This window comes from Microcaecilia unicolor, chromosome 9 (assembly GCF_901765095.1).
Source record: "Microcaecilia unicolor chromosome 9, aMicUni1.1, whole genome shotgun sequence".
Classification (NCBI taxonomy): Eukaryota; Metazoa; Chordata; class Amphibia; order Gymnophiona; family Siphonopidae; genus Microcaecilia; species Microcaecilia unicolor.
This window is the reverse complement of record NC_044039.1, coordinates 181,081,098-181,187,809: the sequence shown is the minus strand read 5'-3', so window position 1 is coordinate 181,187,809 and position 106,712 is coordinate 181,081,098. Positions and strand designations below refer to the sequence as shown.

Sequence of the window (106,712 nt, the reverse complement as noted above, 5' to 3'; positions counted from 1 at the left end):
CAGACAGTATCTGCGATTTCAGCTGGGCGCACGCCACTTCCAGTACTGTGTGCTACCCTTTGGGCTCGCCTCTGCGCCCAGGGTGTTCACAAAGTGCCTAGCTGTGGTAGCAGCGGCGCTTCGCAGGCTGGGGGTGCACGTGTTCCCATATCTCGACGATTGGCTGGTGAAGAACACATCCGAGGCAGGAGCCCTGCAGTCCATGCAGATGACTATTCGCCTCCTGGAGCTACTGGGGTTTGTGATAAATTACCCAAAGTCCCATCTTCTCCCAGTGCAGAAACTCGAATTCATCGGAGCCCTGCTGGATTCTCGGACGGCTCGCGCCTATCTCCCAGAGGCGAGGGCCAACAACTTGTTGTCCCTCGTCTCGCGGGTGCGAGCGTCCCAGCAGATCACAGCTCGGCAGATGTTGAGATTGCTGGGCCACATGGCCTCCACAGTTCATGTGACTCCCATGGCCCGTCTTCACATGAGATCTGCTCAATGGACCCTAGCCTCCCAGTGGTATCAGGCCGCCGGGGGTCTAGAGGACGTGATCCACCTGTCCACGAGTTTTCTCGAATCCCTGTATTGGTGGACGATTTGCTCCAATTTGACTCTGGGACGTCCCTTCCAAATTCCTCAGCCTCAAAAAGTGCTGACCACGGATGCGTCTCTCCTGGGATGGGGAGCTCATGTCGATGGGCTTCACACCCAAGGAAGGTGGTCCCTCCAAGAAAGCGATCTACAGATCAATCTTCTGGAGTTGCGAGCGATCTGGAACGCTCTGAAGGCTTTCAGAGATCGGCTGTCCCACCAAATTATCCAAATTCAGACAGACAATCAGGTTGCCATGTACTATGTCAACAAGCAGGGGGGCACCGGATCTCGCCCCCTGTGTCAGGAAGCCGTCAGCATGTGGCTCTGGGCTCGCCGTCAAGGCATGGTGCTCCAAGCCACATATCTGGCAGGCGTAAACAACAGTCTGGCCGACAGGTTGAGCAGGATTATGCAACCTCACGAGTGGTCGCTCAATTCCCGTGTGGTGCGACAGATCTTCCAGGCGTGGGGCACCCCCCTGGTGGATCTCTTCGCATCTCAAGTGAACCACAAGGTCCCTCAGTTCTGTTCCAGGCTTCAGGCCCACGGCAGACTGGCGTCGGATGCCTTCCTCCTGGATTGGGGGGAAGGTCTGCTGTATGCTTATCCTCCCATTCCTCTGGTGGGGAAGACTTTGTTGAAACTCAAGCAAGACCGAGGCACCATGATTCTGGTTGCTCCCTTTTGGCCGCGTCAGATCTGGTTCCCTCTTCTTCTGGAGTTATCCTCCGAAGAACCGTGGAGATTGGAGTGTTTTCCGACCCTCATCACGCAGGACGAAGGGGCGCTTCTGCATCCCAACCTCCAGTCCCTGGCTCTCACGGCCTGGATGTTGAGGGCGTAGACTTTGCCTCTTTGGGTCTGCCAGAGGGTGTCTCCCGCATCTTGCTTGCTTCCAGGAAAGACTCCACTAAGAGAAGTTACTTCTTTCATTGGAGGAGGTTTGCCGTCTGGTGTGACAGCAAGGCCCTAGATCCTCGCTCTTGTCCTACACAGACCCTGCTTGAATACCTTCTCCACTTGTCTGAGTCTGGTCTGAAGACCAACTCCGTAAGGGTTCACCTTAGTGCAATCAGTGCATACCATTACCAAGTGGAAGGTAAGCCGATCTCAGGACAGCCTTTAGTTGTTCGCTTCATGAGAGGTTTGCTTTTGTCAAAGCCCCCTGTCAAGCCTCCTACAGTGTCATGGGATCTCAATGTCGTTCTCACCCAGCTGATGAAACCTCCTTTTGAGCCACTGAATTCCTGCCATCCGAAGTACTTGACCTGGAAGGTCATTTTCTTGGTGGCAGTTACTTCGGCTCGTAGAGTCAGTGAGCTTCAGGCCCTGGTAGCCCAGGCCCCTTACACCAAATTTCATCACAACAGAGTAGTCCTCCGCACTCACCCTAAGTTTCTGCCAAAGGTCGTGTCGGAGTTCCATCTGAACCAGTCAATTGTCTTGCCAACATTCTTTCCCCGTCCTCATTCCTGCCCTGCTGAGCGTCAGCTGCACACATTGGACTGCAAGAGAGCATTGGCCTTCTATCTGGAGCGGACACAGCCCCACAGACAGTCCGCCCAATTGTTTGTTTCTTTTGATCCCAATAGGAGGGGAGTGGCTGTAGGAAAACGCACCATATCCAATTGGCTAGCAGATTGCATTTCCTTCACTTACGCCCAGGCGGGGCTGGCTCTTGAGGGTCATGTCACGGCTCATAATGTTCGAGCCATGGCTGCGTCGGTAGCCCACTTGAAGTCAGCCTCCATTGAAGAAATTTGCAAAGCTGCGACGTGGGCTTCTGTCCACACATTCACATCCCATTACTGCCTGCAGCAGGATACCCGACGCGACAGTCGGTTCGGGCAGTCAGTTCTTCAGAACCTGTTTGGGCTTTAGGATCCAACTCCACCCCCCGAGGGCCCTGTTTGTTCTGTTCCAGGCTACACTCCCAGTTAGTTGGTAAATTTTTTAGGTCAATCTCTGTTATGTCCTCGCTGTTGCGAGGCCCAATTGACCATGGTTGTTGTTTTGAGTGAGCCTGGGGGCTAGGGATACCCCATCAGTGAGAACAAGCAGCCTGCTTGTCCTCGGAGAAAGCGAATGCTACATACCTGTAGAAGGTATTCTCCGAGGACAGCAGGCTGATTGTTCTCACCAACCCGCCCGCCTCCCCTTTGGAGTTGTGTCTTCCCTTGAAGTGTATTGTCTTGCTACATACTGGACTGGCTGGCTCGAGCCGGTTTCGGGCGGGAAGACGGCCGCGCATGCGCGGTGCGCGCGGGCGCGCGAGGGCTAGCAAAGGACTTTGCTAGTGAAGTTTCCGATTGGAGGGGCTGCCGTGGACGTCACCCCATCAGTGAGAACAATCAGCCTGCTGTCCTCGGAGAATACCTTCTACAGGTATGTAGCATTCGCTTAATGGGTTAACTGGCCACAGCTTTATTGGCAACATAAAACAAAAAATATATAGGAGGAAAGCAACATGATCCAATTTCTGTTCTCTCTGTGCCCCCCCCCCCCCCCCCCCATTCTAAGACTAGCTAGGGAGCTTTTAATTGCAGATACATGGGTGACCCACTGTATCTCCCAGCTAGGTCTTCAGTCTGGTGCCTAGCTTTGCTTTTTTACATGTGGTTTCCTGGCGCCATCCATGCTTTCAAGCTGTGTACCACAGCATGTGTACTTCTGGAAACGCATGGCTTTTAATGCTGCGCTGTTATTGGTCATCTTGTCACTCTCCCGTTTGACACTGTTGCTCTATCATAGACGCTTGCCTTGGGTCACCCATGCAATGTTTTAGTTTAGAAATATTTGCTCCAAGGCTTATTGAAAGTCATTGAGGAAGAGATCCTGACCTTTGTCCAATAGATGAATTCTGTCCTGTCTGAAAAGACTGGGGTTGTCAAAGATGACCCAATCAAGCCATATCTTAAGTCCCCTAGGTCTTGGGTCCATAAGTCGATCTGCCGGTTAACTTTCTTCAAACTGTTTTCCATAATTTGGATCTGTCCCACCAAAGGGGATAATTTTGGACCAAATTGGACTGGTATGCAGTAGAATTGTTGCAGATGAGTGTTTTCAGGGGAGCTGTTCTAGGTCTTTCCTATCCAGATGAATGATGATAGCTTGTGGGTGTGCCAGGTGTTCTAGAATGAACAGGATGTGCATCACATTCCTCCCCCCCCCCCCCCAATCATTGGAGTCACACTTGCCTTTATGTCAGATGGGGATGCAGAGGCCCTGTGTCTGGCTGGCAATGGGTACATCTCTGCATTAGGCCTTGTAATAGTGGCCTAGTGCTCCCAGGCAGGAAATATAACACCAGCTTTGAGTTGGCATTAGTGTTCCGGGAATAATACAGCTTGCAGGGTTCAATGCAAGCTGCGTTATTCAGTCTGCTTATTAACGAGTGCTTTGCATGTATTTGATTGCTTTGCATTTCATTATTATGCACCTCACGGTACCGTCAACTAACATGCCTTATGATAAATAGTGCACCGTTTTGCTGTTTAACATGCATTAAAAAGCAAAAATTGTGCCTCCCTCTGTGGCTTTTTTTCTCTTGTATACTGGTGGATTCTTACTTAATTCTGTTGGAATGCTTGTTTGAGTTTTAAGGATGGAGTCTGACTATGGCTTTTACTGTCATACTTCAGGGCTTTTTGAAACTTGGATCTATTAAGCATGCCTGGAAGCCTATGGGGGCAGCTCTATATGTGACCTCTGAGGCAGGTTACAAAACAGTTTGTTGGTTGTCTATGGCCAAAGGCTTACAATCTCCTCCACCATTCGTAGGCTTAAAAAACAGCAGTTGGGTTAAAATTCTTTGGATCGGAATGCAGAGACAAGATGGCATCAAGTGAGAATGCTTGGGAGTAAGCTCTGTGTTACTTTCAGGTTTGCCTCTCACATTGGAAATCGTCTGATCCGGTGATATGGGGAAAAGGAGGGGAAATCCAAGGTTAACTCCTCGGAACCTGGACAATCCGCCGGTCTGAAGTGAGCTACTCTGGAAGCATTCAGGGCTCCCCAAGCCCCAAAGGTAGATCCTGTTTTGGCGTCTCTGCCGCCTTCGGAAGCAGAGTGCACCCCTTCATTACTTTTCAGTAACACCTCTCTGAAGCAAGGACTCAGGATGTTTCTCCTGTTACTGCAAGAAAATGTGCATCCTGCTACATCAGTATACACTGTTTTTTATAGATTACCATGTGGCATGGAGGAGTTTTTTTTTTTTTCGTTTTGAAGACCTCTACAATTCCAAAAATGTTCTGAGAGATAAGGTTGCAACTGCTTGATAGTATATATCTTATTGAGGAGGTCATTTACTAACAGCATCAACTAATGCTGTTCACTCATAGTATTTACTGCAGGGCTGATTTTTTGCAATGGGCCCTGTGGTAAATAACATATTTTGACTTTAGTGTGTACCATTATTAAATGACCCCCTTATTTATTTGTTTAAATCTGATTATCCAAAATCCCCCCCCCCCCCCCAAAAAAAAAAATTGCATCAATCTGGAGCAAGAGTAGTAAAATCACATCATGCATATGAAAATATTAAATTATAAACAAAACATCTAAACCCTGGCACCTACTTTATCTTCTTCGGGTACCTGCTAATAGGCTTCCTTTGAGTGTAAAGAATAGTATTATCCTTCGTCTGTTGCATGATCGTTGGCGCGATCTTACACAGTATTGAGGGCTTTCCTCTGAAATTTCAGATCTTCTTGTCATTTGTGACATGTGGGTCGACATCCACGTCGGCCCAGGAATCGGCATTTTGGCATAGCAAAGAACAAAAAAACTTTGCTAGAGTCTTCTGGCACGCGTGCGTGGACTGACTTCTTGCCTGCTGCGCGATTCCATATTAGAACCATTATCCCAATATATATTGACTGGTTCTTATAACCACTAGTCCAGCAGGGAGATTCATATAGACAGTATTCACATTCTTAAAATTCTTGGTACTATCAATCAAAATAACCACACATACTTGATGGTAACACTAGACATTGTGTCCCTTTACACGTCACTTCCACAACAAGACTGTTTGATGATCTTGGAAAACAGTTTGGAATGTAGACCACATCCCCATCAAGTACCTACTCCATTTTTGATGGCTTTAGCTAAGATTGCCTTAACAAACATTTGTTTTCTGTTCAATGACCAATTTTATCAGCAAAACAAAGGAGTCGCGATGAGCGCTACATGTGCCCCTTCAACAGCACGTCTATACATGATGGATTTTGAAAACCGGTGGCTGAACAACAACCCATGGGTCAACCACATCAAGAATTGGCACAGATATATTGATGACATTTTTTTTACTCTGGGACGGTCACATTGAAGACTTAACACAGTTCTATGATTGGCTGAATACTAGAGATACCAATACCAATACCAATGGTCTACGATGCAACACTCTACATCACAAATTTTCTGGATGCGCTTATTACACAGCAAAACAACATATTAAACACTTCTGTTTACGTCAAACCTACCGACCGCAACACGCTATTACATTTCACTAGCCATCACCCCAAGAATACTAAGGAGAGTTTATCTTTCTCACAATTCCTACGATTTCGAAGGATTTGTAACCACACATCAGACTTTAACGTGCAAGCGAAAAAGATGAAACCCAAGTTCAAATCTCGAGGCTATCCGGATCATATAATCGACACGGCATACACCCGTGCTAAATATAATCACCGGGAGCACTTGCTAAAGACCACAAATAAGGACGAAGATACCATTAACTATCAAAACTGTGTACTATGCTATATGCAAGGCACCACTAGAACAGTACAGAGTTTGAAAAAACATTGGAAAATGATGCAACTTCATCCGGTTTTCCAGAATCAGCAGCTTAGAATAGCTTACTCCCGGAGTCAGAATTTACAAGAAATTCTGCAGGACAAAATATCAAAACCCATAGCTGGAACAAACCCAGGGCATAAACCATGCACGAAATACAAATTTTGCCCGATGATGTTGGAGACGAAAACCTTCAGTAATCCCACAGACAGAAGAGAATATCATCTACGATTCGACATGAATTGCGAATCTACACATGTAGTGTATATCATAGTGTGTCCCTGCTCTAAGTTGTACGTGGGCAAGACCACACGTTCTTTAAAAAACAGACTTAGTGACCATAAACATAATCTAAAGTATTCTAGATTAGAAGCACCAATGGTCTCACATAGTTTGGAAAAAGCACATACATTTGAAGATCTTAAGTGTGTGGTGATTGATCACATCCCTAAATCAGCTAGAGGAGGAGACAGAGACAGATGTCTCATACAAAAAGAACAACGATGGATCTATAGACTAAAGTCATTAACACCTGACGGTCTAAATAATCGAGTTGAATGGAAAGCTTTCCTATAGGTTCTTGTCTTAATTGCTCTTTTAAATGGCCCTGCTTTTCCTTTTGATTAGAGGAGGTCCCTCTAATTAATAGTTCTCTGATTGGCTAAGGAAAGCTAGAGATACCTTCAAATTCCTACTGCCATTTTGAAAAGTCTTTCTATAAGGAAAACATATGGTATTAAAAGGTAGGAATTATAATAGTACGATATTTTGTTCCCTGAATTTTCTACTCTCGCATGAGGTAATCAATAGAAATCAAACAAAATTAAAGCATGGAAAAGAAAATAAGATGATACCTTTTTTATTGGACATAACTTAATATATTTCTTGATTAGCTTTCGAAGGTTGCCCTTCTTCGTCAGATCAGAAATAAGCAAATGTAAGCAAATGTGGTAGCTGACAGTGTATATAACAGTCTCTCATAGACAGTCTAGCAGGATGGGTAGGAGATGTGTATGGGGACTTCAAAGCATTCCATAGATAGTCTAGCAGGATGTTTGTGGGGAGGGTGATAAGCAGAAAAATACAACTTTATGGTTTATAATGGGCTAGAAAACCCAGATCCTTGTTAAGTCCTGTCTGTTGGGTGTCAAAATATTCAATCATTCTGACTTCAAAGGTTTTATGTTCCTGTATTGTTTTAAAGTTACCTTTCAGTATTCTCACTGTGAAATCACTGGTACAGTGTCCTGGTTCTGTGAAGTGCTGTTCTCTCTACTCTTGCATGAAACTATATATTTCTCATTACAGTTAGCTGTGAGAAGAGGTGGGGTCCAGCTCCTTATGAAGCTGTTAGCTCGCTGTTGGGCGTGGGCACACTCAGTAGTCTCAGCACAGACCACAGCTAAGTACTAGTTTCTTAAAACTTTATAAAATGAAATGAAAGTTGTTTAAGATCCTAACACAGTTAACAGAATTTGAGGTTTTTCAGACTGATGACGATACTCGCTAGTGTATGTACTGTATGACTGAGTTTAAAGTATACACTACTACTACTTAACATTTCTAGAGCGCTACTAGGGTTACGCAGCGCTGTACAAAATAAACAAAGAAGGACGGTCCCTGCTCAAAGGAGCTTACAATCTAAAGAACGAAATGTCAAGTTGAGCAGACTAGATTTCCTGGGTAGAGGTGTAGAGGTTAGGTGCCGAAGGCGACGTTGAAGAGGTGGGTTTTAAGCAGAGATTTGAAGATGGGTAGGGAGGGGGCCTGGCGTATGGGCTCAGGGAGTTTGTTCCCCGAGGCGAGGCAGAAAGAGCGGAGCCTGGAGTTAGCGGTGGTGGAGATGGGTACTGAAAGGAGGGATTTGTCTTGAGAGCAGAGGTTACGGGTAGGAACGTAAGGGGAGATGAGGGTTGAGAGGTAAGGAGGGGCTGCAGATCGAGTACATTTGTAGGTTAGTAGCAGAAGCTTGAATTGAATGCGGTACCTGATCGGAAGCCAATGAAGTGACTTGAGGAGGGGGGTGGTATGAGTGTATCGGTTCACGCGGAAGATAAGACGTGCAGCAGAGTTCTGAACGGACTGAAGGGGGGATAGGTGGCTAAGTGGGAGACCAGTGAGGAGTAGGTTGCAGTAGTCAAGGCGAGAGGTAATGAGAGAGTGGATGAGAGTTCGGGTGGTGTGCTCAGAGAGGAAAGGGCGGATTTTGCTAATGTTATAGAGGAAGAAGCGACAGGTCTTGGCTATCTGCTGGATATGCGCAGAGAAGGAGAGGGAGGAGTCGAAGATGACACAGAGGTTGCGGGCAGATGAGACGGGGACGATGAGGGTGTTATCAACTGAAATAGAGAGTGGAGGTAGAGGGGAAGTGGGTTTGGGTGGGAAGACAAGAAGTTCGGTCTTGGCCATGTTCAGTTTCAGGTGGCGGTTGGACATCCAGGCAGCAATGTCGGATAAGCAGGACGATACTTTGGCCTGGGTTTCCGCAGTGATGTCACGTGTGGAGAGATAAAGCTGGGTGTCATCAGCATAGAGATGATACTGGAAGCCATGAGACGAGATCAGGGAGCCCAGGGAAGAGGTGTAGATAGAGAAAAGAAGGGGTCCAAGAACAGAACCCTGAGGGACTCCAACAGAGACCGGGATAGGGGTGGAGGAAGAACCATGAGAGTGTACTCTGAAGGTATGATGGGAGAGATAAGAGAAGAACCAGGAGAGGCCAGAGCCCTGGAACCCAAAAGAGGACAGTGTGTCAAGAAGTAAGTTGTGATTGACAGTGTCAAAAGCGGCGGATAGGTCGAGGAGAATGAGGATGGAGTAATCTTTGGATTTGGCGAGGAACAGGTCATTACAGACTTTGGATAATGCCGTTTCTGTCGAGTGAAGTGGGCGAAAGCCAGATTGATGCGGATCGAGGATGGTATGAGAGGCGAGAAAATCAATGCAACGGCTGTGAACGGCGCACGTTCAAGTATTTTGGAGAGGAAGGGTAGGAGGGAGATGGGGCGGTAGTTGGAGGGACAAGTAGGGTCACGTGAAGGTTTTTTGAGGAGAGGTGTGACAACAGCATGCTTGAAGGTGTCAGGGACAGTTGCGGTGGAGAGAGAGAGGCTGAGGATATGACAGATGGGAGGGGTGATAGTGGGAGAGATGGTGGTAAGTAGGTTGGTGAGGATGGGGTCAGAGGAACAGGTGGTGCATTTCAAGGAGGAGAGAAGATGGGCGGTTTCTAAGTAAGACGGTCGGCGGCCCAACTGTTTGGGGAGGCTAAAGGGGGTGGGGTTAGGGGTGGGGCCAGGGGTGGAGCTTAAATCCATAATTGTCTGAGAACACACAGAAAAAATAAATAAATAAAAATAAAAGTCACAATTAATACCTTTTATTAAATTTAGATATTAGATATGTATCATATGTCAAAGAATAAAGTGGTTGCTCAAAGCATATACTAACCACAATCGCTCAACTACAAAACACTATGCACAACTTTGTGCAAAAACACACTCAGAACCTTACTGTACCATAAATATTACACTGGGCAGAACCTAATACACCAATATACCACCCATACGGATAATGCAGACCGTCAAAAATATGAAACAAGGGATCATAATATCACAATTCTAATGTAGAGCCACAAAACACCCTAATTCATGTTTAATGTGGGATAAAATGCCATAAATAAGTAAATAAATATAAATTTTTAATGTTGAGCACCTGATTCTCAAAGTGGACATATTCTAAACACTATAATGAAAATAAAATGATCTTTTCTACCTTTGTTGTCTGGTGACTTTTCTGATCATGCTGGTCCAGTATCCGATTCTGTTGCTATCTGTGCTCAGTGCAGGTCAGGAAGTCATCCTCGTTAAATATCTCCCTGACAACCCAGGACATCTCCAGCCAACCCCCCCCCCCCCCCCCCCCCCCCCCCCCCCACTCTCCCAGCAGTAAGGTAAACAAACCATAAACCAATTTCTACAATTGGTTACACAAGGCTAGAGGGCTTTCACTGCAGCTCCTGCTGTGAGGATGAAGGTAAATCAATAATTTAAACCTCTCTGAGCACAGCAGGGGAGGCTTAGCCTGACCAAGCCTCTTATACCGGGCGCCTATGCGGTCGGCTGTACTAACGGGATTAGACCCAGCTAGAACCGAGTGCCTGAAGTCTTTTCCTCAAAATCAACAATAGTTTTCAGCAGAGAATTTTACTTGCCTATAGTGGTATATTATAAAAATGCACTTGCCTTTTTTTATGACTACTATTTCACAGGAGTATTAAATAATGAGAGAAGGGCTTCCTTCATGCAGAAGTTCTGTCCAGCGTCAGTCTAAATGTGCCATCTGGATGGTGATGGCACAAGGAAAGCAAGTTTGGTCCAGTGAAGACTAACTCAAAATAATCTGTTCCTTAGCTGGGCTCTAGTATTACCATATTGAAAATGCATCCATACCATGCCTCTGTGGTTATGTTCCACTAATAAGTTAAATGATTAGCTGGCATTCTTTAAAAGATTATATAAACTTTGGATGCATGACTAGGGACACAAGCATACACTTATTTATTCAATATCTAATTCCTCATGCACAGCCACAAACCAATCTTTTAGGGTGGATAGTGGTCACAATGAGCTCCTTGTATTATCAACCAGATAGAAGAGATAAGCATTTTCCATTTTGGCACAGTATAAATCATCACAAGATCAAAATTTAAAAAAAAAACAATGGACTGCATTAGGGGCTTATAGCCCATTTAGTTATGTTTAAACAAATGAGAGATCTGCACGAAACTATATAAAACCACTTGTTCCTGAAACATGCTCAAAACAGAATAATCCATTTGTGCATCTAACATGTAAACTTCTATAAATGAGATGAGGTAAAGATGTGATTCCCATGTGCTCAGATGAAAGGAGAGTTTAATTTTACTTGTAGTTAATTTCAATATATTCCTTCTTTATAAACCAGGCTTCCCGGTTTTTGGAATCCAAGATGGCGATCGAGCAGGAAGCAGGAGTGGAACGCTCTGCTTGAGATTTATTTCCTTACCTTCTTTTGGATTACACGAGCATGCCAAAGAGAAAGGGCAAGCTGAAGGGATCCCCTCTCCCTAGGCTGGAAACCCCCTCTTTGGGGCAAACCTCCATTTCTGCTTTTTTGGTAACTACACTGACGGGCGCATCTGTAACCGGGGCAGGGAAGAGCCCCGGTCTGGACAGCGGAACTTCGCTTAGCCCGGTGGGACCAACTACTCCCCCACCGCCACAATTGGATGGGGCCGGAGTACCGAGTGAAAATAAAGACTCGAAGGGGCGGCAGACCCCACCTGAAAAGATGGCAGAAGATATATCTTTGTTGGGGGATATCCAGGCTCCGCCAGGAATGGCATTAGAAGAAGCGTCGACAGGGGTGACCCGGAATGTTAGTTTCGAAGAGGAAGCCTCGTTGTGTGCTATTGCGATCCAGCCCCTGGTGAAGCCCCAGGTAATATCCCTGGAATCTATTTGGTCGGCGTTAGAAGCCCTTCATGAGGTCTGTAATTCTTTTATCTCAGTGTCATTAAATAATTCTAGACAAGTACAAGATCGTAAAGAAAAAGTTGAAGCGATTTCTGTTAAACAAGTTGCAATGGAATCGGACTTAGTAAAGATTCAAGAACAGTAATCTCAAATAGCAGGAGATCATTCGATTATTCATAGAAAACTTGAAAATGTAGAAAACTCTTCAAGAAATTTAAATTTACGTTTATTGAATTTGCCTCAAACACAATATATGTCCACTAGAGAACTGTTTAATAAACTTTTGAAGGAGATTTTCAAGTATCCAGAAGACTCTCTTCCTCCATTGCAAAAACTATATTACCTTAAAATGGGGAAAAATTCTCAATCGGCTCCTATTCAGTCACAAGTAACTTCTGAACTTTGGATATGTCTGGATTTTTGGAACAATCTCAAGAAGAAATTAAGACTCGTGCAACTTTGATAATTTCCTTTGTCTTTATACAAGATAAAGAGGCACTATTGAGATTGTATTTTAAGAACTTACAGCCTCGGTTTATGGGAGATAAGATTTTGATTTTCCCAGATATTTCTAAATGGACTCAGCAAAGGAGAAAGAAATTTCTGGAATTGAAGCAAAAATCCTTGGAAATAGAAGTTACTTTTCAATTAAGGTTCCCATGCAAATGTTTAATTTTTTTCAAGAATAACAGATATATATTTTATGAACTTGAACAACTGTCTAGATTGTTGGCTATGCAAGGGAAAAAAGAGACTGACCAAATAAATGTTGGAATTATGGTTCGATTGAAATTTAGAATACCGCCCGCTTTCACTTTAAAATGTTAATTATTTCTACTTCCATATCATCAAGCTGATCAATCCATAGACTGGTGGGTTGTGTCCATCTACCAGCAGGTGGAGATAGAGAGCAAACTTTTGCCTCCCTATATGTGGTCATGTGCTGCCGGAAACTCCCCAGTATGTTCTCTATCTCAGCAGGTGGTGGTCACACACAGCAGCAGCTCTGGCTAGGCCTCCAAGCCTAATTTTTAGGTTTTGTTGAGTGCCTGGGGTTGAGGGCTCTTTTGAGCAAGTGCAAACCTGGTGGTGCCAGGTCCCTCCTTTTCTCCCCCCTCCCGCTGGCTCCGTTAAAAAAAAAAAAAAAAAAAAATTTTTGAACGGCCTTAAAGGCGTTTATTTCGACGTTTATTTAAGCGTCTATTGCAGCTACTCACTGAGACACCAGGTCGTTACAACTCGGAGCGGACAGCAGGTAATTTTACCTTTTTATAGCGGGCGGGGGTTCCCCGATTCTTCTCCTCGTGGCACATGGCGTCGGAGGGCGAGGGCGCAAAGGGTCGCTCCCCGGGTCGCTCGAGCGCTTCTAGAGGGGATGCGGGGGTCTTCAAGCCGGATTCGCCCTTGGTGGGTGACAGTTTCGCGACCGATGCATGTCCCGGTCCCTCCTCCGGCGTGGCGGTTTTTCCCGCCATAAACGCCCATCCCCCGCTCCTCGCCTCCGCCATCTTGGCCGGCCACGCGGCTCGGACGGCTTCTTCTTGGGCCGCCCTTGAGGTTGGAGACATTAATGCCATGAACGCCCTTAATTTGGGCGACGGCACAGAAGCGGCTAAAGTTAAGAGCCGTTCTTCCCGCGCGGCTCCTTCGCGAAGTTTCGCGCCGGACGCCATTTTGGATGCGCAGCATGTCTCTCCCCCGCTGTTGCGAGCGCCGGTTGAGAGCGCGCCTAGGGCTGTTGCCCAGGCTGCGGAAGTGCACAGTCTGGGGGGCTTCTCCCCCGAGTTTGTTTTGCTGCTGCATCGGGCCTTCCTCATGCACAACGCTGCCCCCGCTCCCTCCTCTGGTAAAGAGGTTGAGGTTCCCAGAGGTAAACGCCCTCGGGTTGATTCCCAGGCCTTGGAGGAATTTGTCTCCTCCGATGTAGATGAGGGCAGCGTGTCTGAGGTCTCCCAACGGTCCTTTGCGGATTCCTTGGAGGAGACGGACCCCCGCTCGGATGGAGCGGATGACCCCTCTGCAGCGCGGCTTTTTCGCCCGGAGGATTTGCCCAACCTGTTGTTACAGGCCATGGACACTTTGAAGATATCCTCTCCGGAGGACGTCTCTCCCTCAGCCCCTGTTGGCTCTGCCATTATGCTGGGGACGAAGCGCCCGCCTAGAACCTTCCACGTGCATGATGCCATGCACACCTTAATTTCGGCTCAATGGGATGTCCCAGAAGCGAGCCTTAAAGTGGCTAGGGCTATGTCCCGCCTCTATCCTTTGGCTGTGAGTGAACGTGAGGCCTATCTGTGGCCTACCGTGGATTCTTTAATCACTGCGGTGACTAAGAAAACGGCATTGCCGGTGGAAGGTGGCACGGCCCTAAAGGACGCCCAAGACAGGAGATTGGAGGCGGCCTTAAGGTCGTCCTTTGAGGCGGCTGCTTTAAGTTTGCAGGCCTCAGTTTGCGGCTCCTATGTGGCCAGGGCGTGCCTGACTATGGTGCAGCAGGCTTCCCCCTCGGATCATTCCTTGAGGAATGATTGGCCAGCCCTGGAATCGGGCTTAGCCTATTTGGCAGACTTGCTGTATGATGTCTTGAGAGCCTCAGCTAAAGGCATGGCTCAGACTGTCTCTGCGCGGCGGTGGCTTTGGCTGAAACATTGGTCTGCTGACCACGCCTCAAAATCCCGCCTGGCTAGATTGCCTTTTAAAGGCAAGCTGCTCTTTGGGGTCGAGCTGGACAAAATCGTGACTGATCTCGGTACGTCTAAGGGCAAGAAGTTACCGGAGATCAGGGCTCGGGCTAGTGCTCGTCCCGGTACCTCCAGAGGACGGTTTCAGGAAGCCCGTCGGTACCGCCCAGGCAGGTCGGGTGCTTCTGCCCCCTCTTCCTTTAAGAGGAATTTCTCCCCCAAGCAGCATTCCTTTCGCAGAGACCGCCGTCCCGGAGGTGCTCCCTCCGGTCCTCCCCCAGGGTCTCGTACCCAATGACGGGGTATTGGTCCACGCCCCAGTGCAGATTGGAGGACGGCTGTCCTCGTTTCTGGGCGAGTGGACCACAATAACTTCAGACGCTTGGGTGCTGGAAGTCATCAGAGACGGCTACAAGCTAGAGTTCTGCCGACCCTTAAGAGACGGGTTTGTACTCTCTCCCTGCAAGTCTCCGGTCAAAGCTGTGGCAGTGCAGCAGACTTTGGACAATCTGATCTGCCTGGGTGCGGTCGTTCCGGTGCCAGAAAGTCAGCTTGGCAAGGGGCGTTACTCCATTTACTTTGTGGTACCAAAGAAAGGAGGTTCTGTCCGGCCTATCCTTGACCTCAAAGGGGTCAATCGGGCCTTGAAAGTGCGGCACTTTCGCATGGAGACTCTCCGCTCTGTTATAGCGGCAGTGAAGGCAGGGGAGTACCTGGCATCCTTGGACATCAAGGAAGCGTACCTGCATATTCCCATCTGGCCTCCTCATCAACGCGTTCTGCGTTTTGCAGTCCTGGGCCGACACTTCCAGTTCAGAGCCCTCCCGTTCGGGTTGGCTACTGCTTCCGCGGACCTTTTCCAAGGTAATGGTGGTCATAGCGGCCTTCCTGCGAAAGGAAGGAGTACAAGTCCATCCTTATCTGGACGACTGGTTGATCCGAGCCCCCTCTTATGCAGAGTGCGGCAAAGCTGTGGACCGGGTAGTTGCTCTTTTGAGCTCCCTGGGATGGATCATCAACTGGGAGAAGAGCCAGCTGCGCCCGACTCAGTCCCTGGAGTATCTGGGAGTTCGATTCGACACCCAAGTGGGCAGAGTGTTCCTGCCAGACAATCGGATTGTCAAGCTTCAGGCTCAGGTGGACCAGTTCCTAGTAGCCTCTCCTCTTCGGGCTTGGGACTATGTGCAGCTGTTGGGCTCTATGACGGCCACGATGGAAGTAGTGCCCTGGGCCAGGGCTCATATGAGACCACTACAACACTCTCTGCTGCAGCGCTGGACTCCGATGTCGGAGGATTATGCGGTGCGTCTTCCCTTGGATCCAGCAGTGCGCAAGGCGCTGAGCTGGTGGATGCAGACAGACAAGTTGTCTGCGGGAATGCCTCTGGTGTCCCCAGAGTGGATTGTCGTCACGACGGACGCCTCGTTATCGGGCTGGGGAGCCCACTGCTTGGGAAGGACAGCGCAGGGGCTCTGGTCTCCTGCAGAGGCAAAGTGGTCTATCAACCTCCTGGAACTCAGAGCCATTCGGTTGGCGCTTTTGGAGTTCATCCCGGTACTGGTGTTGAAGCCTGTACGGGTCCTGTCGGACAATGCCACGGCTGTGGCCTATGTCAACCGCCAGGGAGGTACCAAGAGCGCCCCTCTAGCCAAGGAAGCTATGAGTCTATGCCAGTGGGCGGAAGCGAACCTGGAACAGCTGTCAGCGGCCCACATTGCCGGAGTCATGAATGTCAAGGCGGACTTTCTCAGTCGCCATACCTTGGAGCCCGGAGAGTGGCAGCTATCTGCTCAGGCGTTCTTGGACATCACGAAGCGCTGGGGCCAGCCGAGCCTAGATCTGATGGCGTCATCGGCCAATTGCCAAGTGCCGCGCTTCTTCAGCAGAGGACGGGACCCTCGATCCCTGGGAGTAGATGCTCTTCTCCAACAATGGCCGACACAAGAGCTTCTCTATGTGTTCCCGCCCTGGCCCATGTTGGGCAGGGTACTAGACCGGGTGGCAAAGCATCCCGGCAGGATAATCCTGGTGGGTCCGGATTGGCCCAGGCGTCCCTGGTATGCGGACTTGATCAGGCTCTCAGTCGACGATCCTCTGCGGTTGCCAGTGGAGCAGGGCCTGTTACATCAGGGTCCCGTGGTGATGGAGGATCCCTCCCCCTTTGGTCTTACGGCCTGGCTATTGAGCGGCAGCGTCTGAGGAAGAAGGGCTTCTCAGACAAGGTCATCGCCACTATGCTGAGAGCGAGGAAGCGCTCTACTTCTACTGCTTACGCCAGGGTTTGGCGTATCTTTGCAGCGTGGTGTGAAGCAGGCTCTCTTTCTCCTTTCACTGCTCCAATTTCTTCAGTGTTGGCGTTCCTGCAAGAAGGTCTGGACAAAGGCCTGTCGCTCAGTTCCCTTAAGGTCCAGGTAGCGGCTCTGGCTTGCTTCAGGGGCCGCCTGAAGGGTGCTTCCCTGGCTTCGCAGCCAGATGTGGTGCGCTTTCTCAAGGGGGGTTAATCACCTGCGCCCTCCTCTGCACTCAGTGGTGCCTGCGTGGAATCTCAACCTGGTGCTAAGAGCATTGCAGAAGCCGCCGTTTGAACCCTTGTCAAGGGCATCTCTGAAAGACCTGACGTTGAAAGCAGTCTTTTTGGTGGCTATCACTTCAGCCAGAAGAGTTTCCGAGCTCCAGGCGCTCTCATGTCGAGAGCCTTTTCTACAGTTCACTGAGGCAGGAGTGACTATTCGCACAGTGCCTTCCTTCCTGCCCAAGATTGTTTCTCGCTTCCATGTGAATCAGCAGCTATGTCTCCCTTCCTTTCGTAGGGAGGACTACCCAGAGGAGTACTCTGCTCTTAAATATCTGGATGTGAGACGAGTCATCATCAGATACTTGGAAGTGACCAATGATTTCCGGAAATCGGATCATCTGTTTGTCCTGTTTGCAGGTCCTCGTAAGGGTCTGCAGGCTGCTAAGCCTACAGTGGCAAGATGGGTCAAGGAAGCCATTGCGGCAGCTTATGTGGCCGCAGGGAAGGTGCCACCTATCCAGCTGAAGGCTCACTCCACGAGAGCTCAGGCGACCTCGATGGCAGAGGCCGGATCCGTCTCCTTGGAAGAGATATGCAAGGCGGCAACTTGGGCTTCGGCTCATACATTCTCCAAGCATTACCGTTTGACTGTGGCTGCACGGGCGGAGGCCCGGTTTGGAGCTTCAGTGTTGAGGTCAGGGATTTCTATGTCCCGCCCTGGGTGAGTACTGCTTCGGTACATCCCACCAGTCTATGGATTGATCAGCTTGATGATATGGAAGGTAAAATTATGTATAATCATACCTGATAATTTTCTTTCCATTAATCATAGCTGATCAATCCATAGCCCCTCCCAGATATCTGTACTGTTTTTATTCTGGTTGCATTTCAGGTTCAAGTTTAGTCTTCAGTTACTTCAGAAAGACTTCGTGTTCAAGTTTTTTCACTTGGATTCTTCAAGAGTTAAGACGAGTTTGTGTTACAGTGAGCTGCTGCATTCCTCTCCCCTCCGTTTTACGGGGCTGGATTGAGACTTAAAATTCTGCCGGCACTCCCTCCCACTTCGTGCGGCTGTAGGGCAGCTTTGTACCCCTCCCGCTTCGGCGGTGTTAGGGTCAGTCAGCTCCTCCCGCGGTTGCGGTTGCAGGATAAGCCAGATCCCCCCGCATCGGCGGGTGTGGTGTCCCTCCCCCGCTCCGCGGGGATGAGCTGGACGGATTCCCCTCCCCCACTTGTGTGGGGATGAGCTGGGTTAATTCCCCTCCCCCGTTTCGGCGGTGGTGAGCTGGGCAGAGTGTCCCTTCGTGGGTGTAATTCTCTAAGTGCTGAGTCCTGCGGATGGAGCTTTGATATCGACATACTGAGGAGTTTCCAGCAGCACATGACCACATATAGGGAGGCAAAAGTTTGCTCTCTATCTCCACCTGCTGGTAGATGGACACAACCCACCAGTCTATGGATTGATCAGCTATGATTAATGGAAAGAAAATTATCAGGTATGATTATACATAATTTTACCTTAACCATCTTCCCTTGGTGACAACTGGATTCTCTCTATTTTGTGGCCTGTTGAAAATCAATGTTTGTTTATTTTTTGGAATTTAATGTTTAGAATAATTTCCTTTAAAGATGTTATTTAAAACATTGATGTATCAGTCAAAGAGTGTTATCTTTGTTTAAATTGAAATTAATAAAGAAATGTAACATATAAACCAGGCTTCCCAAGGCAGATTACTACAACAGTTAAGATGAACCCACCAGGAAACAGGATATCCTCACTGAAATTTGGCCATATATTACTGTAATCTATAGAACAATGTAGAAAAATGAGCACAAAATACAGAGTTTATAATTACTGTTTCTATCAGCTACAATAATTTTTAAAGCTGTTTTAGTGATATTTTTATTTCATGATATTTGTATCTAGATATGGGAAGCTTTCAAATAAATTATCAATAGAAATCAAACAAAATAAAACATGGAAAAGAAAATAAGATGATACCTTTTTTATTGGACATAACTTAATACATTTCTTGATTAGCTTTCGAAGGTCGCCCTTCTTCTTCAGATCGGAAATAAGCAAATGTGCTAGCTGACAGTGTATATAAGTGAAAACATTCAAGCATTACTATGTATTAAGTTATGTCCAATAAAAAAAGGTATCATCTTATTTTCTTTTCCATGTTTTATTTTGTTTGATTTCTATTGATAACCTTAAGAGTGGACTAACACAGCTACCACACTCCTCAAATAAATTAAAAACCTGTCAAATAAGTAAAAATAAAATCTTTGCCCTCCACCTTTTAAGGCACTGCTTTTCCAAATGGAATAACTTTAGATTTTTTACAGATGGACCACCATACCTCTATTCAAGAAATCTAGACTGCCCCAACTTGACATTTCGTCCTTAAGCTCCTTTGAGCAGGGACTGTCCTCTGTTAAATTGTACAGCGCTGCGTAACCCTAGTAGCGCTCTAGAAATGTTAAGTATGGATCACGCATAAGCAGCCCCTTGTTTTTAATATTTTTTTTTGCTATTGTTTTGGGTGAACCAGTGTGTCGGCAATCTCCGCCTACTGGCTTCTTCAGCCCATATAATGGGCTAGATAGGCGCACACACACATGCATCCTCCCGACTCCCGTATCTTTCTTCTTTAATCTAACCGCTTTGTTTACAACCCTAACTAACGGTCCATTTTAGGCTTTTATCTACTACTACTATAAATCATTTCTATCTGCCATCTTTGGAAGAAAGACACCGGGGGCGGTTCTTCTCCCTCTAAAACCAACATAAAACTTATTGCAGTGTCTGTCTTTTCACTGTACTTGGGCGAATCTAAGTAGGAAGGACTGGTAAAAGGAGGTGCATAGGATCCCCAAACTGGGGGACAAAAGAGACAAGGACAGTGGGCACTAGAGGGCGTCCGAAATGTGTCTGCAGTAGCAGCAGGCCCGGGGGAACTCGCTCGCTGGCTCCTGCTGCCTCACGGCGCAGCCCACCCAGGTGAACCCGGCTGATCAATCAGAGGTTGTGCGCGAGTGAGCGGCGCGCGCGAGAGAGGCAGTGAGTGCATACGCTTGTTTCTTCTGCCGCTGCAACAGCCAGGCGCGAGCCCGGTAAGCGACCGACTGACGGTGCGTCTTGCTTTCTGCTTCATTTGCAGCGCGGCGCTTGCATGTTTGCGGGCCGCTGCCTGCCGTCGGGGCTCCTCCGCTTGTTGGCTTTGATGCGGCGGGAAGAGTCGGGAACTGGACAGAAAATGGCAGCCGGAGAGCCTGCAGGGCTTTTTCTCGCCGTTGCCAGGAAAATCGCTTCCCAGAGCTCCTAGCGGAGAAACGGAGAGCGCAGGCTAATGCGGGCCAGTGGCTGTGGGGTGAGGTCGCGCTTAGGATGCCGTTTGCGCGGTGGCCTTGTGAGCTGTTTATGTAAAACCTGTTGATTGCGAAATGTATACCAGTATCGAACTTTATTGCACTTTTAGAAGCAGCCGGTTTTAATCAAAGTCGGATGCTGGGTTTCTTCGGGTCTTTGGGACCGGCTTATTCCAAATGTTGTAGTGGGCTTTTGGTAAAAGAATACAAATATTAGATTACATAGAAGGTAACAGAGAGACTGCCTGACTGTTGAAACGACGACTTCCCTTTGAAAAATTCCAGCAGGTACAAAGTAGTAAGGGACACTGCATTTGCCTCCCCCACCCCCGCAAGTAAAAATTTACCGGAGAGCAAACAGATTTGAAAACCTGATCTGTGCATGTCGTTTCGGAAACCTGCCTACTTCTCAGTCTAAAAGGCCATCCTGAGGAAGCTTGTGCATGTTTCTACCTAGATAGTAATTTCAGTGGGTAACTTTTATCAGCATAAAGAACTGTGAATGTCACTCTCATGCAAAAGTATTGTATGCTAATGCCTGTTAATTAGTGAATACACTCTGCTGTAAATAATACATCTTAATGCTTATTAGTATATGCTAGTGCCTTTTAATAAATCTGTGTGAGAATGAGAGACGTTAAGGAGAGTGATAGATTAAAAAAAAGGGGGTGGGGTGGAAGGATAGCCTAATGGGTAGAGCAGTGGGCAGAGACTTAGGGAAGCCAGGGTTCAGCCCGGCGGTACATCCCTTCCTTAGTGCTCCATCATTTCCGGCGCTACAAAAATGTATTTATTTTTTTGTAGCGCTGGCTTGTACCTGGCAGTAATTGTGCAGTGCCTTATGCTGCCCAGTTACCACCGGGTTAATGTAGAAGCCCTTACTTTCACTTCAATGGATGGCAGTAAGGGCTCCCCTCCCCGAAATGGCTGTGCGGCCATCTCCTGCAGGAAGGCGAGACTTTCCTTTTACTAGCTTCGGTAAAAGGGGGCCTCGGCATGCATGTAAAACACGCCGACACCAGCAGCGGCCCCATTTTGCTGCAGCTTGGTAAAAGGAGCTCTTAATCCTCTGTTGCCTTGGGTACAAGCTTATGACCAGATGATCAAAAACCCTGTGCTGTTCCAAATATCTCTCAGAAATTAGCACTAGAACAGTGTGGGGCAATAACGCCCCTATGATCAAAGCTAATAGCATGCAAATTCATGCATGCTATTGGCTCTAATCATAGGGGTACTTCTGCAGGAGGCTTGTGCCTGGGCATGTGCCCAAGGCACAATCCTCCTGCAGAAGCTGTTTGACAGGTCCAGGTTGTCAAAAAAAAAAAAATAAAAAAAAGCCCAGACCTGTCAAACATGCTGATACGGGCTGGAAGTCTAGTGGACTTCCAGACCCTCCCCAACCCCCCCCCCCCAGGACAGAGGCCCTGGTGGTCTAGCACCCCGCTGACCCAACCTGAACACCCCCCCCCCCCCCCAAGCTGAAGACCTTACCACTCCCCCTGCCCAGCGCCATTTTGGATGTGGCGCTGGAAGGACTCCATCATCTGAAGGTATGGGGGAGGGAGTTCAGGGGGCTAGACCACTGTCGGGGTGTGGGGGGGTCATCGGTTCATTGGGAGGGGTCTCATCGGGGAGGATGGGCAGGCTTCTTCTAGCATGGCTTAGAGTTTACAGCTCTTGTTTGGCACACTGCCTGCTGAGCATTGGGGAGGAACACAAATGTCCCTGTTTAGCATATATTTGCGTTTTATTAATGTTCTTTCATAACTGTATGATTACCCTATTTGTGATACTAGTATTTGATCATTATGGAGTGTGATATGCACAAAGTGGTAGACTAGATGACCCATGCGAGTCTTTTATCAGCCATCATTACTATGTTACTTTGCATTAGAGCCATGCACTAAATCTCAGCGCACTGTTTCCTAATGCAAGCAAATCACAAAATGTTTGCCCCCCAGTACTGTATGCAGATAGTTTGTAAATAGGCCAAGGGCAAAAAGTGTGCACTAACATGAGAGTGCACCTGATGATTGTGCACATGGATCTGCACTAGTGGCAACTATGTCTTGTGCACAAAAAAATTCTACTGACATGCTTCAGATTGCATGTGCATACATCTCACAGAGTACCAATCCAGTACGTGTGCAGAAGTATGCAAATGCAGTCTAATGACTGCCGATATCCATCTGTCAGAAGTCCACATTATTCTTTGCTCAGCACACCTCTCCTTGGTTCTGTCTTTACATTTATCTATTAGGGCTGCATTTTGATGAAAGAATTTGTAATCGCGACATTAAAAGATGCTTTACTGCCCATCTCTTCCTACCTCCCCTCTGCCCCCCCCCCCCCCCCATCAAACATTTCTCTTTCCCTTCTCCATCCGTCCGGGGTCCAGTATCTCTCCCGCTCTCCTTCCTCCCATCTGCCCCCCCCCCCCCCAGGTCCAACATTTCTCCCTCCTCTTCTCTGCCCACTGGGTCCAATATCACTCTCTCTCTTTTCCCTTCCCTCCTCCCCCGTACACTCCAAGTTGCTTAGAGAGCAGCAGCATATAGACGTTTAAAAAAAAGAAAAAGTTATGGCTCTTTATTCTGGCTGTGAAGGGAAGAAACAGGCATGAAATCCTCACTAACACTACTGCAGAAGAATGAGCTAAGCTTTTACTCCTCTTCAAACTGTATTAAAACTTAGATGTTGTGTTACTACTACTACTACTTGACATTTCTAAAGCGCTACTAGGGTTACGCAGCGCTGTACAATTTAACATAGAAGGACAGTCCCTGCTCAAAGGAGCTTACAATCTAAAGGACAAATGTACAGTCAGTCAAATAGGGGCAGTCTAGATTTCCTGAAAGGTATAAAGGTTAGGTGCTGAAAGCAACATTGAAGAGGTGGGCTTTGAGCAAGGATTTGAAGATGGGTAGGGAGGGTTGTGTTCAGGCTTCTTATCTTTGTGCTGTTTTTTGTATGTGCGGAGTAGCTGATACCTTTCATCGCCTGGATTTAAATGTGTTAATGTGTACCTGAAGCTTTATGGACAGCACAAAATTCATTTCTACATGGTCGTACACGGAATGGTGTGCATAAAGCATAGCTCACTTTACTTCATTGGCCGCTTAGATTGTAAGCTCTCTGGGGACAGCGAAGTACCTATGATACCTGAATGTACTTCACTTTGAGCCAATGCTGAAAAGGTGTGGGCTAAATCCATATTCCATTCCTTTCCCTTATTCGGAAATTACTTTCCTCTGCCGGTGAAGCAGAAAAATCATGATAAAGACAATACTGTATATCCTATCTAGTCTGCCTGTAAGTGGTTTAAAAATACCTTGATTAAGGCCCATGGATATAATCTCAAAAGTGAGGGTACTTCATACACGTTTAAGAATTAAGTACTTATTTTAAATGATGAAGTAGAGGGAGAAGAATGTTCTTGATGGCTTCCATAACCCCCTGTGAAACAGGTCAAGATGCAAATGTAACTTAATGCATTGCAGTGGTGAAATTTAATATAAACCCTCAGAGTTATTCTGAACATGGTACCTCTTATTCCATAAAATTGGTATTAACATGTTGAGCTGCTTGGACATAACTTAAATAGAAGAGCAGTGGGTTGATGGTATGCAGTGGTTCTGGTGAGTAAAGTGGGACAAAGAATTATCTTGCCGTATAATCCATGTGATTTAATGCCTTGGGAACACAAACAAGGAGTCAAAGTGATTTAAAAAGACAGAAGAAGGAGCAGAGATTGCCAAGGAAAAAAAATAGCAGATAGCTGTTGAAAAATGTTTATTAAACAATGACCCAACATGGCCATGTTTTGGTGAAATTGCCTCTGTCGGGGATCCAAGAATCTATAACAGACATTACCTGAAAATGAGAATAATAACATAATGTAAAATGCATCATGCAGCATAATTGTAACCCTGATCTCACCACAAGTTCTGGGCACTAGCTAGCTCTTCGGATCAGGCACCCGAAACCAGGACCACAAACGATAGTTCTGATTTTACTGAGCTGGATGCAGGCTGGGGATGGCCATGATCCCGGTAGGCCGTAGGGTTTTAAGCCACTCTCATTTATTTCATTGATAGTCTTTGAGTAAATTGATCTCACTGTCACGCCAATGAAACTGTTCCCTCCAGGCTTTATGTTAAATGCAAAACACAATTTATCTGGAACGCTGCAACAGGCAATATCCAAACGTCATACTTTTCCTTAACAAACAAATTCACTTTGCTGAAAAAAAGTTTTTGTGCCAGTCCAAGATTTGTTGGTGAAAGTTCCAACTAATTAATTAGTAGTTGCTTGATAAATCCTAGTGTATTTACAGTACCAACCAGTCCTCCAATACCTATCCTTTGTTGAAGAGCAATCCAAGGCTGTGGCTTCCCGCTTCTTCCGCGGTAAGCTGTCCCACAGGGCTTGTATGTAGCTGCCGGACACACTCTGGATCAGACCTCCCTGTCTGTCCTATTCGAGGTGCTCTTCTTTGAGCTGCTTCTTCTGGTACTGAACAGGCTCTTCCTGTTCTGCTGCCTGTGGGGGTGTGTGTGGTGGGGAGTTGTTAACCCTTTCTACTCACCCGGAGCTCTCCTCATAGTTACTGTTTTTATTAACAGCAACTACTCCTTGGTTCACCTGATTAGGGTAGCCCCTCTACTCACGAGTCCTTGGAGGGGAGGGTGTGACGGCAAACAAAGAGCATGTGCTCTGTAATCCTATAACTTTATTACCTTCAAACTCCACCCCAACTATGACATCCCTTATCACTTATTGCCTAATACCTCCCTTTTGGGCTGGTTTCTTTACCCTTCCACTCATGCTGTTAATCCCTCCCCTCGGTGAATCAGAAGCGTTCTACAAGCACGTTTTAGTAATCCCCTGGCACCTAATTTAAACAGGGGATTACATAATAACCCCCCCCCCCCTAAAATCACTAATTTAAAAACATGGATACATGAAAAACACACAAACATTAGGCATAAATTATTTTTAAAAAGACATCTTTCTCTAATGCCACACATCAAAGATGTAGCAGAGCTCCATACATAGTGTTTATCCCTGGGGGAGAGGGATATAAACATGGTATATAGAGTCATTCAAAATCATCCAGAACTCAAATGTTCATCAAACTGTTATAACATAATTTCATGTTCATGTAATGTTTGTTAGTACATAAGTAATGCCATACTGGGAAAAGACCAAAGGTCCATCGATCCCAGCATCCTGTCCCCGATAGCGGCCAAACCAGGTCAAGGGCACCTGGCAAACTGCCCAAACGTACAAACATTTTATACAAGTTATTCCCGAAATTATGGATTTTTCCCAAGTCCATTTAGTAGCGGTCTGTGGATATGTCCTTTAGGAAACCGTCCAATTCCTTTTTAAACTCTGATGTTATAGATTGTTGGACTGTCCATTTCACTTAAATATGACCATGTTGGGTCATTGACTAATAAAAAAAATTTTCAGTGGTTCTCTAATAGCTTTTAGCAGCTGTCTCTACTCTGTTCCTTTTTTGCTTTCTTGCTTTGTGGAACAGGATAAGTGTGATGACACAGAGGCATCCTTAACACTTCTTGGCAGCTCAGCAGTGGATTAGGTGGTGATATCAAATGGATGAAGATAGCTGGCCAGGAGGAGGGAATTGAGTTAGTCAAGCACGCCTCTGCCCTGAATGATGTAGATGCCTCAGAGTGGCTAGATTAAAGAACATAAACTGTACTGAACTATTTGAAATATATTTTGTCCATTGAAATAGATAACTTGGTCAAAGCATGGTCAGTTGGTGCTTTTAAGTGTGCAAAATAGTACTTTTTATTCCAACAAATCAATAAGTAGGTAGGGATGGGAATCTGTGTCGTACAGCTGGTGATAGAGAACCAGAGAGGAAGACAATTGGGCAGACTGGAGGATCCTGTTAGTCTCTTATCTGTAGCCATTTATGAGTGACCTTAAAAGTCCCAGACTCCTGCTGTTTACCTTCTCCCCCCCCAACAAATGTGCAAGGGTGCTGCTGGGGGGGGGGGGGGAAGTGTTACATAGCACAAAGGAAGGGGAGAGGCCAGGTGGACATTTTTGTCCATTATCAACACTGAAGATATCTGGTTAAGTTTGTGTGTGTGTGTACTGGTTGTGGTTTGCATACCCTAGCCAAAAAAGTTTTTAAGTTTTAGAGAGGAGCTTCTAAAAACACAGGGGGTGGAGGTGGGCATCACTAAGATAAAAAGAACAGTGACCTCTGGGGGTTTCAGATATATAAAATAGGAACATAAATAAATAACAAAGTCCGCTGCACTAACACTACTCCTCCACTTGCAACTACTGTTGCAGTTGTTTTGCATAATGATGGGTTTTCTACTTTTATTGATGTACTAGTAAAAAATGCTCGTTTCTGTGAGAAATGAAATGGGCGCTAGCAAGGTTCTGCTGTCCAGCGACCCTGCGGCCACCCATGTCGTGCGACCGTCCTCTCCTCCTGGCCCCTTGCAGCCACCCATGTCCTGCAACCCTCCTATCCCCCTGCCCCTTGCAGCCACCTATGTGCAGCGGTGACCCTCATCTCGCCCTGCCCCCCCCCCCCCAGCAGACACCCATGTCTAGCAACCCTGCTGTCTCACCTGCCCCTCCATCCAATGCGGTTGTTTGTTAGGAAATGTTCGTGGCAGGCAGGAAAGATACACGTTCCTGCCTGGCCGCGGCTGTCGCTGGCGCTCCGTGATGCCGGCTACCTGTTGAAAATGGCTGCCAAGGGGCAGGAGGAGATCGCGATTCGTCGAGTGTCATTGCTCCGCCCTCGACGTCATCACGTTGTGACGCAAGGGCGGGGCAGACACCCATGGGGAAACCGGATATCTAGACCGCTTCATTAGAACGTTGGAGGCCTTTTATATATAGAGATTATATGCATTAGTTCCTTAATAAAACAGAGTTTAAAATACAAAAAGAGCTGTGAAGGGGGAAGGGATGTGGTATAATAAGTTCTGGGTACCTGTCCTCTTTTCCTCTGAGATAATTACTAGTGTTTCAGCTTTGTCTGTCTTTAACAGTAACCCACTGTGTGTGGATTTTTCTTTTGGCAGGGGTACGATGGACATGGCCAAGCACAGTCTGGTCCTGTTGCAGCAGCTGAACATGCAACGTGAGTTTGGCTTCCTCTGTGATTGCACAGTTGCTATTGGAGATGTCTACTTCAAAGCACATCGAGCTGTGCTAGCTGCCTTTTCAAATTACTTCAAAATGATATTCATTCACCAGACCAGGTAGGGCTGCAACTTTTTCTTTAGTGCAACAAAAAAAGTGAGCCTTCACATAGATTTTAGAGATCATACATCTGAAATTCATTTTTTAATAGTTCTAGCTAAATTACTTGAACGTGCACAAATCGCATTCTTTAGAACCTGCAGTAAGTCTTTCATTTTTAGGAACTTCTCTCATCCGTATGTTCACCATGATGTAAGGCTGATAATCATGTACGTTAAAGCTGTACTGATTTATTTCATGTTGCACATTTGTACATGGTGAAAAGGTGTTTTAACTTCAGAGCAGTTTATAGCAAAGACTGGTCATTTTGTCACAAATATATATATATATATATATATATATATATATATATATATATATATATATATATGGGTTAGCTGAGAAATCTTTTATTACATTGGTGCTTCGTTGTAAATCAGACAGGAAAACAAATAAGAAGGGAGGAATTCAGTGAAAAGTCCTAACGGATATAGCTCCTAACGGAGTCACATGGACAGAATATAGTGATGTGAACATTTTTCCTCTCCTGATTTCTCCTATTATTGCATATGTATATCACACTAAGCAGTTTCTGATATTTAAACAAAATATACTGTATTAGACAAAGAGAAATTGAATAAACAAATAGCACAGTTTTTAAGTTATTACTACTGATAAACATAAAGGAATCCTGTTCAGAAGGAATGGATCCTCAGAAGCTTAGCGGAGATTGGGTGGCAGAGCCGGTGGTGGGAGGCGGGGCTAGTGCTGGGCAGACTTCTACGGTCTGTGCCCTGAAAATGGCAGATACAAATCAAAGTCAGGTATACTTTGTGGAGGAGTGGCCTAGTGGTTAGGGTGGTGGACTTTGGTCCTGGGGAACTGAGTTCGATTCCCGGCACAGGCAGCTCCTTGTGACTCTGGGCAAGTCACTTAACCCTCCATTGCCTGCCGCATTGAGCCTGCCATGAGTGGGAAAGCGCGGGGTACAAATGTAATAAAAAATATACACATAAAGTAGCACATATGAGTTTATCTTGTTGGGCAGACTGGATGGACTGTAGAGGTCTTTCTCTGCCGTCATCTACTACGTTACTACTTTTATTTAAGGAGCAAAGTTATCCAACACCCATATTGCCTATGTGAAACAAGTAACTGCCCCCTAATTACTCAGTAATTGGACTTTGTTCTTTAAATAAATTAAGTAATAGTTTAAAAACTGTTGTTGCGTTCCACTATTCCAGAACTTGTGGGATAGTTGTGTCAATCAACTAGCGGGTGGAGATAGAAAATACTGAGGAGCTAGAATGGATGTCAAGAGAGATACGTCTCAGCTCAGTTTTTAATTCTCTATCTCCAGCAGGTGGATGGACACACTTTTCAGCCTCTGGTTCTGAGTGATTTGCTTCTGGTCCAGTTGGTTTCCAGTTGAGCTTTTTGGGTGGCTTGAGTCTGCAGAGTCCTATCTGGAGGTCCTCAGATCCCTGTCTCTGCTGCCCCGCAAATTTACTATTCCCTCCCTTCACCTCTCCCCTGTTTTTTTGGAGCTGTCCTTTTCCAGCACAACAATCTTAAAAAAGGAGAAGGAAAGAGGATTACTGGAGAGCATGGGACAGAGGATCAGTCTTGATTCTTTCTCATCTGGGATAATACTTGTGGAGACTGTGAGCTTTGGGTGGAGTAGCCGGCAGTGGTTAGTCTTACTGAAGTTTGACTTAGAACTGCATGGAGGGCTGCAAGTTCTACTTGGTGGAGGGGAGGGATCCTGACTCACCACTTGGGACTGTGTTGTGATGCGCTTGTGCGACTCAAGGTGAGTGGCAACTTCTGCGGAGGCAGTTAAGCGTTTTTCCTGCTATGAGATCCACTGGCTGGTGTTGGAGTATTGCAGTGCATGCAAGCTAGGAATCCCACGGGACATGGGGGAAACAGCAGCATGTCTTCAGATTTGGTGCAGCATCTGAATATGCTGGGAACTTTGAGTTCTCTGAAGGACCGGTGTGTTGTTTGATGCAGGAGAGCGAGGGAACAGGCACCATTTTGTCTAGGCTGACTGGCAGTGAAGAATGACTTTTGATCATGTGCGGAGCACAGCTGCCATTTGACAAGCTTCAGGGCCCGACAAACCATTCAGGTGCATTGGGATCTTTGTTTTCTATGGAGTTTATATTGCTTTTACACTGGGCCTATTTAATGAAGTAGAGACAGTCAGAGTTGCTGCAGTGTGCTTCAGTTTCTGACCCCCCCTGCTCCTGTGGCTCCTAAGAGATCTTGTTTAGCCTCTTCTGCCCACTCCTAGAGGTCTATTTCTGCTTCTCCCTCCTTATCTGATGTGGTCTTGATCTATTCAGAGGAGCCATCATTGAAGAGGAGGGAGACAATCAGAAACTACTGAGGTTGTTTCATAAACAGGTGCTCAGTACTCCTATTTCTGAGGCATTGGTGGTGCTTTTCATTGAGGAGCCTTCTGCTCCGTCGTCAGGAGTTCCATCTTTGTCGTTGATTAGTAGGCCTAGAGGTCCTTCAAAGACCTTCCCAATGCATCCAGATATTCAAGATCTGATTATAGCAGAATGGGTCTCACCAGAAGAGTGGCTGAGAGAAGGAAGATCCATGGCTCACCTTTACCCATTGGTTCTGGAGGAAAAAGAAATTGCAGCTTCTCAGTGTGGACTCCCTTGTCAGTGTGGACTCCCTTGTTACGGCAGTGACTAAGAAGACCACCTTGCAGGATAGGAAGCTAGAAGGCTCGCTGAAACAAGCCTTTGAAGTGGCCTTTTTGGGACCTTCAAGCGACAGTGCGCAGGTTGTTCGTAGCTAGAGCATGCTTGAAGTGACATCAGCAGTCTGCAACACAAGACGGGGCAAGTGCCCAGTTGGAGGTGAGGTTGGCCTACTTGGTGGATGCTGTTTATGACATGTTATGGGTTACAGCTGTCATGGCATGTTGGCAACTCTGGTTGCGGCATTGGGCAGAGGATGCAGCGTCAGTCACATCTAGTTAAACTGTCCTTTCAGGGCAGCTGGCTATTTGGAGAAGATCTCAGGAACTTGGTGAAAGTACTGGGGGAAACTAAGCCACAGCAGTTGTAGGAAGATAAGCCAAAATCCTCTAGTCATCTGTCTTCTGGGGGCTCTCGATTTCGAAATAGCAGATGGTACTGGCCTGGTCTTTAGCAATATGGTCAGAAGTCCACTTTCAAGCATGCCAATCTTCCTTTCGTGTGGACAGGAAGTCCTTCTTTCAGTCAGCTAGAGCACCTAATGCCTCCTTAGTTTTGCATGGTCCACTCTCTTCTGTTCCTCTGGTGGGAAGATGTCTTCGGGAGGTGTGAGCCAAAATCACATCAGATCAGTGGGTTCTGGATATTCTTACAGTAGGTTACAAGTTGGGGTCCCCCTGCCCAGTTGCTCCTCTCTTCTTGATGTCTCCTTGTCAAAAGGGAACCAAGGCGGTTGAGGTTCAAAGCAATGTAGATTCCTTGCTGGTGCTCCAGGCCATTATTCTGATTCCCTCGGCTGAACAGGGACAAGGCAGATCCTCTGTCTACTTCATTGTCCCAAAGAAGGAAGGCACCTTTCCTCCGGTCTTAGATCTCAAAGGTCTAAACCGCTGCCTCCAAGTGTGTCACTTTCACATGGAAACACTGAGAGCAGTCATAGCCTCGGTTCAAGCAGGAGAGTTTCTCACCGCCCTCAGTCTTAAGGAGGCGTACTTGCATATATATACCCATATGGCCACTTCATCAGAGGTTTCTACATTTTGCGGTTCTAAGCCATCGCTTCCAATTCAGCTCTATACCCTTTGGTCTCCAAGAACGTTTACCAAAGTTATGGTGGTAGTGGTGGCAGTTTTCCTTCGGTGCCAGGGAATCAATCAGTTTACCCATATCTCAATGACTGGCTCATTTTGTGTTTTGTCCTGTTTGGATAGTGTGGCAGCGAAGGACAAAGTTGGCTGTCTTCCGCAGTCATTGGGTTGGGTGATCAGTTTCAAGAAGAGCAGACTAACTCCATCACAGTCACTGGAGCATTTGGGTGTTCTATTTGACACAGCAAAGGAGAGGATCTTCCTCATGGAAAGCAGAAGATTGAAGCTGGTTAGACAGATTTGTCTTCTCCTGTTAAGACAGGCCCAGGGTCTAGGACTACGTCCAAGTTCTGGGGTCAGTGATGGCGGCGATGGAAGTGGTGCCATGGGCAAGGGCTCGTATGTGATTATTAAAGGAGTCTCTACTCAGCCGCTGGTCTCTGGTGTCGCAGAAGTACGACCATCTTCTTTGGACGCGGGTTGCCAGACAGTATGCAGTGGTGGTTGTCGCCCAGGAATTTGACTGTTGGAGCTGTCTTTCTGATAACACAATGGGAAGTAGTGACAATGGATGCCAGTAAGTCGTGTTGGGGAACTCACTACAAGTTCCATCTGTCACAGGGCACCTGGACGGAACAGGAATCTTGGTGGTTGATAAATCGCTTGGAACTCAAGACAATGCAGAACACCTTATGCAACTTTGCTCCCTTTCTGACAGGGGGCCCTGGCCCGAGTTTTCTCCGATTAATGCAATGGTGATGGCTTACATCAGCAAGCAAGGCGGGACCTGCAACCGTCCAGTGGTGGTAGAGGCGGCCTCCCTCATGAGTTGGGCGGGAGAAAAATCTCGGTTTGTCAGCAGCTTACATCTCTGGGTCCTTGAATGTGGAGGTGGACTTTCCTAGCAGGCACTCCTTGGACCCAGAAGTATGGGAACTATCCAACCAGAGTTGTCAGCTGATAGTAGACCAAAGGGGTTCACCCCAAATGCAGCTTTACAGGATATCCAGTTCAGGATTTTACACAGAGTGCACATCACCAAAGAGCGAGGGAAGGTAATGGGCATGTGGGAAGGTGACATTTGTAACAAGTGTAAGATGAGCGTAGGCACTTTTTTGCACTCTTTCATGGAGTGCCAGTCTTTATGGAATGGTGCGCTGTGTGCCATTTGAAGACGTCCTGAAGTGCACAGTGGAGTGGAAATATTCAGCTGTGCTGATGGGCTGCATAGACTCACTTCGCGAGCAGGGATTGGGGGAAGCCCAGTGTAAGTTCGCTATTAACAAAGAAGTGTATTCTGCGGGTGTGGGTTGATGCCACGCCCCCATCCCTTGAACTGTGGAAGAATTCCATGACGGAGATGGCTAACTGGGTACTTACTGCGCTTAAGTTTTCTGTTTCCCTGGGGCATCGCCAGTATCGCGATATATGGGGGAGGGTGCTTTCCCTGTTCACGCCAATGGGCCCCATAGTCGAAACTGGGGATAATATGATGGATGGACAGTAAGGGGGAGGGTGAAAGGGTGGGGAGGTATCTCTGTGGTGGTGGTGGTGGGGGGGAGGTTGGTGTCTCATGTGCTGGACTTGGGAGGGGGAAGGGGGGAAATGGGAAACAAAAAGATGTGGAGACTAGTGCAAACACAGATGTATTTCTATAGTATGCATTGTTATGGTGTGTTGCAAAGATTGGACATGTTCTGTACATGAATCAATTTGCTTGTCTCCATGCACCAATAAAGATATTAAAAAAAAAAAAAAGACCAATGGGGTTCTCCACTTCTAGACTTGATGGTTACAGAAAGGAATGCCAAAGTGCCCAAGTTCTCACCTAGGAAAGAATGGGCTTAATGGGGATCAATGCCCTACTGCAGCCCTGGCTGGATATACATCTATTGTATGTCTTCCCTCCTTGGCCCATGTAGGCGTATGTTGAAAAGGATTGCATTGCACTGAGGTCGAATAATTCTTGTAGCCCCAGATTGGCCACGGAGGTTGTGGCATATGGACCTGAACTGCTGCACCTGGAACCACTCCATCTTCTGCAGGTACACGGCATACTGACGGAAGCTCCAGTGCTCATGGAGGATCCGTGTTCCTTTGGCCTTACAGCTTAGCCATTGAAAAGGCTCAGTTGAAACAAAAAGGTTATTCTGATTCGGTCATTGCTACCTTGCTTCAGGCTCGGAAATGCTGTACATCCGTGGCGTATGTGAGGCTGTGGAGGAGGTTTGAGGGCTGGTGTTTGAGCGCTGACTTTCTCCCTTCTCTGCTTGGATTGCACACATTCTAGCATTTCTTCAGAAAGGATTGGCATTGGGTTCTGTAAAAGTTCAGGTTGTGGCTTTGGCCTGTTTCAGGGGCTGACTGCAAAAGACTTCTCTAGTGGCTTACCCGGATATTGTTCGATTCTTGCGAGGAGCAGGCCGCTTATGGCCTCCCTTTCATACGCTGTGCCAGTGCTTAATTTAGTTCTTCAGGCTCTTCAGAATCCTCCTTTTGATCCACTCCGGAAGGCCTCCTTGAAAGATTTTACGCTAAAGATGGCGTTCTTGGTGGCTGTTGCATTGGCACGTAGCATCAGGCTCTCTTGTCAGGATACCTTTTCTCCGCTTTTCGGAGGCAGGGTTGCCTCTGTGCACTGTTCCTTCCTTTCTTCCGAAAGTGGTATCAGCTTTTCATGTCAGCGTTCTATCCTTTCGCAGAGAGGACAGAAGGCTCAGTATTGTTCCTTGAAGCTTCTCGATGTGCGCAGAGTCCTCATTAGCTATTTGGAAGTCACAAGTGAGTTTCATAAATTAGATTTTTGTCTTTTTTGGTAAGCAGAGGCTTGGTCTCATGGATTCCTAACCCACAATTGCTAGATTGCTGAAGGAGACTGTCGTGTCAGTTTATTTGCTTGCAGGAAAACAAGCTCCTCAGGCCTTTCTCATTCTAAGAGGCGTACGGTGACATCCTGGGTGGAGCCTACCTTTCTGTCTCCGGCGGATATTTTCAAGGTGGCAACATGGTCAATGCTGCGTATCTTTGCCAAGCACCACAGGGTGGACATTTCAGTGGGCTAGGAAGCCAGTTTGGGGGCTTGAGTCCTCAGGGAGGAGTTGCCAAGATCCCACAGTTTCTGGAATAGTGGGAAGCTATGTAATGGATGGAGAAATTGTCTTACCTGAGAATTTTCTTTCCATTAGTCTTCACTATCCCAGAGACCCACCCGAGGTTTCTGAGATGTTTAGTTGGTGCAAAGTAATGGGTCAAATAATAACTGTCGCCTTGCATAGTGCTTCCTGCGTATCTCTTGTTCTCTACAAGTTACCCAGAGATGAGAGAGGTCCATTTGTTCATAAGAAATTGGCATACTGGGAGAGACCAAAGGTCCGTCAAGCCCAGTATCTTATTTCCAACAATGGCCACGCCAAGTCACAAGTACCTGGCAAGATCCCAAAACAGTAAAAAAGATTTTATGCTGCTTATCTTAGAAATAAGCAGTGGATTTTCCCAAGTCTGTCTTAGTAATGGCTTATGGACTTTTCTTTTAGGAAATTGTCGACCTTTTTTAAACCCTGCTAAGCTAACTGCTTTTACCACATTCTCTGGCAATGAATTCCAGAGTTTAACTACACATTGAGTAATGAAATATTTTCTTTGGTGTGTTTATAATAGCTTCATTGTGTGCCTCCTAGTATTTTTTTTGGAACTTATGCTGATGCTCAGAACTCTCACAGTAAAGCCAACAGCACAGAAAACTAGCTTGCCAATGCTCAAAGGAAATGGTATTCAAATTATGTTTGTTCTGTAAAAACGAAAGCAAGGGGGGGGGGGTAAAAGTGCTTGGCGCATGTGCAGAGGAGTTTGGAGATAAGCTCGGCTCTTGTGCGTATGTGCCTGGCAATCCTGAAAGTGAAGCACACATTAGCACCTGTTTTCTGCACCTTAAGCGCGGAAACAGGTGTCAGTCTGTTCTTTCACTTTTGGATTTGTTTGGACTCGCGTGCGTTTATTTCTTAGTACCAGTGCTTACAGACTTGCACAAGCTTTCTTCCACTTCCAAAAGAAATCAAAAACAGCAGACTTGTGAGAAACCCTCTCTTCAAATGCCTACTCTGAGGTGGTGGTAGATTTTCAGTAGTAAGGGTGACTTTGTTTTGTGTGCTGTTCTGTGAGTATTGGGAGGGTATAGGAGTTGTCCTCATTAACATCCATTTGTCTCCATTTGCATGCTATTTGCGCTAATCGTTGGTGTGTACATTGTCTCTCATGCTAGAGTCCTCTGAGCATTCTGTGCTCACTAACGCAGTCGCTAGTACAGTGCTAATTGCTGCTAGCGCCGGCATTACATTTTGTGCATCAGCCCAAGAGTAAACAAGTGATTCATGTCTACCGTTCCACTATAGACCTCATCTGGTTAGTGTTAGGTTAGTTGTTTAAGGTTGTTGTGTTTGTTGAGTTTATCCTTATTGCTTGCCTATGTAAATATGAGGAGTGGGACTGGATGCCAAAAGAGATCTCAGCTCAGTGTTCAGTTCTCTATCTCCACCAGCTTCATTGATGGACACAACTATCCCACAGGTTCTGGAATAGTGGGAAGGACTAATGGGAAGAAAACTTATCAGGTAAGACCTAATTTCTCTTGTGTGTTCAGGTTACCTTTGTCTAATACAGTGTTATATTTTGTTTAAAGATCAGAAACTATTCAGTGTGATATATATTCAGTAAGAGGGGAAAGCAGGAGATGGGGGGAGGAAAAGTTATTCACATCACTGTATATAGGTGCACCAAAGGAAACCTGGAACAGGCCCACACTTTCACTGATCATTTCACAGTCACATGATTTATTTATTGGGATTTATTAACCACCTTTGTGAAGAGATTCACCCAAGGCGGTTTTGCTTCCCTTGGGAGTCTCGTGATGTGACCATGCAGTGGTCAGTGGGACTTATTGCCACTTTGATGCAGTATAATATTTGATGCAGTATAATATGATAGGGTACTTCTCCTAAATGCTGTGCCTTGTCACAGGAAGGGTGTGTGAGAGGTGTACATGTCACTTCCTGTAGAGCCCGACCGAAAACAGGATCTTCGGTTTCTACCGAAACCGAATCTTTGACTGAAATTGGCTGCTTGATTTCAGTAGAAATCAAACCCCAAAATGAAACTGCCCCCTTCTAGGCCTACCTTGTCATTGGTGGGTAGTGGGCGTAAGATTGTCCCCACTCCTCTGCATGGTAGCCATTTTAAGATTGGAGCATTTCTTGCCCGAACCAAAATAAGGCCAAACACAGATTTCAGGCCAGTTTTTGTATTGAAATAAATTTGATTGACCTCCAACTTCCTGTGGGATGTATACTGTGCTTTTTGTGTTAGGACATGTAGGTTAAGTTTTTCTTATTGGCTGTCTCTTCCCTGTAAAAAAAACTGGCTTTACCCTACCACCATCAAAACAATTTTTTTCCCCCTTCAATTAATGTTAGGTACGCTTAAGAAAGTAGCCGTTTCAATAATTATTTCTAGTTTATTTATTCTTGATTATAAGGGTATGTGATCATCACGGGGATGGGGGTGGGCTTCTCATCAGAGTGATAGCTATTGAGGATTAATTTTAAAATGTCTCTTCTGGGTCACTGCTCTGAGCATTGCTGCAGTTTCCTGAGATGCTGCGGAGGAGAGGGAGAGGCCTCTCGCTGCAACATATAACCCCTGAGCCATGTCAATGACCACTCACCTGGAAAGAGACCAGCCTGCAAAGATGATTTCTGGGGTGACTTGGGATATTTATGTTCTGTGCCTCATACTGTACACTCAGCTCAAGTTTGATATAACAAGTTTTAAAACAGTGGTGCATCAACTACAGTACTGCATGGCAGCAAAAGCAAATCACTTCTAATCTCCATCCCAAGGCTGGAATTTGGGGGTGAGATATCCTCCCTTCTTGCTTGGGCCTAGTCCCCAACATGTCCCTTGGGCCTTAAAGCTTCCTTACCCCAGTCTTAAAAAAATACCATGCATGCAAGATGATATTTTTAATTTAATTCGCCTCAAACTGTGTTAATAATGAATGCTGTCTCCGCTGAATGTGACTCTTTTGTAATTCTGTTCATTTTGTTAACAGTGAATGTATAAAGATTCAGCCAACAGATATCCAGCCTGATATATTCAGCTACTTGTTGCACATCATGTATACAGGGAGAGGCCCCAAGCAGATGGTGGACCACATCCGTCTGGAGGAAGGGATTAGGTTTCTTCATGCAAACTTCCTTTCTCATGCTGCGTCTGATGTGGACCAGCTACCACCCCCCGACGCCATTCAGTCCTCAAACCTGTATGGAATTCAGATATCCACAGCTCACAAAACACCAAAGGATAGCAGTGAGGCTAAAGAAAATCCCCCAGGGGGCAGCGGGAACAGATCTGCTCAGCAGGGGGACCACCCCCAGCTCCAGCTTTCTCTAGCCATTGGACTGGAAGGCGTAAGCCCAGATCAGCAGGTCTCTCACCTTCCCAGCCAAGCGAGTGGGGGTGTTCAGACACCGGAGGAGCTCCAGAAACCAGTGGTGTCCATAAAGCAAGAGAAATGTGATCCTGAGCCCATGGCATCTCTAGCTCACCTGTCTACCGCTGCAGAGCTGACAGGCTCTCATTTCCCGAAAATTAATGTCAGAGGGCACCTCTGCCAGTACTGTGGAGAACGCTTTGATTCGAGAGGGGGTCTCCGTGAACACCTGCACACTCATGTGTCGGGGTCACTCCCGTTTGGCGTTCCAGCCTCCATCCTAGAGAGCAGCGATCTTGCTGAAGTGCACCCTGTACATGAAAGTGGCGAGAGTGCTGAGAGCCACCGGTTGGGTAGTGAGCAGCCAACTGACCACGTTGGACGCGGCAGCCTCGAGCCGCTGAAGTTCAGCCAGCTATCGCTAATATCCAAAGATGTTGAACCAGTGGAGCTGAACTGTAATTTTTCTCTTTCTCGAAAGAGAAAAATCAGTTGCACAGTCTGTGGCCACAAATTTCTGCGAAAAAGCCAGTTACTGGAACATGTGTACACACACAAAGGTAAACCGTACAGATATAGCAGATACCAAAGGTTTGGCAATCAGGTGGCTCCAAAATTTCAGCCGTATTGTGACAGCCTGTCCGATGGTGCACTGAAGAGTTCCAGCTTTTCTCAAGATCACCTTGAATCACCTGGTGTGTATGAATCTGATCTTCCTCCAGAAAATATTGATACTGTGCTAGTCGAATAATTTATTTTTTTTCCTGCACATCAGCCACTGAACATTCATGTTTTAAAAATTTATTTATTTATGTTGTTTGCGCTTTTTTTGGTTTTGCTTACTGCTCTTTGTACTTTTTCTGACATTTTTAACAAGTCTCTCTTTGTTTTATTTTTTTCCAACTAACAGCTATCTTTGGAATTTTTGACGTGTTTTATGCATAACATTTAGGACTGTGTATTGGGAATTAAAAAAAGAATACTTAGTAACCTTTAGCACTTAGGATATTCGTCAAAGATTTTGGATTTCGCATTTTGTTTCATAAATTAATCCAAACTTAAAACTGTGGGTGTCGATATTCAAAGTGATTTAACTGGCCAGAAATGGCTTCTGGCCTGTTTAAAAGCGCTTGTGTGAGGCTATCCACTGATATTCCGCGGCATTTAAACAGTTACTGTCACTGAATACCATCACAGACTGTTAAACTGAAAGCTGGTTATTTTGTGATAGGTCCAGGGTTGGAGTCAGCACTTTTAGGGGTATGTTTACTAAGGCGTGTTAGCGTTTTTAACACGCCTTTAAACTTAAGGCGCGTTAAATGCTAACACCCCAATACATTCCTATAGGCGTCTTAGCGTTTTATGTGCATTAGCGTGTAATGCACGTTACAATACTAACGCACCTATAATGCGCCTTTGAAAACAGAGGCGTTACACAGTTAAGTAAATAAAAAATCAGATTACATAACTCATTTAAAAGAAAAGTCCATAAGACGTTATTAAGGTGCAATTGGGGAAAATCCACTGCTTATTTCTAGGATATAACAAAATGTTTAAACACACATGAATACAAGTGTATTGCTTCTTCAGCTTATTGAGAGTGGAGTAGTCTCATATGTAACACACGATAAAGATTATTTGATTTTTCACCCAATGACTGGGTGTATTATCTGTGTGTATTGTCTAATCATTGACTGAACCTCCACCACCCTTTGCTAATCTTATATATAAAGATATATTTCTGTTTGTCAATATGCTAACATCTAATTTTATGTAGCACTTAGCTTGAACAAGTTGGTGCTCTTAAAACCCCGACAGGTCCCCGTTTCGTGGTTACTTTCTCAAGGGGGAGTCACCAGTTCAAGTAACAGTCTCAAGTGCAACTGCAGCATTACTCTGTCTGCAGAGTAATGCTGCAGTTGCACTTGAGACTGTTACTTGAACTGGTGACTCCCCCTTGAGAAAGTAACCACGAAACGGGGACCTGTCGGGGTTTTAAGAGCACCAACTTGTTCAAGCTAAGTGCTACATAAAATTAGATGTTAGCATATTGACAAACAGAAATATATCTTTATATATAAGATTAGCAAAGGGTGGTGGAGGTTCAGTCAATGATTAGACAATACACACAGATAATACACCCAGTCATTGGGTGAAAAATCAAATAATCTTTATCGTGTGTTACATATGAGACTACTCCACTCTCAATAAGCTGAAGAAGCAATACACTTGTATTCATGTGTGTTTAAACATTTTGTTATATTTTGATGCTCGACAGAGCACAGGCACAATTGTTTATTTCTAGGATAAGCAGCATAAACTGTTTTTTTTTTTGGGGGGGGGGGGGGGGATCTTGCCAGGTACTAGTAACCTGGATTGGCCACTGTTGGAAACAGGGTGCTGGGCTTGATGGACCTTTGGTCTGTCTCAGTATGGCAACACTTGTGTTCTTATAAAAATCAGTCCTATTTTTATGCGGTGTCACTTAAAGTGGTTAAGTGCCGAATATTGCACTTTACTGCATAAGTGATAGCCGGCCACATGGCAACTGAATATCTATCCCTGTATTTTTATGTCCAAATTTCAAACCAGCTTCAGCCCTTCAGTAGGTTCAGACTCTCGCAGGCCGCACCTCCTATGAAGTCTTATTACTGTAATATTTCAGAGGAATATCGCTTCCTTTGACAGCTGCTATTTCGTCCTGTATAAATATTTCATTTTAACATCTTTCTAAAAGTTTATGCAGTGGAGACTTGCATAAACTTTGTCCAGACCAGTAGGCAATAAATCCGTTTGCTGAGTGGTAGGTCTTAGAACCTTGGAAAGTTTTAAATGACTGTAGGTGACAGGAGCAACTGACTCAGCCAGTTTAGATAGATCAGGGCTGTTGCTGTTACTGCTTATTTTTGTAGTGCTACTGGATGTACACAGCACTGTACACTAACACACATAAGAGACGGTCCCTGCTCTGTGCAAGAGAGGATTCAAGGGAGTGGGGTTCTGGAAACTTTTGTGCCCATCTACCATTTAATTGAACAGTAAACAGCTCTGCACTGGATCATTCTTGGGTTAGTGCGGAGATTTTCAACCTTTTTTTAAATCTCATGGCACACTCACAGAGCACTAAAATTGTCGAGGCACATCCCCACACATGGTCCAGCATTTTGCCTTCTTTCCCTCCCACCCCACCTGCACCCCCACACATAGTCCAGTATTTTACCTTTTCTCCCCCACCAAGTTCAGCATTTACCTTCTCTTTCTCCATCCTCACAAGTAGTCTAGCATTTACCTTCTCTTCCCCTCACCCTCAGAAATAGTCCAGCATTTACATTCTGTTCCTCCCCCCCCCCCCCCCCCCCCATTCCCACCTCCACAAAAATAGTCTTATATTTCTCTCTCCTGTCCCCTCTCCAGCCAGCAACCAGGCAACTCCCCTTGTCTCTCTTGACATCTGTTCAGGCCTCTAAGACTTGTAGCTTCTAAGTCTTATATCCTGACGTATAACCTTGGTACACCAGTTCACACCTGAAGACTCTATCTCTCTGAAAGTCCTTTATTTGAATAGTCAACTGTAGATAAGAGGTTCTGCCCCAATGGCAAAGAGTCTCTGTGGTACTGAGAACATTAGCTCAGAGCTGGTTGAATGGTGTACAATATCTTTTTTAGTAAGATATATTCAAGGTAAAAACTAAGTACTCTAACAGAGGGTAACGCAGGAAAGGGTTCTGTACTGTCTAACAAATGGAGCCTACGCAGGGTTGCCAGGTGGAAAAAAATTTTCCCACCCAAATCCAGCCCAAAACCCACCCAAAGTCAAACCCCGCCCCTGACACCCCCACTCCCGCCGTCATCGGCCCCGCCCAGAACATCACTAACCCCGCCCAGAACGTCACTAACCCTGCCCCCCGCGGCCGAAAAACCGCTTTAAAAACCGCCCAAAAGACCCAAAAAACTGCAACCCGCCGCGGGCAAAAATTTTCCGCGGCAGGTCGCAGAAAACCGCCCAATTGGGCTGTAAAACCACCCACCTGGCAACACTGAGCCTACGGTACCTTAGGGAACAGAAAAAGTGCACACTCTGACCCAGAGAGCAGGGGAAAACCACCAGTGGGAACAGAGTCTGCCAACTAGCAACAGCATAACCAATCATATAATAGTTCTATGCAGACAGGCTAGTGAAGTCACCTTGCCTGATAACTACACCCCCCCCACAATGCAACGCTCATGTGACTCTCCAGTGAGAATGACAGAACAAGTGTCACACCCACCCAGAGCCACATTACAATCAGGGAAAGACAGAGGACAGAACAACATTCCCCCCCCCCCCCCCCCGTATACCTTTTAAAAGTTCTCTTGTATTAATGGTCGGCGGCAGTGAGCAGCGATTCATACAGCCTGCTCGCGTCAACCCTGGAGCCTTATATCTGATGCTTCCCGCCTATGTGAAAGCAAGAAGTTATATCAGAGAGAAGGATCCAGGATTGGTGCGAACAGGGTGTATGAATCACTGCTCCCTGTCACCAACTGCTAGACACAAGGACACTTACTCCATTCTGGTACAAATTAAGGTGGCCCAACTCCCGCAGCACGCCGATTGAAAAACGCTGGGATAGTGGGATACATTTATAGGTGAACTCTGTATATGGTGTTGAGCATTAGGCGCTACTTCCGTGCTGAATGTTCAGCGCAGAAAAGCATTCTAATGGATGCAAGGTGCCGAAAGGGGGCAGAAATGGCAGATCCATGTGAAAACAGTTATACGCCCATTTATAGAATAGGGCCTGAGTGTTTCCATGGAAATCTGCAAAGGGTGTGTGGCCAACTTGCGCACTGGGATTTACACCTGGTTTCCGTTGGTGTAACTCCTCACGCCCAGAATTGAGTTCAGATGCCTGCGCTGTTCTATAAAGGGCACCAATCCTGGAACACCTGTTTATAGAATACTGTTCAGCACCAAATTTTGAGCGCCATTTACTAAATCCAGCCCTTAGACCAGTGATGGCGAACCTTTCAGAGACCGAGTGCCCAAACAGCAACCCAAAATCTAATTATTTATTGCAAAGTGCCATGCCCCCTCCCTCTCCCCCTTCCCCCTCCCAGTTCAACAGGATCCCCCGTCCCTCTGAGTTCCACAGGGTCCCCTTTCCTTCCCAGTTCCAGGGCCGGGGTCCCCCCTCCCCTCTTCCTCCCACCCACCCACCCAGTTCCAGGGTTGTCGTGGGAGGAACCAGAATGCTGCTCATTCAATGACTCTCTCCTATCAGCATTTTCCTGAGCAGCCCGCCCTCCCTCCGTCCGAGTACCAGGGCCCCCCTCTGAAATTTAAAAGTCATACCTGGTCGGGGTTAAGGCGGCGGCAGCAGCAGCAGTGAAAAGCGTGCTGACTCGGCACGTCTTCAGCCTTCCCTTCTGTCTCTCAAGCTCTGTGGTCCTGCCCTTGCGGAAACAGGAAATGAGGGCGGGACCAGTGCTTGAGAGACAGAAGGGAAGGCTGAAGGTGCGCCGAGTCAGCACGCTTTTCACTACTACTGCTGCTGCCGCCGACGTCGCCTTAACCCCGACCAGGTATGACTTTTAAATTTCGGAAGTGGGCCCTGGTGCTCGGAGGGGGGGGGGGGGGGGCTGGAACTGGCTGAGGCGATGGCGCGCATGCCAACAGAGAGGGCTCTGCGTGCTCTCTCTGGCACGCGTGCCATAGGTTCGCCATCACTGCCTTAGACTGTGCATTTGTGACAGTATTTCTTCAACACGTGGTAATGCTGAAGCCCCTTATTTTAGAAGCATCTCCATGTGTAAAAGAGAGCCTCAGTTTACATGTGGAGATCCACACCATGTAGGTACTTCGGGGGTGGGGGGGGTGGGGAGGGGAGGTATGGTTTGGTTTGAGTTGAAATAGAGTTTACACGTGTACGTGTTTGGGGAAAAAGATTTCCTCATTGATTTTTGCACTAGATCAGAGGCTCGCACAGGCCTACATGTGTAGGTTTGTAAAATGGAGCAGCTACACATGGAAGTGGCACCGCTTACATGTAGAAGTTGCCAAACTGCCACTTCCATATGGAAGTGCCAGGATCAAGCCATTCATTTTATCCATGTGTAAGTTTCTAAAATGGCTACTCCTGCTGCACACGCCAGCAAATATACTCGTGCAGGTACTTTACAGCAGTATTTCCCCAAGTCCGGTCCTGGAGTACCCCTTGCCAGTCAGATTTTCACGATATCCACAATGAATATGCATGAAAAAGATTTGCATACAATGGAAGGCAGTGCAATTAAATCAAGTTCATTGTGGATATCCTGAAAACCTTAATGGCGAGGGTACTCCAGGACTGGACTTGGGGAAACACTGCTTTAGAAAATACTAACCTCCAAGTTCTGTGTAAAAATGGGCTGCACAAGGCTGGATTGTGTGTGTATATTTTACACTTGAGTGTGCTTTCTATCATATAGTCCCCTGTCAGTGTGTCATAGAGTGCTGTCATACACGTTCTTCTGATATAATCATTGTAAAGCCAAGTGGCTTCCAGACCTAAAGGTGGCAAATGAGTTACTTTGAAGTAAGAGGGTCCCTCGGTTCTCCTTTAGTGTAATGCTCGTCTTTAGGGATGTGGGTGCTAAAAATAGCTCAAATAGTGAGGCCTATCGAGAGGAAACATGAAGATAGCATACAAGGGTCAGATATGTTAGATCTAACTTTATTTCTGGCTCTCTGTATTTTAGGTTTAATGGTGACATTCTTTATCTTATACCTGAACTGCATTACCTTTCATAAAATGTATCCTATGTTTGTGAGTTTTAAGTAGAAGGTGTGGACCGTGTATACCTTCACGGTGTGACAAATGGGCTAGATTTGCCGTACACTGAAAGGCTGACGTTTCCAATGCATCTGTCTTTTGAGCAAGGCCCTTTTTATTGACCTTTATATAGTTCTTTCAGGGGCAGTGGACCATTTAAATCATCCTCCATCCACTCCAGCCCCTAAGTTCTCTATTTCAGGACTCGCCAATCTTTCTGTGGCTACAGACCCCGCGCCCCCTCCCCCCCGGCAGCGCAGACTAAAGACATCCTGTTGAGTGCCCATGCAGGTTGCACCCAAACGCAGATTTTATGACCCCCCCACCACCACCCATTTGTGCTTGTAGCCCATAAGTTTGGAAGTTGGGCTGTAGTTTCTGATGTATGGGGCAAATTAATTGGTCATAGGGTGGCCCTGGTGCCACTCAACCCTCTTTCCCCCCCCCCCCCCCCCCCCCCCCCAATTCCACTGTCTCTGGTGCTTTTTATCAAAGCAGATGCTAATTGGCTAAGGCTTTCTTCTGCCTTGTAATTATCTAATTGCATCTAGAGATGCTGTAACACAGTAGATGATGACAGGCAAAGTCAGAATTAGCCTATCTAGTCTGCCCAGTGGGGTGTTTAGGATTGTAGCTACACCTCTCTGCAAGTTACCCTGCCCCCCCCCCCCCCCCGCCCTATGCCTTCTGAGGCATGAAAAAAAGTTATTTCACTGCATTTTCAATTTCAGAGGTCACAGTAAGCCTGCATGCATTTGTTTCTGTGATGTACATGTAATTTTCAGTTTATCAAAGACATTTGTGATGCATGCAAGGGATCCATCCCCTGCAAGTTCTGCATTTTTGCCAAACTACAGTAGCAGACCTTATCTAAACAAACAAAAAAGTTGGGGGTGGGCGGGCCTGGGTGCTGGATGATGTGTGAGAACCAGTAAGCTCATCTGCCTAGAATAGTGGAGACTGAAAGAGGAAGATGAAAAGCATTGACTTGCCTAAAGTGTAAAATCCAAAAGCAGCCAATCTTCTTTGGCTGGCAGCTGGTCTGTACCCTCAGCAGCACTGGCACGTATCTGGGCCGATTGATTGGGCCCACAGGTTTTTATCTGCTGCTGCTTGTGATGCTGCTGTGACATCGAAATAAATAAATTCGTGTTTTGCTAAATTAACTTTTGCAGCACCAGTTTAATTTTAAAACTATTAATTGTCATTCAGAACTGTCAGATGATAGAGAAGAAAGCTCAGAGCTATTGTAAATACCCCAGGAAACAACATCACAGTTGCTTATGTCTCTGTGGATAATAAATGACTGACCATGAAATCTGTGGCTGTAAAATGATTGGTTAATATTAATAATGTGTTAGAGAAACAAGAGGACAGGAAAATCTTGATAGCCACACACATGAGAAGCCATATTGCTTTGCAGTTAAGTCTGGTTGCTCTGTTCGATTATAATTTTGTTAGTCATGAGTGTAAATTAGTCAAATATCCTATTCAGTTTTTCAGGGTTCTAAATTGTAGCAGAAAGGTAAGCTCTGCAGGCGCTGCATCTTTTCTGTGTTACCAAATGTCTGTAGAGTTTAATGGTTTTACTACGCAGCGCTCTTGTGAAAAAGTAACACTTTCTTTCTGAATTCAGGAAGCGCCTGATATAGTTTACCGTCCTCTTGAGGTTTTGAAACCTGTGATTAGTTCTCGTAAGAATGAACTAGCAGCACGTGCTTACTGCAGCTTAAAAGGCCTTACTATGGGATGCGTTCAGACATCCTGTAGTAATTTCCTGATCTGCATGCGCAAACTGTTTGCTAAAATTTTTTTATATTTATCACGGGGGGGGGGGGGGGGGGTGTTGGGGTGAAGTAATGGGCTAACTGATTTAGGGGCCGATGATCAAATTCCATGCGCTGTTCCGAACAGTGCTGAAAAATTAGTGCAGGGAATTAAAGCCCCGATGATTAAAACTAATACAGTGGGCAACCCTACCCGCCCCCCCCCCCCACCCGTACCTTTAGAAGGGAGGAAGGAGTAGCACTCCCTTCTGGGGCACCACCTTCAAAATGACTGCACCCTTCTCGTTGCATCCTGGGATGCACTGGGCAGGGCTTCAATACCATATAAGGGAGTTTTTCCCTTATATGGTATTGAAATCCTGCCCAGTGCATTGCCATTTTGAAGGCGGCACCCCAGAAGGAGGAAGTGCTACTCTATCCTCCCTTCTAAAGGAATGGGAGGGGTTTGGGGGGCACTAGGCCACCAGGGGGGGATGGGGGTAGGGTTGCCCACTGGGCCACCAAGGACAGGTTTTTGGTGTGGGAGGGGTTTGGGGACTAGAGGTCCATTGGACCTCCAGGCACCTTGTGCCATTATATTTGGGGGGGGGGGGGGGGTTGGGGGGCTGGAGCTGGAGTTGCAGTGTCCAGGGGTTGGGGTGGAGGGAGAAGGTCACTAGGCCACCAGGGAAACTTGTCTGGGAGGGGTTGGTGGGGGGGGGGGGGGCTGGAGGTCCACCAGATCTCCAACCCCTTGCTTGTAAGCATTCAAATGCATGCTGAACAGGGCTCTCATTTCCTCCCCAATACTCCGCAAACCCTAATGCCAGCTCTGAGCTGGTGTAGGGTTTGCTGCGGGAGCAGTACCAGCGTTTGGCACGCTGCCTGCTGAGCATTGTGGAGGAATAGGTAAGGCCCTGTTTTGCATGCTACTTGCAGTCAGAGCTGGTGAGCTCGTTTCACGCGTTCGCCGGCTCTGATCATGGGACAGTGGACAGTGCTAGCAGCCTCTAGCGCCTGCATTTGCTTCTGATTATCAAGGCATTAGTGCAGGATTAGTGTGTTGAGCCCTTACCACCTACAAAATAGGTGTGTGTTAGTGCTCACACGCTAATAATTTTTAATGGCTGTGTGCTAATGGCGAGATTAGCACATGTCCATGACTAGGTAAAATAGAAAATCAGCCATTTTACAGCTGTGGTAAAAATGGCTTTAGCGCGTGGGAAAAACCTACCAAGGGCATTCTAAGGTCACTTTTTGCCACAGCTTAGCAATAGGACCTCTTTGTTAGCATATCATGGGAGAGTTGAGCAAACCTTTTTATTATGCTCATGTGTTGGACCCCATAGAGGGGCATAATCGAACAGAAACGCCTATCTCCATGGGCGTTTATCTCCGAGAACGGATCCGTGAAGGGGCGGACCCAAGCGTATTTTCGAAACAATTAGACGTCCATGTTTTATTCGCCAAGTTGTGAGCTGGGCGTTTTTGCTTTTCAGCGATAATGGACAATGAAATCGCCCAGCTCAAAAACGAATAAATCCAAGGCATTTGTTCGTGGGAGGGGCCAGGAGTCGTAGTGCACTGGTCCCCCTAACATGCCAGGACACCAACCAGGCACCCTAGGGGGCACTTTTACAAAAACAGAACAAAAGGTAAAAGAGCTCCCAGGTGCATAGCACCCTTCCCTTGTGTGTAGAGCCCCCCAAATCCCCCTCAAAACCCACTGCCCACAAGTCTACACCATTACTATAGCCCTAAGGAGTGAAAGGGGGCACCTACATGTGGGTACAGTGGGTTCGGGGGGGGTTGGACGACTAAGCATTAAGCAGCACAATTGTAACAGGTAGGGGGGGATGGGCCTGGGTCCACCTGCCTGAAGTCCACTGCACCCCCTAACAACTGCTCCAGGGACCTGCATACTGCTGCCAGGGAGGTGGGTATGACATTTGAGGGTCAAAATAAAAAGTTGTGAAACATCATTTTTTGTGGTGGGAGGGGGTTTATGACCACTGGGGGAGTCAGGGGAGGTCATCCCCGATTCCCTCCAGTGGTCATCTGGTCATTTAGGGCACTTTTTGGGGCCTTATTCGTGAAAAAACAGGGTCCAGGAAAAGTGCCCTAAATTCTAGCTAAAAACGCATACTTTTGTCCCATTATCTGTGAAATGCGCCCATCTCTGTTCGGCAGATAACCACGCCCCAGTTCCGCCTTCGCTACACCTCTGACACGCCCCCATCAACTTTGTCCGCATCCGCGACGGAGTGCAGTTGAAAACGTCCAAAATCGGCTTTCGATTATACCGCTTTAATCGTTTTTGTGAGATAAACGCCCATCTCCCGATTTAGGTCGGAACTTGGGCGTTTTTCTCGTTCGATTATAAGCTGGATAGAGTGCTCATCACAGGCTAAAACTGCTTTTATTGGAGGTCACTTACCTGTCCAGTGTTGCTCAAAAGAGCAGTATGTTCACAGACTTACCCCCCCCCCCCCCCTCCCCGGTTTACAAAGCCAGTCTAGCCGACAAAGTCCATTCACTTTGAATGTGCTGTGTTTACATTGCCTCCTGGCTTTGTAAACAGGAGGGTTAGAGGTTAAAGTAGTCATCAGCTTAGTGTTGGGAGCATTATTGAACAGGTACTGCTGTCTCAGATGAGGGTGGTTAGTCTAAAGCCCATGAGTTGGAGCCTTTAATTAGGAAGATGCTAGATCCCTTTAGCAAGGACGTATCTTTAGTAGAAAAGTAGCTAGGCATTACAGAAAGAACATGCTTTTAATTCAGCCACCCCATTTTTACTAAAGCTTGATATTGATAATAGTGCTTTTTTAGAGGTTCTGTTGGTTGTAAGAAAAATAACATAATGATGCCACATTAAAGGCTTCTCCATCTTTAAAATGCATAGTGTTGACATATCTTATCACAACTGTTTTTGCCTACTGATGTTAAATATCCTCATACTGTTTACATATACAGTTTATTTAAGATAGTGTCTGTCCTACATAACCAACATTACTTTTTTTAGATAAATGTTGGATTCTTTTGTTAAAAAAACAAAAAAAATTGAAGACCTTTCAATTTTTTTTTCTCGGTTTTCTTAAATTTTGACAAATAAATGTACTTTGTAATCGGTTCTCTAGTATATCTGTTTTTTGTTCTGCTCATGTTCTCCCACACAGCCATCATGTGCAGCAAGGAGGTTTAATGAACAGGAGTCGGCTTGATGTCACAAAGCTGAAGCCGGTTCACCCAGGGAGGTTTTCATTCTCCCCAATGCTGCTGCCACCATCTTGGTACACCCAAAACAATGTAATTGATAGGGCAACAAGCTCCATCTACTGGCTTCAGGCCGGATAATAGGCCAAGCACACTCCTGCCATCTCTTGTTCATCAAACGTCCTTGATATGCAGTCTTCATAATTCCCTAGATTTTGCTGCCCTCTCACATTTAAGCACTGGACAATTTCACCATAGGAAATCAAGTAGTGTTCATTGGCCATCATAAGAACATTGCTGTCCATGACTTGGTCCTTCTAACGTGGCTGCACACTTAAGTCTAGCAAATCCTGAGCTGCTGCTTAACCTGTATCTCTGACGTGGCAGCACAGAGCACCAAGCCATGCAATCTGTTTCAAAAGAGCATAATAACAAGGACACCAAAAATTGCAAGATAAATACAGAGTGCACAAATATTTTGTCAAACGTATGAGGTCCTGTTCCAACATGAAAAATCCAGTTCAGCCGACTGGAGAATATATCTGACAAATACGAATGATAACAGTAATAAAATATTATAAGCAACAGGGCTGAAATTTGGTGGCTGTATAATAAGTTACAAAATTATGATCTCACATATTTGAAAGATAAAATATTTTTTGAAGCTTTCAGCATTATTTAAGCACTGTCAAGTCAATTGGACATATTAAAATAGTTATGAAGGATTGTTGTCACCTTCAGCTTCTGTATATGATATCTGCATATTTAAAAAAATAGTCATAGTTGAGAGAGATTTTTGTATTCACGTTGCCTGTTGATTATGTTCATAGAGTAAGTGAATTTCACCATTTTGTGTTGATTCACTTTTGTAAATAATTATTGGCCAGTACGTAGAGCTCATTTTAAAACACCCAAATGCCTATACATTTTGCTGTGTAAGCCCTGTTTTGCTTCGGGTTTCAGATCTTCCTTTGCTCCAGGATGTTTTTTTTTTTCTACAGCAGGGATTCTCAACCCAGTCCTTGGAACACACCCAGCAAGTCAGGTTTTCAGGATACCCACAATGAATATGCATGAGACAGATTTGCATATAGTAAAGGCAGTGCATGCAAATAGCTAATGCATATTCATTGGGCATATCCTGAAAACCAGACTGTGTGTCGCGAGGACTGAGTTGACAACCCCTGGTCTAGAGCGAAGGTGGAAGGAGCTTCGTACACCTTAGGGGTAAAGACCAAACTAACTTAGCTGTATTTGTTTTGTCTTTGGCAGAAATTAGTGATCACTACTATATGTTTGTCAGGTATATTTTTTTAGGCTGCTGAACAGGAGCTGATTTTTCATGTTGGAGTATGACCGTATATTGTTGCTAGAATAATATTTGGGTGCTCTGTATTTAGCATGGAGCCATGAACTGTTGGGATGCTGTAAATGTACCAGTCAGTACTTGTAATAATTTCATGTAACATTATCTGCTATTCTACTTGACAGCACCAAATTGCTGGATTAAAATTCAAATTTGACTGATGGCTTTTAACAGCATGATGAAACAATATGTTTTGTTAGCTGAAGAATCAAGCATGTTAAGCAAAAATGTATTAGTGATGATTGCATTAACAATGATTGCAGGTGTAATATATAAACTAGGGAGCTTCAGGGGACGCTGCCCGTAAGCTATTCCGCCCTGAGTCAGACTTGAAATGTTTTTATTTTCAAAGCCATAATCACAAGAAGTTAGTTCAGGGCTCGTCACCAATATGTGAAACTCCTTCTTGGACTCTTTGAGTAGATAAAACCATCATGGGGGAAAGGAAGGTATGACACTCTCGCTAAACAGCAGGGTCACGGATTTGATACTTCCTTTCTGTGGTACAAGCAAAGTGGTTTTACATTCATTATATGCAGGTATTTCTATGTCCCTAGTGGGTTCACAGTCGGAATTTTTGTACCTGGGGCAGCGGAGGTTTAAGTGACTTGCCCAGGGTCACAAGGAGCCACAGTGGGAATCAAACCCAGTTACCCAGATTCTTAGCTCACTGCACTGCACAGGTGCTTGGGTGTTATTACATATGCCCTCTAAATTCAGTGTGTTAAAACAGATTTATGTGTATTGTGCTCACACGTTGTCCTAAAGGAGCCAGCTCTGTTTAGCCTTTGATGAGCTGTTTGTATCCCTACTATATTTCATGAATTTTCAGCCAGGTGTTGGCACCCCAGAAGCATTAGCTACTGCCATTTTGTTTTTAATGTCAGGAAAAGGCACATTTCTGGCCAGCAGAGACTTCTGCAAGGGCAGGGTCAGATTAGCAGAGCACAAAAAAAAAAAAAAAAACCCAGAAGTGGTCATGTGACAACTTGTTGGCCCTGCTGATGGACAGTAGCTTAGACACAAGTCAGTTTTAATAGTGGGTGTTATGGATGTTCTGAAGAAAAATTTAGTGAACACTTTAGGGATTCCGGACATAAATATAATAATAGGTGTGGAATAAAGGGGTAATTGTGTAAAGCAGGTACGAAATGCCAAAGGTTCGCCTAAAGTCTGTCTTACATAGTGTGTATTTCACAGGAAAGTATACAGGTAGGCAAAGTCTACAGGACTCAATATTTTCACCTCTAATCTATAGAATGCTGTAAGTTATCTTTATCATAGGTGAGGACAGGGCAGGGCTATGGCTAGAGTGACTACTCGTGACTGAGCACATATGTGCACATGTACCCAGTTGCTCTGATATTTCATAAATAGAATAAGGTGCCCGGTTATAGAGTTATCTCCAAAGGGATTCATTGAAAATAACAATTAGCATATAATAGAACTTGCAAAGCAGGTATCCCAGGCAGTGAGAGCCGATTTAGTTTGGGGGTTCTTTTTGGTTTCTCTTTAAATATGCTTATAAATATTGATGGGCTTCTGGAGTGCTGCCTCCTACCAGAGACACGAAGGGGGGGGGGGGGGGGGGGGGGGGTCACAATTTTTAAGCAGGATCATTTTAGGCCCTGCCTCCACTCTTTCTCCCTCTCAAACACTGAGCAGCTTCCAGTCTGGAGGCCTACACTTCCTGCCTGTTAATTTCTCACAGCAGGATGTGTTGGAGCTGAGATTTGAAGCTGCTGATGGTTGTGTGTGTGCAGGCACAGAAAACAATGGTTGCCTCCCAGTCTCATATTCTGCAGGAGCTGGCTGTCCAAAGTGGGAGTCTCCCACCCAGAGCAGGAGCCTTGGCAGGTCTTCCACACTCAAGAATGTTTACTGACGGTGGAAGGGTGATCCACTGCTTTATAAAGAAATTATATCAAGAAATGTAGGGTAAAAATCCCTTCCTCCTTAAGAAATTTCTGCTTTCAAATATTCTGGAGAGAAACCTATGCTCAGCCGGTTTACAATTACTCCTTATAGTTACGGAACAGTAGTGCTGTAGGTGAAGGTTGATTTGCAGCAGAATATGTCCAAGTGTGCGGCCTATGCTTTTATGCAGTGTTTTTCCCCTCTCTCTCTCTGTTCCTTCTTGCTGAGCTCCCAAACCTGACCTGCGGTGACCAGTATTGTGTTCAATTCTGGTCGCCGCATCTCAAAAAAGATATAGTGGAATTAGAAAAGGTACAGAGAAGGGCGACAAAAATGATAAAGGGGATGGGACGACTTCCCTATGAGGAAAGGCTGAAGCGTCTAGAGCTCTTCAGCTTGGAGAAAAGACGGCTGAGGGGAGATTTGATAGAGGGCTATAAAATAATGAGCGGAACGGGTAGACATGAATAATTTGTTTACTCTTTCCAAAAATACTAGGACTAGGGGGCATGCGATGAAGCTACAAAATAGTAAATTTACAACGAATTGTAGAAAATTGTTTTCACTCAACGTGTAATTAAACTCTGGAATTTGTTGCCAGAGAATGTGGTAAAGGCGGTTAGCTTAGCGGGGTTTTAAAAAGGTCTGAGCGGCTTCCTAAAGGAAAAGTCCACAGACCATTATTAAATTGATTTGAACGTTCTCAGGATCTTTCCAGGTATTTGTGACCTGGATTGGCCACTGTTGGAAACAGGATGCTAGGCTTCATGGACCCTTGGTCTGTCCCAGTGTGGCAATAATTATGTAACCTCAAGCCAGTCAGGTTTTCAGGATATACATAATGTATATATATGTATATCCTGAAAATATGTATATATGTATGAGAGATTTGCATACCGAGGAGGCAGTGAATGCAAATCTATCTCACGACTAGTCATTGCGGATATCCTGAAATCCTTACTGGCTGGGGTCCCCTCAGGACAGGTTTGGTAATCACTGGTGTAAACCATGGGTCTGCATAAGTATCAATAACCTAAGCCGAGGTGATCCCAGCAGAGCTGCCTGTTATAAATGTACCCTCCCTGAGATTAATGATAAATACCATAGTGCCTGTGAATTAATTAGTGCTCTTTATGTAATAGAAGGGTCCTCGACAAGAGTGGCGAAAAGGGACACCAAAATTAATTACATCCGGTTGAAGTCAGTTCTGTTGTGTACATCAGTTTGAACAGAGATTCAACGTTATTTATTGCCTGGTACCAAAATAAAACCAAAAAGCAGCAAATACATTTTAGCATTGTATTAGAACTTAAGGCACAATAATCAAACACATGACAATTTTCCTTTTATTGATTTTTATTCTTGCTGTTAATACAGTCTTGTTTGTTACAGATTTGCTCTTTTACCTTGTTTCCTATCACTATTGCTACCATTGTAAAAGCAAACCCTACCCCACCTCCCACTTTTGCTCTGGTAAGGGAGAGATTATATTTCTTGATAATTCTTTCTTCTGCTTATTGCCCAGAAGGTGGCGCTAATGGATAGGGTTACCTACCACACACTCTTGGAGTCCACGGTTTTGTTTTTTTACTAATTTGGCCTTACAGGGATGCTGCCCCCTCTTACTGTTACATACAATTTTGAAGTAATATCCTTGATAATAAAAAAATGATCTAATCTAATTCAAGGATTTATATACGCAGAATCCAAAAGGTCCTAAGTGGTTTACAATATTTAAAGGCTTACTATGCAAAATGGAAGCCACAAACACAGTAACTTGAAATAAAGATACAGGTCATATAAATTATAGCCTAATAATTACACTGATAATTTCTCAATAAGACACGTTTTTAGTGTTTTTCTAAAAGAATGATATGAACCGTCTTAGTGCCAAAGGCAAAAGCATTCCAAACTGAAGCAGAAAAAAAGTGTTAAAAGAAGCTTTCCAGTGTTTACTGTATTTTAAAGCATAGGAGAAGGGGAGAGATGTATATTATTACAAGAAGAAGAAAATTTCAATTGATTGACCAGAGAATCCGGAGCAGAACTATAAATTGCCTTATGAATGAAACAAAACTTTTTTAAAAATAAATTCTTTCATGCAGCGGAAGCCAATGAAAAGTTTTCAGCAATGGGGAAAAATGCAGTATTTAATATAATGAAAATAATCCTAGCTGCTGTATTTTCTAGCAGTAGGGCATTACAAGTTGAATAGTGGATTAAGTTGTTACTTTTATAGCTACTGTTCCGTATGCCCCATTAAAGATATTATAATTTTCAGCTACTTAGGGGAAAAGTTACTTTGCAAAAGGCAGGGGTCCTGCATAGAAAGAAAGTGAATTTATATGTATAATGTACTTCTGGATTTCATTTATTTTTAAAAACATTTACATACATTTCTCTGAAATTGTCCAAGCTCTACTGACTAAAACTCAGCATGATTTTTAACTTTTGATTCCCTGTTGAGGTGAATGTAAGCAGAAAGCTAAAAACAAGCTTAAAAGAGGATGTAAGATGCTGCAGATAGACACCAGTATACCAGAGGACATATGAAGCAGAATATTGTTCCTTATTCCACACCAGTTAAACATGTTGAACTATACCCCCCTCCCCTCCTTTTTGTTTTTCTAACACACTGGGAGCCGTTAGCGCGGCTTTGTAAAAGGGGTAAGTAAGGCTTGTGATGTACAATCATTTTTACATAGGATCTGGCTAGGAGAATTTAAGATATCTAGGTCGGGATGTGGCCAATTGCTGCAGGTTGTGTTTTGTCTTTTTTTTTTTTTTTTTACAATAGACTCTGCCAAACTATCACCTCTTGTAAAATGGCAGGATTACATGTGTATGTTCTTCCACGTTCAGCAGGAGCAGTGATTTTCAAAAAGAAGTACACGGAGAAAACATACAGGAGCAGCTATTTAAAATCACTGTGCCTGCTTTCCACATGCCTCAATCCTGCTGCAGCCATTTGTCCCCCCCCCCCCCCCCCCTAGTAGAGCATTAGACCTCCCTTAGCTATAGTATTTGATTACCTTTCCATCCCCCTATTAACAGCAAATCTGTGCCTGAGCCTTCCATCCCCAGCCTTACTGGGTCCCTGGTGGGAGCAGGAGCAATGTTCACTTGCTCCATTTCATACAGACCTAGGTCTCAAACTGGTGGCTGCAGTCCGCTAGTGGGAATCTCATGATATTATTGCTTGGGTTCCGGTTGCCAAATAAAAGTAATGATTCCTTATAGGGGTATCGGTATTGCTCCTTACTAGAGACCCAGGCCCAGATGATCAAAAGCAAACGCCGGCGCTAGTGGCTGTTAGCGCCATACTAGCGCCGGCATTTGCTACTGCCCCATTAGAGCCCTTGAGCGCGTGAAACAACGCGCTCGAGGGCTCTTTGCACAAGTAGCATGCAAATGCATGCTAAACAGGGCATTAGGTATTCCCAATGATCAGCGGCCAGCGCGCCAAAGTTTGGGTCGCTTGCTGCAGCAAACCCTACACCAGCTCTGAGCTGGCGTTAGGGTTTGCCGATCATTGGAGAGGAATGGTGAGCCCTGTCCAGCATGCAGTTGCATGCTGGCAGGCCCCTGTTCTCCCCCCAAATCAAACCTGCCAACGGGGCTGGAGGTCCGGCGGACCTCCGTTCCCCCCCCCCCTTGACGATCCCACACCCCCCAGGTTCAGGGAGGCCTGGAGATCTGGTGTGTCTCCAGCCCCCCCAAACTCCCAGAAAATGTCAAGTGGCCGCCGGCTAAACCCTCTCCCACCCAGCGAGCGACGGGAGGGGGGGCTAGAGGCTCCCCCCCCCCCCCAGCGTTGTCCGAACGATCCCTGGTGGTCCAGCATGAGGATAAGTAGTAGTAGTAAGAACAACCCCACTCCTAGCCCCCCTACCTTTAGTTGGAGGAGGGACGTAGACTGCCTCCCTCATCTTCCTTCTGTTGATGCCGCCGCTAAATGGCGGCACCCAGCCCCGCCCATTGCATCCTGGGCGGGGCAACAAACAATTCAGGCAGTGTTAGAAGGGATGTTCTAGTAATATTTAACCTGGTTAGGTACAGTACTGCATTTTAGATTTGATTGCAAATTAGTAAAATGCAGAATGATAAAGTTCTAAACATTCAGGTATCTTTTGGTAAAGTTGAAAATTAAGGGATTTTTTTTTTTCAAAGGAATGTCTGCTAGTAGGCTTTTGTGGATAGAAAATAATATGTGTTCCATGAGGAGAGACTAAAAGAAAATGTGGTGAACTCATGCATGTTTGTTTATTTCTTATTTTTTAGGATTTATTTACCGCCTTTTTGCTTAAGTTTTGATTTCAGAATGCTGAGGATGAACAGGTCCATTAATGCTGATTAATGAAGGCATGAAACCTTGATTCATTGCACATGTTTGAGGGCCAAGTAAATCCAAGTTAAATGCGCTCTTTAGGAGTTTATAGGGTTTTTCCCCTTGCTTCTGTGATGCTGCCAGGAAAAGAACCCTTAGGTGGCTGTAAACCCTGGTCCCCTCACCTCTGGATCAACCCCTAGAAGAAACCCCTCCCCCCATGTTGCTCTGCTTTTATGTGGAATTAAAACAAAATCTTTTATTACAAAAATTGCTATTCATGATTATCATCACTTACCTGAGGAAATATTGATTTCAGAAACAGCGTCTGATTTGAAAAAATCAGTTTCTCTTTACAGTCCTGAAACATGGTGTTAGTGACTACAATAGTGGTACTAGGCCGGAATAACCGTGTACTTGACATAACTTCAGAGGCTATCGTCCCACTATTGCAGTAATTAAAGCTGGCATGTTAGAACGATTTTTTAAACATGACCCTGTTTCTCAAAATCACAGCCTCATGTGTGTGCCATAGTCTGCATTTCATCACAGTGGGCCTTGCCGCTGGAAGGACCATAAGGGTGTGCATAACAATATCAGTCTGAAACTGATCAAAGAACATTGTTTTCAAGTTCATTCTTTCTTTGATTTCTAGATTTATCTGACCAAGAATCTAGCAGTAGTGTATCACCGCTTTTGCCACCAGCGGTAGAGGACGAGGGGGAGCCACCGTTCAAGAAAGCACAATTTACCTTTAGACAGGACACCCCTTCACGTGCTGTCTCTCTTCTAGAACTTGAATCTGCATTTCGAGGCATCTTCCCTCTCTATGACAGCCCAAATCTTCACTGCCATTACAAGTGCACCTCCATCAACTGTGACAGCATACAGCTGGAAAACCAAAGAGGAGTTAAATTTGCCCATAAGTGGTTATCGGACAGAGCTGTGACCTACTGTCAAAGGACAGGTGTTTACTGGTTAGTCTTCGAGGAGGGTCGAGGAATGTACTGCTTCCTTTGTAGGAAACACAACACTTACAACAAGCAGAACAAGCAGAAAGTGTTCAACACTACCCCCGCAATTAGATTTAAAAAATCTGCTCTTCAGGATCACACCGAATCACAGCAACACATGCTAGCAATTCTGGCTGAACTGGCTGGTAGAGAGACTGCAAACAATATGCTAGAAAATGAAAAAGAAGAGATTTCTATACTCTTTAATTCCTTCCTTACAGCATACTGGCTTGGCAAGGAGGAGATCTGCGTCAATAAACTTGTTCCCTTCCTCGGGTTTTTAAAGGATCCTTGTTTACATGAAACAAGCTATTTTGAATCTGCAGAGGTGGTGGAAAACGTCTTTGTAAGTCTTGGTAACGCCATTCAAACTGAGATTGTCGAAGCTGTCCAGCAAGCTTCTTGTTATGGTCTTTTGTTTGGAAAGTTAACAGATTTTGGACCTTGCGATTTACTACTTACTTTTATTCAGTATGTTGAGCCTTCAACAGCAGAAGTCAGTGCTAAATTTTTGTTTTCCGAATGCATAGTGAAACAATTAGGAGAACCAGAATCTGATACAATAGTAAAATTGATAAAAACCACCCTGCTGAAGCTTGGACTTCCCATCGAAAAGATGGCTTCTGTTGTAACTGATGGAGCAGATGCTCTAACCTGTAAGACAATAGGAGTATCAGCACAATTGAAAGAAATTAACCCTGCTCTAATTTCTTTCCATTGCCTGTTCCCAAAATTAGGTATCAAAGCTATTGGTGATCACATACAAAATCAGGACATAGCTGATGTTGAAGGTTCGGTAGCTGAGATATGGAGACTGTTTGAAAATTCATCACCTATGGCAGAACTGTATCTAGAAGAACTTCTTCGAGTAAGAGGTGTAGGTGAGATCCGCCCTGCCGTGAAGACTTCGGTCAAGCTTATTCTACAAGAGAAATTTAAAATAAGGTATTCTTCATTGATCACGTCCATAATGACAGTCTACAATGACTACATTGTACTCCTTAATATCTTTCGTACGGTTCAAGGTGGCAGTGATACAGAAAACACACTTTTCAACAAAATTAGTTCTGTTCAGTTCATAGGTACAATATACATACTTAAGGACATTTATCCAGTGTTGCTTGCTTTAACAAAGATCTTCGAGAAGGGAAAAGTTAATTTTACTACCATGGAATCCTCGGTTTATTACTCAATACATCAACTAAATGAAGTGTTGAACAGAAAAAAGGCTATTATAAAGCTTAAAGAAGATCTACAGCCAGAAGGACGACTGGGATTATCTAACATATTTTTGGGAACAGAAGATGAAAAATACCTTACCCAACTTCTAGAAGATTATGTTTCTGCAATTAAAAACCACCTTCATAACAGGTTTGACTCATACTTGCCTTTGGTGTCTGCATTTTCAGTCTTTAATCCTCTGCTTGTTCCAGCTCCAGAATCACCAGACTTTGGTGAATATGGTCAGTCAGAGATTAAGCTCCTTGCTGATCACGTCTTCAGAGAAGCTGAGAGAGACATTAAGGTCTCTGAGCTCAGGGAAGAATGGGAAAAGCTTAAGTTTGAACTTTTTGATTGGAAAAATTGCATTCCTGCTATTGTACTGACAGGTGGAGCCATGACAGTCATTGAATGGTGCCTCAAGCATTTGTTCATTTTGAAGGGTGATGTGAGTCACTCATACCCTAATCTGCTTCATCTTGCCGAAGTTTGTTTATCAATGCCAGTTACCAGTAAGTGGCCAGAAAAAGCACTTCAAGCTATAACAAATTTGAACTTAAAAAATGAACACAAGATAAGGGGTGACCTTCTTAACAGTTGGATACATATCATACAAAATGGTCCAGACTTCGATGCTCCAAGCTGTCAGCACCTGATTTATAAGGCCATTAGGGTCTTCATTGATCAGAGGAAAGCACAGCTGCAACCCTGCACTAAAACCAAAGTGATGGAAGGGCCTTGCAACTCTGGAATTAGAGGCCTTTCAGTGGAGGCCTATCCAGATGTGAAAGAGGAAACTTATCTGGATGTAAAGGAGGTGGTTCATATTCTAGGACTTTAACCATCCGCTCTGCATTCTAAAGATGCCTTCTGCTGCTGAGCATTCATAGCTAGTATTTACAGGTAGTATTAATAAAGATTTGCTGTAGGCACATAGTAACATAGTAAATGACGGCAGAAAAAGACCTGCACGGTCCACTCAGTCTGCCCAACAAGATAAACTCACATGTGCTACTTTTTGTGTATACCTTACCTTGATTTGTACCTGTCTTTTTCAGGGCACAGACCATATAAGTCTGCCCAGCACTATCCCCACCTCCCAACCACCAGCCCTGCCTCCCACCACCGGAAAAACCTTACCAAATAGAATCCAAATCTGAGTTAAGGCTATCGCATACAGAATTCTGTTTCATTTGCAAACAAATGTCTAAACAGCCATGGGGGACTTTTTTTTTTTTTTTTTACTTTGGCTATCGGGAGTGACTGAAATTAGTATTTTGTATCAGTATTTTCAAAGGAAAGTGAAATTATTAATAAAGTCAGTGTGACGGTTAGGAAGGCATTCTCAGTAAGCATCCCAACTTATGGGCTGGGATCTGGGTGCTTTATTTAAAGACTGACCAGAACTAGATGAAGAATAGTTTTTGCAACCAGCAATTAGCTTTATCAACTGAGCCAAAAGTTGGCCTGTAAAAATGTTTGTTGTTGAACACTGGGAAGCCATCAATGCACTACTGTAGTCTTGAAAGTAGTTACTAACCAGGCATAGCATGAATTATTTGTCCAGTTCTGATCATACTGTTATGCCAAGACCATTAAGAGCAGCATTTTCGAAAGGACATACAAATCTGAACTGAGAGGCCCAGGTTTTTTTATTTTTTTATTTTATTACATTTGTACCCTGCGCTTTCCCACTCATGGCAGGCTCAATGCAGCTTACATGGGGCAATGGAGGGTTAAGTGACTTGCCCAGAGTCACAAGGAGCTGCCTGTGCCTGAGGTGGGAACTCAGTTCCCCAGGACCAAAGTCCACCACCCTAACCACTAGGCCACTCCTCCACTCCATTAGTATTTAGAACAGGATCTGCTGATGTAGAGCCTGGTCTGAAATGAGCATTTATACGCTGGTTACATGTGGCAGGAGCATCTATTTTAGAAACATAAATGTCTAAAATATCAACAGGTCAAAATGGGCACCTAAATGTTTGTTCTCCGAGGACAAGCAGGCTGCTTGTTCTCACTGATGGGTGACGTCCACGGCAGCCCCTCCAATCGGAAACTTTACTAGCAAAGTCCTTTGCTAGCCCTCGCGCGCCCGCGCGGCCGTCTTCCCGCCCGAAACCGGCTCGAGCCGGCCAGTCTTCTTTTGTCCGCACTCGGTACGGTCGTGTTTCGCCGTGTCGGGCCCCGGAAAGTTGACCTCGCGCGTCCAAATTGTTTTTTTGAGCGTGTTTTTCTCTTAGGAAAGTTTTTCTAAAGTCGGGAAGTGTTCCGAAAACCCTCCACCGGGTTTCGTGTCAATCCTCCCCGTACTTCCAGCTTTTTGCCCCGGTAAGTTTTCTTTCGTCGTCGGGGTAGGCCTCTTTTTGGCCTCGGTCGAGATTTTTCTCCCTCTAAATTTTGGTGCTTCAATTTTCGCCATTTCGGCTTTTGATTTCGCCGGCGTGATTTTTCCGCCCATGACATCGAAGCCTTCCAGCGGCTTCAAGAAGTGCACCCAGTGCGCCCGGGTTATCTCGCTCACTGATCGACACTCGTCGTGTCTTCAGTGTCTGGGGGCCGAGCACCGCCCTCAGAACTGCAGTCTGTGTTCCCTGCTTCAAAGGCGGACTCAGGTAGCGAGACTAGCCCAGTGGAACGTGTTGTTCTCGGGCTCTTCGTCGGCATCGGCACCGGGATCTTCGAGTGCATCGACGTCGTCAGCGTCCAGACCATCTTCCTCGGCCGCCCTTGCATCGAGTGCATCGAGGCATCGGGCCTCTGCATCGGCGCCGAGACATCGGATAGCTGCATCGACGTCGGTGGTACCAGGACCTCGTCTGCTGATGTCGTCGGACGGTGGTGCATCGGGTGGAGTGCAGGTGAGGGCTGTCCATTCCCCTGCTGGTGGCGGTGAGCCCTCGGGTGGGTCTCCTCCTACCCTGAGGGCTCCTGCGGTACAGCCCCCCCGAGATCGACCCTCGTCGGTCTCGGCCCCGAGGAAGCGACGGGTGGATTCGACGTCCTCCTCGTCGGTGCCGGGGAGCTCCGGTGACATGCTTCGGAAGAAGTCGAAGAAGCATCGACACCGGTCCCCTCCCCGCGTCGGCACCGAGAGCTCTGGGTCGCCGAGGGAGTCGGCACCCAGCAGGCATCGGCACCGAGAGGACCGCTCACCCTCTGTTCAGGAGGTGTCGATGCGCTCCGCTCTGGACAGCCCGGAACAGCCTCCACGCCCGGAACAGGTACTGACGTCGACGCCTGCATCGACCTCCATGCCTTTCTCTGCAGCCGCTCTGAACGAGAGCCTCCGGGCCGTTCTCCCAGAGATTCTGGGGGAGCTGTTGCGCCCTACCCCTCCGGTACCGGCGGTGCTTGCGCCTCCGGTACCGTCGAGCGTGGCGCCGGCTGGCCCATCGCCCGGGGTGAGGTCCCCGACGTCGGTACCGCGTGCGGTGCCGACTGCGGCCACCTCCCAGGAGGGCTCCCCGACTACGTCGGCGGAGGGAGCTTCGCCGATGCGGGCGAGGGAGTCTACCTCTCGACGCCCCCATCGTGGACGTGGCTCCACGGAGTCGAGCCGGGCCCGGTTGCAGACGCAGGTCCGTGAACTTGTGTCTGACACCGAGGGTGAGGCCTCGTGGGAAGAAGAAGAAGATCCCAGATATTTCTCTGACGAGGAGTCTGAGGGTCTTCCTTCTGATCCCACTCCCTCTCCTGAAAGACAGCTTTCTCCTCCCGAGAGTCTGTCTTTTGCTTCCTTTGTCCGGGAGATGTCTACGGCCATCCCCTTCCCGCTGGTTGTGGAGGACGAGCCCAGGGCTGAAATGTTTGAGCTCCTGGACTATCCTTCTCCACCTAAGGAAGCGTCCACTGTTCCCCTGCATCATGTCCTCAAAAAGACATTGCTGGCGAACTGGACCAAGCCTTTAACTAATCCCCACATCCCCAAGAAGATCGAGTCCCAATACCGGATCCATGGGGACCCAGAGCTGATGCGCACCCAGTTGCCTCATGACTCTGGAGTTGTGGATCTGGCCCTAAAGAAGGCTAAGAGTTCTAGAGAGCATGCTTCGGCGCCCCCGGGCAAAGACTCTAGAACCTTAGACTCCTTTGGGAGGAAGGCCTACCATTCCTCTATGCTCGTGTCCAAGATCCAGTCTTACCAGCTCTACACGAGCATCCACATGCGGAACAATGTGCGGCAGTTGGCGGGCTTGGTTGATGCTCTTCCCCCTGAGCAAGCCAAGCCTTTTCAGGAGGTGGTCAGGCAGCTGAAGGCGTGCAGAAAATTCCTGGCCAGAGGAGTTTATGACACTTTTGATGTTGCGTCCAGGGCCGCTGCTCAAGGTGTGGTGATGCGCAGGCTCTCATGGCTGCGTGCCGCCGACCTGGAGAATAGAATCCAGCAGCGGATTGCGGACTCGCCTTGCCGTGCGGATAACATTTTTGGCGAAAAAGTCGAACAGGTGGTAGAGTCTCTCCACCAGCGGGACACCGCATTCGACAAATTCGCCCGCCGGCAGCCTTCAGCTTCTACCTCTACAGGTAGACGATTTTTCGGGGGAAGGAAGACTGTTCCCTATACTTCTGGCAAGCGTAGGTACAATCCTCCTTCCCGACAGCCTGCGGCCCAGGCTAAGCCCCAGCGCGCTCGCTCTCGTCAGCAGCGTGCGCCTCAGCAAGGCCCCGCGGCTCCCCAGCAAAAGCAAGGGGCGAGCTTTTGACTGGCTCCAGCAGAGCATAGCCAACATCCAAGTGTCAGTGCCGGGCGACCTGCCAGTCGGGGGGAGGTTGAAAGCTTTTCACCAAAGGTGGCCTCTCATAACCTCCGATCAGTGGGTTCTCCAAATAGTCCGGCAAGGATACACCCTCAATTTGGCCTCAAAACCTCCAAATTGTCCACCGGGAGCTCAGTCTTACAGCTTCCAGCACAAGCAGGTACTTGCAGAGGAACTCTCCGCCCTTCTCAGCGCCAATGCGGTCGAGCCCGTGCCATCCGGGCAAGAAGGGCTGGGATTCTATTCCAGGTACTTCCTTGTGGAAAAGAAAACAGGGGGGATGCGTCCCATCCTAGACCTAAGGGCCCTGAACAAGTATCTCGTAAAAGAAAAGTTCAGGATGCTTTCCCTGGGCACCCTTCTCCCCATGATTCAGCAAAACGATTGGCTATGCTCTCTGGACTTGAAGGATGCCTATACGCACATCCCGATACTGCCAGCTCACAGACAGTATCTGCGATTTCAGCTGGGCACACGTCACTTCCAGTACTGTGTGCTACCCTTTGGGCTCGCCTCTGCACCCAGGGTGTTCACAAAGTGCCTAGCTGTGGTAGCAGCGGCGCTTCGCAGGCTGGGGGTGCACGTGTTCCCATATCTCGACGATTGGCTGGTGAAGAACACATCCGAGGCAGGAGCCCTGCAGTCCATGCAGATGACTATTCGCCTCCTGGAGCTACTGGGGTTTGTGATAAATTACCCAAAGTCCCATCCTCTCCCAGTGCAGAAACTTGAATTCATCGGAGCCCTGCTGGATTCTCGGACGGCTCGCGCCTATCTCCCAGAGACGAGAGCCAACAACTTGTTGTCCCTCGTCTCCCGGGTGCGAGCGTCCCAGCAGATCACAGCTCGGCAGATGTTGAGATTGCTGGGCCACATGGCCTCCACAGTTCATGTGACTCCCATGGCCCGCCTTCACATGAGATCTGCTCAATGGACCCTAGCCTCCCAGTGGTATCAGGCCGCTGGGGGTCTAGAGGACGTGATCCACCTGTCCACGAGTTTTCTCGAATCCCTGTTTTGGTGGACGATTTGCTCCAATTTGACTCTGGGACGTCCCTTCCAAATTCCTCAGCCACAAAAAGTGCTGACCACGGATGCGTCTCTCCTGGGATGGGGAGCTCATGTCGATGGGCTTCACACCCAAGGAAGTTGGTCCCTCCAAGAACGCGATCTACAGATCAATCTTCTGGAGTTGCGAGCGATCTGGAACGCTCTGAAGGCTTTCAGAGATCGGCTGTCCCACCAAATTATCCAAATTCAGACAGACAATCAGGTTGCCATGTACTATGTCAACAAGCAGGGGGGCACCGGATCTCGCCCCCTGTGTCAGGAAGCCGTCAGCATGTGGCTCTGGGCTCGCCGTCAGGGCATGGTGCTCCAAGCCACATATCTGGCAGGCGTAAACAACAGTCTGGCCGACAGGTTGAGCAGGATTATGCAACCTCACGAGTGGTCGCTCAATTCCCGTGTGGTGCGACAGATCTTCCAGGCGTGGGGCACCCCCCTGGTGGATCTCTTCGCATCTCAAGTGAACCACAAGGTCCCTCAGTTCTGTTCCAGGCTTCAGGCCCACGGCAGACTAGCGTCGGATGCCTTCCTCCTGGATTGGGGGGAAGGTCTGCTGTATGCTTATCCTCCCATACCTCTGGTGGGGAAGACTTTGTTGAAACTCAAGCAAGACCGAGGCACCATGATTCTGATTGCTCCCTTTTGGCCGCGTCAGATCTGGTTCCCTCTTCTTCTGGAGTTATCCTCCGAAGAACCGTGGAGATTGGAGTGTTTTCCGACCCTCATCACGCAGGACGACGGGGCTCTTCTGCATCCCAACCTCCAGTCCCTGGCTCTCACGGCCTGGATGTTGAGGGCGTAGACTTTGCCTCTTTGGGTCTGCCAGAGGGTGTCTCCCGCATCTTGCTTGCTTCCAGGAAAGACTCCACTAAGAGAAGTTACTTCTTTCATTGGAGGAGGTTTGCCGTCTGGTGTGACAGCAAGGCCCTAGATCCTCGCTCTTGTCCTACACAGACCCTGCTTGAATACCTTCTGCACTTGTCTGAGTCTGGTCTGAAGACCAACTCCGTAAGGGTTCACCTTAGTGCAATCAGTGCATACCATTACCAAGTGGAAGGTAAGCCGATCTCAGGACAGCCTTTAGTTGTTCGCTTCATGAGAGGTTTGCTTTTGTCAAAGCCCCCTGTCAAGCCTCCTACAGTGTCATGGGATCTCAATGTCGTTCTCACCCAGCTGATGAAACCTCCTTTTGAGCCACTGAACTCCTGCCATCTGAAGTACTTGACCTGGAAGGTCATTTTCTTGGTGGCAGTTACTTCGGCTCGTAGAGTCAGTGAGCTTCAGGCCCTGGTAGCCCAGGCCCCTTACACCAAATTTCATCACAACAGAGTAGTCCTCCGCACTCACCCTAAGTTTCTGCCAAAGGTCGTGTCGGAGTTCCATCTGAACCAGTCAATTGTCTTGCCAACATTCTTTCCCCGTCCTCATTCCTGCCCTGCTGAACGTCAGCTGCACACATTGGACTGCAAGAGAGCATTGGCCTTCTACCTGGAGCGGACACAGCCCACCAGACAGTCCGCCCAATTGTTTGTTTCTTTTGACCCCAATAGGAGGGGAGTGGCTGTAGGGAAACGCACCATATCCAATTGGCTAGCAGATTGCATTTCCTTCACTTACGCCCAGGCGGGGCTGGCTCTTGAGGGTCATGTCACGGCTCATAATGTTAGAGCCATGGCTGCGTCGGTAGCCCACTTGAAGTCAGCCTCCATTGAAGAAATTTGCAAAGCTGCGACGTGGTCATCTGTCCACACATTCACATCTCATTACTGCCTGCAGCAGGATACCCGACACGACAGTCGGTTCGGGCAGTCAGTTCTTCAGAACCTGTTTGGGCTTTAGGATCCAACTCCACCCCCCGAGGGCCCTGTTTGTTCTGTTCCAGGCTACACTCTCAGTTAGTTGGTAAATTTTTTAGGTCAATCTCAGTTATGTCCTCGCCGTTGCGAGGCCCAATTGACCATGGTTGTTGTTTTGAGTGAGCCTGGGGGCTAGGGATACCCCATCAGTGAGAACAAGCAGCCTGCTTGTCCTCGGAGAAAGCGAATGCTACATACCTGTAGAAGGTATTCTCCGAGGACAGCAGGCTGATTGTTCTCACAAACCCGCCCGCCTCCCCTTTGGAGTTGTGTCTTCCCTTGAAGTGTATTGTCTTGCTACATACTGGACTGGCCGGCTCGAGCCGGTTTCGGGCGGGAAGACGGCCGCGCATGCGCGGTGCGCGCGGGCGCGAGAGGGCTAGCAAAGGACTTTGCTAGTAAAGTTTCCGATTGGAGGGGCTGCCGTGGACGTCACCCATCAGTGAGAACAATCAGCCTGCTGTCCTCGGAGAATACCTTCTACAGGTATGTAGCATTCGCTTTACGAAATATCAACATAAATGTTTATGTGCCAGAACATAAACTTTTATTTTTGCTGGAGCTGTCACAGATCCCGGTATCCCTTGGTTTGCTTTAGGAGGAAAATCAGCCACAGGGGTGGAGAATTAAGGAGGTGGCTTTCCCTAATTCCCCCAATGGAAACACTGCTCAGGAAGAACTTGTTTCCGAAACCTAAAAGTCCCAGGTAGCCAGTGTAAACCCCGAAGTTGATATTTTTGGACATAGTTATGCATTCTCCTGAAATGGAGAATACATTTTATATTTTAGGCCCACCTTAGTCTTGTCCAAAACATGCCCAGACCACACCTTATTGCCAGATATATATATATCTAAAACTGGAAAACATGCATAATCCCGGCTTTCTAAAATTGGAATTTAGATGTTTATGTAATCTAAAACCTGAATAGTGCTTCTAAAATAAGCACTTAAGTAGTTAGAATAGGAAGACCTAGGATAATCAAAGGAATAACAGAGCCTAACATGCAGAAAAGCATAACCCATCAGGCACAGGTGATATTCACTGTAGAAAGAAAGATTGTGAAAATACTATCTTGTTTATAAGATCAAGACATTATCTGTTTTTAGAAGACGATTCAGTACATGCATTTTAGTCAGCGTATAATCCGGCTCTAGGAAGTCAGTTACAGTGGCACCTCAGAATTTAGCATTCATCCAAAAGTAATGGGATTTTAAAGATTTGTTACAAAATCGAATTCTCAGGCAGGCTTTTGGTGTAGGTCTGGTGCAGTTCGTATGAAAACAATTAATGGTGGCATTATTTTTTATTAGGCTATCATTTTGTGTAGCTTTATAAAGTTGTGAAAAATAGGCAGTTTTAAAATAAAAATGTTCCTATTTGGAAAGACTATAGGGGCAGCTGTTTTCAATCTGTTTTCACAGATGCAGAACTGCATATGTGCAGGCTGAAAAGTGCTATTCAGTTTCCTTTTAGTGCTTGGTATGTTATCTTTTAATGTAATGGTATGAGAGTGCTGATCCGTTTTAGTGGATGTTACTCAACTGTTTGCCCTAGAAGCATTTATATGGTGGAGTTATTGATTTGAAAAGCAACAGCAACTCATTCGTTGTATCACTCAAAGTTGTATCTTTACTGGTGGGAAATGTCCATCACTGTTTGGATCTCTTACAGTGAAATACTGTCCTTATTCTTCCTACTTTTCGCACAATTCCTAACCAGCTTTGGGCCACTTGGAAGGCTGTTTATTAAGCTCAATTAGTTATTAGCTCGGTTAATTGCTGCATTAGCAGCACTCTCATAACATAACATAGTAGATGACGGCAGAAAAAGACCTGCACGGTCCATCCATCTACTGCTGTGGGAAACAGCTAGTGTGGAAGGGGATGTGGAACGAGGGGGGGGGGCTGTCTTACGGTTAATGCACGGCAACTACCCGGTTACATGTTAGCTGTAATGCGGCACAGTTAATGCCACCTGCAACGCATTATTTGCCATGCAGTAAAACAAACAAAAAAGTGTTGTCTGTGATAATTGGATGGGGAAAACCTGGGCACACTCCCAACAGCTATCACAAACGTTTTGTTGTTACTGCTTGGAAACTGCCTCAGTACCAATACGGGTTACAAAACAATACAGTTTATGGAATAAGAGAAATTAAAAATAGAAATTAGCATATAAAACAACAAAACAAAGTAAGAACTAAAGCACAAACCCAAATCCTCCTAATCAAAATTTACCAAATAAAAAAAAGTTTTCAACTTTTTACGAAACAATAAATAATTTGTATCTGTTCTGATAAATAAGGATAAATAATTCCAGAAAGAAGTCACAGCAAAATAAAAATAGTATTAACATTTTTCAAAAATTGAAGCTCTTTAGATGTAGGTGGCCGGTTCAAATCCCACTGCTGCTCCTTGTGATCTTGGACAAGTCACTTAACTCTCTATTGCCTCAAACTTAGATTGTGAGCTCTCCTGGGACAGAGAAATATCCAGTGTACCTGAATGTAACTCACCTTGAGCTACTACTGAAAAAGGTGCGAGCAAAATCCAAATAAATAAATAAAATAATTTATCCTGTAAGCGGGAAGAATGCCTAAACAGCATCAATACGTTGATCACTAATTTGAAACACCAAATAAGCTGCTTTAAAACAATATCTGAGCTTGTATAGGGAGCCAATGCAATTTTACCAAAAAAGGTGAAACACTATCAAACTTCTTGATCCTATAAATCAACCAGGTTGAAGTATTCTGAATAAGCTGGAGTTTGTTTAATAACTTAGTAGACAAACCCAGAAAAAGAACATTACAGTAATCAATCTGATGATCGAATAAGATGGAATTGTCTCAATTTGAAAAAATGTTGGGGTTTTTTTTGCCAGAGATGATTTACTTGAGGTTCCTGCAGTGTGTTTTTTCAAGCAAAAAAGGTGCCGGTACTTAAATGCTAGGCCACTCTTAAGGAGTGGGGTGATCACTTAGGGACCCACCCCACAATAGCCAGGCCCCCTGCAACCAGTCACAGAATCTATGACAAGGCAGAATTGTTGTGTAGAGGTTGATCTCTTTCATTAAAACTTGGGGTCCATGGGTCAATTTTAGCAGACAATGGAAAAGGTGCCGGTACTCAGTACCCCCTCAAAAAAGCCCTGGGTTCCTGGGACAATGATGAATCCAAGATAATTCCTAGAACTCTCAATGTATCTTCTACTGGTAGAAATTTACTGGGGGATAGTGAAATAATTTTAGGTAGTCTACACTTGGATTCTTAAACCAAAGAATTTTGGTCTTATTAGCATTCAACTTCAGCATATTATTCAAAGCGCAAAGCTGGATCCTATCCATACAAAAGATAATCTATTGAAAATGTCACCCAGGTCATCAAAAACAGTATATCGTCTGCATAAGAAAATAAATATTCATCTATATTCAATTTAATAGATCCCAAGGTAGATATTTAAAAATTAAACTGCAGTTTAGCAAACAGGCTCCAAGTGCCCCAAAGCCAGGTTTAAGAGTAACCCTAACTCTTCATATAAACCCCACCTTTTAAAAAAAATTCTCATGGGCACCTACTTCAATTGATGTATCAAAAACACTTTAAATATGTACCCTATCACTTATTGATCTTTAATGCAAGTACCACTCTGTATTTCTCCTACCGGAATTGGCGATTACCATCACGGTATTATATAAGCCACATTGAGCCTGCAAATGGGTGGGAAAATGTGGGTTACAAATGCAACAAATAAATAAAAGATATCTGTCTGTATGGAAAAATATATTAGGGAGTTCAGCTTAAGCCACTGTATATGTAAAGTAAATATAGGTAAAAAATGTGCTTTGAAACCAACACAAAATAAACATATGTACTTTATTAGAACCTGTCTTTGAGATGTGTATTGTGATAAACCTGTAATCAAGAAATGTAGACATGTCATTTAAATGTTTGCTTTAAAGAAGAAAGATCACAAGGACCTCTGACAATGTATTAATCCATTGGAAAGCAGCACTGTGGAGTAACAAGTGAGGTTTTAGCTCTGTTATTTTCCTTTTTACTGTACATTAATTGCTTATTGACTACCACTAAAAGTACTGGACATTCATAAGGGATTTTACAGCACAGCTTCTGGATTGTCCTGTAGAAGCACCTTGCGCTTTTGAGAACGGAGGAGCAAAAGTACTCCTAGAAGAAAGCATAACCTGTATTTGCAAAAACATAAGGGATATATATCTATATCTGTCTATATAGATGCTAGCCAGGGAGAGACCCTGCAGTATAAAGCTGAAGTCACCCACGAAGAAGAATCCGTTCTTGGTGGTGTGTTTCATGACCAGAGGAGGACGATGTGCTTGTGCACGGGAACTCACAAAGCTTTTTATTAACTGCCCTCAGCACTAAATAACAGTATATTACAACATCATCACTATTGATACTGTGTATTAGACCAATCACAAGGAAGGGTAATGCGATATTAGGAAATCTTCATTAATATTTTAAGCAGTGAGCCACCAACATGCATGTGTACAGTACATTGAGAAGGACACCTTTGAGGGGCATTCTGATAAAAACTAGGGAATGTGGGTACCAATGTACTTTTCAGTGCACTAATTTAATTGCCACATTACAATAATTTTATTTGTAATCTGAATGTATTTTCCTATAAACATCCCCAAAGTTTATACGCATATTTACGGGTCCTTTTACTAAGGTGTGCTGAAAAATGGCTTGCGGTAGTGTAGGCACGGGTTTTGGGCACGCGCCTCTAAAAGCCTTTGTAAAACTTTTTGCCGAAAATGGACGTGTGGCAACATCAAAATTGCCGCGCGTCCGTTTTGGGTCTGAAACTTACTGCCAGCCATTGACCTAGCAGTAAAGACTCACGTGGTAACTGGGAGGTAATGACCTATGCGTGTCAAATGCCACTTGGCCACGCATCTGATACACACATCCGAAAATAAAAATTATTGTTTGGACACATGTATTGGACGTGCGCTGAAAATGAGATTACTGCAGTAACCGGGCAATAATTCCCTTTTGGCATGCGTAGACACACAGCTTAGTAAAAGGGCCCCTTAGTTTTTGATTGGATGTTAGTTCTGCAAGATGATCACACATTACAGTTTCTGCCCATACTAGATGAGCTGTGTAGAGCAAGCAGTCAACTGATCATCGTTAAGGATGAAGACGCTGCAAGTGCAAGCTAAAATGTTGCTGAAGGCTTGCACAATTGAACGTCATTTAAAAGAGGCACATTACTTGAGAGAGAATCTCGGAATACTGTGGAGTTACTTTTACTCGTGTGCTTGGAAAATCTTAGCTCTGTAAAACACTGGGTGGATGACTACAGTCGAGAGACATTTCATCAATCACTTGTTGTACCGAGGACTGGATAACTGACTTGACGAGCGAGGAAGCAGCTTTTATTAAAAGCATTTCATATTGATCTGAAGTTGTGAAACTGTGATACGTAGGTTGATGAGAGCACACTTCGCTTTCGTCACCATCTTTTGAAAGCATTGTGCTACTTGTGTGCTGCAGAAAGTTTTCAGTTTTCATGTTTGCACCAGTTTCTCTATTCTGCGCTTTATATTCAGGTGAAATCGGCCTCTGCTCATTGTCATCTTGTCTATCGTGTGTGTGTATTTCAATATCTCCACTCATAACTCTTTTGGCAGCATCTTTATTTTCTAGTTTTCTCTGTTCAAATGAACAGGAATGTAAATCTGGCCTTTCCGTTAGAAATTTAATCTGACTTGTGCGTGTTTCTTCCTTATCAGAAACAGTAATTTCTTTTTCCGGCCCTCCTAATTCATTGTTTGCTGTGTTCTTGTCATTAAGCGTGTCCAGTGAATGCCTTTGTGCCTCGGAATCCCCTCTGTTTTTCTCTGAAACATTTCTGTGATCGTGGGATTCCTGTGGGTTCTTCTCAATGTGTTTCTCGTGTATTATTCCAGCAGTCATTTCTGGCTGGATATTGTCACATTCCTTCCTATCGCTGTCCATTTCAAGCTTTTCTGGGCTATTCCCAGTGGCATGAATCTCATCCCTGAGATGTTCTGCTCTTGGGTCAATTTTTTTGTCCATTGAGGGCTCCATTAGGGACTGGTGCAGGTTACATTTAATCATGAATGCTTTCTCATCTTGATTAGCTTCTGTTTCTCTCATTATGTCCTTTGTTTCATTCCTGTCCACAGTACTGTATTCTTCATCTGTCTCTTCAAAATGGCCAGATCTCTTCTTGCCTCTTGAGAACCTTATGCAGGGAATGTTAAGCTTGGCACTGGTCTTTTTTCCCGTGAAACGCTGAACGCCCGCATTTCCAGCTTTTGCTTTCAGATGCACCTGAGACTCAAAGTAGGATTGTGTTTTTGAAGAAAAGCATGCTCTTTTTCTAGGCATTACAAGACTCTTAATTGCTGCCCATGTTCCTTCTGATGACTGGGAATGACAAGCACCAACTACTGTTTGACTCGGCTTTCTGCCCTCATTACACTGCTGCTCAGTTTCCAGATTCAGGTGATTTACTTGTTTTAAGGTAACGTAGTCCGTTTGATGCTGATCTTTGGCCTGTAAGGTTTTCTTAAATGTTTTACTTCTTTTCTTAAAACAGATCTTTAAAGGCTTGTATGCATACCATCCAGCGTAGGGGCCAATAGTTTTGGGCTTCCGTTTGTTTGTGTTTTCAGTCTGTGAGGGCTCTTGGTTTTTCTGGTCCACATCGGACTGTTTCTTCTCAATGCTGAAGGTCCCGTCCTCTAACTTCTTGAAACAGTACCTCGCTGCTTTATTAATGTTAACCTCATATGAGTGTATTGAAGCAACATTAGTGAATTCAGTTGAAATTTCTTCTAAACAGATTTCACCTGTTTTATGCCCAACTGCGATCTTAGGAAGAGGTGACCTCTTGTTGTTCTCCATAAGATACTCAGACAAATTTACTTTTGTGCTCAGCTTGTGTGTGTTGTTGGCTTTTTTAGCTTTTCTGAAGAACAGCTTGGAAGAAGAGCCTTTTGTGACTTTTTTCTGGAGGCTACTTTTTCGAGAACTTGATTGAAGTTTTTCGGTCTTGGGTTCAACTGGATCAGTCTGAGGTACCCATTCAGGAGAAAAGGATGTGATTTCACAAGGAGGGTCTGTCATGTCAGGGCTTCTTAGTGTGAACGCGAGAAATGGAGCCGAGTATTCAGGAGGATTAAACGGAAAAATTGCTATTTCACTCTGCCTCCAGCAGAAAGAAGATACCTTTTTAATGTGTTTCCTGTCCTTTTCTGTCCCATGTGACTTTTGTGCGATGGGATCTACAGTTATTAGTGATGGTATCTATAAGAAGACAGAAGCAATGAAGGGTAAATTATGAAGTTGATGAGGTATTTTGGAAGAATAAAATTCCTTTGAAAATACACACGTTTCAGTTACAATAAACAATTGTCATAATGGCCCTTTTCCCATTCTAATTTTTTATTTCATACCTGAATCTAAATAGGAGCATAACATTTTCTTAAACAGTCACAGTAGCATGTATGTAGTTTATGAGCAGAAACTCAGGTCTGTACCAAACTGATTGCATGAGCAGGTGACCAGAGGAAGGGGACTGTCATAGTAACCCTGAGCTTTTACAAAGATGATGCAAACTGCAATTACTAAAAACAAAACAGAACAAAAAGCCCTGTATTTACTTATTTTTGTTCAGTTACAGAGTAGAGAATGATGTGGGTACAAAATTTGTCCCCATCCCCATGAGCTTTGTCCCCGTCCCCATGCATTCTGTCCCTGTCAGTTCCCATCTGCACAAGCCTCAGTTATGATTTTATGTGTACATCATTTTATTAAAGTATAAAAAGAAACAATATTCTTGTACAACTGTCGTTTTATAAATCACAAACAATACAGAACAAGGCTCAACAAAATGCCTGTCCCCCTCACAAATATCCCCTCCACTATCGGGAAACTGAACAAGCCACTACAGAATGCTACATAGAAAATTCATGCTAACAGAATATGTCAGTCACACACACAGAACACAAATGTCATCTACATAATAGCTAACCAAAAATGATAAACAGAAGCCGTGCAAAATATAAAGATCATATATGCCAGGGATGGTGTTAGGGGAGTGCAACTAGGACAACTGCCCCCTGTCCAGAGAGAGCCCTAAGCCTGCTGGAAGCTGAAGAAAGCATGGCCTGGTACTGGACTTTGGGGTCCCCTCCCAAATTTTTGCCCTGGGCCCTAGCCACATCTAACACCAGATCTGGCAGGGTACACATTTCAAATCTGACATATTCTAATCACATAATAGAAAATACAATTTTTTTCTACCTTTTTTTGTCTGGTCATTTTATTTTTCAAATCATATTAGTTCCAGGCTCTGGTTTCTGATTCCCCTCTGTCTTCTCAACTCACTTGCCAGGGTCTCTTGCCCCTTTGATATTTCTTCTTTCTCCATGCATACCATCCATCTTCCATCTCTGTGTACCTATTTTCTCCCATGTTCAGCATATCTCTTCTCTGTGTCCCCTATACTTCCCTGTCTCGTATCTTCTCTGTGTCCATCTCCCCGCATTCATCATCACCATCCTATGTCCCTATCCCCTCCATCTATGTCCAGCATCACTCCTCTGTGTCCCTATGCCCCCCACAAGTCCAGCATCTCCTTTCTGCGTTCTTATTCTCCCCCATGTTTAGTGTCTTCCCTCTATGTCCATATACCCCCTCCCATATCTGGCATAAGCCCTCTATGTCCATAGACCATCCACATGCAGCATCTCCTGTTTCTGTTCCTGTCTCTATGCTCCCCTCCATGCCCATCATCTCCCATCTGTTTCTGTATACCTCCTCATGTCCAGCTTCTTCCTGCCCCATGCCAGTGTGTCTCTCTGCCTCCTTCTGTTGTGTGCTCAGTATTTCACTCCCTCTTCCTTCATCCCCTTGGTTCAGCATCTCTTTCCCTTCCCCTTCCTGCTCTCCTTTCCTCAATGCAGGTCCAGCACCTCTGTCCCTTCTCTCCAGCAGCCCCCCTCCCATGGGTCCAGCACCTCTGTGCCTTTCCTCCAGCATCCCATCCGTCATGGGTCCAGCGTCTCTCCCTTCCTCCCTCTCTCCCCCTTCCCTTCAGCCCCACCCATGGGTCCAGCGCCTCTCCCTTCCCTCCAGACAGCCCTCCCTCCCCCCCAAATGGTCCAGCACCTCTCTTCCTTCTCTGTAGTGGCCCCCCCATGGGCCAAGTGTCTTCCTTTCCTTCACACCCCCCCCCCCCCCCCGTGGATCCAGCAGCCACCCTCCTGCACTTCCAGCACCCCCTCCCACATTTACAGTGCTCCCCCCCTTCCCTCACAGATCCAGCACTTTTGTCTTCCTCCCTCCTCCTACTGTGGTAGTTCTCTTATACAGCCAGATGACAGCGATCTTCACAGGCCTGCTCTGGGGCCTTCTCTCGGCCGGGTCGTGTCTTTTGATGCAAGTGTCATTAAATAGGAAGTTGTATCAGAAGGCAGGACCCGGCAAAGAGATGGCCCCGGAGCAGGCCTGAGGAGATCACTGTCGGCTCAGATGGCTGCATAAGGTAGAGCTACTGCAGGAGGAAGGGAGGAACGGAAGGCAAGCACGGAGATGGCGGATGTGGGGGAGTGGTAACTGCAGCTTTTTTGCTCCAACACCTGGCACATGGGCCAATTTTGTTTTCTTTTACCGTGGCTCCCCATCCCTGTGTCATTGTCTATTGAGAAGTAAACATTGTATTTAAGTTGCTTTGATAAACTAACAACAACAATAATAATGATAATACAAAGATGAAAACAAATACCTGCTCTGCCCTAGCAGGTAACACTGCTTCACATTTTGTGCAGTTAAAAATAACCAGAGTAATACAGATCTATATAGGTTCTAAATGAGCATATGAGGAAATAACATTGTACTGAGAGGAAAGGGGATACCTGGAATTGCCTACCATGGTCGCAGCCAAAATGAGATTTGAGCATGTTTGGATAGCTTCAGCGGATTGTTATTTTGCATTTGCTGCAGTCAGAGATGCCAAGCTACCCAGTTCTAGACTGGAGACTCTTTGACCGGTCCTGGTTTGAACTGTCATCCCAAATCAATGTGGGAGTTGTAGTGCCTGTGGAAATCAGTGATGTAATGCACCAGGAAGGGGTGGTCAGAAATCCAGAACTGTTCCAAAATCTCCAGCCTGGAACTGGTTAACTTGGCATCGCTGCATAGTAAGTGTACCTGAGCCAAAGGTCAGTGAAGAAAAAACACTGTGATGAGCTGAGGGGGTTTCCTCTATCCCATGGAAGAGGCAGTCTGGGATATACTGACTTATGGTTGAAGCACAGGCCAAATTAGACCATTGGGAGGATAGCTTTGCATGGCAGTAGCATGCCTCTGAAAGTCACGTGGCATGTGCTGGGAATCAGCTCTACGGATGGAGTACCCTGACTTGAACATAGTGGGGGCTTCTGGTGTTACTAAAAACAGGATGACCTTGAATTGAACTTAATCTGTCAAAAAGGCTCACAAAAAAAGTTCATTCCCTTAATATGATCATATCAATAGATAATGGACCTGTGGTTCACTAATAAATGTATAAAGATGGATAAGGGAAAAAAAGTCTCGTCTGTCACCGGGTCATAGCCTTCCAATCTCTCAAGACCGAATTATTCAATGTAAACTATTGGTGAATGGTATAAACAAAAACCCCCTCCGTTCATATTTTGTTAGATTATTTTGTTAAACACTGCAAAATAGAAGCCACTAAGTAACTCTTGGCTCAGATCCTTTGAGAAAGCGGCAGTGAAACGTGTGTCCGTCGGGACTCACCGAGCCAGAAGGTAAGTGTTGCCTTGCCATTAGCATTATCATTGTTTTTATGCCTATTGTCAGTCATCACCTTAAAAAATCTATAAAAGCTTGACCGTGATGGTTATAAAAATTTAAAACAAAATATGGAAGGAGGGGTTTTTTTGTCAATGATTATACCATTCACCAATAGGTTACATAGAATAATCCGATCTTGAGAAATTGGAAGGCTATGACCCGGTGACAGATGAGACCTTTTCCTCCTAAGCAAACACCCACAGAAGGTGAGCTCTCCACAGGAAAACCAACGGTAGGCAAAACAAACAGTGGATCCAATAAAAGTCCTCTCACAATGAGTTCCTGAACAAGGTCTTTATTAACAGTAGCACAATTGACCCGACACGTGACGTGTTTCGGCCGTAAGGCCTGCGTCAGGGGTCTAGTGTTATCTGAAGAAAAAAATGCCTTGTAGGTCAGATGAAAAAACCCGAAACATAAACAGAAGTAGCAGCAGCACAGGCATCTTTTTGAGACTCTAACACTTCTGGATGCATGTGCTGCTGCTACTTCTGTTTATGTTTCGGGTTTTTTCATCTGACCTACAAGGCATTTTTTCTTCAGATAACACTAGACCCCTGACGCAGGCCTTACGGCCGAAACACGTCATGTGTCGGGTCAATTGTGCTACTGTTAATAAAGACCTTGTTCAGGAAGACACTCATTGTGAGAGGACTTTTATTGGATCCACTGTTTGTTTTGCCTACCTTTTCCTCCTATCCATCTTCATACATTTATTAGTGACCCACAGGTTCGTTATCTATTGATTTGACCTTGAAGTGACACCCTGCCCAATTAAGCCATGGATTGATAAGCTGGCACAAGTACTAACCATTGTTACAATGGGATGATTTTGCAAATAAAGCTTGGCTTTTTCATTTCACTCTCTTGTCCTTGTGTGTGGAGCAGACTAAGATTTGGGAGGGGGAGGGTCATGGACGCCTATATATTATTTGTGGGAACACAGTAGGTGGAGGGTAACCAGGGCCACCATGAGGTCTTTATTTGCCAATGATTTTATCTACTACTAGGAAAAAAGGCCCATTTCTGTCACAAATGAAACGGGCGCTAGCAAGGTTTTCCTCGGAGTGTGTGTGATAGAGAGAGAGTGAATGTGTGAGTGTGTGTGACAGAGAGAGTGAGACTGTGTGCGAGAGTGTGTGTGTGTGTATGAAGATGAGAGTGTGTGCCAGGGGCCCCCTCCCTCCCTCCCAGTTTCAGGGTCCGGCTGCCCCCCCTCCCACCTAGTTCCAGGGTCACTGCCCCCTCTCCCCCACCCCCCTCCCTCCCTCCCAGTTTCAGGGTCCGCCTGGACCCCCTCCAAGTTCCAGGGTCGGCCCTCCCACCCACCTAGTTCCAGGGTTGTTGCCCCCTCCCTCCCTCTCTCCCTGTTCCAGGGTCATTGCCCCCCCCTCTCTCCCTCCCTCCCTGTTCCAGGGTAGTTGCCCCCCTTCTCCCCCCCCCCCTCCAGCCACCCTGCGACGTTTAAGTGAAAAATTAGGGAGCTGTGTAGTGTAATAAAACGCACCTGCAACATTGTGAAGCTGACTCCGTGGCTTCATTGAAGTGAAGGGTTCGTAAGGTTCGTCAGATTCGTCAGTCTATCACCATCTCCCTCGGCCCCGCCCTTGTGCCTCTGATAGGTCCGCCGCCCTCAACGTCAAAACGTGATGACGTCAAGGGCGGCGGACCTATCAGAGGCGCGAGGGCGGGGCCGAGAGAGATGGTGACAGACTGACGAATCTGATGAACCTTACGAACCCTTCACTTCAGTGAAGCCACGGAGTCAGCTTCAGAACGTTGGAGGTGCTTTTTATTATAGTAGAGATGTTACATTAAAACCCCAAAATGTGTGTGCATATATATTTTGCCACACTAGTTTTGTTCACGTCTCTTATTTTCCATTTAAGCATTTCAATTCCAACAATTACCAGAATTTAGAAATACTATTTGGGACAGTGCCCAGTGTTAGTATGTTTACATTTTAGTTATATTCGATATATTGCCATGTCTGAGTGGTTTACAGCCATTAAATAGAGTAAGAAAACAGAAAGTTACATTATTATATTGCAATAAAGAAGAGACATTAAGAGAGAGAAAAAAATGTTCTTCACCAAAGTTGTCCAAGGGCCAAATGGCATCTCATGTCCAAAACGTCAGTCTCCTTTAATGATGAAAAGCATTCCTGAAAAGGAAGTTTTAAGACCCTGCTTAACTTTATTTAGAGATGTCTCTATTCAAATAGTCTGGTAGAGTGTTCCAAACTGCTGGTCTTGTTACACTGAAAATAGATTGTCTAATAAAGGCTAAATGAATATAATCCTACAAGAAGGAACTGTTAACAGCTTTTTATGAGAGGATCTCAATGTCCTGGGCAGAGAATAAAGAAGTAATAAACAAAAGTGAATGACCTTCTCAAGTCATTTTCCAATGTTAATATATCTAAATCTGCAGCAACTTTCCCTGAGCATCAATCACTTGCCACTTAGTCATCCTTATGTTTCCTCCTACTTTAAATTTAAGATTGTTATGATTAGTTTTGGTGTGGCTTTGGACTTATACTAGGCTATAGGGAAGTTTGGTCAAATTAGACTTTGCTTCCTAGCTGTCCAGACCAGGCCTGAGCTGTATTTTAAGAGAATTAAGCTGTCAGCATTATTGATCCAAATTGGTACCAAAGAGCATTGTAACGTGGAGCTGGACTGTTTAAGTGAGATCATGTGACAGAAGAACCATGGGGCAAAGTCAGTAGGGTCGCAATGATCTTGGACAATTATGCCCACCCAAGAAGATGGTCAGCGGGTAGGTCTGCAGAGATTCTCCTTTAATAGACCTATCAGAGAATGGGTTGTGCATGTTTATGTTTATTAAAATACTAGTAAAAAAGGCCCGTTTCTGAGAGCAATGAAACGGGCGCTAGCAAGGTTTTCCTCCCGAACCCCCCCCCTCCCTAACCACCCCTTCGGCGTTGTGAAGCCACTGACCGCCATTGCTCCGCACCTCGTCAACGCACACCATCATCATCTCCTGAGTCGTGAAGCCACTGACGCCATTGCTCCGCCCTCGCTCTGTGATACCATTGCTCCGCCCTCGACATCATCACGTTTGACGCGAGGGCGGGGCCCAGAGACAGTGATTTCGGTGGCTTCACCACCACGAACCCTTCGAACCCGAAGGATGTGCCCGATGGAAGTGACACTGACGTCAGTGTCCTCAGAACGTTGAGGGTGAGTTTTATTATAAAGGATTTGTTTCCAATAACAGGATTAAAGCGGTTTACAATAAGAAAATAACAATCACCAGTCTGAAAGGAATACAACAAGTCACTGAAGAGTGATCAGAAAGAAAATAAAGAGGGGGGAAAAAGAAAGTGAAGTAAAATAAAAGGAAAGGAAAAGGTCAGCTTAAGCTGACTAGGCCTTTGCGTCACAGGACCAACCCCCATGACATAGTCCTTATTAAGCTGTACTAATCATAAACTGCCAAGCTCCATTACTTCCATGTTAACCTATCAACAGCCAATGACCAGGCCATTAATGGCTATGGAGACAAATCCTATATAACATGGGTTTTCCTGGATATTAGCCAGAGTGAGTGATTGAAAGGAGGGAGTAACAGTGGGAGAGTGAGTGAGTTGGAGAACGCCAGCCCCACAGAGGGACTGGAAAGATGTGCCATGGAGAAAGATGTCAAGGATCTCGCCCTGGAAAGCAGTGAGAAATTCCTAGTCAAATTGAGCTGGCATCAGAAATGCTGCTACAGTGAAATTCTGTTTTAAAATCAGACTCTTTTTGGAACAGTACTGGCCTGACAGCAGCTAGCACAGGCTAAGTCCATTCGAGCAAACTGGGTAAGCTGAAGTAAATATGTGGTATTGACTCTGTGTGGAAACATTAACTATAACATCTTATTGAAACACAGAGATTGTAAGTTTCTATATATTTCTTTAATCAGACCTTAATTACAATTGTTAATTAAGTTGTGCACCTATTAATTTGAGTTAAATAAAAGCCATACATTAATTCCCAAGCAAAGTTGTATTCACTGAGCACCTCTCACTTATATAAAGCATAGCAATTAGAAGGCATTCAGGTAATACCTAATAACGTATAAACACAAAATCAAATATTTCCCTTGAATTTACAACAACATTCATTCACTGTACTGAAGCAAAGCTGAGGAGGTGAGAAGCAGGTTCCAAGTTCTTTTGCGTTCCCTCCCTCTCTCAATCAGTTCCATCTTCCTGCTTTTCCTTTTTTTCAGTGTCCGATTCTGTTGGAACCTGTTCCAGCTGATGTGATACCTTCATAGGTATTACTTTCCCTACCTCCTCTCTAGCTCAGCCAATGCAATGACAGATCTTTGGCTGCAAAACATGGGAGCCAATATTCAAATGGATTTATACATTCACCAGCTGCCAGTGAACATGTAAGTCTGCCCTTAGTGTATTTTTAGTCTATATGAATAGTGCCAGGCCAAAAATTTAAGAACACAAGAATAGCCATACTGGGTTGGACCAGTATAGACCATCTAGCCCAGTATCCTGTTTCTAACAGTGGCCAATCCAGGTCACAAGTACCTGACAGAAACCCAATTAGTAGCAACATTCCATGCTACCAATCCTGGGGCAAGCAGTTGCTTCCTCATGTCCATCTCAATAACAGATTATGGACTTTTCCTCCAGTGACTTGTCCAAACCTTTTTTAAACCCAGTATGGTAACCACTGTTACCACATCCTCCTGCAGCGAGTTCCAGAGCTAAACTATTCTTTGAGTGAAAAAAATATTTCCTCCTGTTTGTTTTAAAACTATTTCCACGTAATTTCATTCAGTGTCTCCTGGCCTTTGCATTTTTTGAAAGAGTAAAAAATCAATTCACTTTTATCCATTCTACACCACTCAGGATTTTATAGACCTCAATCATATCCCCCCTCAGCTGTCTCTTTTCCAAGCTGAAGAGCCCTAACCTCTTTAGCCTTTCCTCATACAGGATGAGTTCCATCCCCTTTATCATTTTGGTCGCTCTTCTTTGAACTTTTTCTAATTCTGCTATATCTTTTTAGAGATGAACGCAATACTCAAAGTGAGGTCGCACCATGGAGCAATACAGAGGCATTATAATATTCTTGGCCTTATTTTGCATCCTTTCCTAATAATTCTTAGCATCCTGTTTGCTTTTTTTGGCCGCTGTCACCAGGGCAGAAGATTTATTTATTTATTTATTTATTGTATTTGTACCCCACATTTTCCCACCTTTTTGCAGGCTCAATGTGGCTTACAGAGTATGGAAATGAAAACGTCGTTACATGATTTGAAGACCAAAAAGAAAAAAGAAAAGACAGTCAATCATAGGCTGAGGTGAAAGAGGACTTTTCAGCATATTGTCTACAATGACACCTAGATCTTTTCTTGAGTGCTGACTCCTAAGGTGGATCTTAATATCAGGTATCTATGATTTGGATTATTCTTCCCAATATGCATCACTTTGCATTTGTCCACATTAAATGTTTAAATCTTTTTTATTAATAGTAACAAAGCTTGTACAAATATACAAGGTATCCAACCAATACAAACTGATGGTGCTATAACTCAGATCGTCATACAAATTTTTCATTTTATCCCCCCTACTTCCCCTCTTCCCCTTGACCATCTCTCCTCTTAATTGTGTTAATCTTTTTATTATTGAATAAAGGAACATTGTAATACAAAAACGTAATGTGTGGCTTCTTAGTCCTTTAAACCTTCTTTCACTTTCCCTCTGCCTCCCATCCCTCCCTTCTTCCTTACCCAAGTCCCAAATCCAACCCCCCCCCCCCCCCCCTTTCTTGGAAAAAACTTCTGCGTCTAGCCATGTGTCCATTAAAAGTTCAATATTCTACTTCTAGCTTGGGAGGTCATTGTATCAAGGAATGGGCTCCAGATGTTCTGAAATTGTCGTCCTGCCTGGGCTTTAAAGTCTGTCACTGCCATCCTTTCCATTCGCATTAATGCGATCATGCGGGCTCTCCACTGAGAACTGGTGGGGTAATGTCTGGTAATCCACTCAGATAAAATCACCTGTTTAGCCACTATGATAGACTTGGTCACAAAGGCTGTTAATCCTGCTGGGATGGGATGGACTAATATCAAATGTCCCAATAGTAAGCCTGGATCATACTTCCATCCTGATAACCACATTCCGGAGACACATTGTATTATATCCTTCCAAAATTGGCGTATACCTCTGCAGGACCACAACATATGCCCCAAAGTAGCCCCCGGCTCTTGACACTTAGGGCACTCTCCCCAAGGAGAGAGTCCCATGTGAAATGCCCTTCGGGGGGATATATACAACCTTAACGCCACCTTGTATTGTGTTTCCCAATGCGATACCATCATTGTCTGTTTTCGCATTGCAAGTATATGTGATTTGAGCTGGGACAAGGTAAGGTTCATTGGTATATCTTGTTGCCACATGAGTAATAGCTTCTTGTAATCCAACTCTTCTGCCGTATCACGGATATGTCTATGGTGGAACCTAAGAGGCACCCCCTGCTGTGCTGTCAGTGAGAAAGCCGAGGCCAATTCCTCTTGGACATCCCCAGCCAGGTCCTCCCATGATAAGGATTGTATATAATGTCTTAACTGGAAGTAGTGGAACCTGTCTGAGGGAAGCATTGCAAACTCAGTTTTTAAGACTTGAAAGGATTTTGTCTTACCCTCTGGAGTGATTGCCTGCGTCAGATATTCCAGCCCATTCCGTTTCCAGCGGGCAAAAACTGGATAGAGGAGCCCTGGTTCGAAGGCAGGATTTCCACAGATCGACAGATATGGAGTGGTTTTAGCTGAAAACCTATGTAGTTTACAGATCCATTTCCACACCGCCTTCGCGGATCCCATTATTCCAGATTTCTGCAGTATATATGGGGGTGGAGGTCCTCCAGTATGTAGATAATTAGTGAAATGTAGGCCAGGAAACAATTGTAATTCCATTGATGTATTGGTATAGTCTTGCGTGCCTCTAAACCAGTCGTTCAAATGACGCATTCCACTGGCAATAGTCAAAAATTTTACATTTAATAGACCCAGTCCACCGTACTCTGTAGGAACACATATTGTGGAGAAAGGGAGGCGTGGTTTCTTCCCCTTCCATAAAAAGGATTGTACTATTTTTGTCAGTTTTTGCTCATCCCTCTTTGTTAGGTGGAGTGGTAATGTTTGAAAAGTGTATAGCCATTTGGGAGCGATAACCATGTTAAACAGAGCTATTCTCCCCATCAGGGAGAGTGGCAATACAGTCCAAGCAAGCAATTGTTTGTTTGTGTCCTGCATCAATCGCTGTACATTTTGTTCATAAAGGGTGGTCAAGTTCATAGGGATATTCACCCCCAGGTATTTTATGGAGGTTTGTGCCCATTGCAAGGGAAATGTCCCTTTCCATCCTGTTCGCACCTCTGGGGATGTTGGCAGTGCCACTGATTTGTGCAAGTTTAAACTGAAACCTGAATAGCCCCCATAATCTTCTATTGTCTGGATTAGTGGTCCCAGTGTGTCAGTGGGCTCTCTCAAGACCACTAGCAAGTCGTCTGCATATGCTAAAATTTTTATGTCCTGGCCTGCCAATGTGACCCCCCGGATATCTGAGGCTGAAGAGACTTTCCTTATCAGAGGTTCCAGGGATATCAAGAATAGCAAAGGCGACAGGGGGCAACCCTGTCTTGTACCTCGGTGAATCTGGAATTCAGGTTCTTTAACACCATTTACCACCACCCCTGCTCTCGGTCCGCTATATAGCGCCTGTATTGCTTGCATAAACCAGCCCTCTATGCCCATCTCTGATAATGTTGAAAACATGAAGTCCCATCCTACTTTATCAAAGGCCTTCTCTGCGTCTAAGCTCAAAATCAGTGTAGGCCTTCGGATCTGTTGGCTTGCTGCTAGGGCCATCAGGATTTTTCGTACATTGTGTACCGATTGGCGACCTCTTACAAAGCCCACCTGCTCCTCCCCTATCAGTGATGGCAGGCATTGTGCCAGTCTTTCTGCCAACATTTTTGCTAATATTTTGGTGTCAACGTTGAGCAGTGATATCGGCCTATAAGATTCCACCTTATCCAGAGGTTTCCCTGGCTTCGGTATCAGTGTAATCAATGCCGAGTTGGCATATCTTGGGAAATTTTTTTTGTCCACTACTTCCTGATAGTAATCTAACAACGCTGCTAAAGCTTCTCCCGGTAACAGTTTAAAATATTCCCCGGATAATCCATCTGGACCAGGAGCTGACCATAATTTTAATGTTTTGATCACCCCTAGTAATTCTTGCATTGTTAATGGATTATTTAGACCTTCCACCTGTTCTACAGTTAATCTTGGAAGCCCCATCTTTTTCAAGTAAGTTCTTGTCGCCTGTTCTGTTGAGGGTGGTCCCGCCTGATATAATGCAGTAAAGTATTTTGTAAACGCCTGCCCTATGTCTCTGTTATCAGTGAGAATGTTCCCCTTAGGGTCTTTAATTGCTGTTATCGTCCTTGGGACTTCTGCGTTTTTTATTAAACGTCCTAGCATTTTGCCTGTTCTGTTACCAAACTTCTGTAATTTAAATTTATAGAACAGAGCTGATTTGAGTTCTTTTTCATGCAGTAAGCTATTCAATGCAACCTGGGTGGCCTTTAAAGTTTCTAAGTTACCTACTGTAGGCTGATGTAGGTGGACTCTCTTAGCTTTTTGTAATTGTCGTTCCAACCTTAAAATACCAATGGCCCTTTTTTTATTTTTAATGTGACAATATGCTATGATGGCCCCTCGTAATACTGCTTTAGAAGCGGACCAGAATAGCTCTGGTTGTGAATCTAGATGTACTTGATTATGTTCTAGGTATTGGGCCCAGGTCTTTTGTATATGGGTTCGTAAATGTTGATCTTGGTATAACTGTGCTGGAAATCTCCACCCTCTCCCCCCCCTATCATCCTTTGTGAATGCAAAGTCCACCCACACTAATGAGTGGTCTGTTATCTCCTCAGGCCCAATAGTTGCTGATTTCACTGCATAAAATAGCGAGCGGGCCACCATTACATAATCAATCCGGGCAAATGTCCCGTGCGCTCTTGATCTATGTGTGTAATCTTTATCTCCCGGGTGGTGAATTCTCCATGGGTCTACCAGGTCAAGAGTCCGATTAAACCCCTGAAATTCTTTAGCTCGTGTTCCCCTGTAATGAGAGGTTAGCATATTTGAGCAGTCTTGGCGTGGGTCAATTACTGCGTTAAAGTCACCCACAACTACTAGGTTTCCCCCTCCTTTCTGTAAACATTTCCCAGCTAGAGATTTGAAAAACGTGGCTTCATAGTTATTGGGCCCGTATAAGACCAGTAATGTAAATTCTTTCCCTGGGAGCCACACATTTAATAGAATATATTCTCCTTGGGCCCCTTTTTCTAATATGGTTGCTCTGTATGGGAGCCCCTTTCTAAACAGGACCGCAACTCCTCCTTTTCTACTCTGTGACGAGGCCGCGAATACCTCACCAACCCACAATTTTTGCAGTTTAGAATGTTCTTTATCTGTTAGGCGTGTCTCTTGCAAGCATGCTATATCTGCTTTGTGTCTTTTTAATGCTGTGAGAATCTTGGCCCTCTTGATCGGGGTGCTAATACCTCCTACATTCCATGTTATTATCCTAGTGGTCATAATTCCTGTCTTCCCTGTTCATGGCGGATGTTCTTCTAAATGTTCCCCCTATTCCACCTCTACAATGTGTATCTCCCCAGCTCCAAGATTGGGCGTTAATCCTCATAGTTGCTTTAGGGGTTAGCTCTGCCCATTCCCAATTTGCACTATATCTTCTCGTATGACACATAGCTATTCCCGTGATGTTTATGATTGTCATTCTTATTCCCCCCCCGAGACCCTCCCTCCCTCCCTTCCTCCCCCCCCTTACTACCATCCCTTCAGCCATCTTTCCAGGCACTAACCCGGAATTTAGCAAGAGATCACCTGGGTTACTGAGAGCTTCCCACCCCTTTTATGTGGAAATTGTACTTACTGCCACTATAATGTTCTATTCCTCGCTCCCCCGATGTTACTGATATGTTCTCACTCTTTCTTTATTATGCCTTGTTCTGTTAAACTGGATCTCGCTTTTTCAGGGGACTGGAAAGTTTCCCATCGTCCTTGATTTAGTATTTTTAGAGATGCAGGATATTGGAGAATAAAACGCATTTGTTTTGGGGCCAGCAATGAGCATATAGGGTGATATTTCCGTCGTTGTTCCTGGACTCCCGCTGAATAATCTTGGAACATTAACACTGGCCGTCCGTCGTGTTTTAGTTCCCCTCTGCGTATCTTGAATCCATTTAAGATTTCTATTTTTTGACGGTAGTTCAGCAGGCGCATTATTATCACCCGTGGTCTAGTTTGATTTTCTCTGGGGCGTCCCACGCGGTGTGCCCGTTCTATGATTAGTGGACCCATAGAATCTGACAAGGCCAGCTCTTTCGCCAGCCACGTGGCTAGCCACTCCGACAGGTTTTTATCTGGGATGTTCTCAGAGAGGCCTACAATCCGAAGATTGTTCCTTCGTGAGCGATTCTCAAGGTCCTCGAGCTTTTCCATGTGTTCTTGGAGTTGTTGCTTAACGTCTCGGAGGTCTGTATTATAGCCGTGAGAATCGTCTTCGAGAGCCGAGACACGAGTTTCAAGATCTTCCGTGCGGGTCTCTAGTCCTTCTAGTTTTGTATGGATTGCGTCCAACTTTTGATCCATCGCGTCCCACCTCGGCTGCCAGGCCTTCGCCACTGCCAACGTGATTTGTTCTAATTGAGAGCTTGTAAAAATTTGATCTACCTGTTCTGGGGCCGCCGCCATCTTGGAATCGGGGGTAAGCGTTTTGGTCTTTTCTTTATCTTTTTTCCCCGCACGTAGTGCCATTCCAGCTGGGGATTTAGTAACAAATCTGTCCATGCAAGATTGTAAGACCACCCGATCAGTTTTTCAATCAATTGCGGCGCTGGTTATTATTAGATGGGGCGGGAGCTCTCGAGCCGAGGCGAAACACGACCGCTCAGCTCATCGCACCACGTGATCTCCTTGTCCACATTAAATTTCATCTGCCATTTGGATGCCCAGTCTTCCAGTTTCATAAGGTCTTCCTGCAATTTTTCACAATCTGTATGTGTTTTGACAACTTTGAATAGTTTTGTGTCATCTGCAAATGTAATCACCTCACTTGTCATTCTGATTTCCAGATCATTTATAAATATATTAAATAGCACTGGTCCCTGTACAGATCCCTGTGGCACTCCACTATTCACCCTCCTCCACTGAGAAAAATGGCCATTAAACCGACCTTCCCTTTTCTGTCCAATAACCAATTCCTAATTCACAGAAGGACATTGCCTCCTATCCCATGACTTTTTCATTTTCTCAGGAGTCTCTCCTGAGGAACTTTGTCAAACCAGTCCAAAAATATCCATATTGTAGGACTGGATTCAGTAAATGGTGCCCAAATTTGGTAACCCCCCAAAAAATTCCACGCGGAACGCTATTCTATTAACAGCACTGTGAATTAGGTACCGTTTATAGAATAGCATGTAGCACCGGGATCCACACCCAACTTTGGATGTGAAGATTTATACCAACTGAAACCTGGTGTAAATCCTGTCACATAAGGTGAGTACAGATCCCCTGAATTCTTTAATACTGCATGCACCTTTAGTGAACACCCCAACCTGCTCATGCCCTTCCCATGGCCATGCCCCTTTTTCAGTTGCACAATAAAAGATTTGTTAGCACCCAATTATTGCTAGTTATTGGCTTGTACTGAAAATGTATGCACATATTGGGCATGCAATTTTGGACATCATATAGAGAATCCAGGGGATAGTGAAGGGCTGCAGGGAGGGCAAAGTGGCTGAATGATCTTGATAGTGGCTGAATAGCAGACCTGAACTAAAGAGAGAATGGTGGGAGCTACTGAATTAATTTCAGCACCAATGTTTAAATTAAGCAGCTTGCGGCCACTGAATATCGGTCCGTAGATTGTAATTTTCTCTGGAATGTGGTACAGCTGTGCATTTGCTTCATAAGAACGTAAGGAAGGTCGTGCTGGGTCAGACCAAGGTCCATCAAGCCCAGCATCCTGTCTCCAACACTGGCCAGGATTAATCTGCCAAGTGTCCTTCTCAAGCAATGCTGAGAATCATCTCTCCCTACTGGACAGTATATAACTGTGGATTTCAATAAGGGCATACTGGCCCTCTTGAAACTGGAAATTGCCATCTGCTGTACTGGCACTTTGGAACAGAGCTCTGTGGAGATGGAACTATCAATAACCTAAAGTTCAGCAACACAGTGCTGTCACTTGTCATTTAGCTTTCAATATCCTAAAAAACATCAAAGATAACTTTTAATTGCCAAACAGCATACCCATAATCTGAAGGTCACAGAACCTCTACTTAACTAGATGCCAACATATAAGCACCTTAACAATGTGACTTCCTGTATAGATTAATTTAGTGAAGCAGCAAAAATTAAATCTTTGGCCAAAACCAAAGTGGTCCAGTTTAACTTTCTATTAATCTGTTTTGATATACAAGTAGTATTTATTGTTTGTTTTTTCTAAATTAATATTTTGCTTCAGTCTTTTCTGAGGAGGATGTAAGGAAGCCACCTATGCCAGAAAAGGTGCTTAAGGGTATTTATGGACGAAGTGAAAGAAATCATGGTGCACTTGGAAGATGTAATAGGCTAAACTGACAAGCTGAAGGGCAGCAAATCACCTGGACTGGATGGTATACACCCCAAAGTACTGAAAGAGTTCAAAAATGAATTTTCAGGTCTACTATTGGTGATCTGTAACCTGTCATTAAAATTGTCCAGTGTACATGAAGATTGGAGTGGCTAATGTAATGCCAATTTTTTAAAATGGGTTCTAGTGGTGATCTGGGAAACTACAGACTGGTAAGCTTGACATCAGTGCTGGGCAAAATGGTAGAAACTTTTATAAAGAACAAATTTACAGAACACATAGACAAACATGGTTTAGTTTAACAGAACAGAGTTAATCAACATGGATTCAGGCAAGGGAAGTCTTGCCCCACTAATTTGCTACTTTTTTTTAAGACACGAATAAACATGTGGATAAAGAGGAGCTGGTTGATGTAGTGTATCTGGATTTTTGGAAAGTCTTTGACAAAGTTTCTCATGAGAGAATCTGGAGAAAATTAAAAAGCTATGGGATAAGAGGCAATGTTTTGTTGTGGATTGAGAACTGGTTAAAAGATAGAAAACAGAGAGTAGAGTTAAATGGCCAAGTCTCTCAGTGGAAAAAGGTGAACAGTGAAATGCCATGAGGATCCGTACGGGGATAAGTGCTTTTTAAGATATTTATAAATGATCTAGAAATGGGGACGATGAGTGGGGTGATCAAATTTGCAGATGACACAAAACTATTCAAAGTTGTGAAATCCCATGTGGACTGCATGAAATTGCAGGAGGACCTTGGGAGGCTGGAAGACTGGGTTTCCAAATGGCAGATGAAATGTAATGTGGACAAGTGCAAAATGATGCACATTGGGAAGAATAACCCAAATTATAGCTGCAGTTACAGTTATTCATTTATAGCCCGCTAATACCAATAAAATAGTTCAAAGCGAGTTACAACAAAGATACTAGAGTACACAAGACAAATTCTAGGATGTAACAATGATTAAACAAAATTATCCTATCAAAAATAATAACCTAACAATATAAATCATACTATAGTTATTTCCTGAATAGATGTTTATGAAACAACTTAAAGTAGGTGACAAAAAGGCCATAAAATAGCAGACTGATAGGAAAACAAGTTTGTAAACAATTTCTGTTGAAATAATTCTTTGAGGACTGGGAAAAGAAAACAAAAATAAATGTTGAAAGTTATAATGTACAGCTGACTTTATTTGTACTTGTATCCCACAATTATCCAAAAACAGTTTCGGTTCAATGTAGCTTAGATTTAACAGTTCTTAGAGATTACATTGATTCAATTCCAGTTACAAGTTCATATGATGCTATGTTTTATAGTGGTTGACAAGATAACTATTAGTGCGTATGGAATAGTCATTGGGTTTCTTGAAAATATGTTTTAGTTAATTTCTTAATTAAAAAGGTGCGTTACAGTTAGAGGTTGTGTTGTGTATTGTTGTTCCAGACTGATTAGGTCAGGTCTTTTCTGAACGAGGTAGTTCATGATGCTTCTTATGACTATGGGAATTGAGTTCCACCATTTTGAGCCCTATATAGAATTACCCCTCTAATGTAGCTGGGTTTAAAAAAGGTTTGGCCAAATTCCTGGAGGAAAAGTTCATGAACCGTAATTAGCGTATCCTTGGGATTAATTGTAATTTATTATGTTTTTGTGTTTTGTTAATTCAATTTTATGTAGGTATGCTTGTACTCCACCCTGGATATGGACAGACTAGAAATAATAAATTAAAATACCCAGTATACCTGCACCCAACTCACCTTGAGCTACTACTGAAAAAGGTGTGAGCAAAATCCATAAATAAATTCAATTCAATGAAGTAGCATGGAATCTGGCCACTTTCGAGATTCTGTCGGGTACTTGCGACCTGGACTGGCCACTGTTGGAAACAGGATACTGAGCTAGATGGACTCTTGGTCTGACACAGTAGGGGAATTGGTATGTTTATTTATTGATTGATTGATTGATTGATTGATTGAAAATTTTCATAACTTTACAAGCATTATACTTGCTACAAGAAATACAGATACAAGTGATACATACCATTCAGGTGGAAACATAATTAAAGAAAAGCATTATTATTTCACCATATCTTCCTTTGACCACAAATAAAGGAGGAAGGAGTCCAAATAGTTCAGGGGAACATAAAAAAAAGAAAAGCATAAGGAAAAGCCTAGCCCTAAATACCACCATTCACAATACTTTATGCTGGTTTTATCATTTGACAAGCTTTTTCATATTTATAAATTCTCTCAATTGTGTTGGTACAAAAAACACATACTTTGTATTTAGATATTTTATAACGCACTTGCAAGGATAAGCAAGTAAAAAAGTTGCCTCTAAAGACCTGGTTTCCTCTCTCATTTCCAGAAACTGTTTTCTTCTTTCTTGAGTGATTTTAGTCACGTCAGGAAATATCCACAATTTCTGTCCACAAAATTGTTGCTGTGTATTTTTAAAATAAAGTTTTAATATAGCGTCAAAGTCTTGCTCAAATACGAAGGATACAAGGAGGGTAGCTCTAGTTGTCACCTCGGACAAAGAGTCCTCCAATATCTGTGAAATATCATTCAGTTCCTCAGCTTCCTCCAAAACACCTTCTCGATCTTTCTTTGTAGGTGGAATATTTTGAGCTGAAAATTTTAAATTCTCCACAAGAAACTTTTTGAACAAATCATATGGTAACATTCCTATTGGTTTAGGGAATTAAGAATTTGCATATTCAATCACCTATTATAGTTTTCTATTTGTTCAATTCTTTGACGCATAGACATATTATCTTTCATCACTGCGGTGAATTTTTCTTTAATATTCACAGCTTCTTCCTGAGAGCGTTTTTCCTGATCTTTTAAGTCTTGCTTCAGCTTATCCATAGATTGGGATAGCTGGCCTACAGTATTTGCGAGTTTTTTTTGTCTCTTGAGTAGAATTTATTATTAAGTCTTGCATTTTTTGCATTGACTGCCAAAGCATGTCAAGCGTTACCACTCTTGGCGGGGTCTCCCGCGTCAGTTTACCTTCAACAGCCGACTCCAACTCCAGGAGGGGGCCCTCTCCGCTGGCCACACTGCCTCCGACTTCCGGAGCTTGTAGTTCAGCAACCCCTTCCTGAATCGCGGCTGGACAGAGTGGAGTACCAACAACCGGGGGAGACAAAGAGATCTCAACTTCCAGCAATGTCTGAGCCCCTGCACTGGCGTCAAGCGGATTTCCTCCTCCCGAATCACCTGGTGGACGCCGAATTGCAAATCCGTCCAGAGTTCGCTGCATTGGAGAGGACGTAAGAGCCTGAGAAGGTAAGGCTCTCACCGTTCCTTTTCGCTTATGGGGCATTTTTAGGAAAATCAAGTTTAGCCACGAATTTACTCTGAGCAAGTTTGCAGCGTTCAGCGTGTCGGCGCCATCTTGACTCCCCCCCCCCCCCCCCCCCCCCACGGTATGTTTTTATAATTCCTCTTACTCACCCCAGTGGCAAGGAAAAATGCTTAACTAACAGCGGAAGGACAGCCAGGTGGAGGCTGGAAGCTGTTTATCATGTATGGTCTGTATAAAAAAAAATTTTTTTTAACTCTCTCATACACTCCACTCCTTGTTTTCTTAAATGAACTCTTAAGATACCTGGTACTTATAGTGAAAAACTGCTCCTTCCTCACACACCGATGATCAGAAGCAAACGCAGGTGCTAGAGGCTGTTAGTGCCTGTGTTTGCTACCACCTCATGATCAGAGCCCCCGAGCATGTGAAACAACGCGCTCACGGGCTCTGAACGCTACTAGCTTGCAAATGCACGCTAAACCTATTCATCCCCAATGATCAGCGACCAGCACGCCAAAGATTGGCACGCTGGCTGTGGCAAACCCTACGCCAGCTCAGAGCTGGTGTTAGGGTTTGCAGATCATTGGGGAGGAATGGTGAGCCCTGTCCAGCATGCATTTGCATGCTAGCTGGCCCCCATTCCCCCCAATGCAGCAACTCCCCCCCTGGAACTGACAACCCCCCATTTTTATTGCGTGCATATATTTGCATGTCATTATCTCTGATCATGGGTCCAATAACACCCTGCGCTGTTCCAGCGCTATTTTTAGAGCACTGTTTGGAACGGCGCAGGGCTTTTGATCATCTGCTAGTCAGTTAATCACACTTCAGATCTTCCGATTACGGCCTTGCCATTTTAACTTGGCGCCTCTGATTTGTTTTTGATGCGTGTTGTCTGCCTGTCTTGACTAGAATGTAAACTGCAAGGGGCAGGAACTCTCTCTTTGTGTCTGTAAAGTGCTCTGTATGCCACAATAATAAATTAATAAGTTCTTTTAAACTTGGTTGCTACCGTGTCTCCTGTGTATTAGCCAGTTAGCACACCCGTATGTTTGCTGATGAATGAAAAGCTGCCAGTGCCGTAAGCAGAATCTGCTTCAAAAGTTACGTGCTGTTGCTTCGTCTGTGGCAGCTGCATCTCTAATTTTATCATCTGCTGTTCCATTTCAGCCAAGCAATGATGCCACAAATTAGATCAGCCCTAAGCTCTTACGTCTCTGTGCCTAGAGAGGCTGTGTCACCTTTTTTCTTTTAAATCTAGGGATGGACGGTACATTTCTAACCTGTACATCGTGGCTGGAAAGGGCTCAGGTGTTTAGCCCTTTCTGGGCTCATGAACAATCCAAAACAAAGGTTATGGAAATCCAATTTCCTTCTGCAAGAGATGTTTCTGCCCTTACCTGGCATCACTTGCTCCCTAATAAATCATTTCATAATAAATACTTGCCCCTCTTCCCAGCAGCATCCTGGATTCTGATGCACTGGCTAATGTTGAGCACAGGACAATGATTAAACTATGCCTACCAATTACAGTAAAAATGTCTCTTAAAATGTACATGTAAGAACAACATTCATAGGAAAAGAATCTTAAGAGGAAGAAGAAAGCTGCTTCTTTTTTTTTTTTTTTTACTCACTTCTTTTCTTTGCTACCTTTTGAAGAATTTCTGGGTAGCCCAAAATCTCAGGTACCACTAAGCTCCTACATGCTGCACTCTAGAGGTGATACAGATTGCAGCTTTGCAAGTGGCTGAAATGTACCAAACAGTTTCTGTGCCACCTCTAATAAAATCAGGCGGGGAGGAGGACCAAGTGGCAAGGTGGAGATGGAGGCTTTTCATTTTGTTTTTTTTATAAGACCTGTTTCCTAGTCTTTTGTCCACACTCCACAGTGTTTGGACTGCTTGGACATAGGAGTCTGAGGAAGCAGTGGTGTGGTAAGTATACCTGACACATGGAGCCTGGCTAAAATGCAGTATTTAAGAACAACATTTGACGTAAAGCGTACAGAGTTCTATTTTTTGCAATAGATTTTACATTTAATGCATATCAAATTGCACATCTAGTCCAAGGCAGGGGCTATCAACTTTAAACCAAACCTAACAACCTAGTAGGAACATCAGAATTCACAGCATGCCCACTCACCTCCCCCCAAATACAGATGACTTAAAAGAAAGAAAAGACTGACACGAAATCTGACTTCTAAATCATTGCATGTATTTGTCTCTTTAATAAACTAAAGCAAGATATTTTGGCTGCTTTTCCCTTGTGCATGCACAGATGTATTAATTGTTTGAAGTTCTTGATTGATCTTACCTTCATTCTCTTTCATCGTCATTCCTGCAAGCATCCCTTCTTCGAGTGAGCAGCTCTGCTCTGCAGCTGGCCTCCTGTAAGAAAGCGCCTTTGCTTCTGAAGGCAGGTCCTGGAGAGCTTGCAGGCAGCTATAGCTCCGCCCCCTCAGGCAGATCTCAGTGGTTGACTGCATTGAATCTATGGCAACTGGTACACTGAGAACTCTATAGACCTGTAAGTAAGTTCCTATAATGCACTCACTGTAGCACCAAAATGGGCAGTAATTTGGGAAGGGATGGGGGAGTTGCCAAGTTGTTGGGGGAAAACAATAGATGGCCAGGGGTACTCTCTTTCTTTGGAAAAGATGCTTGGAACTTCCTGCTACAGGTAATGTGTCATTTGATTTAAGAGACTGAAGCCTTAATTCTGTGCCAAAGAGATTCAATTTCAAATTAACCCCCCCCCCCCCCCACCTTATCTCTTTCTTCTCCAAAGCACATCAGTTTTAAAACAAAAAGGCAACACCTCCAGAGTTGTTTCTAATAAGAAAATATAAGGCAACAAAAAAACAAAGTGAAAATACCGGGATAAAGGAACCCATGTGTTAGCCTTGCTAGCAGTGTGTCGCTGGCAAAGTTCAGATGAATGTATCATGTGGGTTCAGGATTGCCTATAGGCCTGCTGGTATTTTTCTCATTCTATATTTTATTTATTTATTGGGATTTATTAACTGCTTTTGTGAACAGATTCATCCAAGGTGGTTTACAGCAGGTCCAATTTAACATAAAACTTACAATTTTGTCAACAACATAACTATAGTAAAATGACCAAATATAAACATAAACACAATAGTGATTTTACCAAACTGCGGCAAAAGGACCCCTGGGGTGGCAAGGGGCCAGCGCAGAGGAAGCAGTCGCAGCAGCATACAGCCCTGGCAGCACGCGGATCAGCTGCAGTCAGATAAGCAGCAGAAGAACTCTGTGCCAGAAAGATGATGACTGGAGCGGAGGGCAGCAGCGTAGCGGCAGGACGACCCGGTGCCGTGCAGCTTTCCTGTTCAGGTAGACTGCGGCGCTGCCCGAAGGGGAGGGAGGGCCCGAGGGAAAGAAGGCCTGCAGCATGCACCATTGCTGGGTGGGCCTGAGGCCAAAGTGGGTGGGCCCCGGGCCACCCAGGCCCACCCGTGGCTACGCCCCTGCCCCAAACCTGCTTGAAGTTGAAAGAGGGACAATCTTCAAGCAATCTTTGGGGCCCCCTCCCTAGCATCTGCCCTGGGCCTCATCGTGTCTAACACCAGCCCTGGTGGTACTGATGCCTTTAACAGAGTACTTCTTTAAAAAGTCCCACGGGCACATGGTAGGCACTTTGGTGAAATTCATTAAATATAAATTTAGATGTTTAGCCTGATTTTCCAAAATTTCTGCTTCTTGTGTAAGAAGATTCTTGCCTTTAACTAAACGAGCTCAAGACTTGAATCTTGTCCACACTTCTCCAAGGGGCCCTTTTACTAAGCTGCAGTAAGTGGTAAGGTGCATTCACATCATTCAAGGTTGCCCCGGGGCTAGGGCTGGTGTTAGGGGAGGGCAACCAGGGCAATTGTACTGGGCCTTCTTGTCACAGAGGGCCCCAAATGTGCCTGAAGTTGAAAGAGGGACAGCCTTCAAGCAAGCTTTGGGGCCCTCTCCCTATTGTCTTCCCTAGGCCCCATCATGGCTAACACTGACCTTGTTTAGGGAAGTCAATGCTGCTCTCTCACAGTGTTGCAGGAATGGATGCATGAATTTGTGATACTTCAGGAGTCAGACAGCACACACCAGAATGAGAAAGTAATCTTCTTTATTTGCCAGCAAACAAAGCAGGACATCAGCATTAAGTCTCTTCTTCTCTTTGTGTCTTTCTCTCAGCTCTCTGTGTCTTTGTCTCAGCTGCTTCTCTTCTTATGCTGTCTTCTCCTTCTTCTGTCTGTTCCTTCTGTCCTTCTCTTTCTTCTGAGCTCCTTCTGACGTAAACTGCTTCTGCTCCTACTTAAATACTGTTCTAAGCCCCCTCCTAGCCTGGCCCCCCCCTTACTCTCCAATTGGTTAAGGAATAGATTGGTCACTTTGCCTCAACCAATCATTACTTTTGAAATATCAGTTACATAGGTTTGGTATTCCTCAAACTGACCTCTAACCTGGGGCCCCTTAAGCCAGACATTTGGTCTCCAGAACTCTTATATTTTCCTTATGATTAATGTCTCATCTATAGCTTAAACTGGGTTCCCTTAGAGACCAAGAGGCCCTAGTGAGATTGGTTATTCTCATATTCCTAGTCTGGTTCATACTAACTGCTAACTAAACTCTGGCATTCATTAAAGAGGTCAAAAGTCAGTCTTACTTAATAGCATACGGCTATGGTCTGTTATTACTTTCAGGAGGCCAGTCCTACACTTAGCTATAATTAATCAAGACTTTTCCTGACCTTTTTCACCTATCAGCTTATACATTGAACCAGCCAGAACTATGGCTAAGTCAAACCACATGTTGGCCTCTTCACTACAGTCTTTGCTTAGAAACATCAGACAAAGAATTGATACAGAATTTAAAAAGGTTTCCTACCTATTAACTACACAGAATACACAGAATCAGTATTTCTTATAAGACATATTCTAAATACTTATAATGGTCTATATATCTAAGCTATCTTCTTATAACAAAATCTACATATCAAGAACTTCTGAAATAGTATTTCAGCTTTAAACTACAGTATGCCTAACAGTATACAAATGTTGAGCTAGCATTCATTATTCACAAGGGTGAAAGAAATTCCTTTCTCTGACCTTTTTAACCTTTGGCTCAGCCAAGCCAGACATTGAGATAATATGAACCATCTGGCATACCTTCACTTTAGTTGCAAAGTAAAAAGTTAGAATTCTAACTTCAAGCTTTTAATATCATTTCTCAGAGTTAACACTTTCTTTGCCCACTGCCTCATTCCCCCCTTTGAGACTAAAATCAGCTTATGCAGAGATAAGTCTCACAACTCAAACTCTGGAGATTATAGTGATCCTAACTGGGAATAGACTTATGAACCACCATTACCCTACTTGTTAAGGTCCGACGGCATACTGCCGAAGCACATGAGGCCAGGAAACAAAACAACAACCCTGCTAAAACTAAGACTATTAGGGAAATGAACAAGGGACGTATCCAGGAGGTCAATGACCACCACCAGGAGGTAAGGTCTAATCCTCCTCGGTAATCCTCCACATTAAGGCTAGCCAACTGTAGGACTTTATCCATGGCATGCCTAACTACATGCGTCCTATTTATGACAATAGTACAGCACTCTGAAGAATTTAACACTGTGCAGAGACCACCCTGGGCTGCAAAGAGGTAGTCAAGACCCATACGGTTATACCGAGAAACTATACTTAATTCATTAATTTGATCCTGCAATGCATTGACTACCACGTTCAGCTCATGAACTAAAACATGGAGTAGGGACTGAAGTCTCCGGGTAGCCATACCTAGTTCAGTAATACCCGCTACCGGGCCTCCAATTGGAATCCAGGCCGTGGCAGAAAGGGCTACAAGTCTCTTTTTAGTCAGAGGATAAGTAGAATTAATATACTGGAGGGCTAATTCAATCGCCTCATCCTCTGTGGCAACGGAGGAGGGTAAGGACAAAGCCTCTCGCTTAGAGCGGTGCGGGGATAGTGGCTTAAGAGGAATAACTTTAGGAAAATAATTCAAGGTTACCAATACACAAAAATCATATGTGGAGGGAAGAATCATGTGGAGGACATTATCACAGAGCCAGTAATGACCAAGAAGAGGGTGAGGAAAGTTCCCAATAAATGTTGGCTCAGGCTGGACAGGGTACTTAGGGTGCCCATAATGCGAGCCCCTATCCCAGGGGGAACGAAGACGAAATGGAGACTTTGCACACCATAGGCGCCAATCCCCAATTGTGACAGGCTGCTCATTTGTTAGTAACTCTTCATACCCCGGGGACTTATGAAAGTAGAAAATAAGCTTGGACACTATAGTCTTCTCAGTGGTACGCTTAGGAGCCAGATAATCACCTGGGTCATAATCTACAGGTATGGTAGCAGGGCACATAGGAGTACCTGGAGAAACTACCCACACAGATTCTCCTTTTTCTGGGAGAACATTAGTATAGTTACAGGGAATGGGAAGAACAGTTGAGATGTTTCTTGTTAAACAAAACACTCCAGAGGCTGGATAGGGAGACGTAAAAACTGGCCTTAGAGAAGAGTCAGAGGGGGAAGTAGCATTATAAAAGGACCACCAAGTATAATCCTGGCTCCAAGGACCTGAACTCGAAAAATAGGGAGGTATAAGAGCTGGGAGCTGCACAGGGACAGGTACAGCTGGGACATCTGTGGTATAAGGAGAAAATCGGGAACACACAATACAAGGGGAAGTAATCTTTGCCTGGCTAATTAGTTCCTGGACAGAGTGTAACCAAAGGTTGGAGCGAGTTGGGGTATTAGGAACAAGGAGGCAAGGAGTAGAAAACAACAAAAGCATCCAAACTACTAACATTTTCTTTCTTCCTAATCTAAAACAAATACAGCAAACTAATTAAGCAATAATATTTCAACAGTCTGTGCTAATCACAGATTACTCTCATATAGTGTTCTCAGTCTTTGAGTTCTTATACCAGTTGGGATAGACCCTCAACTGACAAGGATCAAGCTCTCAAATTCCAAGAAAGCCAGAATCAGGGCAAGAAAGAGTCTCAGTGTGAAGCCGAAGTTCAGCAGCTCCTGCAGCATGCAGTTGACCCTTCTTTTCAGCTAGTAGATTCTTTGGTTCGGGTCAAGCGCAACTTCAATGGCTCCGCTGGATCACTTTCTGCTCTCCACTGTCTAGGCTCCGTCTGATCCGTGCTGGGCTCAGTCTGGTCAGCAGACTTAATTCGAGACCAATGGACCCATGGAGTAATCCCTGCGACCTTCACAGCTGCAGGGGTAGAAAGCAAAACAGTAAAAGGTCCTTTCCACCGGGGCCCCAAAGGCTGGAGCTTCCAATCTTTCACCCAAACTCTATCCCCTGGCAGGAAGGAATGTACCTGAGCCTGGAAGGGGACAGGGTTTATTTCTCTCACATAAGACTGAAGCTCAGAAATTATCTTACCCAGGAGGGCTACCTGCTCCTGCACCTGGGCAGACCCTAAAATCCCTATGTCTCCCTTAATTCCCTGTAAAATGGCTGGGGGCTTCCCATACACAATTTCAAAGGGAGAGAGGGCTGTTCCTTTAGTTGGGGTGCATCGGAGGCGGAAGAGGGCTAGTGGCAATGCCTGTGGCCATTTCAATTGGGTTTCCTGACAAATCTTTGCTAGGCTATTTTTCAAGGTTCTGTTTGCTCGCTCAACCTGCCCTGAACTCTGGGGACGGTAGGCACAATGCAATTTCCAGGTAATGCGCAATGCGCGGGACAGGGCCTGAAGTGTAGCTTCAACAAAGGCGGGACCATTATCTGAACCTATGGCAAGGGGCAGTCCATACCTGGGGATGACATCCCTAAGGAGGGCTCGAGCTACTTCTGTGGCTTTCTCAGTGACTGTAGGATATGCTTCCACCCACCCAGAAAAGGTACAGACCATGACCAAGAGGTATCGGAGCCTACCGCTCCTGGGCATTTCTGTGAAGTCTATAACTAGGGACTCAAAGGGTGTTAGTCCTCTAGACTGAACTCCTGGTGGAATACGGGGTCCCTGACGAGCATTATTCTGGGCACAGAGAGTACATCGGGCAGAGGCAGTGGCAACCAGACTATCCAATCCTTCCAGCACCACTACTCGATTGAGTAGACGGGCTAGTGCTGTTTTCCCTAAGTGTGATAGGTCATGAGCTTGAGACACTACAGGCCAAGCTAGGTGGCGTGGCACCAGAACTCTGGTATCAGGGAGATGTAACCAGCCATCAGGTCTCCTTACTGCACCTTCTTCTTGAGCCCATTTCTCTTCCGTTTGGGTATACATAGGTGTCCATTCTTGCAATCGGATTTGGAACAGGGGAGTCACAGTACTTGCTGGGGGTCCTCGAGCAGCTTCCTTGGCCACCCGATCAGCATGGCGGTTCCCTCGGGCCACTGGAGTATCTACCCTTTGGTGTCCCCTGCAATGAATGACAGCTACCTTCTTAGGGGCCCACACAGCCTCTAGCAGCTGAAGTATTTCAGGTCCATACTTAACAGGTTGGCCTGCAGCATTTATGAGTCCCTTTTCCTTATACAAAGCTCCATGAGCATGTAGGGTTGTGAAGGCATACTTAGAATCAGTATAAATGTTGGTTACCAGTCCTGCTGCTAACTCCAGAGCTCGTATGAGGGCCACAAGTTCTGCTTTCTGGGCTGAAGTTCCTTGGGGCAGGGCTCTTGCTTCTATCACCTTGTCCTCTGTCACCACAGCATAGCCTGCCAGTCGCTTGGAGTTCTCCACATAACTGCTTCCATCTGTGAAATAAATTACATCTGGGTCCCTCCAAGGAACATCTTTAAGATCTGGTCGACTGGAGTACACTTCATCCATGGTTTGGATACAGTCATGATCCGGAGGTCCCTCAGATGCTGGCAAAAGAGTGGCGGGATTGAATGTAGCCACTGTTTCCAGGTGTATCCGTGGATTCTCACACAAGCTGGCTTGGTACTTAACCATACGGTTATTTGTAAACCAGTGGTTGCCCTTATACTCCATGAGGGTAAGAACTGCATGGGGGACTTTAACAACCAGTTCTTGCCCCAAGGTCAACTTATCAGCTTCCTGGACCAGTAAGGCTGTTGCTGCAATGGCCCTCATGCAGGCTGGCCATCCTTTAGCCACTCCATCCAGCTGTTTAGACAGGTATGCAACAGGCCTCTGCCAGGATCCCATCATCTGGGTCAGCACACCCAGAGCAACCCCCTGTCGCTCATGGACATACAGTGAGAAAGGTTTCTCCACATCAGGAAGGCCTAACGCAGGGGCTTGGAGTAGGGCTTTCTTTATGGCAATGAAGGATTGTTGAGCAGTAGGTCCCCATTCAAATGGTTCCTTTTCACCCCCCTTTGTGGCTTGGTAAAGGGGTTTCGCCATCAATGCAAAATTTGGAATCCAAATTCTGCAGAATCCAGCTGCTCCCAGGAATTCCCTAACTTCTCTTCTGGACTTGGGTTGGGGAATTGCAGCTACCGCTTGCTTCCTACTAGCATCCAGTCTCCGACTTCCCTGGGAAATACAGAAGCCCAGATACTTCACTTCTGACTGACAGAGTTGGGCCTTTGAGCGTGAGACCTTATAGCCTGCATCCAAGAGTAGCTCCAGCAATTCTCTAGTAGCCTCAAAACACTCTTCCTGGGTCACTGCTGCAATCAGGAGGTCATCTACATACTGGAGTAAAACTCGCCTGGAAGGCTCAGATTTAAAAGTCTTAAGGTCTTGCCCTAGGGCTGTCCCAAAAATAGTGGGGGAATTCTTGAACCCCTGTGGCAGGCGGGTCCATGTATACTGAAGCTTCCTTCCTGTTACTGGGTTTTCCCATTGAAAGGCAAAAAGCAATTGACTGGCTGGGGCCACCCGAATACAAAAGAAGGCATCTTTTAGGTCTAGTGTCGTGAAATGGGTAGCTCCAGAAGGTATCAATCCTAGCAGGACATATGGATTAGGCACTACAGGGTGTAATGAGATAGTGGATTTGTTGACCACTCGTAAGTCTTGGACTGGCCGGTAGTCCTCAGTCCCTGGCTTCTGAACTGGCAATAGTGACGTATTCCATGGAGACTGACAAGGACGAATAATTCCATGGGATAACAGACGATTCAAATGTGCTTGAATCCCTTCCAGAGCCTTTCTGGGAATTGGGTATTGGCGAAGATGGATTGGCCGGGCATTTGGAAGTAAGTCTACATGGACAGGAGGAATATTTCGGGCCAACCCTGGGGGATTATCTTCTGCCCATACCCCTCTGACCTGAAAGCTATCTGCCAGGGGTAGGTCAACTTGGCCCTGCGACTGATGCAGCCGCCATTCTTCTTCAAGAGGGCAGCAGAAACTCAATATACCCTTAGGGCTGGATATCGGGGGCCGAAAGGAGACTGAAGTCTGGCCATCAGAATCAAAGGAAATTTGGGCCCTAAGCTTGGACAGCAGGTCTCGGCCTAACAAAGGGATTGGACAGTCTGGCATATACAAGAATTCATGAGTGACTATGTGTGAGCCTAATTGGCATCTACGGGTTGTCAGGAAGGGCCTCCGGTTCTGCACCCCCGTGGCACCCACCACTCGGACAGTTTTTCCAGACACAGGCGCTAATCGCTCCGTCACAACAGAATGTTCAGCTCCTGTATCAATCATGAATGGAATTGAGCGGCTCCCTATAGTTAACTTGACCATAGGTTCCTGGGAGCCCAGTTTGTAGGAACCCGGTCTGTCCTATTCGTCCCATTCTGCCATCTCGGCTATCCCGATGATGTCAGATTCAGGAGGCTCATATCTTCCCTCTCGAACTCGGCCTCGGCTTCCTCGATCTCCTGGTCCCCTTCTCAGTCCCTGGCGCCTCTGGGGGCATTCATCTTTCCAGTGCCCTCTTTCCTTACAATAGGCACACTGATCCCTCTCCAATCTTGGTCTGGGATTCTCCCCCCTTGGCCGGGATTGATTGAAGGAATCTCGGGGCCTGGCTGGTGGTCCGGGGTCCCACTTTGGCTTCCCATTAGCTAGAGGTCGACCTCGGTTAAGGGTGGAATTAGTAATGGCTGCCGCTAAAAGGTCGGCCTTCTTCTGCATCTTCCGGTCAGCCTCTCGGCGCACCTCCTGATCTCTATTAATGAAAACCTTGGTTGCGATCTCAATTAGCTGGGTGGTATTCATCCCTGCGAATCCCTCCTGACGCTGCAACTTCTTCCGGATATCTGGCATACTCTGGGCCACCAATGCACTATTCACCATTCTCTGGTTTTCTTGGGCTTCAGGGTCAAATGGAGTGTATGTTCTGTAGGCTTCAATTAGTCGCTCTAGAAAGGCCCCAGGGGATTCAGTTGCCCCTTGGAGAATTTCAGAAACCTTTGCCAGATTAATGGGCCTCTTTATGCCTTTCCTCATACCTTCCAGTAAGTCCCGGCAATAGCCAGACAACAGTTCATAGTGCTGCCCATCATTTGGATCCCAATCTGGAGCTGCGCGAGGAAACCGAGCTCTAACCCATCCCTCTGGGTCCTGTGTCCCCCCGGGGACACGGTCTCGCGTGATGGCCTCAGCATTTTGCAAAATCTTCCGCCTCTCCTCAGTTGTGAAGAGGGTCAGGAGAAGTTGTTGACAATCAGTCCAGGTTGGGTTATGGGTGGCCATAATGCTAGCCACTAGGTCCACCACTGCCTGAGGCTTTTCAGTATAAGAGGGGTAATGCGTCTTCCAATTCAGGAGATCGGTGGTTGTGAAGGGTACATACTGGTAGGCCTGTGCCTGTATAACCTGACCCTGATTATTAGGATCCGGTCGAGTGGTAGTTACCTGGCGGAGGGGCAGAACTCTCGAGGAGGTGGGAATAGAACCTGAGGTAGAGCTAGGAGCTACCCTCCTATCATGCTCAAAGGTGATTGCAGCAGGTCTAACCCATTCAGTGGAGGTAGGTTGAACCCCTGAGGGATGGGGAGGGGTACTCATAGACTGAGAGGTGGTCACAGGTGATTCAGTCCATTGAAAGGGATGCCGGGCCCCTAATGAGTGGGTAGGGGTATTAGAAGGAGAGGCTGGGCTGTCGGGAGTTGAGGAGTCAGGGAGTGGAACCCAAAACGGGTCTTCAGAAGTTAACAGGAGAGGATGTGGCACAGAAGGGTAGAGACTGGGTGAAAAGTCCAACCTAGGGTGTGGCAGGTTTGGCACAGGAGGGGAAGAACTATCCGGAGAAGCCTGTGCTGGAGAAGCTTGGGCTGGGCGGCGTGGATCTCTAGGGGTGGCACGGAACCCCAACAATGGGCCATAAGGTGGTGGCTCAAGGTCTGAGGGGTCATCAGAGAGTATGGGTTTCTCGGACAGGGTAGGGGCGGAAGCCACCGATTGGGTGGTAGGCTTCCTAGGGCTCTTTCCCTCTTCTAGTTTAGATTTTCTAATCTTTCTTTGAACACGGCCTAACATGAATTTTACTGGGGATCCCATATAAGTTTTCAACCACGAGGGAGGGTCAGTCACAAGGCTGTCCCAGGAATCTATATAAGGGAGTTG

At 45.4% G+C, this 106,712-nt stretch overlaps 2 protein-coding genes and 1 long non-coding RNA gene across 9 annotated transcripts; 1 reads left to right on the top strand and 2 right to left on the bottom strand.

Moving 5' to 3' along the window:
- Positions 1-19,832: 19,832 nt before the first annotated feature.
- Positions 19,833-60,561, top strand: ZBTB25 (zinc finger and BTB domain containing 25). 7 transcript variants are annotated; one of them, XM_030215355.1, is made up of 4 exons: positions 19,833-20,100; positions 27,557-27,736; positions 37,631-38,706; positions 58,050-60,561. In XM_030215355.1, the coding sequence occupies exons 2-4, from the start codon at positions 27,564-27,566 to the stop codon at positions 60,467-60,469; spliced, it is 3,669 nt and encodes a 1,222-aa protein (XP_030071215.1). In that variant the 5' UTR covers positions 19,833-20,100; positions 27,557-27,563; the 3' UTR covers positions 60,470-60,561. The 7 variants fall into 7 exon arrangements, with proteins under 7 accessions (XP_030071215.1, XP_030071213.1, XP_030071210.1 ...); XM_030215353.1 differs by having other exon boundaries at positions 19,833-20,160; XM_030215350.1 differs by having other exon boundaries at positions 19,833-20,213.
- Positions 60,562-61,448: 887 nt separating this feature from the next.
- LOC115478109 lies at positions 61,449-69,706 on the bottom strand. Its single transcript, XR_003943441.1, has 3 exons — positions 67,819-69,706; positions 67,214-67,215; positions 61,449-61,618 (listed from the first exon to the last, which is right to left on the bottom strand). It is a non-coding gene; the product is annotated as an uncharacterized LOC115478109 (long non-coding RNA).
- A 2,584-nt stretch (positions 69,707-72,290) lies between these two features.
- On the bottom strand, positions 72,291-96,791 carry AKAP5 (A-kinase anchoring protein 5). The gene is made up of 2 exons (XM_030215357.1): positions 96,522-96,791; positions 72,291-74,638 (listed from the first exon to the last, which is right to left on the bottom strand). The coding sequence occupies exons 1-2, from the start codon at positions 96,525-96,527 to the stop codon at positions 72,632-72,634; spliced, it is 2,013 nt and encodes a 670-aa protein (XP_030071217.1). The 5' UTR covers positions 96,528-96,791; the 3' UTR covers positions 72,291-72,631.
- Between the last annotated feature and the right edge of the window lie 9,921 nt (positions 96,792-106,712).

Bases quoted from the DNA above. Each gene is read 5' to 3' on its own strand.
- ZBTB25 (XM_030215355.1), top strand. From the start codon at position 27,564: ATGGACATGGCCAAGCACAGTCTGGTCCTGTTGCAGCAGCTGAACATG. The intron at 27,737-37,630 runs GTAGGGCTGCAA...TTTTGTTAACAG, and splicing joins ATATTCATTCACCAGACCAG to TGAATGTATAAAGATTCAGC. The intron at 38,707-58,049 runs GTGTGTATGAAT...TTTGATTTCTAG, and splicing joins AGATCACCTTGAATCACCTG to ATTTATCTGACCAAGAATCT.